Raw genomic sequence first — 121,896 nt, forward strand, 5'->3', positions numbered from 1 at the left:
ACGGAATACCTAACCTCTTTCTCAAGAATTGTGCAATAGGACTTTGTGAACCAATAACTCATATTTTTCACAAATCCGTCGAAGAAGGAGTCTTCCCAAGTGAATGGAAATTATCATATATCTGCCCAATATACAAATCTGGATCCAAGTCCAGTATCATTAACTACCGTCCAGTCTGTATACAATCATATTTGGCAAAACTCTTCGAGAAACTTGTACTACCACAGTTAATATCTGCATTCAAAAATATTATCTCAACTCATCTTATAATAAAATTTGTCCATATAATAACAGTTTTAAATAGTTTTTTTTGCCGAATAAATTGATTGAGCTGGTTAGAAAAAATATGAAAATTTTTTTAAATTTAATATCTCACGAACAAGTTAACCAATTTTTACACAATTAGCGTAGTTTGACGCAGTTCTTCAAGTACTGATAGTGAACTAATGAAATTGTAACGGGTTGTTTATGCCTGTTCATTGGCCCCTAATTAATTTAAATAAAGAACAATCCAATAAACAAAATGATTCTAAATTAACAAGGGCGCCACCAGGATTTTTCAACACGGTTCCTGGAACCGGAAACCAGAGCTGAGCTTATAATCTACAGGGAGAGAGAGTGGAGGAAGGTGATCTGGAATGAATAAACTTTTATTTAACAATATCCGGACTTTTATTAATAACAAATCAACTTTAACAAATTTGGTGACAATTCAGCTCACTTATAAACTAACAACTTATTACCTAACGACGCGGAGAATTGACTGCGAAATAAACGATATTTACAAACGACCCTTTTTCCAAACGACGATACAATGACTAGCTGGGATGTTCTAACGGACGGTCTCCCACAACCTGGTTACAACTAGTTGGGCTTTTTCAGAACGAACGGTCTCCCACACCTGCCTAAAACTAAACTTAATCCTGCAGTACCCTCCCTTGAGCGTCTATACTGCAGTTTCTATCTTACTACCGTGGTACCCCACTTGGCGTCTATACCACGGCTTCTAACTTACTACCGTTGTACCCCACTTGGCGTCTATACAACGGCTTCTAACTACGTCGCGTTGTCCACTTGGCACACACGCTTTATCAAAATTCTTAATCCTGACGGTACCCTCTTATGGAGCGTCTATACCGCAGTTTCTAACTAAATCGCGCTGTCCACCGGACCCTCACGCTCTATAGACTGTCTGAACTACTCTACTCGGCAAAACATCAACAAGTAGAGAATGTACACACTCACACACACATATCCCGCACGATCTTCACACACATAACCCGCTCACACACACACACACACACACTGGCTCTACTTAACTTTTATTTTTGACTTATAAAATTAAACTCCAAAAATTACAACATTAATTTTTATTAAAATTTTCAGTCATTAGCTCGCAATTAAATCGTAAACCATTTTCACAACTAATAATTTAATTCTCAAAAAATCTACACTAAAAACCGATGCTTGAATTTATTCCAAATTATCCACGAGTTTAATACTCAGTACATTAAATAAATTTTTAGGAACAATATCGACGCATAAATTTATTTCAATTCCAACTCGTAATTTTATTTCTTAAATTTTGAATAAATTCTTAAGAATATTTCTTTATAAAATTCTAACTAATTTTCTGGGACTTAATCCACGCCGTTAAATATTTTTATAAATAATTCCAATAAAATAATAATTTTAATTTTCAATAGTTCAATATATAAAATGACCCCGTGGAATTTTTCGATTTATAAATAATTAATAAAAAAATTTATCTCAATGTAAAATAAATTCACGAAAAATTATCCACGGGTATCCAATCTTAATTGCGTCGAAGTTCACTAGCCAATTCTCAATAATTAAATTTTCAGTAAATAAAATACTTTTCAAATAAACAATATTATAAAACAATAAAAAATAATAATTAAATGATAATTCAATTGTTATAATTTATAATAATAGTCCAGTTGTTAATTTTGTAAATTGTTGCGTAGTAAAATTCACAAAGGAATTTGCGCGCTCAAAATGGACGCCGTTGTTCGTAACTGCGTAGCACGTTTTGGACCTCGGGTACCGAATACTATGTCGTGTCGATTGGAACCTTCTCGATGTTCAGAATTTAATTAATAAAATAAATTTATTAAAACCAATCTAAGATGTTAACAATTATCAATTGGCCAAATTAACAAATCAATTACTCACGACTTTCAAACCCAAGAGGTCTAGAACATTCCTCGGGTATAAAATCCCCAAGAAGAATGTTCAAACTGCTAACGAACCAAATTAATTAAATAAATAATTATTATTAAGCAAAATTATTATAAACAATTGAATTACCAAAAATTAAATTAATAAATGAGAAGTAGTACTATTAATGAGCCGGGTATGCACCCCAAGGCTCAACAAAGAGGCAAAAGTCTCAATACCTTAACAAGTTATATACTTAAAGAAAACTCTGGTACCGAATCGGCTTCCTTCTTTTTGGATACTTTGGCTGGTGATGTTGCTTCAGTGGACACTGCACTACTTCTGATTTTCTGCAACTACTCAACTGACCAAGAAACCCAAAATTTCCCCCACTTAATGCTAGTCGGGTCCCGAAGACCGAGACGCGCCAGTGCTGCGTCGAATAATTATCACGCGTGTGCGGTTTTACCGTCACAGGGTAAATAGCCCTGTTACAAAATAAACAAAAAATCCGATAAGAAATTTTCAAATTATTTAAAAATAGTATATTTCCTGCCCGTGGTGAGAATACTATTTTTCTTACCTCCGGGTGAAAAGCGTCAACTTTCGTCCCGCTGCGTTAAACGAAAATGCCGCTTTCCGCCTCCGTCGAGGAGAAAAATAGTATACAGACCACGGGCAGTAAATAAGAAAGCCTCAGATCACATGTTTATTGACCTTGGCTTCGCCTCGGACAACAATTACATGTGATCTGAGACATTTCTTATTTTACTGCCCTAGATGTGTAATATACTATTTCTCCTCGACGGAGGTGGAAAGCGGCATTTTCATTTAGCGCAGCAGGCGGAAAATTGACGCTTTCCGCCCGGAGAGGAGAAAAAAAAATTTTTTTTTTTTAATTTTAATTTTTTAGATTTATCTAAATTTACTGGTTTGAATCGGTTTAAATTTTATGAAAAATCGAAATTTAGTAAAGCGTTATGAGAGGGTTACATACATTCACACACAAACACACATCTATATACGGGTGATTCTCTGTAAGGATGTTTTTTACTGTCCCGGGCATTTTATTATTAGAAAAATTGTTATTTTGTTACTAAAAAAAATTTATTACGAAAGTAAAAAAATATTTCTATTTGGAGCATTGAAAACTAAAATGAAATAAATTTTGGTTTCTTGCTATAAATTCTAAAACAACCGAAATAACAGTCCCCTGCGCTGTCCTTTTCCCAAAATTAAAACTTTAATACTAATTTTCAAGTTATTCGTTTATAATATTATGACCCAGATTTTACTTTTTGTATTTGAGTATTTTAGTTTATTTTTATTAATTACTTAAAAATTAATAGAAACAATTATTGTTATTAGTGCGGCGATTATTATTTAATTATTGTATTTATTTACAAGGAAACTCTCTCCGGTGTCCCCCTCCGATTTTGATGAAACTGAGATATGTTATTCTCCGTCGAAATCTAAGAGATACGTATTTTTTTTTATCTGCGGAAAAACATTTCTAGGGGGTGAAACTACCCCTCAAAAGTTAGCCTCCAAAGGGGTGTTTTTCAAGTTTCGCATACTTGCAGTTTAAATAATCGAATGGGACCAATTGCATAATTTTCAGGGTGGAAAATCATGAAAAATGCTTTTGGTTTTATAATAAAACAATGGATAGAACAAAAGTTATGAGGGTTGAAAATCACAAAACTTTTATAAAAAAAAAACTATTCGATGGATTTCAACGAAACCAACGGCAATCGAAAGAGAAAAAAAAAGTAGAGAATACGTCTTTCGGGGTTTTTCCGAAAAATTAAGTTTAGGGGGTGAAAATCCCTTAAGCATATCTACAGTAACCACCAAGAAAATATCGTTTTTTATATTAATTTTGATATGAATTTATCAATAATAATTTTTTCGTACATTTCTAGCATTTAGAAAATAATAATAATATTATATCTTAATATTTTACTTACTTGTTTACTTCGCATCCCAAACTTTATTTTGTGTATCGGGACATCAAATATTACAAATGTCATTTAATGTGAATCTGCTTTGGAAAAAAAAAAAAAAAGAAAAAATGCTTATAATGATTTATTATAATCATAATAATCATTCATCGTTATCTCATACAAAAAAAGAGATAATTATATTTTTAGTATATATGAGTCAGTAATGTGAAAAACAACATAGTATAAATAAATGTATCATTTCGAGATTAGTTTAGTTACTGCGATGTACTTCATCTTTTATAATTCAATATTATAATCGTGTTTTTTTTTTTTTTTTAATAAGTGAATAATTTAAAATTGTACGAAAATCTTTATTTTAGTACATAGAGCAAAATGAAAGTCAATCCTATAAATGTTATAAGACTACTCTTAACAACATTTCAAGTCATGAACATTCCAGAATCGCCAGTAAATGACGAAGAAATACAAATCAAAGAAAGTTTTGAAAATATTTTACTCAATGCTATGAACGAATACTCCGGAGTCGAAATGGTCGAAGAAAGTTCTTTGCATTTCCAAGAACCGTATAAAGATTGGACGATGGAAGTCGTGGAAGATAAAGAGTGGGCAAATGCACTAGTTGATCAAGAAACACCTATCGACGAATGCACTAAGGATGTTGAAGATTTATCTTATGAATATAAATTGAAAGCCGTCGAGTACTGGCGTAGTGGCAAAAAAAGAAATTTAAGTTTAGACAGTGTTAGACAAAAATTTAGAAAGGTACAATCTGTGCGACAGTTACGAAGATGGGCTCATACTTTAAATCAGGGAGGGACTTATAAGGAAAAATTAGCAAGAATTTGTGAATATACATTACAAAATTTCAAAGCAGCTATAGATGCAGGTTTAATCGTACATAATTGTGACATGAAAAGATGGGCCTTACAAGCTCAAAAAGAAATTGGTGCGGAAGATTTCCGTTTTAAAGCATCAACAAAGTGGATCGCGTCATTCAAAAGAGCACATCGCATCGTATCAAGAAAAATAAATAAGTTTATCACGTCCAAAACCATTGAAGATAGTAAATCATTAAAACAGCAAGCTGAGGAATTCGTCAATAATGTAAAACAAAAAATTAAAATTTATGAATTAGCAAACGTATATAATTCAGATCAAAGTGGTTTTCAGTTGGAAATGCATTCCGGTCGAACTTTAGCTGTTGAAGGAGAGAAGCAAGTAGAATGTCTTGTACAATCTGTTACTTCTACTACTCATAGTTACACAGTTCAACCAACTGTATCCGCTGATGGAAAGCTTTTATCCCCACTTTTTTTGGTTCTAAAAGAACCAAGTGGTAAATTTGGACCAATAGTTGAAACAACACTTTTTAGACCTCATAATGTATACATAGAAGCATCAAAATCAGGAAAACTTACATCAGGTACGAATTATTCTTTATTTTTTTTCTGGTTTGCGCATAAGTTATTGTTGATACAAATAGTTCATATTTTTTAATTTTCAGATCATTTCAAAATTTGGTTGGAGAGGGTGTTTTTTCCAAATGTGGGCCCAAAATCTTTATTACTAATTGACTCATGGACTGGGCATTGTCCTCAAGTTGTACAAAGCGTTAAACCAACAAATAAAGATACTGAAGTAATGATCTTACCAAAAGGTACAACTGGGAAAATTCAACCGCTTGATGTTTTGGGATTCCGAGTATGGAAAAATTTTTGTTCGATATTTTTCGGATCGTACAGTTTTGATGAATTTGGACATAAACTTGCATTTACGAAATAACATTATAAAATTACAATCACTTACACATATCCAATTGTCATCTCCTCGGTACATAAATTTATTCAAGTACTCGTGGTACAAAAGTGGCTACACAGAAGTAAAACCAGATGAGTTCGAAAATCCTGTGGATTTTGCATTTCACGGATCATGCAATTCTCATTGTGAGGTTCCTGGTTGTCAAAATATAGCAATTATCCGCTGTTCATGGTGCAAAAAGTCGTTGTGTTTTCAACATTTTTTTCATGAACATCACGATTGCAAAACATATATTGAATAGATCTGCATATGACAAAATGATGAATTTAAGTATTAAATTTCATAAACATCAGAAATATTAAATATTTTTGTAAAAATTCATTTGTAAATTATTTTTAAATTTAATTTGATTATAGTAAAGCATATATTGTAAGCATTTTTTCTTTTTTCTTTTTTTTCCAAAACAGATTCACATTACATGACATTTATAATATTTGATGTCCCGATACACAAAATAAAGTTTGGGATGAGAAGTAAACAAGTAAGTAAAATATTAAGATATAATATTATTATTATTTTCTAAATGCTAGAAATGTACGAACAAATTATTATTGATGAATTCATATCGAAATTAATATAAAAAACGATATTTTCTTGGTGGTTAATGTAGATATGCTTAAGGGATGTTCACCCCCTAAACTTAATTTTTCGGAAAAACCCCGAAAGACGTATTCTCTACTTTTTTTTCCTCTTCCGATTGCCGTTGGTTTCATTGAAATCCATCGAATAGTTTTTTTTTTATAAAAGTTTTGTGATTTTCAACCCTCATAGCTTTTGTTCTATCCATTGTTTTATTATAAAACCAAAAGCATTTTTCATGATTTTCCACCCTGAAAATTATGCAGTTGGTCCCATTCGATTATTCAAACTGCAAGTATGCGAAACTTGAAAAACACCCCTTTGGAGGCTAAACTTTGAGGGGTAGTTTCACCCCCTAGAAATGTTTTTCCGCAGATAAACAAAAATACGTATCTCTTAGATTTCGACGGAGAATAACATATCTCAGTTTCATCAAAATCGGAGGGGGACACCGGAGAGAGTTTCCTTGTTAGTTAATAATATTATATTATTGTTACCGAAGGTATGATTAAATTAAGAAATTAAGCGTGTGAGAAATTATTATGAAGCCGAGCGAATTAATCGAGCAAAAGAAATTAATTGTTAAAGAAATTAAAAGACTGGGAAAATTATTCTAAGTTCCGAACAAGATTTAGTATGGGAAAGCGATGAATGGATATAAAATGAAAGAAATGACGATTATTATTTTGTAAGAAATAATTTAGGTAAGCAAAGATTTTATAAGTCCCGAGGACAATTTAGTATGGAAAATCAACGAATGGATATATAATGAGAGAAATTGCGATTAAAATAATAAAGAATTGTGAATTTGACGAAACGAATGGATAGAAAATGAAGAAAATTACGATTAAAATAATAAAGAATTGAGTTTCGAAAATAAAAACTTAGTATTTGGCGAGACGAATGGATAGAAAATGAAGGAAATTACGATTAAAATAATAAATAATTATTTTTGAATGCTAGTTCGAGGACACCGGACAGGTGTCTAAAACGACCCTTCCGGTCCATTACAAGAGAGTTAGGGGAAAAATGATAAACGCCAAAATTTGGCTCGATAAAAAAAGAAGCAATTCTTTCTCGAGAGAATTACTCGGACGAATACTCTTCACCAAGTAATTCTAGAGGATGATACTCTACCTGGAGTCTGACCAAGGCCCAGGTAAGTATCGTGAACCGACCAGATGAAAGTGCTACTCCCCGTGCCGAAGCCTTCAGCTGAGGTACGGTAGGTGATCATAAGCCGTGTAGGTGGGAGCGAGGAGGATACTGTCCACTTGCTCTCAGGGTAGAGTTTAGGACCCCAAAGGGATGACGGCTAGTCGCCCTGAGGGGGGAGGTGGTGTTACTGGGAAACTAGTTAGTATTTTGTAGACCGCGTTTTTTTTGAGTTCGAACCTTGGTCGACAATTACATGTGATCTGAGGCTTTCTTATTTATTTCCCGTGGAGTGTATAATATTTTTTTGCTCGAAAAAGGCAGGAAGCAGCAACTTCGTTTAGCGCAGCGAGCCGAAAGTTGACGCTTTCTGCCCGTCGAGCAAAAACATTTATTTTAATAAATAAATAAAGATTATCCAAAAAAAATTTTTTTTTCACTGAAAAAATGAATAAAAATCGAAAAATTGATCACAATTTTTGTCTTTTTTTCAGTCAAAGTTTTCAATTCAAAAAAAATTTTTTTGTTAAAAGCCATTTATAGTTTCACATACACAATATTGTGTAGTTTTCAAAACCCTCCATCGATTTTCTGTTTGATCATTATTTCCAGAGTTATTGATTATCAAAGTCAAGAAAACTTTTTTGCTTTGATTGACGATAACTCCGCGGCAAATCATTGTACAGGCGTTTTAATTACGTCAAATTAAAGGGCATTACATTTTCTGAAAAGGCCTTTGATGAAAACAGTAAAAAAATTTTTTTTGAAGCTCGTAGACCTTTTTTTAGATGAGAAAAAATTTAGAAAATTTTTTTTTTGTAGTTTTCTTAGGATTACTCCAGACCCAAACATAATGAAAAATTTTCATGGGCATATCTGAAAACTAGACACTTAGAGCTACAATTTTCTTTTTTATCTTGCTCTACGATCATTTTCTTCAGAGTTACAGCTCGTTGAAAATCACTAAAAGATTTGTAATATTTTTTATATCCCTTAATTTTTGTGACTAGTGTATAATGGGTTATCATAAAGATAAATTCATTTTTTTCAACAGTATTCAAAACAGTAAAGGATGCAGAGGACTGGAAAAATTTTATTTATGAAAAAAAAAAATAATATTATTGAAGTAGAAAGAAGCATAAAATTAAAGCTTAAGAAAATAAGTGACGATGGAAAATATGGAAGATATGAAATAATAAAAGCGAAAAAGAAAACTGTGGAAAGTGAAGTTGATGAAGAAATGAACAAAATTGAAAAATCAGATGATGTAATCGAAAAAAAAAAATTAGGAAACGGTTGACCCTGAAGGCCATCCCTGCAACTTCCCGCTAATTCCATACTTAGGCGCTTAAAATTGCACCAATGACGTTTTTGAGCTCTTCGAGCTCAAAAATACAATTTATGGGTTATTTTGAGCTCTCCGAGCTCAAAAAGATTGCTTTTCTATGCTTTAAAGCACTTCGAGCTCAAAAGTCTGATAGAGATTTGATAAGACACTATTTCTTGAATTTTTAAACCGCAATAACTTTTGAATGAATAAACCGATTTTTACGCGGTTAGAAGCATTCGACGCAGTTTTTCAAGCCTCACAAAGAATTTTAAATTTTGAATTGATCGCGCTAGGAATTTTGGAGTTATTCCGAAAAAACACTTCTTTCGGTTTTCTTTCGTTCACGATATCTCTTGAACGAATCACCCGATTTTGACCGGACTGGTGGCGATCGACGTGGTTTTTTGAGGTTAAGAGCTGATTAGTTTTTGGAATTGAACCTTTAAGCCGTTTGAAAGTTATTCCAAAAAAACCACATTTGAAAAAAATTTTTTTTTAGTTTTTTTAAGATTTCTCAAAATCTATTGATCTGAATCGGTCCAAATAGTTTTTAAAATCTAAGTTTGGTCAAGTTCTTTCGAATGGCACCAACCGCGATGAAATCGGTCAAGCCGTTCAAAAGTTATAAGCGGTTCACATACTTTCACACACACACACACACACACACATACATACATACAGACACCGTGACAACCTCGCGAAGATAGTCAGGGAAGCTTCCTGTGACCTTCAAACGTCGAGATCTGATGAAAACTCGATTTTTGCAAAACGGGGTGAAAACAATAACTTCCTAATTTTTGAAAATCTTCGATTTTGTTAGTGGGAAGTTAAAAATGTCGCAGTGATTTAAAAAAAACACTTGTTTTCAAATCTTTTATTGACGATATCTTTTGAACTAATTAACCGATTTCTACGTTTTTGGCGACAATCGACGCGGTTTTTTAAGCTCTATAAATTATGCTATGTCATCAAAAGTGATCCGAGAATTAATGACGAAGTTATGTGAAAAAAACACTTTTTTCGGTTTTTTTCGGTTTTCTTTCGTTCACGCTATCTCTCGAACGAATCAACCGATTTTGATCGGGTTGACGCCGATCGGCGTGGTTTTTCAAGCTTAAGGGCGGATTAGTTTTTGAAGTTGATCGATAGAGCCGTTTAAAAGATATTCCAAAAAAACTACTTTCAAAAATGATTTTTTTCTTATTTTTTTTAAGATTTTTCAAGATTTCTTAAAATCTATCGGTCCGAATCGGTTCAAATTCTCAGGAAATCTAAGTTCAGCGTAGCCCTTTCGAATGGCACCAACCGCGATGAAATCGGTTCAACCGTTCAAAAGTTATAAGCGAGTCACATAGTCACACACACACACACACACACACACACACACACACACACATACATACATACAGACATAGTGACAACATCGCGGGGGTAGTCAGGGAAGCTTCCTGTGACCTTCAAACGTCGAGATCTGATGAAAACTCGATTTTTGCCAAACGGGGTAAAAACAATAACTTCCCGATTTTTGAAAATCTGAGATTTTTAGCGGGAAGTTAAAAATTTAGAAGTATTGTTTTCTCAGACGGGCCTAAAACGTTACAAAATGATGTCAATCAAAAACTTGAAATTTACTGAAAAATGAGGTTTTTCATTGTCATTTTTTTCTACTCACCTATATAAGCTTAACTCTTAGCTGGCGAATATAGAAAAAAATATTCTGTACAGAAAAGTATGGAAGTATTTTATGTCGTCATACCCAAAAAGAATTACAAAATGATCTTGGTCAAAATATTGAAATTTACAAAAAATATAATTTTATTTTAGGCGCGCAGTAGCCTATCGCATCCGGACCTTGCTTACCAAAGCATTGGACCGGGTTCGAGTCCGGCATACACCAATGAATATTTTAAATATTTAAGTGTATTATTCTGCTCAGCCCAAGAAATAAAAACGAGTTCCAATCTCAAAAGTTTATCCCCTACCGTAGTCGCTCATGACCTGAGTAGTTTATGCGACTTTAAACAAATTAAGAAAAAAAAAAAAAAAAAAATTTTATTTTTTTTTCTAAAGCTAAGGTTTTTGCTGGTAATAATGGAAAATAATTTTTTCTACTAAAAAGAATAGAATCATTTTTTAGCACTGACAAGTTCAAAAGAAAATAATCATGTGGCTCAGTCAAGAAATTAGATGGTGTAAGAAATGAAAATTTATTTCGGACTTATTTTCATACAGATACGTTAATGCTTACATTTTTGTTACGATTTATAAAAAAAAAATTCTCGCTGCAATAAAAGCGATGCAACCTCAGAGTCGCTGAAGTGTCGTCAATTTGGGACATAGGTGTCACATAGGTGACACTCAGGTCTCGCGAAAGTGTTCCATGAGTGGCGGATCGGTGTTGAACTAATGTCTTTTAAGTGTTGATCAAGTGACGCTTGATTGTCGCATCATTATCGCGTAATTGTCTCCCAGGTATTGTAAATATGTCGATTACGTGTCACTCATGTGTCGCTGATATTTCCTTCGTGTGTCACTTAGGTGTCGATAAATTGTCGCGTAGGTGTCGCTAACGTGTTGCACATTCTTCGCGTAAGTAACACACATGTTGATCATAATTAATGATCCACAAGTGCCGCTCAAGTATCACAAATGTTTCGCTCAAATGTGGAATAAGTGTCGCTCAAATGTCGCACTTGTTGCATATGTGTCACTGATGTATCACGTGAGTGTCGTTCAATGTTAGACATGTGCCACGTAGGCGACGCACAAGTGTCACTTAGGTGTCGCGTTAGCTTCACTCATGAATCTCTTAGGTGTCCTTTAATTAACTCAACCATCGCTAATGTGTTGCTTAGGTGTTGATATGGTGTCCCCCAAGTGTCGCTTATGTGTCGCTTCATTGTGACTCCGGCGTCACCTAACTATCACATGTGTCGCTAAAGTATCTATCAATTATCGCTCAATTGTCACTCAGTTGTAGCTCGAGCTTCACGTAGTTGTCACTTAGGTGTTGATCAAGTGTCGCACTTGCGTCAGATGTCGCTAACGTTTCGCACATCCGTCGCGTAAGTAACGCACATGTTGCTTATGTTTCGCTCAAGTGTCGTATATGTGTCGCATATGTGTCGCTGAAGTGTCACTCAAGCTACATCTGAGCAATACCGAAGCAGTACTAAAGCAACATTTGGGCGAAGCATACGCTACACCTGAGCGACACTTGAGTGATACCTGTTCGGGACTGGAACGACATTGCGGTGATACCTCAGACACTCACGCGACACCTGAGCAATACCTATGTTATACTCAAGTGATATTTAAACGACACTTGAGCAATATCAATGCGACATTGAAGCAATACATACGCGACATCTGTCTGACACTTGAGCAGTACGTAACGCTCGATGAATATCTATGCGACACTGGAGCGATATAAGGACAATACCTAAGCTGCAAGCAACCGAAACATATACAACTCCTGACGAGACTGAAGCAAAGTTTACGAGACACATACGCGACATCTAAGCGACACACTTAAGTGATGTGCGACACTTAATTTCTATGTGACACTCGAGTGACATTCGAGCGACACCTGAGTAATATCTATCCGACTCTCGAGCGATATTTGAGCGACATAAACAACACGCGGTACTTGAGCGATACCAATGCAGCAGTAAATAATATACCTATCCGACCTAAGCGATATTTGAGCGACATTCAAGCGACACTTGAGGAACACTTACGTAAGATCTGAGCAATATCTGTGTAACACCCGCAAGATATTATAGCGACACATGAGTGACATGGTACATTTGAGCAATACCGATGTGGTACTAAAGCGACATTTCGGCGGCACATACGCGACACCGGAGTAACACTTATGCGACACTTGAACTATACCAATGTGATACTAAAGCGACATTTCAGTGGTACCTCAGTGACACTCACGCGAAACTTGAGCCATACATGTCCGACACTGAAGCGATATTTGGGCGACATTCAAGCGAAACTAACGTGATGCCTGAGTAATACCTATGCAACATTCGCGCGATATTTGAGCGACACAAGAGCGATACGGTATACTTAAGCAATACCGATGCAGTACTAGGGCGACATTGGGGCGACGAATACGTGACACTTGAGCGATACTATCGCGTCACTCGAACAATACCGTTGCGACACCCGAGCGACACGCGGCACTTGAGCGATCTCAATGCAGCACTAAAGTAATACTCGTGCGACACATACGCGACACCGGAGCGACATTTATGTGACAGCTGAGCAGTACCTGTCCGATACTCAAGCGATACTTACGCAATGCCTGAGCAATTCTTATATAACACTCGCGAAAAATATGGGCGACATGCTACACCTGAGTAATACCGATGCAGCACTAGAGTGACATTGGGGCGATACATATGCAACACTTAAGCGACACTTGGGTTAAGCAACATTTCACCGATACCCGAAAGACACTAAACTGACACCTAAAGGTCACACAATTACCGGCTATAAGTCAAGCCGTACCTGGTCTGCAGAAAAAATGGCAGTACAGAACTTTAAACTTGGTGAAACTCAACTTTTTGAACGAAATCATTTTCTAACTTTTTTTTTGGCTATCTGGGGTTAGAAATTAAAATATTTTTTATAGAGAACTTTATTTTTTATAATTTCCAGCTAGAAGATAAGCCTTAATCAGTCAGCAAAAAAATCAGTAGTGCCGAACCTCATTTTTTAGTAAATTACAAGTCATTGACCGAAATTATTTTGTGACTTTTTTTGGACTTGACTAGGCAGGAAAATCAATCAATACTTTATGTAGAGAATATTGAATCCTATAATCACTAGCTGTTAGTTAAACCCTACCAGGTAAACAGAAAAAATGGCAATACAGAACCTCATTTTTTAGTAACATCAATTTTTAGTTTGTTTTTCTTTTTGTGTTAAATCTGAGAAGAAAGTATCCCGGTACTTTTAGGTTGAGAAAATTTTCTTTTTTATTTATAGTCAAGAGTTAATCATTCGATGGACCAAAGCAAGGAATCTAGAAATAAAAACTCTGGAACTGAAAACAACTCCATCGATGTCTTACTAGCGTAGGATACATTCCATTCAAGCCACTAGCATAGTGTTTGAGCCGCCTACTTGTCAATTGTATTTTTTTAGTCCAGGACATGACAGTCAATATTGCCAAGTTAGGAAACTGAGCTCACACTTTGCCTTTACAGACCATGCTACCACTTATTTTTACCTCAGGTCATTTTACCAACACGGAACATGCTTCTCGGTCGCCACCCCTGAACCTTAAACCTTAAGAAACTATTATCTGCAAAAATTCACATCCGACTTTTTTTACCAAAACTTCTTTATTTTTCCACGTTTAGGCATTTAGGTTATACCACCGCCAGGTTTTAAGATCAAAAAGCGGTAAATTTTTAGGTTAACCTGACTTTTTTATCCATTAACTTTTTTTTTTGGATTAATCATCTGATTTTAATTTTATTTTGCTCATAGCTTCAGTCGAGTTCAGAAAACAAAAAAAAAATCAATTTTATTTCAACCAATCAGATTATTTATCGTTTGTCTCTTTTTAATAAAAATACCAGATTCCTGGCCCTACTGATCAGTATATTTTGAGAAATCTTAAAAAAACTAAAAAAAAAAAATTTTTCAAATGTGTTTTTTTTTGGATAACTTTTAAACGGCTCTACCGATTGATTCCGAAAACTTATCATCTCTAGACAATAAAAAACCACGTCAATCGCCACCAAGCTGGTCGAAATTGGTTGATTCGTTCGAAAGATATTGTGAACGAAAGAAAACCGAAAAAAGTGTTTTTTCGGGATTACTCCAAAATTTTTGGTTCGATCAATTAAAACCTGAACATAACTTATAAGGATGATAAAACTACGTCGAATGCTGCTAACTGCGTGAAAATCGGTTGATCCATTCAAAAGTTATTGCGGTTTAAAAATTTCAAAAATAGTGTTCTATGAAACTTCTATGAGACTTTTGAGCTGGGAGAGCTCAAATGCACAGAAATATTATCTATTTGAACTCAATGAGCTCAAAATATCACATAAATTATATTTTGAGCTCAAAAATCTCAAAAATGTCATAAGTACAATTTTAAGCACCCAGGTATGGAATTAGCGGGAAGTTGCAGGGATGGCTTTTAGGGTGAACCGTTTTTCTAATTTTTTTTTGTTTTATTCCTGAGGAAGTTTATCAAAACCCTTGTGAAAATTGCGTATCAAAATAATTCCGTTTCGATACAGTTAATTTTTTTCGATTGTCAGTTTGGTGACTTTTTCTTCGAATTCGACAGCCATATATATTATTTTTCATAAACAGAATTGAAATAACTATAAACAAGCAGAAACTATACATACATGATGGTATAATTATCATCTGTTAAAATTTTTCTTTAGTTCGACCTACAGAGGGGATAATACTACTCGCGGGAAAATTTAAATTAAAAATGAATAATTTTTGTTATGATCTAAATAATTTATGTATGACATGAGCGCTTAAGGCATGCTCATTTGGATTTTCCAAACTTTTTTTCAGATTACCATCTAATGAGATCTAATTATATACCTACTGTTTATAATTTTTCAGTCATGAACAGGCATGATCAGGCCGGGATGTTTTTAACGCTTCAGTCATGAACAGGTATGATTAGACATGGACAGGTATGATCAAGCCTGAGCGTATTTAACGCTTCAGACATGAACAGACATTAATAGACATGGACAGACATGAACAGGCATGGACAGACATGAGCGCATTTGACGCTTTAGACATGAACAGGCATGAACAAACATGGACAGGTATGATCAGGCCTGAGTGTATTTAACGTTTCAAACATGAACAGGCATGGACAGGCATGATCATGCCTAATTTCAGGCCTGTTTATACATGAACAGGTATAATCAGGTCTAATTTTAGGCCTGATCATACATGAACAGACATGGTCTGATCATTTTTTTCTGAAATACGGCTAAAAAAAAATATTAAAAAATTTTATATTACTTACGTAGTTTGCTTTAAAAATTTGAAGAACCATGAGTTGTCGAGGTTTGAATTCTTTTGGAAGAACTTTAAATGTGGAATCTAAACAAAATTCTTCATTTTCGTCACAATACTCGAATACTTCTTTAACAACTTCAGGGTCATGAAGAATAACCGAAGTCGAATTATTCGTGCATTTTACTACATTTACTTCAAATTTTCCGCCAGTATAATTGAGCAGGTGATTCCACTGCACACTGCCCAAATGTAATCCAAATTCAGCTAACGTTTTTGGCATCGGTGGTTGAATATCACTCCGGTGTCGCTGCATCGATAGCGATTTTTGATCGTAGGACATAATGAGGTTGGGATGCCTGTTTTTATAGATTTTCGATACACAGTTAACTTCACATCTAACAATTAATTTTGAATATTTAAGGAGAAATTTTCATAAAATCATTAAAAATAATTATCAAGTATAAAAATAGTAGTTTAAATAAAAAAGTGTATCATCAGCTTTAGCCTAATATTTTCAGAAATGAGCTATTGCACGACACATGATGCGAAGCATCAGAGAGTGCTTTACGATCAAAAAATTTTTTTCACCCCCTTTCGGCAACTATTTTTTATTATTATAGTCTTGTTAGTTAACGGAATCAAGATATTTAGCGTACTATTGTTAAGATAATTTAATGGAGATTAATTTGACACTTTTCAGAAATTGATTTAGTGCAATAGAAACGAAAAATAACATCAAAATAGGTCAAAAAATTTTCCTGTCCGTCATGTATGAAACTCTGAAAATACTGTAACTTGCGAAAAAATGCATTAATTAAGTTAATTTTTTTTTTTTAATTTTTTGAGAGAATTGTAGGTCACCGAATGCAAATTGCTAGAGAATTCAGTGTCATTTATGTACAATTAATAAAATAAAACAAAATTGTGTACATTTATCCCACTAGAGGCGCTTGCGCATTATCGTGCTATTTTAACTGTTTTATATATTTTTTTTCGCATTCTTTATTTTATTAGTGTTTAATAATTAAATGAACATTATGAGTCGTGCACTTTTGGATTTTTCAAACTTATTCTTTCCTCTATTTTGAAAATTTTAAATGACCACCATTTCCACAATAATCCACCGAATTCGCTCATTTCGAGCTCGTTGAAGGTATCAACCCAAAGAAAAAGTGTGCAGAGTTTCATAAAAATCCCTTTAAAAATAATGGGCGTGGTTAAAATTTTTTTCATTTCCCGTTAAGAAAATTGAAAATTTAGAAATATTGGGAAGTTATTGGTTTGACCCCGTTTTTTTAAAAATCGAGTTTTCACCAGATCTCAACGTTTTGAGGTCTTAGAAAGCGTGATGACATCGTGTGTGTGCGTGTGCGTGTGTGAGTGTGTGTGTGTGTGTTTTTTTTTTTTTTTTTTTTTTTTTTATAGAGGAGGTAAAATACATTTACGTATGCCAGGACTAGGTGTTGGTGCCTGGGTATGTCGGACTCAGAAGTCAATATTATTTTGCAACAATACCGACTAAACATCCTTCTCTCTTCTTTCCCCATAGATGTTACAGGGAAGACTGGATCGGGACCGGGTTAGCATTACTTCGATCCAGTCCATGTTGTGTCTCACGACACCTACTTCTTGTTACTACTGGTTTTTAATCCCTTTCTGCGATTTTTTCGTTTAAAAGGCGCTGCGCGTAGGCTGCGACAGCTGACCAGTTTTCTTCTTTTGTGATCATGCAGGTTACCAAGCTCTCAGGGGAGAGCGTTGTGCCTATTGTTTCTTCGGTGCTGATTCTGTGTCCTTCCACCGATCACACTCGAAAAACGTGTGCTCGGCGTTGTCAATTTTGTCTGGGCAGTATTTGCACGTTGGTGAGCTGTGCAAACCCATCTTGAAAAGATAGGCATTGAACTGTCCATGTCCCGTCAATAGCTGGGTCAGGAAGAAGTCCGTGTCCCCGTGCTTTCGAGAAAGCCAGACGTTGATGTTTGGGATCAGACGCGCTGTCCATCTGCCCGTTTCTCCCGATGTCCATCGGTCCTACCACTCTTGCGGCGTTTCCGCCTTTATCCTGGTTCTTGCGTCCTTCATGTTTTCGTCACTATCTTTAGCGTCATAGAGTTTAACTCTCTCGAACGCTAATAGGTCGATGGGCGTGGCTCCTGCATTGACCAATACAGCCGCTTCGGAAACTGTGCGGTAGGCGCAGGCAACCCTGAGAGCGCCTCGCCACTGTACTGCTGCTATCATTCGCCGGTAGGTCTTCTGCTTTAATATGTCTGCCCATATCTCAGCTCCATAAATCAGTACCGAGTGGACTGCTTCTAGAAGAACTCTTCTCTTTTTTGTTCTTGGTCCCATGGTGTTGGTGATAATTCTTGCTAGACTAGACACCATCTTGCTGGCTTTCTGGCATGCATTATCGAGGTGTTCGCAAAAAGATAGTTTCTCGTCTATCATTACCCCCAGATAGCGCAGGGCCCTTGTTGACGATAGTGTTGTTCCTCCCATGTCCACAGCGAATGGTTTTGGGAACCATTTTTGACGAGTCAGAACGACCATCTCGGTTTTGTGCTTGGCGAGTTTCAGGTGGTGTTTATCGAGCCAAGTCTTGACGGCATCAATGGTTTCCCGAACTAGTAGTTCGGCCTCCTCTACGCTGTCTACTATTATCGTGGCCGCGACGTCGTCTGCAAAGCCCGTTAGCTCTACTTGCTTTGGTAACAGAATCTTAAGAAGCTCGTCATAGTCGGCGTTCCATAAATCGGGCCCCATTATTGAGCCTTGCGGCACGCCAGCCGTTATGGCGTATTCTTGTGGTCCTTCTGTAGTTTCCGCTATTAGCTTTCTTTCTTCAAGTTAGTTGTCGATTAGTGCCAAATTCTCTGGCTTTGCGTCAAATTTGTGTTCCAGAGCGTCTAGGATATCTCCCCAATTCGCGCTGTTAAATGCGTTTTTGACATCTAGCGTGAGGAGAATGCATTCTTTACGAGCTTTGAGGCTATGCTTCTCTCGCTGTCCCTACGACTGTCTGGATCGCGCCGACTGTTGAAGTCCTTTCCGGAAGCCATGTTGGTTTGCGGCAAAGCCTCCAGCACGATCGATGTCGTTTCGTAGTCTTCCCTGTATAAGCTTTTCGAGCAATTTTCCAGCAATGTCCAGCATGCAAAGTGGTCTGAACGACGAGGGTGTTATAGGGCCACCTTTGCCTTGATCTAGCAGAACCAATCTCTGCCGCTTCTAGACCGCGGGAAACGTGCCAGTTGCCAAGCATGCGTTGTAGGTGTTCAGGAGTATGTTTGGGTATTCCAGGGCTACAGTCTTGATCACCGATGCTGGGATGCCATCAGGGCCGGGTGCCTTTCCTGTTTTGAGTGACTTGGCCGCGTCTTGTAGTTCCTTAGTTGTAAAGGGTGTTACTTCGCTGTTTTTAGTGTAGTGTTTCTTCTCCCGTGGTGGGTAGTTGGGGAAAGCTCCGCTACAATGCTGTCCATTAAGGCTGGAGACTTCGGCGCCTCTGGTGGAGCCTTTCCAAGTCGTTTGGTGACAATTTGGTAGGCTTTACCCCAGATATCTTTATCAAGGTCGTTACAGATCTCTTGCCACAGTTTCGCTTTGCTTGCTTTGATTGCCCGGTTTAGGTTCTTTTTGTCCTGCTTATATTCGCTCAAATGTAGATCTTGATAGGGGGAGCGTTTCGCAGCTCTCGTTGCTAGCCGACGTAGTCTGTGGCATTTTTTCCGGAATTCTGCTATGTCTGTTGACCACCAGAACGCCGGCCTACGGAAACTCTGATTTTTCAGCCGCGGCATAGAGGCGTCACATGCGGCAGCAATTTCCTTCATCGTATTTAGCACTGCCTTTTCCGTCTCGCTGCAGGTATCCGGAATCGGGTTGTTCTGAAGGATAGACCAGCTTCGTGCAAGTGATGCTTGCAATGCCTCTAGATCAAGCCTCTTGGCATTCCACTTCCGCTTAGAAAGGTCTCGTTGTGGAACCGAAGCAGATGCCAATCCAACGTTGAATGTCACGAACTGGTGATCACTGCCGCTGTATTCTTCGGATACAGTCCAGTCTTCGATCATGTTGGCAGTCCTTGGAGTCGCCAACGAGATGTCGAGGATGGATTCTTGGTACCCTGGTCTTCTAAAGGTCGTGGTGCTCCCGGTGTTCAGCACTATAAGGTCGAGTCTAGCCGCGATGTCAGTGACCTCGTTACCTCTGGTGTCGGAGAAAGCAGCGCCCCACTCAGCCGATTTAGCGTTGAAGTCTCCGGCTACGATGACTTCGCCGTCGAATTTAGTGACCGTATTTTCTATATTCGCCAGTTTCTGTCGGAACGCACTAATGCCTTCGTTAGGTGAGAGATAGACGCTCATGAAGTAGGTTGTGGGGGTTTTAATCCAGACAAAACCTGCTCCACTTCCACTGTTGTTGACGGTAACGTTCTTTGTGTTCACAATCCAAATTGCTGCCATGCCAGTTTCGTCTGCGAACCATGTTTTACCTTCGATGTTTAGATATTGCTCGCAGATAAAGCAGACGTCGATTTTATCTTCAAAGACACGCTGACGCAGCAGGTTTTGCGCCAAGGCGCACCTATTCAGGTTGCCTTGTAGTATGCGTGTCATTTCTGCCTTCTCGTGGTTTCTACAAGTGCTGTGCGGAATGCCTTGCAAGCTTCAGTGCCAGAAATATGGCATAGACCATCCTGGGCATTTTTGTCCGGAGCACAAAAGAAGCATTTTGGCTTCTCCGTGCAGTTTACGGTTTTCTCTACCACATTTGTAGCAGCGCTCGCTTCTGTCTGGTCCCGCACACTGACGTGTTTGGTGTCCAAAACCAAGACATTTAAAACAGCGTGTTACTTTTGCAACTGGGCGTATACGACAGTTCACCCAACCGATCATTATACGGGCCTTGTCAAGGGCCTTAATCGCACTGGTCTCGTCTACTTCGCAGAAAACTGCCCGATTGCCTCGTGGTGTGGGTTTTGTCAAATTTACCCGTTTGACCTCCAGGCTGTCAGTGAATTCACGTTTAAGTGCTTCACGGACTTCGCTCGCGGTAGAGATTTCATCCAAGTCGAGGATCTCGATCGTTGTTGTTGGTGTTAGCGTCTTGACTGTGCCGATGTTTGCAGTGGCTGCCTTTACTGCATCGGTGAAAGCCTTGGTATCTTCGGTCTTTCGAGCCATTTCAAGGAGAATGCCTCCGTGTGTCGTCTTTTTAATAGACTTTATGTCTACGCCCGTCTCGACAGGGCTTACCTTGGCCTTGATTTCCTTGAGGAGATCGGCGTATGTTCGCCCTTCAGCTGGTTGGACAAGCACAGCTTTAGTTCTTGTCTTCTTCCTCCTCAGTTTCTTGGAGCCACCGTTGTTTGGCTGGTTTTGGGCTGTAGCAGATTGAGCCGCTGGCTCCTGTTCTTTCTTTTTCTTGTTTTGCCGAGTCACTTTGGTCCAGGTATCATCCCGGGCTGTCTTTTTCTGTGCTGGCTTGTCAATTTCTGCGGAAGGACTGGGCGTGGACAGCGGCCTCTTCTTGTTGTTGCCCTCTCCCTGCTGTGATAATTTCTTAGGAGTGACCAGAGGTGGCTGTGATTTTTTGCTCAGACTCGGAGATGTTTGAGTCGTTGACGCCGACGTCGTTGGTGATTTTTTGGCCAGCCTGTTCTCAAAATAACTATAAAGATATAAATATATACATATATATACATATATATATATATATATATATATATATATATATATATATATATATATATATATATATATATATATATATTAGGGTGATTTTTTTTTTAACTTTATTTTTTTTTTTCGGTCCCATCGTGAATTCTTGTTGGAAATACCCAAAAAAAAATTCCCTGAAAGTTGGAGCTCTTAATATTAATTAACGTCCTCGACCAAGGCATGTGAATATTTCCCATTGAAAATACACAAAAACTTTGATTTTTAATTTTTGAATTTCTAAAGCTCAGCGGCATTTCATGGGATCACTTTGATCGAAGATGGTTTTTTCTTAAAATTGAACGCTCTACAAAAGTGCCCATTGCCGCAAAGTCGTAACTCACACTGGCGAGGCAGTACGGGCCACTGAACCTGATTTTTTCATAAAATTGGCGTTTTTTCGCATTTATCTCGTAAAAATCAAGAGCTACGAAAAAAATGTAAATAACAAACTTGTAGAGAATTCAATTTCCAACAAAAAAAGTTTTATGGACCAAATCGCTAAGATCAATATTAAGCGAGATATTAAGCCTTGAATATATTTTTTCGTGAAATTTTGGCCGATCATTGATTTAAACTTATTAATATCTTGTTTACTTTCTCTGTTTTTTATATTTTTTCTTCAATATATTTTTTTAAGGCTAGAAAAACAGGATATGATAAGTATCTTACATTATAAAAGCTTATATCTTAAGAATCTTTAATAAATAATGGATTTACGAGTTTCTGCATAAAACTTATGAATTCAATTACACTTAAATAATTTATATATTACTAGACGACCCGGTGAACTTCGTATCACCTACATATATTTGTGAAAAGTATAGTCAAAATTTAATACAAAATTCTTATTTACATTCAATTTTTTATCTTTTTTTGCGGTGCGTAAATATATAAAGATCATGGTTTTCTGATTCACGAACACAGGACGTATAATTTCCCATGCACGAAACAGGTAAACTCCGATTTGATTCCGCAAATTTTCAACGACTGGCCTGGCGATTTATTTATGATCGTCAGTGCGGTTTGATCGTGAGATAGCTCGTCCCACATCTCATTAACTGGCATGACCTTAGTCAGGTCGTCTTCTCCTTGGTATTTTGAAACAACAATAAAAAAGTTCTTACGCGCTGACAAACTGATAATAGATTTTATTAATCGGCTTGAAATTAATAATCAAGTGTTTGAAAAATGCATTCATTTTCAACCGTTACATTTCCGTAATCATAAAATCAATTAATTAGTTATGTGATTAGCAAAAATAACATGTATAAAGTTCTTACAAGGAAACTCTCTCCGGTGTCCCCCTCCGATTTTGATGAAACTGAGATATGTTATTCTCCGTCGAAATCTAAGAGACACGTATTTTTTTTTATCTGCGGAAAAACATTTCTAGGGGGTGAAACTACCCCTCAAAGTTTAGTCTCCAAAGGGGTGTTTTTCAAGTTTCGCATACTTGCAGTTTAAATAATCGAATGGGACCAATTGCATAATTTTCAGGGTGGAAAATCATGAAAAATGCTTTTGGTTTTATAATAAAACAATGGATAGAACAAAAGTTATGAAGGTTGAAAATCACAAAACTTTTATAAAAAAAAAACTATTCGATGGATTTCAATGAAACCAACGGCAATCGGAAGAGGAAAAAAAAGTAGAGAAAACGTCTTTCGGGGTTTTTCCGAAAAATTAAGTTTAGGGGGTGAACATCCCTTAAGCATATCTACATTGACCACCAAGAAAATATCGTTTTTTATATTAATTTTGATATGAATTCATCAATAATAATTTTTTCGTACATTTCTAGCATTTAGAAAATAATAATAATATTATATCTTAATATTTTACTTACTTGTTTACTTCTCATCCCAAACTTTATTTTGTGTATCGGGACATCAAATATTATAAATGTCATGTAATGTGAATCTGTTTTGGAAAAAAAAGAAAAAAGAAAAAATGCTTACAATATATGCTTTACTATAATCAAATTAAATTTAAAAATAATTTACAAATGAATTTTTACAAAAATATTTAATATTTCTGATGTTTATGAAATTTAATACTTAAATTCATCATTTTGTCATATGCAGATCTATTCAATATATGTTTTGCAATCGTGATGTTCATGAAAAAAATGTTGAAAACACAACGACTTTTTGCACCATGAACAGCGGATAATTGCTATATTTTGACAACCAGGAACCTCACAATGAGAATTGCATGATCCGTGAAATGCAAAATCCACAGGATTTTCGAACTCATCTGGTTTTACTTCTGTGTAGCCACTTTTGTACCACGAGTACTTGAATAAATTTATGTACCGAGGAGATGACAATTGGATATGTGTAAGTGATTGTAATTTTATAATGTTATTTCGTAAATGCAAGTTTATGTCCAAATTCATCAAAACTGTACGATCCGAAAAATATCGAACAAAATTTTTCCATACTCGGAATCCAAAAACATCAAGCGGTTGAATTTTCCCAGTTGTACCTTTTGGTAAGATCATTACTTCAGTATCTTTATTTGTTGGTTTAACGCTTTGTACAACTTGAGGACAATGCCCAGTCCATGAGTCAATTAGTAATAAAGATTTTGGGCCCACATTTGGAAAAAACACCCTCTCCAACCAAATTTTGAAATGATCTGAAAATTAAAAAATATGAACTATTTGTATCAACAATAACTTATGCGCAAACCAGAAAAAAAAATTAGGAAAACGGTTGACCCTAAAGGCCATCCCTGCAACTTCCCGCTAATTCCGTTAATACCTGGCCGCTTTTTTGAGCTCTTCGAGCTCAAAAGTACAATCTGTGTGTTGTTTTAAGCTCTCCGAGCTCAAAAAGATACCTTTTCTATGCTTTTGAGCTCTTTGAGCTCAAAAGTCTGATAGAAGTTTCATGGAACACTATTTTTTGAATGTTCATACCGCAATAACTTTTGAATGAATGAACCGATTTTTACGCGGTTGGCGGCATTCTACGTAGTTTTTTAAGCCTTATAAATAATTTCTAAGTTTCAATTGGTCAAACTAGAAATTTCGGAGTAACTCTGAAAAACACTTTTTTCGGTTTTCTTTCGTTCACGCTATCTCTCGAACGAATCAACCGATTTTGACCGGCTTGGTGGCCATCGACGCGTTTTTTTGATGTTAAGAGCTGATTAGTTTTTGGAATCGATCGGTAGAGCTGTTTGAAAGTTATTCCAAAAAATGTCGAAGTTATGTTGAAAAAATCCTTATTTCCAAATATTTCGTCGAGGATATCTCTCGAACTAATAAACCGATTTCCACGTTTTCGGCGGCAATCGACGCGGTTTTTCAACTTCTGAAATTATTCTATATCATCAAAAACGATCCGAGAAGAAATGACGAAGTTATGTGAAAAAAACACTTTTTTCGGTTTTTTTCGGTTTTCTTTCGTTCACGCTATCTCTCGAACGAATCAACCGATTTTGATCGGGTTGACGCCGATCGGCGTGGTTTTTCAAGCTTAAGGGCGGATTAGTTTTTGAAGTTGATCGATAGAGCCGTTTAAAAGATATTCCAAAAAAACTACTTTCAAAAATGATTTTTTTCTTATTTTTTTTAAGATTTTTCAAGATTTCTTAAAATCTATCGGTCCGAATCGGTTCAAATTCTCAGGAAATCTAAGTTCAGCGTAGCCCTTTCGAATGGCACCAACCGCGATGAAATCGGTTCAACCGTTCAAAAGTTATAAGCGAGTCACATAGTCACACACACACACACACACACACACACACACACACATACATACATACAGACATAGTGACAACATCGCGGGGGTAGTCAGGGAAGCTTCCTGTGACCTTCAAACGTCGAGATCTGATGAAAACTCGATTTTTGCCAAACGGGGTAAAAACAATAACTTCCCGATTTTTGAAAATCTGAGATTTTTAGCGGGAAATTAAAAATAAAGAATAATTCGTACCTGATGTAAGTTTTCCTGATTTTGATGCTTCTATGTATACATTATGAGGTCTAAAAAGTGTTGTTTCAACTATTGGTCCAAATTTACCACTTGGTTCTTTTAGAACCAAAAAAAGTGGGGATAAAAGCTTTCCATCAGCGGATACAGTTGGTTGAACTGTGTAACTATGAGTAGTAGAAGTAACAGATTGTACAAGACATTCTACTTGCTTCTCTCCTTCAACAGCTAAAGTTCGACCGGAATGCATTTCCAACTGAAAACCACTTTGATCTGAATTATATACGTTTGCTAATTCATAAATTTTAATTTTTTGTTTTACATTATTGACGAATTCCTCAGCTTGCTGTTTTAATGATTTACTATCTTCAATGGTTTTGGACGTGATAAACTTATTTATTTTTCTTGATACGATGCGATGTGCTCTTTTGAATGACGCCATCCACTTTGTTGATGCATTAAAACGGAAATCTTCCGCACCAATTTCTTTTTGAGCTTGTAAGGCCCATCTTTTCATGTCACAATTATGTACGATTAAACCTGCATCTATAGCTGCTTTGAAATTTTGTAATGTATATTCACAAATTCTTGCTAATTTTTCCTTATAAGTCCCTCCCTGATTTAAAGTATGAGCCCATCTTCGTAACTGTCGCACAGATTGTACCTTTCTAAATTTTTGTCTAACACTGTCTAAACTTAAATTTCTTTTTTTGCCACTACGCCAGTACTCGATGGCTTTCAATTTATATTCATAAGATAAATCTTCAACATCCTTAGTGCATTCGTCGATAGGTGTTTCTTGATCAACTAGTGCATTTGCCCACTCTTTATCTTCCACGACTTCCATCGTCCAATCTTTATACGGTTCTTGGAAATGCAAAGAACTTTCTTCGACCATTTCGACTCCGGAGTATTCGTTCATAGCATTGAGTAAAATATTTTCAAAACTTTCTTTGATTTGTATTTCTTCGTCATTTACTGGCGATTCTGGAATGTTCATGACTTGAAATGTTGTTAAGAGTAGTCTTATAACATTTATAGGATTGACTTTTATTTTGCTCTATGTACTAAAATAAAGATTTTCGTACAATTTTAAATTATTCACTTATTAAAAAAAAAAAAAAAAACACGATTATAATATTGAATTATAAAAGATGAAGCACATCGCAGTAACTAAACTAATCTCGAATACATTTATTTATACTATGTTGTTTTTCACATTACTGACTCATATATACTAAAAATATAATTATCTCTTTTTTTGTATGAGATAACGATGAATGATTATTATGATTATAATAAATCATTATAAGCATTTTTTCTTTTTTTTTTTTTCCAAAGCAGATTCACATTAAATGACATTTGTAATATTTGATGTCCCGATACACAAAATAAAGTTTGGGATGCGAAGTAAACAAGTAAGTAAAATATTAAGATATAATATTATTATTATTTTCTAAATGCTAGAAATGTACGAAAAATTATTATTGATGAATTCATATCAAAATTAATATAAAAAACGATATTTTCTTGGTGGTCGCCGTAGATATGATTAAGGGATGTTCACCCCCTAAACTTAATTTTTCGGAAAAACCCCGAAAGACGTATTCTCTACTTTTTTTTCCTCTTTCGATTGCCGTTGGTTTCGTTGAAATCCATCGAATAGTTTTTTTTTTATAAAAGTTTTGTGATTTTCAACCCTCATAACTTTTGTTCTATCCATTGTTTTATTATAAAACCAAAAGCATTTTTCATGATTTTCCACCCTGAAAATTATGCAGTTGGTCCCATTCGATTATTTAAACTGCAAGTATGCGAAACTTGAAAAACACCCCTTTGGAGGCTAACTTTTGAGAGGTAGTTTCACCCCCTAGAAATGTTTTTCCGCAGATAAAAAAAAATATGTGTCTCTTAGATTTCGACGGAGAATAACATATCTCAGTTTCATCAAAATCGGAGGGGGACACCGGAGAGAGTTTCCTTGTTAGTCTGTTGACTGAATAACTACATGTCATGTTAAGTTTTGAAAACCTTACAATGACTTTTTCCCCGCTGCCAAAGAGATGATTGTTGTAAGGAAGTTTTTATTAAATGTTATTGAAGTTTAATAGATATGTCTTTAATAAGGTTGGCAATAGCCTAATCGGCTCGGTACCTGCATTTCGAAAGAGTGGGACCAGGGTTCGATTCCGGCGCGCATCAATATTTTTCAATGATTATAAACTAAGAATATGTGCGTTTCATTGCCAGCCTCTGTACCGGTCGGGTTTTCTGTGGTTGTCCCGTATAGTTATGGAGGTAAAATGTCATTATAGAAGTACCTCCATACTATTTAAGACCGTAATGCAAATGCAGGTAATGATTATAACGCGTAAGTCGGCCACAGTCGCAGCACATGTGTGTCGGGCATGAAAGAAAAAATCCCGACATGCAGGGGGGTGGGGACGAAAAAAGTGGTTGAGAGTTATAATGACGGGGTTGAGAGATTATATTGCGGAGAAAAAAGTGGAGAGACTGTAACAGGGAAAATCGAACTTCCCGGGGTCATTATCGACCACTTAATTAACGCACGGTAGGTCAGGGCTTTCCCTTACCTTTCGATTTTTGACAAGTAGTTTCGACTTGTCACCGGGCGTGCTAATCGAAAGTCCCCACTACAGTCCCCGGAAAATGAAGCGCGGGAGCGAAGATAGGAAAGTTGGAGAGCACGAGGAGAGGTTATAAAAACGCCGGGTGTTGTGTCAAGACTCTCTTTCTTCCGGCAAATTTTTGCGAGTACGTTGGGTAACTGTGTTCCAGCGTGGGATATTTTTCTGAGACAAGTAAGTAGTTGATTTCTTAAGGCTTCACGAATGGAAGCGATTAATTTTTATTGTCTGGTATTTTGTTAAAAATTACTTGTCGTTAGGCCATTTGGCTGACGATCTTCGTCTTATTCGAAATATTTATTTACTGGAATTTCTAGGATAAATTGATCGAGGATAAGATTGGGGAGCTGGGTGTAATTTGGAGATACGAGTTTCTGGAGCCTTGGAAGTCAGTAGGCACAGTGGAGCTGATCCCGTCATTTTCTTTCTACTGGGAAAAGATTTCATCGCTGGAGTACCGGTTTCAGTTGTCAGGTATTCTGAGTTATTTTAGGCCAAATTAATTAATAATTTAATTAAGAGGCCAAAATAATTAAATTTAATTTCTTGAGCGGTCATCTTTGTATTAGCAAATTCGTACTTTAGTTTCTATCGTCAAGGTCAAGTAGTTAGTTTTGTCGCTAGACTTTTATATTTAATAGATAAATTGTTAATTTATTGGTAAACAATTTATTAGTAATTTATTATAGGCCTGTTGGCTATGATAAATTAATTTTAGTTAAGAATTTTCGAGACAGAAATTAATTAAGAAATATCGCCTAGAATTTATTTAAGGAGAATTAAGAATTGAAATTAAGTTAGTGAAGGTCATTCTATAATGCTCCACGGTGGTAATTTTGTTGAGACGTTTTAGAATTTCAGAGTTGAATTTAAGAAATTGTGTTAAATTAGATTTAGGCCGGTGGGCTAAATTTAATTAATTTAGTTAATTTAGCGAATGTATTTATTGAGAAATTTAGTGAATTTAGAAAATTGATTACCGAACTTGTTAAGAAAATTTTGTAGTGAACTTTGGTAAAGATTATTTAGTGGAGATCAAGAAATGAAATAAATCAGTGGGTTTAGTAGAATAAATTGATTGATAACTTTAGTAGAAAATTTAGTGAGTTGGAAATGAATTTAGTTAAGAAGATGTATTAATGAATTTAATGAATTAAAATCGAAGGTCAGAATTTTGTGTTAAGAAATTGTTAGGCGTAATTTTGGAATTTTGGAAAATACGAAATATTGAGAAGTTTTATTGGGTAAAAAAATGTTGTTTGTTATTCCGTCAGTTCGACGAGGGTTAAGGAATTAAGAATCTAGATGCGTAATGGTCTATGATTAAATTTAGAAATTAGGAATCTAGATGCGTAATGGTCTATGATTGAGTTAGGAAATTAAGGATAGATGCGTAATGGTCTATGTGGAGTTAAGAAATTAAGAAGATAGATGCGTAATGATCTATAGTTGAAAGAATTTAAGGATATTTAGTTGTAAGTTTTGGCAAGTGCCTGCGTAGGTGAGAGGTCCTCACAATTAAGTAATTGATAGGTTAATTTAAGGGGTAATATTATTAAGGAATTTTGTTAAAATAAAATTGTTTACATTGAATAAATAATTAAATTGTTAATAATTGTTTCTCAGTATTAATTTTTCAGCCTTTCTCAACTTCTCACGACCCGATCTTTCCTTCTCATGCTCCCCGGTTTCTGGGACACTGAGTATAAAATCCCAGTGGCGCCCTTTTCAAAGAGGAAAGGGGTGACCAATTGGACAGGGCTAACCACCCCGTTACAAGACAATAATTCCCCACCCTCCCTTGTAAAACACTCTACAGTGATACAAGTAAAACCATCCTCAATTATAACCTCAATAGATATGTCCTTAATTTCATGTCTCAAAAAGTCCTAGTTTATGAACAAAAATATTTTTTACATTCTACTCACCACTCTGACACAACCTACATATCAATTGAATTATCACGAAATTCGTTTTTGGTTGAAATCTAATCATTGACTAAGAAAAATATTTAAATCGGTTGACCTTGAAGGCTATCCCTGTAATTTCCTGTATCTCTTGAGATTCTTTAAATTTTATATCTGTAGGAACTGTATTTGAAGAATATGAATTTTTTGACAATTATCACTTCCGCACTCCTATGCGGGGAAAGAATTTCGTAAGATCCTATTCGAGATGATGTCTACATTGTAAATAAAAGATTCCAACAAAACTTTGAGTCCATAAAAACTATCGATTGGAAATGAGAAATTTTCATGGCTAACGCCCCCGCAATCCCTTTTGAGGTTGGAATTTGATAAAATCTACTCTTAGCTGAACTTAACATCATACACGAAGATTCCTATTAAATTTGGAGTCTGTAGAAGTTACAGTCTGAAAATGAAAACTTAACATTCTAACACCCACCCCCGTAATCCTTATTGGGGGTGGGTTGTAAAATCCGCTCTTAGATCATTTCCGCATCACATATGGAAGACTCCACCTAAATTTTCCGTCTGTAGGATCTACAATTTGAAAGTTAAATCCACCCCCGCAACCCTCTGTGGAGCGAGCTATCGTAAAATTCGTTCATAGATTATTTTTATATCTCTTACAAAAGATTCCTACCAAATTTGGGAACTATAGGAGCTATAGTTCAAAAACGGGAATAATTCATTGTTAATGCCCCCGCAATCCCCTTTGAGGGTAGATTTTTTAAAAATTTTTTTACATACAAACCTTCTCCTTACAATTCTGAAGATAACGAAAAAAAATTTAGCTCAATCGGTCCAGCCGTTCTCAAGTGATGCGTGGACATACATGCGGCATTTTATTTTTATTTATATAGATTAACAGTTTATTAAATTATAATAGTTCGAATTATATTAACAACAATAAGTATTTAAGAAAAATAAAAACAACAATACCAATTAATTATTATTGAAAGCAGAAAAATGAATTGTTAGATTAATTCATTGTCAATATATTGTGATTTTTTACACGATGTGTATTGAGATCGATGGTGCTGAACAGTTTGAAAAATTCTTTGTCTTTCATCTTCGTTATAAGTCAATACTTCATTAAAACTTTCGGCTAGCGCTACTCCTCTTTCCGCAGTATCGTTTACTACTTTTAACTTTTTGAATGTATCATAACATCGTTTATACTCAAGATTTGATTCCCACAAACTTGGATCTGTATGCAAAAATTCATAGGGGAGCTCAAATTGCTCAAAAATAAACAACGAGTTTGGATTAACAAAATCGCTTATGTTTCTCTCAGATAACGACGTTATTTCTTCATAAGCGACTGATAAACGTTTATTAGGCTTTTTGACAGCTACCTGGGAATTTATTTTTTGTACGATCTTTACTTTTTCTTCTACTGACACAGTTTCATCAAAAAGAGCTAAACAAGCAAGATTTTCGTGTAAGTACCACAAATGCCGAGACAATTTATCGAGTGCTGCATTTGCAATTTCTGGATGTATTTTTCTGTAGTCAATAAGATCTTTTACTAATTGCAAATCCGAGTTTGGAGCATTTATTGCATTAGGAGCAGTAAACCATATTTTTACATAAAATATTACGATGAAAACACATATTTTCTGCAAAATTTTTTTTTCGTTTCCTCCTATTTTAAACTGGTTTCTAAACATATATATTTTCAAGCAATAGAGAGCTTTCGATAACCACCGTGCGTGATGAAAAGCACCAGGTGCTTTAAATTCGGCTCTATGACTTTTGATACCACCCAAAAAGATACAGCTCAGCTCCAAAAACTCCTTGTAATCATTTCTCGGATGATGATTTTAACAAAAAATAAGAAAAATTTAATAATTGCGGTCATAAAAGAAGATATTTTCAGAATTTTAAAGTAAAAAATATTATTTAAAAAGGCAAAATTTATAAAACTAAATCACTTAAAAATTCGAGTTATATCGAAGTATGCAAAATAACTACACTGATAAAAGGATTTATTTACTATTAATAATTTGATTTATTTGAAGATAATAATTTAATTTAATAAATATTTTTTAACATTAAATAAATATTTATTAGGGAGAAAAGTACATTTAATAATATTTAATAAATATTTATTAATAGATAACAAATATTTATTAACAGTTAATAAATACTTGGTTGAGTGAATTTGTTTGGCTTGCAATGTCATATGATATGAAGGTTGCTTATAAACAAAAATCATCCTTATAAATTATTTGCATTAATTATATTACATTATAATAACATTCATTGTAAACTACCAAATTCTATCACAGCTCATAATTATTTTTTATATTTTTACATATTAAAAACGTTAATTTTTTAAGTGAATTGAATTATTATCAATGTATTCCAGTTATAGGGTTATAAAAAGTGTCAAAAGAAAATTGCTATTTTTGCTTTTTATCCTAAATAAATATTTGTTAACAGTTAACAAATATTTATTAACTATTAATAAATTAATAAATATTTATTAACAGTTAATAAATTCTACGTAATGAATACTAATTAACTGTTAATAAATATTTATCAAATCCCATGATGTCAAAATATCATTTATTAACAGTTAATAAAGCTTATTAAATATTAACAAGTCCTTCTATCAGTGTATCAGAAAGATCTAATGACTGTAAAAGAAATTAACTTTATAAATAATAATTCTTTCAATGGTAAAACTATTTATGAATTAATTAATACCTTCAGTTGATTTTCTATGAAGTCAAGAATATCGTCTTTTCTTTGATTTAAAAATAAGTGCAATATCTTTATCCTCTGTGCCGATTTCATACGCAGATTTATCAATTTTTTCCCAATTATCTCTGAGTCTTTTGAAAATTGGTACATTTGGACTATTCGTCACTGGCCAAGCAACTTCTGCAACATTTCGTAACATCAATTCAGAAGTATGATGGCGACAAGCAAGATATAATAAGTCACGGCCAATTTTATCTTCTAATAATGCACATGCGCCATTAAAACAACCTAAAACAAAGAATTAGTTATTGATAAACTGTTATTTAATTATCAGTTATTCAAATTTTTGACTCAGCTTATATTTTAACTCAACATTCGTAAAAATAATTAAAAAAATTAATCAAATTCTTATTTGAAAATTTCTTCCCAAGTCAAAAAACAAATACTGTGATATAAATTCATTCAACCACAACATTAACTTACCGGTATTTGAACTAGTTGTATCAAAGCACATTGCTTTAACATTATCGCTAAGATCCCACTCTATCAGCGTTTCAAAAATGGCTGAAGCATGGCTTTCACCTGTGCCATCAGAGAGAATCGGAGTTTTTATATTTTTATCAGTATTTATTCCGGTGACGTGTATTGATAATCGTTCTGCTTTTGGTTGACCATTTCCCACAGGAAGCATCTTTCCATCCCAGTGCACTACGAGAGAGTCATCAAAAATTTCTTCTTCTTTGATCGTATCGACAATTTCTTCTCTTTTTGAAATACGCGCATTGCGAATAGTGGAGTAACTTAAATTATATTTATCAATCTCAAGTCCTAAACTTTGAATAACAGCAGAAATGATGTACATCGCATTTCTGTTACTAGTTTTAGTTCTATCTAGTGCTAATACTAATTCCGAAGTCAGAATATCAATTTTATTTTTCTTAGGCGCTGGCATTGTATCTTCAAAGTCTGAACAAGTTCGCTTCAATTCACTGGAATTTGATATGGAACTACAGAAACTATTTAAGGACGACTGTTGGGATAATTTCATTCCTGAAATGAAAAATGTTAACAGTGAATTAGTAAACATATTAGCTGAATGTTAAACAAATCAAATATAATTAAACAAAACTATTATAATATTAGAACTAACCAATTTCCTCATTATTGGGAGTTTCTACTTCCATCGCAGACAGATTTCCAGAAGTTTCTTCTGGTATAACGTCAATTGCTGGTAGATGGATATTTCTATTTCCTTTACGACAATCTGTCAAAAATTGCTGCAAATTTTTCGATAAATTTTTTAGTGCAGCACAATTTGCAATGTCAAATAATTTATCAAGACGTTTGCTAAACTGTTCCACATTTGTTCGTTGTCTTTTCGATGTCTTTGCACGACTTCGATGATTCTTCAGTTTCATGTAGTCACTGTGAATTTTTTCCAATTTTTTAATACTGTGGTCGAGAAGTTGGAATCAAAAGATTAGCCCAAATAGCATTCGTATCACTGATCACACTACTAGCACTTGCTCGTGTACTTAATTTTAAGGATTGATGTTTGTACATAAAGAGATTCAATACATCCCTACACGAAGGTAACTTAATATTATTAATATTATGAATTTCAAATCCAATTAAATAATTATAAACTCTATTTCCGATTTGTTCAGACATCTTTGACAAGAATAAAAATGATAGAAAAATGTAACGCAACGTAAAGCATACAAATGCGACGCGAGTACATTCAGTGTTCACTGAGCTTTGTTCTCGATATTTGCGGCATTAGTATCACACAATAAAGAACAAAGAAAGCGCTGCAATTAGGCGGGCGATTTATTAAACTAATTCAAGGTTACGTAAAAGAGGGGATTTTTGGAGAGGAGAGAGGCTTTCGATTTGCGGACAATGACTGAGCTTTCGCTGGTCGCGTACTTTTTGTCAAATGTTGTTGATCAACTGGTGGGGGAATCACCGCGATGTTAGTTACATCGCAACGTTGCCATTAGATTATTACGTACCTACTGACGGAGAAGAAACAAAGAGAAAAGAGTTTGATTAAATGTTTATTATCATTTGAGGTTAAATATTGTAGATTATTAATTTTGCTTTAGTTTTCTAGGCTTAAAAAAATATATTGAAGAAAAAATATAAAAAACAGAGAAAGTAAACAAAATATTAATAAGTTTAAATCAATGATCGGCCAAAATTTCACGAAAAAATATATTCAAGGCTTAATATCTCGCTTAATATTGATCTTAGCGATTTGGTTTATAGGACTTTTTTTGTTGGAAATTAAATTCTCTACAAGTTTGTCATTTACATTTTTTCCGTAGCTCTTGATATTTACGAGATAAATGCGAAAAAACGCCAATTTTATGAAAAAATCAGGTTCAGTGGCCCGTACTGCCTCGCCAGTGTGAGTTACGACTTTGCGGCAATGGGCACTTTTGTAGAGCGTTCAATTCTAAGAAAAAACCATCTTCGATCAAAGTGATCCCATGAAATGCCGCTGAGCTTTAGAAATTCAAAAATTAAAAATCAAAGTTTTTGTGTATTTTCAATGGGAAATATTCACATGCCTTGGTCGAGGACGTTAATTAATATTAAGAGCTCAAACTTTCAGGGAATTGGGTATTTCCAACAAGAATTCACGATGGGACCGAAAAAAATAAAGTAAAAAATCACCCTAATATATATATATATATATATATATATATATATATATATATATATATATATATATATATATATATATATATATATATATACATATAGACACAGTGACGAAATCCGAGATCTTGACGATACCACAACCAAGGAGGATATTCAGGCCGCCTTGCGAACGGTAATCGGAGAAACCTGCGAGATACCACTAGGGACAATTAAGATTCGTAAGGCCTACAGAGGTACTCAGACAGCTGTTGTGACACTAGCAGCAGCTGCAGCGCGGAAGATATTGGCAGAAAGCGGTAAAGTCCGGATCGGCTGGGCCAACTGCCGAATCAGAGCTACGAGGAGACCAATCCAATGTTTCAAGTGCTGGCACTTTGGACACCATGGATCCCAGTGCAAGAGCAATGTGGATCGGTCTAAGCTATGTATTAGGTGCGGACAAGAGGGACACAAGATTGCTGAATGCAAAAACCCAGCGAAATGTGTATTATGCGCGGACCAAAGTGCGAACGCGGCCCATCATGCCGGCGCATCCAGGTGCCCAGTATTTAAAGAGGCACTCCAGAAGATAACAAACAAACAGACATGAAGATATTGCAGCTAAACCTAAACCATTGCGAAGCTGCACATGATCTGCTTATGCAAACAGCAAGAGAACTAGAGTTAGACTTAGTAATGATAGCAGAGCCATACAGACACCTGAATACCCAGCCTTGGGAATCTGACAGCACCGCCAAGGCTGTCATCTGGTCCTGTGGTAAGCATCCCTTCCAGAGGATAGTTAACAATGATAATGCCGGCTTTGTAGCAGCAACAGTTAACGGCATCCGTTTCTACAGCTGTTATGCACCACCTAGCCTATCTATTGTTGAATTCACTGAATTCTTGGACAAACTGACCGAGGACGCCAAGCAACATTATCCATTCGCGATTGCCGGTGACTTCAACTCCTGGGCAGTAGACTGGGGCAGCAAGCAGACCAATGCGCGAGGAAAAGCACTACTAGAAGCTTTTACTACACTAGATGTAGTCCAGCTCAACAGTGGTGATACGCCAACCTATACTAAAGGAGAAGCAAGCTCTATTGTAGATCTCACTTTCGTCAGCAGCAGCCTCATCAGTGGGAAATACGACTGGAAGGTGATGGATATCTACACAGCCAGTGACCACAAGGCAATTCTCTGGGAAATATCACATGACCGGAATACAAGAAGACCAATCAAGTCACTCAATACCATTGGATGGAAACGTCTTTTAAAACAAGCACATTGGTAATAGCCCTGAATAGTGAACCGATTACTACTGGATCCGCAGAAGAAATGACCAAGGACCTGATGAAAAGAGTTGTCGAACTCGAATCCGAAGCGAATCGAACCCGAACCGACCCGAATTTCGAACCTTTCGACCCAAAACGAACCCGAACTGAATCGAACTCGAATCCGAACCGAATCGAACCCGAACCGACCCGACCTGTGACGCAAGTATGGTCCAGAAACGCAGCATAAGCCAATGCCCGGTAGTACACTGGTGGAACGACCACATTAGCGTTCTTCGGAAAGAGTGTCTAAAGAAAAGAAGAATATCCCAGCGTGGCTATCGACGACCTAATTCTGCGGAGCTGGTCGCAGAGTACAAAAAAGCCCGTCGATCATTGAACAAAGCCATCAAGGATAGTAAGAGGCAATGCTGGAAAGAGCTCATCAACGAGGTGGACAAAGACCTGTGGGGTAGACCGTACAAGGTGGTCATGACTCATCTAAAAGTCAAACAAATGCCGGCACCCACATGCCCACAACTTCAGTAGAGAATCGTTACCGCGCTGTTTCCGCAGCAACGCGAGCTTCATTACCAGTTAGCTCAAGGCGAACTGGAGGACATTTCACCTGTCATGGAAGAAGAACTGACGGAGGCTTGCAAACGCGTAGGGAATAATAAAGCATCAGGATTAGATGGAATCCCTAATATTGCCTTAAAAACAGCTATAAAGGCAGCACCGGCATTATTCCTGGATGTTTACACCACCTGCCTCAAAGAAGGGATTTTTCCTCGAAAGTGGAAACAGCAACGGTTAGTGCTGCTTCCTAAAGGGAAAAAGCCACCGGATGAACCGTCATCTTACCGCCCACTTTGCATGCTAGATACAGCGGGTAAGATATTTGAACGCATAATTCACCAGAGAATTGAAGCAGTAGTCGACCCACTCCTGGCAGACAATCAGTATGTATTTCGGAAAGGACGATCAACCCTGGACGCAATCAAACTAGTTGTTAATACGGCCAAGGAAGCAATCGCAGGAACCAGATGGAAGGGTGGAATGAAGAAGTATTGCCTGGTGGCGACTCTAGACATCAGAAACGCCTTCAACTCCGCCAATTGGGAATGCATCATGCAGGCCCTCCAAGAGAAGAATGTACCAGAATACCTTCTTAAGATCGTAGCAAGCTACTTTGAAAACAGGGTCCTGAAGTATGACACGAAGAACGGTCCAAGGGAGTATGCTATTTCTGGAGGTGTACCACAAGGTTCAGTTCTAGGCCCGCTCCTGTGGAATATTATGTATGACGGCCTATTAAGACTAACTCTGCCAAGAAACGTCAAACTCGTAGCATATGCAGACGACGTAGCCGTAGTGATCGTTGCCAAACATCTTGACGAGATAAACCATGTGTTCGATCTCACTTTCGAGCGCGTTAACCGGTGGATGGACGCAGTGAACCTGCAACTGGCGCAACACAAAACTGAGGCAGTGCTTATTACCAGCAGGAAAGTGGTAGAGACAATTAAGCTGAAAGTCGCCGAACAAGAAATCACATCACAACCTTATATTCGATATTTAGGAGTGATGCTTGATGCCCGACTCAACTTTAAGCAGCAGGTAGAACACGTCAGTGCCAAGGCGTCAGCAGTGGAAACAAGTCTAGCACGACTGATGCCGAACATCGGAGGGCCAAAGCAGAGCAGAAGGGTACTGTTATCATCTGTAGTCACATCGGTGCTTACATATGGTATATCTATTTGGACCAACGCTCTCGAGATGCAAGAATCATGGAGGAAGGCTGGACCAGTATATCGACGGTGTGCCTTAAGAGTCACCAGCGCCTTCCGCACAATATCCGAGGAAGCAGTGTGCGTTATTTCCGGAACTCTGCCTCTCAGAGTCCTCGCTGAGGAAAGACGGAACCTTTATCATCGTAAAAGGTCAACTACACTAAGCGCTGAAGAGCTCAGAACTGAAGAACGGCAAAACAGCTTCGACCGATGGCAGCTCCAGTGGGACGCTGCAGAAAAAGGAAGATGGATGTATCGTCTTATACCGAGGATCGACGACTGGCTGAACCGGAGTCATGGAGAGGTTAACTACTACCTTACGCAGATGTTGTCAGGACACGGCTGCTTCCGAGCCTATCTTCACCGCTTTAAGCACGACGATTCTCCGGAGTGCCCATCCTGCCCAGGTGTCGCTGAAGACGTGGAGCACGTGATCTTTGCATGTCCTCGTTTTAACCAACAGCGCGATGAATTAGAGAAGATTCTAAAAAGAGAATTCAACCGGAGACAATAGTAGAAGAAATGCTGTCATCAGAAGCTGTCTGGAACGCCACGAGCACCTTTGCCACTGAAGTGCTTACAGAGTTGCGGTCCATCGAGAGAAAAAGAGCAGAAAACAGAAACTAGAAGGGAGATAGAAATAAAAACATCTTAGCCACCAGAAGGAAGAGCGGCAGCTAATTCCTCCCTCCGCGAAGAAATGCCTTACGGCGGTACCATGGGGGATCAGAGGATAGAAGAGAAAGGGGTTTAGGGTTTAGTGGGTAGGGGCATTAGTGTCGAGTTAGTATGACGCTGCGTCGAGTCGCCACATATCCAGGCCAAACAGCTATGCCTAGAATCCGTAAAAAGGATTCCCCACCCTACAAAAAACACACACACACACACACACACACACACACACACACACACACACACACACACACACACACACACACACACACACACACACACACACACACACACACACACACACACACACACACACACACACACACACACACACATATATATATATATATATATACATATAGACACAGTGACAACATCGCGAGGGTAGTCAGGGAAGCTTCCTATGACCTTAAAACGTCGAGATCTGATGAAAACTCGATTTTTTCAAAACAGGGTGAAAACAATAACTTCCTAATTTTTGAAAATCTTCGATTTTGTTAGTGGGAAGTTAAAAATGTCGCAGTGATTTTAAAAACACTTGTTTTCAAATCTTTTATTGACGATATCTTTTGAACTAATTAACCGATTTCTACGTTTTTGGCGGCAATCGACGCGGTTTTTTAAGCTCTATAAATTATGCTATGTCATCAAAAGTGATCCGAGAAGAAATGACGAAGTTATGTGAAAAAACAATTTTTTCCGTTTTTTTCGGTTTTCTTTCGTTCACGCTATCTCTCGAACGAATCAACCGATTTTGATCGGGTTGACGCCGATCGGCGTGGTTTTTCAAGCTTAAGGGCGGATTAGTTTTTGAAGTTGATCGATAGAGCCGTTTAAAAGATATTCCAAAAAAACTACTTTCAAAAATGATTTTTTTCTTATTTTTTTTAAGATTTTTCAAGATTTCTTAAAATCTATCGGTCCGAATCGGTTCAAATTCTCAGGAAATCTAAGTTCAGCGTAGCCCTTTCGAATGGCACCAACCGCGATGAAATCGGTTCAACCGTTCAAAAGTTATAAGCGAGTCACATAGTCACACACACACACACACACACACACACACACACATACATACTCGGGGCAGAAGAGATACTGCTACCGGGCGCGTCTCCCCGAGCAGATGGGAGAACGCTCGCTGTCCTTGGATGACACTTAATCTCTTAGTTGATGAGGTACAGCGGGTAGGAGCCAAGCAAAATAACCAAACAAAATAAGCTCCCGTGGACAAAACTCCCCTTTAATGGGTTGGTCACACTAACTGACCTAGCAAGACGATTGGTTCCTGCTGTAACTCACTGGGAGTGTCCGGAACCTGTATCGTAGTTTCCGACGATGCAGGCCACGGCTGATGTGAGCTTGCTCTGCCGAGGTGAAAGTTGCAGCAGTGGATCAGGAGCCAGCCACTTCGGGCCTTGATCAGGAAGTACGCAGTGAGTGTTAGAGATCGGAATCTTCACCGCTCCGAGCGAGTCTAGTCCGTCCGTGTATTCCGGGACTGGCTAAGTGTCGGCTAGGCCTCAGGGAACTGGGGTAGGAGTACTATCTCCGAGGGTACACCCGTTCCTAGTTATGGCAACCCGCTCCACTCCGTACGATGCGCTGGTAAATCAAAAAAGTATGAGTACGTTACAGGAAACAAACATGAATAGAAACGGGCTTCATGCTCAACAAGCAGCGATTGAAGCAAGCGCTGACATGAAGAGAACGCAAGCGTTGGAGCGCCTTGAGAAGCTGACCATTGAGCTGCAAGAGTTTGTCCAAACTAAGGTCAATATCCACAAGGAGATAAAGACCAAGACAACAGGTGTAGTCAATGCTCTTGGAAGATTCAAGAAACTGGACGAAGAATGGCGCTCATCATTACACCGCACCCCTTGTGCTACATCGGAGAGAAACAGTCAAGTGGTTGTTGAAGAAGCGATGGACACTGGAGCCGAAGGTGACGGAGAATCAGTCGCTGAAGAAGAAAGTGAAACTATCACAACGGCAGAGACTGAATCCTTTGACCAAGACGGCCGCATCCTGAGGAAGTTGAAAAGAAAAATTCGTTCTCCCGAAGGCGGAGCTTTTCATACTCCCAAGAAGCTGAAAGACGTTGGACCTGGTCATCCCATCAAGAAGCAGGAAGTGGTTAAGGATCTTCCACAAAACTCTTGTGAACAGAACAAGAAGCCAGGCTGGGAAAAGGTGCAGTCCAGAAAGGACAAGAAGAAGGAGCGCAAGAAACTGCTCCCAGAAAAACCTCTGGTGCCTCCACCGAAGCCGAACCAGAAGCCAAGAAGAACAGCAACTAGACCGGAGGCACTTATTATCCGTCCAGCGAACAAAGATAAGTATTCTGAAATACTTACACGGATCAAGGCGGACGTTCGCCCAGATCAGGTCCGCAACACAGTCGAGAAGATACGCAGGACCGCGACAGGGAACATTCTCATCACGCTGTCGAAAGGCAGTAGTGATAGAGGTAAAGACCTGCAGAAGACTATCGCGGGAATACTTAAGGAGGACGCAAATGTCATTAGTACAGGACCTGAAGAAGACCTGGAAATTCGCGATATTGATGATACTACAACTAAAGATGACATTCTAACAGCTTTACAAGAGGCAGCTGGAAACGATTGTGGTATAACAGTAGAGGCCATTAAAATTCGTAAGGTCTTACGTAGCAGAACACAAATTGCGTCGGTGACTCTGGCAGCAACGGTAGCGCAGAAAGTGGTAGGAGAACACGGTAAGATTAGGATCGGCTGGACCAATTGTCGTATTAGAACAGTACTAAGACCAGTCCGATGTTATAAATGCTGGCATTTTGGACACCGTGCGGTTCAGTGCACAAGTAAAGTCGACCGCTCCAAACTTTGCATTAAATGTGGAGAAGAGGGACACAAAATCGCCGAATGTAATAAGCCTGCTAAATGCGCACTGTGTGCGGATCAATCCGGTACAGAGAATAACGCCCATCATGCCGGCACAAGCAGATGCCCAGTATACCAAGAGGCACTCAAGAAGATAACTGATAAACGAAAATGAGAATACTGCAGCTAAACATCAATCACTGTGAAGCGGCACATGATTTGCTCATGCAGACAGTACGTGAACAGAAGCTTGACCTTGTGCTTATATCGGAACCGTATAAACACCTCGGCGGCCAACCATGGGAAACTGACTGCACCAAAAAAGCTGTCATATGGTCCTGTCGCAAGCTCCCCTTCCAGAGTGTCGTTAACAATGGCAGCGCCGGCTTTGTAGCAGCATCGGTAGATGGCATCCACTTTTACAGCTGCTACACACCACCTAGCCTCACTATTGTTGAATTCATGGACTTTCTGGATCGACTGACGGAGGACGCGAAGCAGTACTACCCAGTGGCAATAGCTGGAGACTTCAACGCCTGGGCAGTGGAATGGGGCAGCAAACACACCAACGCTCGAGGTAAAGAACTACTGGAAGCTTTTTCTACGTTAGATGTAGTATTGTTAAACAGCGGCGATGCGCCGACGTACACTAAAGGAGACGCAAGTTCTATTGTGGATCTTACTTTTGTCAGCAGCAGCCTCATCAGAGGAAACTACGACTGGAAGGTGATGGAGATCTACACGGCCAGCGATCACAATGCGATTCTCTGGGAAGTATCAAAGGACCAGAATCCTAGAAGACCGGCTAAGAAACTTGACATCGTTGGGTGGAAGGTGAAATCCTTTGACCCAGGTGCTCTAGTAGCTGCCCTAAATAGTGAACCGCTTACTACTGGATCTGCAGAAGAAATGACCAAGGACTTGATGAAGAGAGTGACCCAGGCTTGCGACACCTGCATGCCTCGTAAACGGGGCATGAACCAAAGACCTTCGGTGCACTGGTGGAACGAACACATCAGCTTCCTACGGAAAGAGTGTCTCAAGAAAAGAAGAATATCTCAGCGTGGTTATCGGCGGCCTGACTCAGCGGAACTAGTCGCAGAATACAAGAAAGCTCGTCGAGACTTAAACAAAGCCATCAAGGATAGCAAGAAGAACTGCTGGAAAGAGCTAATCAACGAGGTGGACAAAGACTTGTGGGGCAGACCTTACAAGGTAGTCATGGCAAACTTGAAATACCAGCCAATGCCGTCTCCTACGTGTCCTCAACTCCTACAGAAGATCGTGACTGCACTGTTTCCACGACAGCGCGTTTTCAACTACCTGTTGACACAAGACGAACTGAATGATATCCCACCTGTGACGAAAGAAGAACTGATGGAAGCTTGTAACCGCGTCGGGAATAATAAAGCGCCGGGATTGGACGGAATCCCTAATATTGCCTTGAAAACATCTATTAAAAGCAGCGCCAGCGTTATTCCTCGATGTCTACAACATCTGCTTGAAGGAAGGGATTTTTCCTCGGAAGTGGAAACAACAACGGCTGGTACTACTTCCTAAAGGAAAAAAGCCACCGGAAGAACCGTCATCTTATCGTCCACTCTGCATGTTGGATACAGCCGGTAAGATACTCGAACGTATAATCCACCAAAGGATAGAAGCAGTTGTCGATCCACTATTAGCAGACAATCAGTACGGATTTCGAAAAGGACGATCAACCCTGGACGCAATCAACCTGGTTGTCGGTATAGCCAAAGACGCAATCGCCGGTACCAGATGGAAGGGTGGAACGAAGAAATATTGTCTGGTGGCAACCCTAGACATCAAAAATGCCTTCAACTCCGCCAACTGGGATCGCATCATGCAAGCTCTTCAAGAGATGAACGTACCAGGATATCTACGAAGGATAGTCGCTAGCTACTTCACGAATAGAGTCCTTAGATATGACACGAAGAATGGTCCAAAGGAGTATGATGTTACTGGAGGCGTCCCGCAGGGTTCTGTTCTCGGTCCACTTCTCTGGAATATCATGTACAACGGATTGTTGAGACTGAAACTACCAAGAAATGTCAAACTGGTAGCGTACGCGGACGACGTAGCCGTAGTAATCGTCGCCAAGCATATTGATGAGATAAATCATATGTTCACGATCACCTTTGAGCGAATTAACCAGTGGATGGACACAGTAAACCTACAACTGGCTAAACAGAAGACCGAGGCTGTACTTATCACTAGCAGAAAAGTGGTGGAAACGATCAATTTAAACGTCGGAGACCAAGAAATCACATCCCAACCATTCATTCGATATCTGGGAGTGATGCTCGATTCCCGACTTAACTTCAAACAACAAGTTGAACACGTGACCGCCAAAGCATCAGCAGTAGTGGCTAACCTAGTACGATTGATGCCCAACATCGGTGGCCCGAAGCAGACAAGGAGGTTATTGCTATCATCAGTAGTTACATCGGTCCTCACGTATGGGATATCCATTTGGTCCGACGCACTTGAGACCCAAGAATCATGGAGGAAAGCATGTCCGGTTTACCGACTGAGCGCGCTAAGAGTAGCCAGCGCCTTTCGAACAATATCAGAGGAAGCAGTGTGTGTCATTTCCGGAACTTTGCCGCTCAGAGTCCTAGCTGAGGAAAGACGTAACCTTTACCAACAAAGAGGACAACCGCACAAAGTGCCGAGGAACTCAGAGCTAAAGAACGGCAGAACAGCATCGCGCGATGGCAATCGCAGTGGGACGCCGCGACAACAGGGAGATGGACACACCGTCTCATACCAAGGATTGACGTTTGGCTTAACCGGAATCATGGCGAGGCCAACTACTATCTGACCCAGATGTTGTCAGGACACGGCTGTTTCCGGGAGTACCTTTATCGCTTTAAGCACGATGATTGCCCAGAGTGTCCGTCTTGCCCAAGAGTTGCTGAAAATGCGGAGCACGTTTTCTTTGAGTGCCCTCGTTTTAACCCACAGCGTGATGAGTTAGAGAAGATCCTGAACAAGAAAATCACACCAGAGTCAATAGTAGAAGAAATGCTGTCATCCGAAGCTGCCTGGAACGCCACAAGCACGTTTACCACCGAAGTGCTTACAGAGCTGCGTTCCATTGAAAGAAAAAGGGCAAATGACAGAAACTAGAAGGAAGGAAAAATAACACCTTAGCCACCAGAAGGAATAGCAGTAGCTAGATCCTCCCCTCACGAAGTAATGCCTGACGGCGGTTTCCATGAGGGATTAGAGGAAAGAAGAAAAGGGGTTTAGGGTTTAGTGGGTAGGGGCGTTAGCGTCGAGTTTTAGTATGACGCTGCGTCGAGTCGCCACATATCCAGGCCGAACAGCTATGCCTGGAATCCGTAAGAAGGATTCCCCCCCCTAAGATAAAAACACACACATACATACATACAGACATAGTGACAACATCGCGGGGGTAGTCAGGGAAGCTTCCTGTGACCTTCAAACGTCGAGATCTGATGAAAACTCGATTTTTGCCAAACGGGGTAAAAACAATAACTTCCCGATTTTTGAAAATCTGAGATTTTTAGCGGGAAGTTAAAAAGTCAGGATCGAAATTTGTGAGCGAGCTATAGTATGTGCTGATAAAATTTAATAATTTCAAGTAAATAAATTGTTATAAGTGAATATAATTAATTAATACGGTGAAATAAATTATGAATTACTGTTATGATAAACAAATTGGGTAAAAAAAGTACCGTAGAATTAAATAAAATTTCGCAGCCTCAGAAAACCGTTCTGCTTACAGTAAACATAGTCGGTAGTCTGGCGCTCCGTTTACAACGGATTTGAACGGAACTTGGCGCCAGATTCTACCGAATCTGTGAATTCATGAGAAAATATGTTGCATTAAGAAACTCATTTCGGGGAATTTGATAATATTGAGTAAAGCTGAAGAATTATTGAAACAAGAAATTTTTCTTGATTTATGAATTTGTATCAAAAATTTTTCTACTTCAATGAAGATCATTAAATTCTTCAAAATGAATATCTTGGATGAAAAATTATTCTACTGAGTTAACGTGATTATTCTATCTGTGGACGTATGAATTCAAAAAATAAAATGTACCTAAACTGGATTTAGTTACTGCAATTAGGGTGAATGACCCCATTAGTGGCGGGAACCCAGTGACTGACACTTTCTTTGATTTTGGTACTTATTCAATTAATGAAATCGTTAATATCTTTTACGAATATATTATTTATAATTTTCAAGACCTTTGAATCAAAAAAAAATTTAATTTTTATTCCAATTAGAACATTTTTTCATTGAAAGAAAAAGTGCCACTAACAGGGATTGAAGGTGCCTCTAATGGGTCTTTTATCTTAGTTGTAGTTAACATGTACCGATTCATTATAATTTTAAGGGATCTGGAGTTCCGTTTATCAAAAAAGTTACAGTAATATTCTTACGGCTACTTCTGGAACCATCGGACACTAAAAATAGTTGGTTTCTGTTTATCGAATATATTGTAGAAGTTTTCGCATAGCTACTACTATAACCAACGGACTCTTAATCCAGTTAGTTTGGGTCATCGAGTACCCGGTAATTACAATATTAAAGGGTCTAGATAGAGTACTGTTTATCGAATAAGTTCCGGAGAAGTATTAATGCCAAATCCTGAAACCATCGGACACCATAAAAAATTGGTTAGGGTCGACGAGTAACAGAAGGTTGGAATTTTAAAGGGTCTAGGGTTCTGCTTATCGAATAAGTTCCCGTAGTATTGTAATGCCTACTCCTGGAACCATCGGACACCTTAAAAAATTGGTTAGGGTTGACGAGTACCAACCCGTTGAAATTTTGAAGGGTCTAGGGTTCTAATGATCGAATAAGTTGCTGTAGTATTCTAATGCCTACTCCTGGAACCACCGGATACCATAAAAAATTGTTTGAGGTCAACGAGTACCCGCCCGGGAAAAAATGATCAGATCTGATCAGACATGAACAGGCATGAGTCTTCAGGTCTGATCAGGTATGAAAAATGACCGGGTCTGATCAGACCTGGCCAGGCATGTTCAGGTCTGATCAGATCTGTTCATGTCTGACTCGATCAGGTCCATAAAAAAAAAAAAATCGGTGCCGACGGGGATTCGAACCGTACACCTCGCGCTCTTCAGACTGACACTTTACCTCTTGACCAAATGATTCATCTTAACTTGAGAGTATCTTTCGAGCTACTTCAAGTAATTCAAATTTTATACATGATTTATCCTTATAGTTAACGGAGTTCTATACCTAATTTATTAATTATTAATAATTAATCATATATTACAGTGATTTATTCGGAACGGCTATGTATTTTTTCGCTCCATTAACATATGGTTCTACACTGAGAGAGAATTTTATTCAATAGTAATAAAACAGTTTATTTGGACTTGAAAAAATTTAGTTAATATTAATAAAATTATATTTCATATAAATAAAATTATATTAGTATTTAATAAAATTTCATAAGTATTTAATAAAATTTTCTTAAATACTAATATGTGTTTATTAAAATAACCACGAACGACGCTTTCGTTTGCTGTCATTAATACGAATATTAAGTCATTAAAAGAAATAATCTCAAAAAAAAAAAATTAATATTCATCAATTAATTATAATATATTCAAATATATTTTCACAGTAAAGTCTTTTAATAAATAGTATTAAGATTTTTAACAAGACATCCTAACCTAACCTATTTGTTTACTTCATGACGAATCACATGTAGAGATTTTAAATAATAAAAATAAATAAATATTCGATTGAATTTATGAAATCATAGTCTTTATTTTTAACAAATGCGTCCCTACATTGTCTGGTTTTCTGCTTCTGTTTTCATTTTATTAAATAATGTCTAACTCTTATCGATTCATTTGTGAAATTTTTAAATTTAAGTGCATAAAAATTAACATCCACTCGGATAACAACAGTTGTAGACTTTGTATTTCAAAATATAGTTCCGACAAAATTCAATTTTACTTAATTATTTATTCAATTAATTACTGATCAATACTTGTTAGTTAGTTGATTAATGAATTTTCTTTTATATTACATGTAGATAAATATTCATTACATACTAAGAAACATTTATTAGTATTTAATAAAATTTTTATTAGTATTTAAGGAAATTTAATTAATATTTAATAAATTTTTATTTGGGATTAGCCAAATAAACGTTTTATTAAATAGTAATAAAATTTCATTACTATTAAATAAAATTGTCTCTCAGTGTTGGCTAGATATCAGACATGGACAGGTCTGATCAGGTCTGAGCGTATTTAAGGCTTCAGACATGAACAGACATGAGCAGGCATGAACAGGTCTGATCAGATCTGAACGTATTTAACGCTACAGACATGAACAGACATGAGCAGGCATGAACAGGTCTGATCAGGTCTGAGCGTATTTAATGCTTCAGACATGAACAGGCATGAACAGGTCTGATCAGGTATAATTTCAGGCCTGATCATACATGAACAGGCCTGCTCAGGTCTAATTTCAGGCCTGATCAGATATGAACAGGTCTGCTCAGGTCTAATTTCAGGCCTGATCAGATATGAACAGGTCTGATCAGTCCTGATCATTTTTTCCCGGGCGCCCATTGAAATTTTAAAGGGTCTAGGGTCATGTTTATTGAATAAGTTCCCGTAGTATCTTCATAACTACTTTTGGATCCACCGTATACCTTAAAAAATTGTTTGGGGTCGACGACTACCAACCTATTAAAATTTTAAAGGGTCTAAGGTACTGTTTATAGAATAAATTCCTGTAGTATTGTTATGCCTACTTTTGGAACTACCGGAAACCTTAAAAAATTGTTTGGGGTCGACGACTACCAACCCATTAAAATTTTAAAGGGTCTAAGGTACTGTTTATTGAATAAGTTCCAGTAGTATTGTAATGCCTACTTTTGGAATCGAGGGACACCATAAAAAATTGTTTGGAGTCGACGAATACCGGCCCATTGAAATTTTGAAGGGTCTAGGGTTCTAATTATAGAATAAGTTCCTGTAGTATTCTTATGCCTACTCCTGGAACGTCAGCTAATTTCAGTATCATTAAAATCTTACTTCTTCTAAAAATTTTGAATCTAATCACTCTATTGTTATATGAAAAAATTAAATTTTTTAACTACATAACTTCTTATTATTATGAAAATTAATTTAGCATCATTTGATAATTTCAAGAATTTTTTTAACAAGTAAATTATGGTAAAAAATAATTAGAAAAAAAATTGACATGTAGAAATTTAAAAAAATTTTTAATGCAATTTTTTATAAATAAAGTCAATCAATTATTCATTTTACCTCAATTGAATGGTTTGAATAAATCCCGCGTTCGAAGAATTATTTAATGTCCATAAGATGGCGATAATTTCATCATCTAACTTCAGTTACCTCGCAGAAGCCGTAACATTTCAGGTAAAGATTAGAGATGATTATTTCATATGATTTTATTATTTTTCATTTGATTTCATTATTTCAGTGCATTTGTTGATTCATTTAAATATAACTAAATATTAACCATACTGAAACCAAAACAAAAAGTCAAAACTGAAAAACCTCACAGATTTCTTTCTGAAAAAAGAGTTGAGATTGGAACCCACGTCTGGCCAGTAACCAATAATAAAGTTCAAGAGATTTTAACTTTATCATCTACACAGACCAGTTATGCCATCTAGCGAATTGTAAAGTTTATAAAAGAAAGCAATCTTGAGTCAGCATCATACCCTTGGATATCGATATTTAAATAATCGAATGACAATTATCAATTATTTCACGTTGCTCATGTCTATCAATTGATCATTCTTATAGGATAAAAAACTACAGTGTAAAGTACAATTTTTTGACCTTAATTTTCCATTGACTTGTCATTATTCATTTGTGAACATTGTTTTTTTAACCAACCGTGTAAACATTTAACTATTTGCTGGTATATCAAAAGTTTTATTAAAAACCAATTAATCATAAGAAATAATCAAAATATGATTGCTTGTGTTAATGTGAAACTAAATTTATTCAGTACATCTTAATGTATTTTTAATTATTGTTATTAGGTTATTACTGATTACTAATGTTATTTCTGTCATCGTCTAAATAACAAGATATTCGAGTTAAAAAAAAGTTGTCAACAATGGGTATTGGATTAAAGCCTCTGGAATTCACAGATTGTCTGACAGACAGTCCATTTTTTCGAGAGAATTTACATTATCATGAACGTGAATTGGATAAAACCAGCCAACAAATAAAACGATTAATTAAAGAAGTTAAAGAATTGTTGGTTGCTGCTAAAAGTAAGTTTATATTAACAAATATAATTCTATAATTTTATTGTAATTTATAATGCATCACTACTATTGATATGTTTATTTTTTAGATTGCTAATTTTTAACGTTCTCGATTTTACGAGTGATTCTGCGTTTTTATTTATTCAGACTCAATTGATATTTCTACTTGAATAAAGATTTCATCAAAAGTAATTCTTAATCAAATTTAAAAATTTTATTTGTTTGTCACTTGACTTCAATCACTTCTGCACTGAAAAAAAAAAAACAAAAAAAAAAAACAAAAAAAAAATACTTGAGCCAAGAAAAATGTTTTCTTTCTTACTTCTATGAATGGAGATAAAATCATTTATTAGTCCAGGAAAATTTAGTCAATTTTTCCAGAAAATCTATCTTAGTTCAAGAAACATTTTTGTGTTGCTGTAGCAAAAAAATTAATTTTCAATTTGTGAAAATTGTCTAGTCAATAATGACACATTTAATTTTTAATGATTTAACGTTTCATGCGTTCAAATAATTGATTTTCAAATATAGACATTAATTATTGAGAAATATAATTGATGAGAATTGCATTGACCCTTGGGATCGTATCTAGGTCCTTATAATTGCTAAGTTGAGATGCTAACTACTGCGCGAAGTCACGGATATCTTAAAGTGTGTCATAAATAATTCTTGAAACAAATAAATAAAATAAATTGATAGAAGAAAAATTAAAAAAATGAGAACTCGAAAAAAAAAAATTGCTCCAATGAAAAATTAAAAATGTTATACATATGACATTAAAGTTAGCAATGACTTTTTAGTTAGCAGATCATTTTTTAATAATTTTTAACAAACAAATTTTTTCCAAAAAATTATTTTTAAAAAATTACATTATTAATTTTTTAAAATTTCGATTTTTTTTTTCCATAATTTATTTGTTAAAAAATTCTAAAAATTATTAAATATCTGAAATTAATTTTCAATTTATACATTCAAAAAATTGGATTTTCTTTTTGTAAACAAAAAAAAAATTTTTTTGAACTAAAAACATTTATCTTCAGCCAAGAATTTTTTTTCTGTGAAATAATTTTTATAAAAATTTATTCTATTAACTCAGTGAGAAGTTTTAGGGCTAGTCTGCAGGGTAAACCGGTTGTCAGATTTTTTATTACTCTATTTATTTTGAACAAAAAATGATTCATAATCGGGTTTTGACTTAACTTCAAAAACGTATCATCAAATGGATAAAAAAAATTGCTAAGGTAGAATATAATTATTATTACGTGTGCATTTTTCTGTCTATGAATAATTATTAAAATTGATCACGTGTTGTTTTTTTTGTTCTTCACTCCCGCTAAGAAAATTGAAAATTTTCAAAAATCGGGAAGTTATTGGTTTCACCCCGTTTTTCGAAAATAGAGTTTTCAACGGATGTTGACGTTTTGAGGTTCTAGGAAGCCTCCCCGAATGTTTCCGCGATGATGTCCGTACGTCTGTATGTGTGTGTGTGTGTGTGTTTTTTTTTTTTCCTTAGGGGGGGGGGAATCCTTTTTACGGATTCTAGGCATAGCTGTTTGGCCTGGATATGTGGCGACTCGACGCAGCGTCATACTAAAACTCGACGCTGATGCCCCTACCCACTAAACCCTAAACCCCTTTCTCTTCTATCCTCTGATCCCCCATGGTACCGCCGTAAGGCATTTCTTCGCGGGGGGAGGAATTAGCTGCCGCTCTTCCTTCTAGTGGCTAAGATGTTATTTCTTTCTTCTAGATTCTGTCTTTCGCTCTTTTCCTCTCAATGGATCGCAACTCTGTAAGCATTTTTGTAGCAAAAGTGCTTGTGGCGTTCCAGGCAGCTTTTGACGACAACATTGCTTCTACTATTGACTTTGGTTGGGTTCTCTTTTTCAGAATCTTCTCTAACTCATCGCGCTGTTGGTTGAAACGTGGACACACAAAGAAAACGTGCTCCGCATCTTCATTGACGCCTGGACAGGACGGGCACTCTGGGGTATCATCGTGCTTAAAGCGGTGAAGATACTTCCGATAACATCCGTGTCCTGATAACATCTGCGTTAAATAATAGTTGATCTCACCGTGACTCTGGTTGAACCACACATCAATCTGAGGTATGGGACGATACGTCCACCGACCTTTCTCTGCAGCATTCCACTCCTGTTGCCATCTTGCGATGCTGTGTTTCCGTTCTTCCTTTCTAAGTTCTTCAGGGCTCAGTGTGGTTGACCTTTTTCGTTGATATAGGTTCCGTCTTTCCTCAGCTAGGACTCTGAGAGGCAGAGTACCGGAAATAACACACACTGCTTCCTCTGATATTGTGCGGAAGGCGCTAGCTACTCGTAGGGCACTCAGTCGATATACTGGTCCAGCCTTTCTCCATGATTCTTGCGTCTTTATTGCGTCGGCCCAAATGAATATTCCGTAAGTGAGCACCGATGTGACTACTGATGACAATAATAGCCTCCTGCTCTGCTTTGGGCCTCCGACGTTCAGCATCAGTCGTGCGAGACTAGCCCTCACTATGTGTGTGTGTGTGTGTGTGTGTGTGTGTGTGTACGGCCGTATGTAAACCTCTCATAACTTTTGAACGGCTTGACCGATTTCATTGCGGTTGGCGTCATTCGAAAGGGCTTGACTAAACTTAGATTTTGAGCATAATTTGGATCGATTCGAACCATTAGATTTTGAGAAATCTCAAAAAAACTGCAAAAAAAAATTGTTTGAAATGTGGATTTTTTTGGAATAACTTTTATACGGCTTGACCGATCAATTCTAAAAACTAATCAGCTCTTAACATTAAAAAAAACACGTCGATTGCCGCTAGCCTGGTCGAAATCGGTTAATTCCTTCGTGAGTTATCGTTAACGAAAAAAATCGTTTTTTGGGAATTACTTTGAAATTCCTTGTTCGATCAATTTAAACTTAAAAGTCCTTCATGAGACTTTAAAAACTGCGTTAAATGCCACCAACCACGAAAAAATCGGTTCATTCATTCAAAAGTTATTGCGGTTTAAAAATTCGAAAAATAGTGTTTTATTCAACTTCTAGCAGATTTTTGAGCTCGAAGAGCTCAAAAACTTAATAAGTGTAGGTTTGTGTGCTTAAGTATGAAATGAGCGGGAAGTTGCAGGGATGGCCTTAAGGGTCAACCGTTTTCCTAATTTTTTTATTTGTTAAATTGACTGCAAATCTAGTAGAAGCGTAATCTTTCATTCAGACTGTACATAATAAAAAATAATAGAAACTAAATAAGTGATTATAATTAAATGACTCATACAATCATATGTTTTAACAGACTAAGAATGGCCATAAGTAATATTTATGACCGAATAAAAGTTTCAGCGCCTGTATCTAACTCTATTAAGTCGCTTACACCAAGAATTGCTGATCATTGTGTTAAATCATCAATTTTTGCATGAATATTTTGTCAGCGAATCAATAAATTTTAAAATAGAAACATTTTTTTCAATATCTCATACTATACTTATTGTTGAATAATTATCCTAAGCAGAGAAGAAATTTCTTTTGAAAAAATGATCATTGATGTGACAAGAAATTAATTTGTTAAATTTCCAACAATTTTATTTCTTAGCTAAGGAAATCAACATTGTTCTCACAGTAATTTTCTTGTTGAAAAAAAAGATTTGATTTGGAAAAACAAAACAATTCGAGATAGGCAACTTATGAATTTTCATCTAAAATTGTTTTTTCTCAAATTTAGAAAACTTTTTTTCAAAAAGAAAGTTACTGTAAGAAAATGTTTGATTTCTTCCGCTGAGAAATAGAATTATTTCAAATTTTCAACAAATTAATTTCTTATTACAACATTGCTCATTTTTTTCAAAATCCATTTTTTCTCTCACTACATAAACAAATTTATAAATATATTGAAATCGAATTTGAGAAAATAAATTCCTATAAACTAATTTTTTTTATTTCCATAATTTTATTCCACAATAATTGATATATTATAGTAAATTTTGTAAAAGTTCACAAATTTAAATGACTTTATAAACTTTATGTAGTAACTTTTTCAGGTAAATCAAATTTACAAAATTGTATAAAGCTTATAAAATAAGTTAAGCCATATCAACTGAACAAAAATACTTTCAGTGATATTAAAACAATCAATAATTCACCTTTCTCGATGTCAAAAAAAATCTTTTTTCAAAAATTGTTATTTCAAATTTTTCATTATTTTATTCTATAATATATTTAGACAGTAAATATATTGGTCAAGTAGTCATCTATTATAGTAATTTAGAAACGAACGAAAATTTTAGTGGTTGAAACTTATCTCTTCTTCACATTATATTAATCGCGCACTAGCTTAAATCAGCTTACAACAGCAGTTTTCTTTGACTTGAGTAGTTGATCACATTAATAAAATACATGGTAAATAAAAATACATTCTCTATATCTTTTACAGATTTATCGAGGGCCCAAAGAGCATTTTCGAAAACCTTACAAAACTTCAGTTTTGAGTGTATTGGAGAAACACAAACTGAAGATGAATTACATATATCACAAAGCTTAAAGGAATTTAGTAAATTAATTGCTTCAATTGAAGATGAAAGGGATCGTATGGTAAGCTCAATTATACTTAATAAACTATTGTATTTAAGATTAAATCCAAAAAATCATGGATGAATATATTATTCTGTACAGATTTTTTCACATCTTAATTAATATTCCTACAAGTCGCAATCTGTTTATTTATGATTTAATATAACACTAACAACCTGCAGTCACTATACGACTGCTGAGATTTACGGATTATGAATAAGGAAACTTTGACTACATAATTTTTTGATATTCATAATCACACTATACGTAGTTTAGGTACTTTTTAAGTAAATTTTAAAAATAATAGTGCTATCATAGCATCAATTACAAATAATGTAATGGACAAATTTGACGGAACAAATTTAAAGAACCAACAAACTATTTAAAACTCCTCCAAAAACTTAGCATAAAAAATTGACTATCACTGAAAAATGTTTAAAAACGTGAAAAGACACAAGTTCTTTTCAAGACCTGTCTACCAAATTTAATTGTAAAAATTTCTTTAAAAATAATAATATACTCGTGATAAATAAACTATTGCTGAAAAGCATATGAAAGATTAAAAAAGTACAAATTCAAGCTAAGACCTTTCCTATGATATTAAATTTAATTGAAAAACTTATTTTATCATATAAATACGCAGGCGAAAAAAATTTTCTTTGCTCTTTTAATTATGTAGATTATAAGATTATTTTAGAATTGAGTAATTAAGATTAAACATTGACGAACATGAACAATCATACAAAAAAGAATGACCGTATATCAATTTTTTTCAGCTTGAACGAGCCTATGACCAAATAATACTGCCATTAGAAAATTTTAGGAAAGAACATATCGGTGGAGTTAAGGTAAAGAACATGTTTTCTACTACCATTCTGTTGTTCTATTTTTAAAATTTAATATAAATATTTTCTAGGAAGGAAAAAAGAAATTCGAAAAACAAACGGTTAAATTTTGTCAAAGCCAAGAACGTTATCTAAGTCTTTCAACAAAGAAGCAAGATAACGTTCTTCAAGAGGTAATTGATGCTAAATTGAAAGTACAGTAGACTCTCGATAACTCGAACCTCGTTAAGTCGAAATCCTCAGTAACTCGAAAAAAATTTGTATTCCCTTCCGCTGAACTCTTAAATACGCGATATCTCGAATTATTTAGACTCTGTAACTCGAACTTAGTATCGTTTCCCTTCCAGTATCGATAAGGCATATTTATACTCTATAACTCGAATTTTAAAAGTGAATCTCTATAAGTCGAAGTTAGTAAAATTTAAAGACGTTTTTCTCCGAACTTTCCAGGCTTATAGCAATCAAATCTTAATTCCTGTAGGAATGTTCAATGCTTCTTACATTTTTGTTTCTAGTGTATATTTTCTCTCTAAGTTATTTTCTTGCAAAGTTGTTGACTGCTAATCTGTTCGTATCTAGACATATGAAGCTAACACGAAAGCCCGAATGACATCTGAAATATTCAAGGAATGGCTACTGAAAATTGACAAAAAAATGATTAAGGAGAAACGTAACATATTGCTTTTCATTGATAACTGTACAGCTCACAACGTAATTCCACCATTAAAAACCATAAAAGTTAAATTTCTGCCACCGAATACGACATCTAAACTTCAGCCCCTAGATCAAGGAATAATTAAAAATTTCAAATCCTATTATAGAAAGGAAGTTGTAAGAAAACTTATAAGTGACATGGAACAACAGTCAAATTCACCTATTACTGTACTGCAGGCAATGAGGATGGCAGATAAAGCGTGGAGGAGTGTATCTGCAAGAACAATATCGAATTGCTTTAACAGTTGCGGATTTTCGATGCCACTTAATTCGTCTACTCCTGAAGATGTTCTTGAAGAAGTTCTTGAAGATGCTAATTTAGATGAATTACAAGCAAATTGGAATCAACTTCAAAACATAGAAGTTCAGTTCGAAGATTACGTGACTTGTGATGACGATCTAGCGACCACTGGAACACTGACTGATGCTGAAATAATTGATATTGTAAATCAGAATGATACTGTTAATCCAGATGACCTCGATGACGCTGATTTATCTAATTCTGAACCAGCAATTATAACTAAACAAGCTAGAGAAGCAGTTGATACACTACGATCCTATGTTGAAAGATGTATTGACATTGAGGATCATGTACGATTTACTTTTTAAACTCGAAAAATTAATTGATAAAAAATCTGAGAATTCCTTACTTCAAAAAAAATAACAGACTATGTAATATTTTTTACCTTGATAATTGATAATTTTTTTAAATAAATATGCTTCATATAACAGAAATCAATTGTTTTGTTAATTTTTGGTCTAATCTACTTGCAAATTTCGAACATCTTGTTGAGTCGAAAACTCGTTAACTCGAAGTTTTTATCACTTCCCTTGAGGTTCAAGTTATCGAGAGTCCACTGTAGTACAATTGAAAAAAATTTTGATTTATAACAATATTTATTGTTTTTCAGGCTGATGCAACGCTTGATATGGCTGAAAGACATTTTTGTCAAGCTAGCTTAGAGTATGTTTTCTTGTTGCAAGAAGTTCAAGAACGAAAAAAGTTTGAATTTGTAGAAACGGTGAGACCAATACATCAATTTTAAATGAACACACTCGTCATACTTTAATATCATAAATCAATTTAATATTTTATAATAATTACTATTTTTAATTAATTTAATTTTATAATGAAATTTTTACAGCTTCTGGGTTTTATGTTTGGGTGGTTAACTTTCTATCATCAAGGCCATGAAGTAGCAAAAGATTTCAAACCATACATGACCGAATTACAATTAAAAATACAGAAGGTATTTCATTAAAAATAATATTTTATTACAATTAATTGATTGTTAATAGCATATCCTAAATTACTTTAACTCAAAATACTAAAGTCATTTTTGTATTTAATAATTATTTTACTGAAATTATTAAGTAACTGCATGTGAATTAACTTGATAACGTAGATTACCTTGTGTGTGTGTGTTTTTTTTTTACAAGACTCGAGAAAATTTCCTTGCCACTCGAGATAAAACTGAATCGCTTATGAACAAAATGAAGGATATGAAAAAGGTAAATGAAAAAAAAAATACATTTTATGATTTTTCGTTATCCATGTGTAATAATAATAATAATAGAAATTATAAATCAAAAGATAGCCAATATGCTTGAGAAATTAAAAGTAAACAACAACAAAAACAATCTTACATTTATGAAAATGCATTAACATTATTTTTGGACATTATTTTTTAATTAACATACACTTACAAAATTTATAAATGATTTAAGGATCATTCTGGTTCCGGCGCTCGAAAAAAAAAAAAACAATATTCACGATTTTTTCACACAGAAACTACTATATACATTAATATAAAATTTATTCAGCTCAACAAATACACTCTTGAATAACACAAAAATTATCTAAATTTATTTTTGTGAATAAACAACGGGTGAACGAAGCTCCTCCAAAATTTGGTATGTCGTCGGCGTACATGATAACTTGATAACGGTTCATTTAAAACACAAAAACCAAAATTATTTACCTTCAATATATGAGTAATTATTGCACCAGCTACGGAGATTAATATTTATTGATAAATATCAAAATTGCGGACATTAAAAAAAAAACTGAAAAATGAGGCTTATTTCACAATTTTTAGTCCTAAAAAAATAGTAAAAATCAAAATTTTGGTTTGGTTGTAGTTCGGGTCATTGCTACTACTATGTAGAATATGAGGTTTAAATTTCATTAAAATCGCATCTGTAGTTTTAAAGATCCCTATTTTGTAGATACCTATCATGTTCGTAAGCCAAAAAAACATAGTTCTGAGACAAACGCATTGAAAGTTTTGTTAATTAAAAAAAAACAAAATCTTACCTAAAGTCAAATAGCCATGCCGGCACTATACAAAATTCCTTTAGCCTTTTCAAAAATTTGATTTTCTTCCACTTGAACACCCATATAAGCATCGTAAAATGATATATAGTTACAGTAGTCCGATCACTTAAAAATTTTAACACAATACTTTTAGATATATATCATTTTGAAAAATGTAAAAAAATAAAATAAAATTTTTTTTTGAAAAATACAAACCAAAATGACCCCTTAAGTCAAAGTTCATACGCTATTATTATTATTATTATTATTATTATTATTAATACTATTACAAGATAAATTGTTAATATTCATGATACTATATTATTATTTGGGCTGTTGTTAAGAAAATGTACACCTTTAATCTTACAATTTATGTTTTTTTCTTTAGTCTGCAGTTGAATCTGGTATAAGTAAATTATATTCAAGAGAAGGATATTTATTTCTTATGGAAAAAAGTAAGTTTTAATTAATTCCATTTAGCATCTCATTTAAATAAATTTTTTCTCCCTCCATGTTTAGTCGCTTCTTTTTTTTTTGTTAAATGCATTTATACTTGTGAATTGAAAAAGTTACAAATTTTAATAATGTTCTTATTAAAAAAATAATATCTGTATATAAGATTTTTTAGGTTTACAAAACTTGACGCAGTAGGATCATTACTAAGTTCATTTTAGCCTGAGTCAATCCAAAGTTTTTGAGGGTTTTTTTTTCCGCATAGTTTAGTAGATTAAATCAGTAAAAATAAAATAAAAAAAAAATAACTATTAAAAGAAATCCATATAATCTTTAAAACAATGGAGTGGAATCAGAAAAATTCATATAGAATTTTTTAGTAATGAAAATTTAAGATTAACAAAGATCAATTTTTCTGCTTTCAGAAGCGTTTGGTGCAGGTTGGACAAAACAGTATTGTACATACCAAAAAAATACAAAGGAATTCATTATGATACCGTACAATCAGTTAACTGGAAAATTCGTAAGTCATAAAAATTAATTGATTAAGTTCACTCCTATCCATCCACTTGTTCTTAATAATCATTACAATCATTTTTTTTAATAGAGTAACAAAGAAACTTTAATATTAGCAAGCTGTACTCGTCGTATGTCCGATACCATTGAAAAAAGATTTTGTTTCGATATTACAGCATCAGATAAGTAAGTATTAATTGCTTAATAATAAACTAGCAATTTGCAGTCACTACGTGGCTGACGAGATTCACGTATTATGAATAAGAAAACTTTGTCATAATGACTTTGATATTTACAATCACACCATACATAGTTTGGGTACTTTTTACATAAATTTTAAAAATACTGCTATCACAGGATCAATTACGAATAATTTAATGGACAAATTTTAAGAAACAAATTTATAGAACTAAGAAACTATTTAAAACTCCCCAAAAAACTTGACATAAAAAATTGACTGCTAAAAAATATATAAAACCAAAAAGCACTAATTTTTATCAAGAACTTTCTGATGATACCAAATTTAACAATAAAAATTCCTTTAGAAATATTAATATGCTCGTCAAAAAATTTTCCTTACTCTTTCAATTATTTAAATCATAAATAACTCTTACTGAAAAAATATCAAAACCAGTTTATGATAAGGATATACTTGTTAGTAACCGAGTTAGGGCCGAGAATTTAGTTTTTTTTAAAGAGAGAGACAGAAGATAGATGTAGCCAAGCTTTCTGATTGGTCGGGATAAATAAATTGTTTTTTGTTTTTCGCAATCAAGTGAAGATAGCAGCTTGAAAAAAAAAAAAAAAAAAAAAAAAAAAAAAAATTGGATTGCTAATCCAATATGAAAATATGAAAAATATGACAAAAAAAAACAGGTTGGTTTGCAGATGTCAAGCTGCTGGTAAACAAATACAAGCCTGTACTGCTCAGATAAATAAAGAAGAGAATTTGAAGCACAGTGTTGTGACTGAAATGTTCAATGAAATTAATTTAAAGTGAACAGTGAACAAGCTGAAAATTTCACTGGAGATCGCGTAAAGAAATTGCTCCCGATCTCACTGGTAATTTTGCTGGAGATCGCACTGACGGTCTTTCTGGAGGTCTCGCTAAAACTCTTGCTGACGGTCTCGTTGACGGTCTCGCTGGAGATCACACTGACGGTCTTTCTGGAGGTCTCGCTGGAAATCACGCTGACGGTCTCGCTGGAGATCACGTTGACGATTTTTCTGGAGGTCTCATCGGAGATCACGCTGACGGTCTCGCTGGTGATTTAACTTAACTACTAACTTGAATACTTATTTAATTAGTGACTTCAAATGGTCATTAACTGACGCTTTTGCTGTTCATCTCGCTGAACGTTATGCGGATTAGTTTGCTGACCATATTACTCTAATCATGAAAATCACCAGCAGTACCGTCAGCGTCATCTCTAGAAAGACCCCCATCAGTGTGATCTCCAGCAAGACCGTCAGCGCGATCTCCAGCGAGACCGTCAGCGGGATCTCCAAAGAGACCTCCAGAAAGACCGTCAACGTGATCTCCAGAAAGACCGCCATCAGTGTGATTTCCAGCAAGACCGTCAGTGTGATCTCTAGCGAGACCTCCAGAAAGACCGTCAGCGTGATCCCCAGCGAGATCGTCAGCGTGATCTCCAGCGAGACCTCCAGAAAGACCGTCAGTGTGATCTCCAGCGAGACCTTCAGAAAGACCGTCAGCATGATCTCTAGCGAGACCTCCAGAAAGACCGTCAGCGTGATCTCCAGCGAGACTTTCAGAAAGACCGTAAGCGTGATCTCCAGCGAGACCTCCAGAAAGACCGCCAGCGTGATCTCCAGCAAGACTTTCAGAAAGACCGTCAGCATGATCTCCAGCGAAACCTCCAGAAAGACCGTTAGCGTGATCTCCAGCGAGACCTCCAGAAAGACCGTCAGTGCGATCTCCAGCAAAATTACCATAGAGATCGGGAGAAATTCCTTTACGCGATCTCCAGTGAAATTTCCAGCTTGTTCACTGTTCACTTTAAATTAATTTCATTGAACATTTCAGTCACAACACTGTGCTTCAAATTCCCTTCTTTATTTATCTGAGCAGTACAGACTTGTATTTGTTTACAAGCAGCTCGACATCTGCAAACTAACCTGTTTTTTTTTGACATATTTTTCATATTTTCATATTGGATTAGCAATCCAATTTTTATTTTTTTTTTCAAGCTGCTGTCTTCACTTGATTGCGAAAAACAAAAAACAATTTATTTATCACGACCAATCAGAAAGCTCGGCTACGCCTATCTTCTGTCTCTCTCTTTTAAAAAAACTAAATTCTCGGCCCTACTCGTTACAAAACTTTTTTTTAGATAAATAAATAAATAAATAAACAAATTTTGTTTTTCACGAAATTCGAATCTATTCATAAGGTAAAAGACCCAGTTACTGACACTGGCGTAGTTGTTTGACACGTGCAATTTTATTGTAATTAAAAAAATAAAATGTTCTCAAAAAACCAATTATCTAAAAATTTATAATTCACAAATTGTATTTATTAATTTATTGGAGTTGGCTTTTTTTTTAATTAGAATAAAATTGCAAGTGTCAATAACTGGGTCTTTTACCTTAACTACTTCAAAAACTTTAGAAACATAAATTCAGATAATGATTTTCCAAATTATATTAAATTTAATTTAATTTAAAACACTCATTCTATTATATAAATACGCCAGAGACTAGATTTTCATTATTGTCTTAATCATATTGATTATTCATATTAACATCAAAAAATATTAATACATTCAACTGAAATTGTAGGCCGGGGATAACTTATACATTTCAAGCTTTATCTGAGGAGGATAGGAAATTATGGATGGATGCCATGGATGGAAAAGAACCCGTAAGCTTTAATAAAAATTACATAGCCCTAGTAAGATTATTTCCCAATAATTTTCCAAATTTTTTTGTTTTTATTTTTAGACATATGCATTTCAGTGCTCTCCAGCCAAATCAGATGAAACTGTCTTAGATGAAACTGGATTTTTATTCGTTTCTAAATGTATAAGTGCTCTCGAAAATAGAGGTCAGTATTCAATTATTGGTAATTATTTATAAGTGGGGTCAACCCATGCTGGGCCGTGTTAAATTTTTTTTTTTGTTTTTGTTAAATTGTTCGATTTTTTATGTATTTTTCAAAAAAAATATGTATCAAAAATATCAAAAAACGATAAAATAGAAATTTTATCCAAAAACATCAAAGCCAATTTTTTTTCCAACTTTTGAAGGCAAAAAAGCTATCGAAATCTTTATTTTTTCCTTTCACGACATTTTTTTATCATAAATGGGCCGTAAAAATAAACAGAATCAAAAAAAAATTTTTTAAATGTTAATTTTTCACCTATTTATGGCCCAAAATGGGGTTGACCCCACTTGTAAATAATAACCTAATTATTTTCTTAAAAAAAAAATAAAAAATTTCATATTTCAATGAAAAATTTCGTTGCTTTGCTGTTAGCTAAAAAATAAAATTTTTCTTTTTATAGGCTTAGAGGAACAAGGACTTTACCGCGTTGTAGGTGTAGCCTCTAAAGTAAATAAATTATTGGCTATGGGATTAGATAAAAGAAAATTGGAAAAACTTAATTTCGATGATAAATTTGAGTGGGAAAGTAAAACAATTACGAGTGCGCTCAAAACTTATCTCAGAACATTATCCGAACCAATTATGACATTCCGTTTTTACAATAGCTTCATAATCGCTGCTAGTAAGTTTAATAAAATATATTAATAAATTTGAGTGATTAAACTACTAATAATATCATTACTGACTAATATTTGTTCGATAATTTATAGAATTAGAGTCCAGAGAGTCACGTATTCATGATATACACACGCTTGTTTACAGACTACCAAAAGCCAATTTTAATATTTTGATGTTATTAATAAAACATCTTCGCAAGTAATTACACTTTTTATCTAATTTAGAAGATTTTTTTTAAAATGATTTAATAATAATTTTTTCTACTTTAGTATTGCAAATAAATGTGATAAAAATTTAATGACAGTTGGAAATTTAGCCGTATGTTTTGGTCCAACATTATTGCGTCCCGAAGAAGAAACTGTTGCGTCAATTATGGATATTAAATTTTATAATATAGTTGTAGAAATATTGATTGAAAATTATGAAAGAATATCAGCTGGACCACCTCACGAATTTACACAACCATCACATTCAGTACAAAAGTTAACTACTATTTCAGTAGAAAAACGTGATATTGAAGAAATTCCAGGTGCATCTGGAAATGGTAATCCATTAAATCGATGCAATATGCATTCGATTCCAGTATTACATTCAAACGTAAGTTTTAAATCATTCATTATCGTATTCGGTGGATAAAACATATTTTTTATGTTTCAGTATACCTTTCTTAGTAAATAATAATTAGAAATGAGTAATTAGTAATTAATTCAATAGCTAAACGACTACACTGAGAAAAAGAATTTCTTTTGAAAAAATAATGAGCAATGCTGTAATAAGAAAATTTTATTATAATTTTGAACAATTTCATTTCTTAGCGGAAAAAATCAAAATTTTTCTCTCAGTAACTTTCTTGTTGAAAAAAAGTTTTCTATGATTGGGAAAAAATAATTTTGGATGAAAATTCGCAAGTTTTGTATCGAAAATTGTTTTATTCCAAATCAAATAAACCTTTTCTATGCTTTTGGACTCTAATACTACGTTAAAGATGTTGCATTATGTAGTTGTTCCTCAAATTTTAATTCACGATGGTATAATCTCTTATGAGCAAGATCACGTTAAGTGGACCCCCTTTTTTATTTACACGCTTTATATTAGCTTCACTTGTATGTCAGTTTGTTTGTCAGTTTGTATGTCAGTTTGTCAGTAACTCTCCGTGGGTAATCTGCGCGCCTGCGGCCTTCCTTGGTTCTGGTAGCCGTTTCTCAGGCTCCCTCTCCGAAATCGAACTCTGATTCCCCGTATTTATAATATTTATAAATAATTATTTTTTATTATTAGCTTCACTTGTATGTCAGTATGTCAGTATGTCAGTATGTAACTCTCCGTGGGTAATTTGCGCGCCTGAATATTTTTGATAATCAACAAATAATAGTTTAAAAAAACTAAAAAATCACGCTTTTATAAATAAACCAAACTAAAAAGTAAAAAATAAATAATAGTTTAAAAAAACTAAAAACACGCTTTTTATAGAAAACCAAACTAAAAAATAGAAAATAAATTTAAATTAAGAATAGTGTTAAAAATTTCAATAAATATAAATTAATAATAGTGTAAATAAAAAAAATGTATTTTATTTTAAAAAAAGCGTGGGGTGCTTTTTAAGATATTATCAAAATGATAATCACTCTACTCATATCTGTCAATAAAATATTTATAACTATTGACACCATGCACCACACGCTTTTTTTAAAATAAAATACATTTTTTTTATTTACACTATTATTAATTTATATTTATTGAAATTTTTAACACTATTCTTAATTTAAATTTATTTTCTATTTTTTAGTTTGGTTTTCTATAAAAAGCGTGTTTTTAGTTTTTTTAAACTATTATTTATTCCACTTGATTATTAAATTTAGGTATGAATATTTTTTTATGAAGTAGGGGAGAAGTACCGTTTTTGGCAACCTTAGCACCGTTTTTGGCCAGTCAACATTTGAATTAATTTATAAAAAATTATAATAGTATAACCATATTTTTGCTGAGTTTTAAAAAATTTATATTAAAACAAATTGAGTTTGTAATGATTTATTAATATAAATTCATTTCTATCGTTTATTTGAACAATAAATGGCCGAAAACGGCACAGTGTCCACAAACGACACTTCTACCCTATTTACTATGAACAATTAATTCCTAAAACAGTTTTTGAAAATTTTCATTATAACATTTTTTTTTTTAATGAAAATTTTTATGACTTTTAATTAAAAAGTCAATAAATAAAAAGCTATTAAAGATATTTTAATGAAACTTTCACGATTCATAGTTCAATATTTGTACTTTGATATGATATATAAAAGTTCAAATTATTTATTGATTTTCATATTGTTAATTAACTTTTAAGTTAACAAATGACAATTTCAATGACTTCTCCCTCAAAAAATAAAATTTTTTTTTCTTGGTATTATGCACTAAACATCAAAGTAACAGCATTCGCAAAAAAATTTGACTGCTCGCGATTAGATTGAACAAACAAAATATTTATTTATGACGGGCGGTGAGCACTGTCGACACGGCGCGCTACCGCGCGTCATTCACTTAGCTTTTAATCTACTCAATAATTGTAAATAAGAAGCAATACTTTATTTTTTTTATAAAATTAATGTTATTTAATGAATAATTTTATTAAAACACATGACATAAAATTAATTAACAAAATGTTTTTCTTATTATTTAATAAACGAAGAAATTAAACAAGGTATAATTTAATTATAAATCTATCGGTATTGCGTTATTTTTTTTTTTTAAAGACTTTATTTGTAATAATTTTAATGTCTTTGAAAAAAAGTTTGCACTCGAGTGATGTATTATCTAAAACTTTATAAAAATGATACTGTCGTGTATTTTTAATTGTTACAGATTGCTCATACCGGGATTTATATTGTTGTTAATGAGCGTGATGGTCTTGTTGAGAGCAGAAACCAAAATTAACTTTTTTAAATGATTTTTCAGTCCATTCAAACAATGAAATCCCATTAGTTATATGCTTATCATTATCCCTCTGAATACGCACGATAAGCTTGTCTTTTGACACTTGTCAAAAAAGCTCATAACTAATAGAAATTTATTGTTTGAATGGGCTGAAAAATCATTTAAAAAAGTTAATTTTGGTTTCTGCTTTCAACAAGACCATGACGCTCATTAACAACAATATAAATCCCGGTATGAGTAATCTGTAACAATTAAAAATACAAGACAGTGTCATCTTTATAAAGTTTTAGATAATACATCACTTGAGTGCAAACTTTTTTTCAAAGACAATAAAATTATTACAAATAAAGTCTTTAAAAAAAAAAAATAACGCAATACCGATAGATTTATAATTAAATTATACCTGGTTTAATTTCTTCGTTTATTAAATAATAAGAAAAACATTTTGTTAATTAATTTTATGTCATGTGTTTTAATAAAATTATTCATTAAATAACATTAATTTTATAAAAAAAATAAAGTATTGCTTTTTATTTACAATTATTGAGTAGATTTAAAGCTAAGTGAATGACGCGCGGCAGCGCGCCGTATCGACAGCGCTCACCGCCCGTCATAAATAAATTTTGTTTGTTCAATCTAACCGCGAGCAGTCAAATTTTTTTGCGAATTCTGTTACTTTGATGTTTAGTGCATAATACCAAGAAAAAAAAATTTTATTTTTTGAGGGAGAAGTCATTGAAATTTTCATTTGTTAACTTAAAAGTTAATTAACAATATGAAAATCAATAAATAATTTGAACTTTTATATATCATATCAAAGTACAACTATTGAACTATGAATCGTGAAAGTTTCATTAAAATATCTTTAATAGCTTTTTATTTATTGACTTTTTAATTAAAAGTCATAAAAATTTTCATTAAAAAAAAAAATGTTAAAATGAAAATTTTCAAAAACTGTTTTAGGAATTAATTGTTCATAGTAAATATTTCATGAAAAAATATTCATACCTAAATTTAATAATCAAGTGGAAAAGGGCGGTCCACTTGACCTGATTTTGCTCTTATACAGAATCAGCAAAGTGTCTGAGCCTTTATATTTCAAATAGATTGTCATGTAATATCCGTGTCTGAAAAAAAATAAATAAGATAAACTAAGTAGTATTTTATTTTTGGAAAAAGAAAGTCAACGAGTATTTGATTCAAGATTTCAAGTTTTTCATGACAGAAAATTATTTTTTTTGTAGTATATTGAATTCGTCATACTAGTACACAGAAAATAAAATTTACTTGAATCATATAAATAATTTTGAAGAATTTCATCTTCTTGATTTGAGTAGAAAAATTCTTGAACTAAGAAATTTTTTTCGGTTAAAGTAAATTTTACTTAATTCAAAAATTTTTCGTCTTGATTCAAGACAATGAAACTCTTCAAAATTATTTTTTTAGTTCAAGAATTTTTCTCTTGATTAAATTTAATTTTTCTTCAGTGCAGAATTAAAATAAAAAAAATTTTTTCTCATTAAAAATTTTAAATCTTGAATAAAATACTTGTTGGCTTTCTTTAAAATTGTTTCTTTATGTATTTAAAAAACGTAATTTTATAATTTAAAAAAAAAAAAATTAGAAAAACGGTAGACTCTAAAGGCCATTCCTGCAATTTCCCGCTAATTTCATACCTAGGTGCTTAAAATTGCACTAATGATGTTTTTGAGCTCTCCGAGCTCAAAAATACAATTTATATGTTATTTTGAGCTCTGAGCTTAAAAGAATAGCTTTTCTATGCTTTTGAGCTCTTCGAGCTCAAAAGTCTGATAGAAGTTCGATAAAACACAATTTTTCAAATTTTCAAACCGCAATAACTTTTGAATGAATGAACCGATTTTTACACAGTTGGCAGCATTCGACGCAATTTTTTAAGCCTCATAAAGAATCTGTAAGTTTAATTTGATCGAACCAGGAATTTCGGAGTAATTCCGAAAACAACACTTTTTTCGGTTTTCTTTCGTTGACAATAACTCACGAACGAATGAACCGATTTTGACCGGACCGGCGGCAACAAGAATTGTTTGGAAACAATTCTTGTTTCCAAATATTTCGCCGAGGATATCTCTCGAACCAATCAACCGATTTGTACGTTTTGGCGGCGATCGACGCGGTTTTTTGAGCTCTAAAAATTATTCTATTTCATCGAAAACGATCCAAAAGGAAATGTCGAAGTTATGTGAAAAAAAGACTTCGGTTTTCTTTCGTTCACGATATCTCTCGAACGAATCAACCGATTTTGACCGGATTAGCGGTGATCGACGTGGTTTTTCAAGGTTAAGGGCGGATTAGTTTTTTGGAGTTGATCGATAAAGCCGTTTAAAAGTTATTCCAAAAAAACCACTTGAAAAAAAAAATTTTTCTCTTAGTTTTTTTAAGATTTTTCAAAATTTCTCAAAATCTATCGATCCGAATCGGTTCAAATTCACAGGAAATCTAAGTTTAAGGGAACTCTTTAAAACGCCGTTTGGTAGGTTCCGATCGGTTTAGCCGTTCAAAAGTTATAAGCGATTCACATACTTACACACACACACACACACACACACACACACACACACACACACACACACACACACACACACACACACACACACACACACATTCGGAGCTGAGGAGAAACTGCTACCGGAAGCGTCTCCCCGAGCGGATGGGAGGATGCTCGCTGTCCTTGGATGACACTTAATCTCTTAGTTGATGAGGTACAGCGGGTAGGAGCCAAGCAAAATAACCAAACAAAATAAGCTCCCGTGGACAAAACTCCCCTGTAATGGGTTGGTCACACTAACTGACCTAGCAAGACGATCGTTCTCTGCTGTGACCCACTGGGAGTGACCGGAACCTGTATCGTAGTTTCCGACGATGCAGGCCACGGCTGATGTGAGCTTGCTCTGCCGAGGTGTAAGTTGCAGCAGTGGATCAGGAGCCAGCCACTTCGGGCCTTGATCAAGAAGTACGCAGTGAGTGTTAGAGATCGGAATCTTCACCGCTCCGAGCGAGTCTAGTCCGTCCGTGTATTCCGGGACTGGCTAAGTGTCGGCTAGGCCTCAGGGAACTGGGGTAGGAGTACTATCTCCGAGGGTACACCCGTTCCTAGTTATGGCAACCCGCTCCACTCCGTACGATGCGCTGGTAAATCAAAAAGTGTGAGTAATTCACAGGAAACAAACAAGAGTGAAAACGGGCCTCATGCCCAGCAAGACGCACTGCTACTTAGTGCAAACATGAAGAGGACAGATGCTCTGGTACATCTGGAGAAGCTAGTCAGTGGACTGCAGGACTTTCTCCAAACCAAGCAAAATGTCCACAAGGAGATCAAGTCGAAGTCGACGAACATCTGCAGTGCCCTGAGAAGGTTCAAGAAATTGGACAAAGAGTGGCAGAACATCCAACAGCAATAGGGTAATGTCGTGATGAAGACGAGTGCGACAGCGGTTTCACCTGCAAAAGCCGACACGTTTGTCGAAGAGATGGACACAGGTGGCGAGGGTGACGTCGAGTCAGTTGTCGAAGACGGTGAGGAAACTGGAACTGATATCAGGCCTGGGAAAAAGAAGGAGCGAAATTCCCCAGACTCAATGACCAGCCGTACTAAGAAGAAGAAGGACCTTGAACCAAGTCCTCCGAAAAACGCGGTAACACAGAACGGCGAAAAAAAGGAGGTGAATGAGTGGCAAAAAGTCCAGTCAAGGAAGTCCAAGAGAGAGAAAGCAAAAGAAAAGCTCCAGAAGCAACCGCCGAAGGAGCCCAGGCCAGAGCCTAAGCGGAAAAAACCGCGCAAACGGATCAGGCCGGACGCACTGATCATCCGCCCAGCAGAGACGGCAAAGTATGCTGAGATTCTGAAGCAAATAAAGCAAGACGTCCCTGACGAACAGGTCCGTACTACAGTGGATAAGATCCAAAGAACTAGGACCGGGAGCTTGCTGATTACGCTTTCGAGGAAGAGCACTGACCGAGGCCAAGCCTTACAGAAGACCATCGCGGGCATCCTCCAAGAAGACGCGAAGGTAATTTGCAAAGGACCACAGGAAGACGTCGAAATCCGAGATCTTGACGATACCACAACCAAGGAGGATATTCAGGCCGCCTTGCGAACGGTAATCGGAGAAACCTGCGAGATACCACTAGGGACAATTAAGATTCGTAAGGCCTACAGAGGTACTCAGACAGCTGTTGTGACACTAGCAGCAGCTGCAGCGCGGAAGATATTGGCAGAAAGCGGTAAAGTCCGGATCGGCTGGGCCAACTGCCGAATCAGAGCTACGAGGAGACCAATCCAATGTTTCAAGTGCTGGCACTTTGGACACCATGGATCCCAGTGCAAGAGCAATGTGGATCGGTCTAAGCTATGTATTAGGTGCGGACAAGAGGGACACAAGATTGCTGAATGCAAAAACCCAGCGAAATGTGTATTATGCGCGGACCAAAGTGCGGAGAACGCGGCCCATCATGCCGGCGCATCCAGGTGCCCAGTATTTAAAGAGGCACTCCAGAAGATAACAAACAAACAGACATGAAGATATTGCAGCTAAACCTAAACCATTGCGAAGCTGCACATGATCTGCTTATGCAAACAGCAAGAGAACTAGAGTTAGACTTAGTAATGATAGCAGAGCCATACAGACACCTGAATACCCAGCCTTGGGAATCTGACAGCACCGCCAAGGCTGTCATCTGGTCCTGTGGTAAGCATCCCTTCCAGAGGATAGTTAACAATGATAATGCCGGCTTTGTAGCAGCAACAGTTAACGGCATCCGTTTCTACAGCTGTTATGCACCACCTAGCCTATCTATTGTTGAATTCACTGAATTCTTGGACAAACTGACCGAGGACGCCAAGCAACATTATCCATTCGCGATTGCCGGTGACTTCAACTCCTGGGCAGTAGACTGGGGCAGCAAGCAGACCAATGCGCGAGGAAAAGCACTACTAGAAGCTTTTACTACACTAGATGTAGTCCAGCTCAACAGTGGTGATACGCCAACCTATACTAAAGGAGAAGCAAGCTCTATTGTAGATCTCACTTTCGTCAGCAGCAGCCTCATCAGTGGGAAATACGACTGGAAGGTGATGGATATCTACACAGCCAGTGACCACAAGGCAATTCTCTGGGAAATATCACATGACCGGAATACAAGAAGACCAATCAAGTCACTCAATACCATTGGATGGAAACGTCTTTTAAAACAAGCACATTGGTAATAGCCCTGAATAGTGAACCGATTACTACTGGATCCGCAGAAGAAATGACCAAGGACCTGATGAAAAGAGTTGTCGAACTCGAATCCGAAGCGAATCGAACCCGAACCGACCCGAATTTCGAACCTTTCGACCCAAAACGAACCCGAACTGAATCGAACTCGAATCCGAACCGAATCGAACCCGAACCGACCCGACCTGTGACGCAAGTATGGTCCAGAAACGCAGCATAAGCCAATGCCCGGTAGTACACTGGTGGAACGACCACATTAGCGTTCTTCGGAAAGAGTGTCTAAAGAAAAGAAGAATATCCCAGCGTGGCTATCGACGACCTAATTCTGCGGAGCTGGTCGCAGAGTACAAAAAAGCCCGTCGATCATTGAACAAAGCCATCAAGGATAGTAAGAGGCAATGCTGGAAAGAGCTCATCAACGAGGTGGACAAAGACCTGTGGGGTAGACCGTACAAGGTGGTCATGACTCATCTAAAAGTCAAACAAATGCCGGCACCCACATGCCCACAACTTCAGTAGAGAATCGTTACCGCGCTGTTTCCGCAGCAACGCGAGCTTCATTACCAGTTAGCTCAAGGCGAACTGGAGGACATTTCACCTGTCATGGAAGAAGAACTGACGGAGGCTTGCAAACGCGTAGGGAATAATAAAGCATCAGGATTAGATGGAATCCCTAATATTGCCTTAAAAACAGCTATAAAGGCAGCACCGGCATTATTCCTGGATGTTTACACCACCTGCCTCAAAGAAGGGATTTTTCCTCGAAAGTGGAAACAGCAACGGTTAGTGCTGCTTCCTAAAGGGAAAAAGCCACCGGATGAACCGTCATCTTACCGCCCACTTTGCATGCTAGATACAGCGGGTAAGATATTTGAACGCATAATTCACCAGAGAATTGAAGCAGTAGTCGACCCACTCCTGGCAGACAATCAGTATGTATTTCGGAAAGGACGATCAACCCTGGACGCAATCAAACTAGTTGTTAATACGGCCAAGGAAGCAATCGCAGGAACCAGATGGAAGGGTGGAATGAAGAAGTATTGCCTGGTGGCGACTCTAGACATCAGAAACGCCTTCAACTCCGCCAATTGGGAATGCATCATGCAGGCCCTCCAAGAGAAGAATGTACCAGAATACCTTCTTAAGATCGTAGCAAGCTACTTTGAAAACAGGGTCCTGAAGTATGACACGAAGAACGGTCCGAGGGAGTATGATATTACTGGAGGTGTACCACAAGGTTCAGTTCTAGATCCGCTCCTGTGGAATATTATGTATGACGGTCTATTAAGACTAACTCTGCCAAGAAACGTCAAACTCGTAGCATATGCAGATGACGTAGCCGTAGTGATCGTTGCCAAACACCTGGACGAGATAAACCATATGTTCGATCTCACTTTTGAGCGCGTTAACCGGTGGATGGACGCAGTGAACCTGCAACTGGCGCAACACAAGACTGAGGCAGTGCTTATTACCAGCAGAAAAGTGGTAGAGACCATTAAGCTGAAAGTCGGCGAACAAGAAATCACATCACAACCTTATATCCGATATTTGGGAGTGATGCTTGATGCCCGACTCAACTTCAAGCAGCAAGTGGAACATGTCAGTGCCAAAGCGTCAGTAGTGAGGGCTAGTCTCGCACGACTGATGCCGAACGTCAGAAGCCCAAAGCAGAGCAGGAGGCTATTATTGTCATCAGTAGTCACATCAGTGCTCACTTACGGAATATCCATTTGGGCCGACGCACTAAAGACGCAAGAATCATGGAGAAAGGCTGGACCAGTATATCGACTGAGTGCCCTACGAGTAACTAGCGCCTTCCGCACAATATCAGAGGAAGCAGTGTGTGTTATTTCCGGTACTCTGCCTCTCAGAGTCCTAGCTGAGGAAAGACGGAACCTATATCAACGAAAAAGGTCAACCACACTGAGCCCTGAAGAACTTAGAAGAGAAGAACGGAAACACAGCATCGCAAGATGGCAACAGGAGTGGAATTCTGCAGAGAAAGCTCAGTGGACGTACCGTCTCATACCTCGGATTGATGTGTGGTTCAACCGGAGTCACAGTGAGATCAACTATTATTTAACGCAGATGTTATCAGGACACGGATGTTATCGGAAGTATCTTCACCGCTTTAAGCACGATGATACCCCAGAGTGCCCGTCCTGTCCAGGGGTCAATGATGATGCGGAGCATGTTTTTTTGTGTGTCCACGTTTCAACCAACAGCGCGATGAGTTAGAGAAGATTCTGAAAAAGAGAACCCAACCAGAATCAATAGTAGAAGCAATGTTGTCGTCAAAAGCTGCCTGGAACGCCACAAGCACTTTTGCTACAAAAGTGCTTACAGAGTTGCGATCCATTGAGAGGAAAAAAGCGAAAGACAGAATCTAGAAGAAAGAAATAACATCTTAGCCACCAGAAGGAAGAGCGGCAGCTAATTCCTCCCCCCGCGAAGAAATGCCTTACGGCGGTACCATGGGGGATCAGAGGATAGAGGAGAAAGGGGTTTAGGGTTTAGTGGGTAGGGGCATCAGCGTCGAGTTTTAGTATGACGCTGCGTCGAGTCGCCACATATCCAGGCCAAACAGCTATGCCTAGAATCCGTAAAAAGGATTCCCCCCCCCCCCCTAAGGAAAAAAAGAAAAAAAAAACACACACACACACACACACATAGTGACAACATCGCGGGGGTAGTCAGGGAAGCTTCCTATGACCTTAAAACGTCGAGATCTGATGAAAACTCGATTTTTGCAAAACGGGGTGAAAACAATAACTTCCCAATTTTTGAAAATCTTCGATTTTCTTAGCGGGAAGTTAAAAATACGAGAAAAATGTGATTTCTTCAGCTGAAAAAGAATATTGTTGAAAATTTTCAACAATTTAAATTCTTGTAACAAGAGTATTCTTTTTTCTCAAGAGTAATTTTTTCTCTCATTGTAATTCAACATTTGAAAACGATTAAAAATTATAACGGTCTTTTAATCCTGCCATTCGCTTCATTCATATTTTAAAACTTGATGAGCACATCACCCCTTATTGACGTAAACAAGCCTGGTTGTCTATTAAAAGCTGTCGTATTTATTATCTTTCTTAGTATTTTTTATAAATTACTGTATTTAGATAAATCCTGTTACTTACGTGAATTGTTCATTGAAGATATTGATGTTAGGCACTCTTAAAGATTACCAGCAAAGAGAAATAGTGAACTTTGAAGTATCGAAATTCTCTACAAATTACTGAGTTCTCATTTGTTATATTCTATTCGACTCTGGGAAGAATTACCAATTGATATAGTGAACGCATCCAGTATCGAAATTTAAAAAAACAACATATGTGACTATTTACTCAACTAAGATCTTAAACTTAATTAATATAAATTATTCTAAGCTCAATTGTTATATTTCACTTTAATTAAAAACCTTTCACTCTTTTTATTAGTAAATTAAGTACGTCAAGTACATCAAACACCTGTTAATATTGTTTCAGTACTTTAAAATATTGATCTTTAGATAGACTAAATGAAGTTTAATGAGATACTTAGAATGAGTTATAACTATTTTATGTTATATTTACTCTACGTAAAGATTATCATATATTTAAATTGTTAAATATTTATATTTTGCTTGCCATCTAACCAAATGGCCTTGGTATATATAAATGATTGATCTATTTATCTACTTTTTGCAAATTTTGAATGCATTAAATTATAAAAGGGGATAGTCACTGTGATGGCCAAAAAAATAAGTGATTTTCGGGAATTTTTTGACTGGGAAAATAAACAAAATTTGGGGATCAGGTTTTTTTTGTTCTATTAAATGTTCATTGAAGATTAATATTCTAAATTTGTATCAAGAAATATCAAATTGTTACAAAGTTATTAACATTCTTGACCATCCCCAAAAAATTCTTCCTCCATGGTTGCATTGTTCCTTCGAAAAAGGGTCATCCGAGAAAAAAATTTTAGTTAGGTTATTTATTTATTTATTTATTTATTCAAACGCCAATTGACTTTATACATTAAGTTTACATACAAGTAAATTTTAACTTTAGGCGAAAAAAAGAATAAAAGCATTAACATTTTATTAGGATTTAATTAAAATTAAATTAATTTCATTTACTTTATAATTGTAACTTAGTAACAGTATACAAACAATATTCCTGAGAATAATTATTACAAAAAGATGAAATTGCACTTTTTAACAGATTAGTGGTGATTGGTTGGAAGTAGCCGTTTATTAACCGATGATACGAACGATGTGATCGAAGTATCAAATAATTCGAGGTTTGAGCAATTATCGTTGATTAGATTAGCGATCCTATTTCTCGGGCTATTATATAAATAACTCTTGGTAGTTTTAATTGTCTCTATTAATCGATTTGAGTCAATGTGCCCATTAATGATTTTGAATGCAAAGATTATGTCTGATATTTGTCTTCTCTGGGAATGTTTGTTGATCTGGAAGTTACTGTAGGCTTCCTGAACTGTACACATAAACGTACGATTTACTAGAAGTTTGCACAGTTTGTATTGTATTTTTTCTAGTCTATTGATAGCTTGTGTTATGCTTGGTGACCAGATTACAGTGCAATATTCTAAAATCGATCTGACATGGGTATTAAATAGAAGTATTAGTGTTCTTTCGTTCTTGAAGTCATTACCACTTGATCTAATTATGTATCCTAGAGTTTTATATGCCTTTGATACTGTTTAGTCTACATGCTCATTGAAGCTTAACTTGGTATCAACTAGCACACCTAGGTCTTTCATGACAATAGATTTAGGTAGCAGCTGGCCATTTATATTGTAGTCAATTTGAAAGAGTCCATGATATCTAGTAAACATAGTAATAATCTGTATGAATTTGGTTATCGCTGCACCTTACTGATTTTTTTTATTTTGATTTGAAAAAAAAAAAAATGGCGAGTAATTGAAAATTTTTTTGGCCTTCTTTTTGGATTTAAACGGCCTTAAAAAATTTTTAAATTTTAATTTTTTTAAATCATCTACGTGCACCCTCAGCCACTGTAAAGATGAAAAAAAAAATACGAAAATCGGGTGATATTCATTTGAGTTATTGATGCAACCATTTTCAAAAAAAGTCGTTTTGAGAAAATGCGTTTAAAGTTTTTAGTCTATTTTACTTTACGTTGATCTAAATCATGTATCTCATAAAATATTTACACTTAAATTAAACTATCGAGTTCTGGGCCATATGAGAGTTCTTTCTCCTTATCTTCAGTGATGTCCATGCCTTTTTGAATCTTTTGATTGACTGTTTCAATTTGACTTTTAGTAGATTCAACGTTTCCATCGAAACGTTGAGCGAAAATGGTGGGTCTACCTGTTCTCACTAATTATATCTCCGAAAATTATCTCAATTTTGATCTAAAATTTTATACACATATCGCGTTACTGGTGCCATAAGGGCGTATCCCGAAAAAAAATACCCTTGAAAAGGCATAAGGGCGTATAAAATAATTTTTCCGGGAATCGACGTAGTTATGCCTGAAACGGGCAGAAATGCAAAAAAAAATTTTGGTACGCCCTTATGGCACCCAAGATACCTACCGGGAGCCATAAGGGCGTACAAAAAAAATTTTTTTTCAGGAAACGTATTTTTACTTGAATTTTTTTTTGTACGCCCTTATGGCCCCCAGTGGGTACCATAAGGGCGTACCAAAAAATTTCAAATTTGAAAAAAATTTTTTTCGTTATTTCTACGCTTTTCAAGTAAAAATACGTTGTTTCCCGAAAAAAAAATTTTTTGGTACGCCCTTATGGCATCTGTAACGCTATATTTTTTAATACATCAACTCTGATTTAAAGCAAAAAATAAGTTTTGTTTTATTTGTTACAGTAGCTATCCCCTTTAAAAATTAATATGTATAAAATGATGTTTTACTCTTTTGCAGCTCAATAAAGGATTTTACGAAAAGCCTTTATCAATTTTAACAAAATCCTTACCTGCTGACAATCATAATGAAGACTTTGATGATATAAAATATGGAGTACAACACTTACCTTCATATTCCGACCCTCGAATTAGTCGTCCGAAATTAGTAAACACTAATTTTATGTATTATTCAACTGACAAAGGTTTGATATTCTTTACAATTACGATAAATATTTTGTATTTAGACAAATTAATAAAAATAAAAATTCTTTACTAGTTGGAAGTGGTAACACAAGCAGTTCAAATGAATCAGTTGCTTCAGATTCCCATCTTCTAATGACAGGTCTACCTTTAAAACATAAGCGTGGACCAATTATGGGAATGCATTATCCATCTGAATACTTGCAACGTAATAATTCTGCAACATCTTTGTAAGTTGTTTTGTATTGATAAAAGAAAAAATATAGTCGAGAAATACAAAAAAAAATTTTTCTCAAAATAAAAATTATTTTTTTTTAATTTAATTTTTTTTTCTAAGTCCAAAAAAAATTTTTAATTGAGGGAAAAAATTTTTTTGCATTCATACACATTTAATTCAAAAATACGTTGATTCTCGAAAAAAATATTTTTTTATACGTCCTTATGGTTCCCAGGACCCACCTCGGATGCAAAAAAAAATTTTTCCCCAAATTAAAAATTTTTTTTAAACTTAAAAAAAAATAAAATTTTTATATAACAATTTATTTTTAAATAAATTTTAGTTCCAACACTTCTCCTGCCAGTGGGCGGTCAAGTCCAGGACAAACATCCGGAATTTGGAGAGTTAGGACATTATACGCCTGTATGGCTGAAAACGATGGAGAACTTTCATTTGAACCTAATCAAATAATAACAAATGGTAATTACTGAATTTTATTCATCTTATTAGTCACAAATCAATTTGATGATAATCGAAGACAAAATTTTTGGAATAGTGAGACCATCGCTCGAACCCGGATGGCTAGAGGGGACATTAAATGGAAAAACTGGATTAGTACCAAAAAATTATGTCGAACAATTACCCTGAGAGCAAATATACCAAATATAATAAATGTATTGATATTTTTATACATTTACAATATTATTTTTAAATCTATATTCTGTCTACTTTTGTAATTAGTGACGAATGTATATATTCGGTAAAAAATATTTGTTAAAAAATAGTTAAGTATGAATGTATAGTATTTATGGGGGATAAAATTTACCCAAAGATATATTTACTTAGTAAATATTTATTTAAAATATTCATTCAAATTTAGTCTTTCATGGTTTCATTATAATTACTTTAAGTTATAAATAAATGTACATTTTATTTTTATTAGTATATTTTATGTTGCGAACAATGTCATTTATTCAAATGGCATTGATTATATTTTTATATTAAATTTATGTATCATATAAAAATCTTATTTTAACAATTATTGTAATTAATTAATGAATTCATTATCGATGCCATTTTATGTTGAATTTATATAATGAAATTTATTATTTATAATTGTTGCATAGTCTAAATAATATTTTACACACGGGATTCTTATGGTTATTAATTGTTATTTATTATAATTATTAATGTAATATAATATTGATATGATTTTTAAAATATAATTATAAATGCTTAAGATTTAAATTAACTACTTAATATTAAAAATAAATAATTAACTGAATTAAATTCAGTTAATAAAATAAATATAATTTGCTAATCATTTTGATAAAGATTAAAAAAAGAGCCATAAACTAAATAAATTAAGTTGAAATGTAGAAAATTAATAAGCAGGCAAGATTTTTTTCGGCCTAAAAGATTAGCCAACTGAATGGTGAAAGCTCATTTGTTTTTAAATTTTGTAACATTAATTTATAGTAATTATATCAATAAAATTTTTAATGAATTAATAAATTGTACATTAACTTCATTGCCATTTCATAAAATAAAAAATAAAATTTTTGTTTATCTGCCGTGAATTTCATTTAATTGCTTTCCTTATAGAAAAATTTGGTAATGATTTACAAATGGGGTCAACCCATACTAGCCCATGTTAATTTTTTTTTTTTAATTGTTCGTTTTTTTATGTACTTTTCAAAAAAAAAGAAAATATAAATTTTATCCAAAAACATGAGAGCCACAATTTTTTGCAACTTTTGAAGGAAAAAAAGCTATCGAAATCTTTATTTATTCCTCTCACAACATTTTTTATCATAAATGCGCCGTAAAAACAAACAGAATAAAGAAATAAAACAAAAATTTGAAAATGTTAATTTTTCATCTAGTTATGGCCCAAAAAATGGGGTTGACCCCACTTGTAAATAATTACCAAAAATTTTTTAATTAATGTAACTAAGATAAAAAATATATATTTTATTTTAAAGATAAATTAAAAATTTTTTCAGCAGTGGAATATTCAAAATTAAATTTTAAAAATTTAAAATACTTTCTTAAAAGTTTTAAATAGATAACAAAATTCAATAAAATATTAAAAAAAAAATTGGCAGTCAGCACATTCAAAAGTTTACATTGCGTTCTATTAAATTAAATAAAAAAAATTAACTAATACAATATTCGCTTTAATGTAGTTTATTTTTAACTGTATTTACTGTTAATATAATTTAAGTGAATCTCCATTTCCAAACAACCAGCTTTTAAAGCATTTTGTTCAACATTATTCCAAATAGAGCTCATAAATAATGAATAACAAATAAGCGCAGTAATAAAAAGACGTAAAATGTTTAATCCGATGATGGCTCCGATTGATTGAAATGTAATATCAAGACTTATTGAATAGATAATGGGTATAACTAGTACAATACTCATCATTGTGTACCAAAAACGTTGTTTTCTTACATTTTGTAATGCTTCACTACATACATGGGAAGCTTCTTTTAATGTGGATCTTATGTCAATATTATTTACTTCGTATACTCCTTAAAAAAAAAAAAAAAAGTATTAAATAACTACATCCAATATTTGTTGCTTCATTTATTAGTAGTTTTAATTTAATACCTCTTGTAAATTTGAATTCTGTTTCAACGGCTTCATGATCAGAAAAACTAAAATTTTTGTTTGGAATTCTTTCCGGAAATGGTTGATAACAGTTTACAACGTCTACCTATTTAACAAAAATACATAATAATTCTAAAATCATATAAATACTATGATAAATTTATATAAAATTTAATTGAGTAAATTTAAAGAAATACAAATTAGTAAATAAATTTCAATAGATCATTTAAAATTTTAATGTTCAAAAAAGGAAATAGTTAGTATATTTGATATTATTCAAGATAAATTTATATAATTCTACGTAGATTTTAGTAATCTATACAATTAAGAGTCTATATAATTAAGAGAGTAATGAAAATTTTGTCTCCGGTGTATTTATATGATAAAATAAATTTTTTTAATTGAATTTAATAGATCATTTGAAAGGTCATGATCTGAATTTGTACCTTTTCAATGTTTCATATGCTTTTCAGCAATAGTTATTTTTTATTATGAGTTTTAGAAATAGTTATAAATAGACTAGTCGCCCGTGTAAAAAAAAACTTGTCGTAAAAAAGCCATATCAAAGCAAATTTTTTTTTTTTTTTTAAGGGAGTTGGGAAAGAACGGATAGGGGAAAGGGGGGACCTACTCAGTGGGAATTTTTCCGTAATTGAAAAAATAATCAGACAGCCCAGACTGGGAATCGAACCCAGATCTTTCGGTTACGCGCCAAGGGCTCTACCCATAAGCTTAGGATCTTAAATGTGACACAATTTAGGACATTTTTATGACACCAAACCGGAATAAAATTTAGATTTTTTTAAAATATTGTCGCTATTACTCAAAGAAAATATATTTTAAAAAGTACTTTGATGACAATTTGAGGACACTTTTATGACAATTTAGGACTCTTTTATGATACTTTCATTACAATTTTAGGATACTTTCATGACAATTTTAGGACACTTTTAAAGCAATTTTGGTATACTTTTGTAGTGTTGTAAAATTAGGCTTTAGCGTAATTTTTCTTTATTTTACGGTGACTGTGGAGTTTTTATCTTTTGCAAGTAAGGGTTTAAGGCATCATAAATCATAGGATTTAAGTAAATATAGTCGAACACACTGTGTCAAAAAAGTATACTAAAAATGTCATAATAGGGTCCTAAAATTATCATAAAAGTGTCGTAAAATTGTTATAAAAGTACTTTTTACAATATTTTTTCTCTGAGTAATAACGACAATATTTTTTTTAAATTTAAATTTCGTTCCAGTTTGGTGTCATAAAAATGTCCTATATTGTGTCACGTTTAGGATCTTAAGTTTATGACTCTTTCAGGACAAGTTTTTTTACACGGGCACAAAAATTAAGGGATATAAAAAAAATTCTAAATTTTTGGGTGAATTTCAACGAGCTGTAACTCCGAGGAAAATAATCGTATAGCAAAAAAAAAGCAAATTGTAGCTCCAAGTATCTAGTTTTCAGATACGACTATAAAAATTTTTCATTATGTTTGTGTCTAGAGAAATCCTAATATAAGGAAACTACCAAAAAAAAATTTTCCAAATTTTTTCTTATATAAAAAAGGTCTACGGGCTTCAAAAAATTTTTTTCCATTGTTTCACTCAAAAGCTTTTTTAGAAAATTTAATGCCCTTTAATTTTACATAATCAAAAAGCCTGTACGATGATTTGCCGCGGAGTGATCGTCAATCAAAGCAAAAAAATTATTTTTAACTTTGATAATCAATAAGTTTGGGAATAATGACCATATAGGAAATCGAAGAAGGTTTTTGAAAACTACACGATATTTTCTATAAGATACCGTGAATGGCTTTTAACAAAAAAATTTTTTTTGAATTGAAAACTTTGACTGAAAAAAAGACAAAAATTCGTATAATTAAAGATATTTGGATAACGTGGTATAACTTTGGATGAAACGGATGTACTAAGGACATCGTCAGTAATTTTTCAACTTCAAAGTGTCCCCTAAAATCCCTGAAAAATTCAAAACGCTGCGATTTTTTTTTCGTAGTGCCCCGAAACTTCAAATTCTTTGTTTTCGCAAAAATCACCATTATGAGCAATTTTTCGATTTTTATTCATTTTTTCAATGAAAAAAAATTGTTTTTTTCTCAAAAATCTTTATTTTTTCGATCAAAAAGATTGATTTTTTAAGAAATTTGAAAAAAAAAACAAAAATTCGTCATTCTTTTATTTATAAATTTCGTTTTGTACATGTGAATGTGATTATAAATCAAATATTAATTTATATAATTAAGAGACTATAAAAAAGGTTTGTAACGGGTATATCTTTATCGTTAATTAGGTTTGATATTTTTTCAGCGATAGTCATTTATGATTTAAGTAATTGAAAATCATTTTTTTATGTTAAGTTTTTGAAGAAGTTTTAAATAGTTATTTGGTTCTATAAATTTGTTCCGTCACAATTGTCCATTAAGTTATTTGATATTGATCCTGTGGTAGCATTATTATTTTTAAAAATTTATTTCAAAACTACCCAAACAATGTATAGTACGATTATAAATTAAAAAAAATCATTAGCAGTTAAAGTTTTCTTATTCATGATCCGTAAATCTCGGCAGTCGCTTAGTGACTGCAGGTTGCTCGTTAATAATTATATAATTCATTTGTTTAATTATGTATGTAAGCTCAATGTTAGTTTTTAGTTTCACGGTTTAAAAAAAACTTGACTGATTTATTTTTAAAACTTTCAAGAAAATGTGAACTAGTTATATATACTAGCTAACTCCTGCCATAAATGAGTAACAGACACTACAAAAGAGTTCTCATAGGTAATAGTAGGAAAATGAGGTATTTTGAACATTACATTATTATTTTTTATATGTTAATTATGATTTTTAATTTTAGGACTAGTTAAAAAAAAGTATCAATAGTTACCTTGAAGTTTTTTGATCCTAAGTACAATATATGATCAATTCGTTTTCCTTGAGGTAATTTGTTGGCAACTTTACGACATGAATAACTATTATTGGCACATTCACTAGTTCCTTTATCACTATGATGAGTTGAGCAAGAATCAGTCAGGGAAGCAACTCCACTTATAATTCTGTAAGCTAAATCTTCTGGTCCAGTGTTAAGATCACCACCAAGAATCGTAACATCTGCTCCTTGTTCAGTCATTCTTATAAACTGTGCCGTATCAAATGCCTGAAGAATTCGATGAGCTGAATACTCGTCGTTTTCACAATCATATTCGGCGTGCAACTAGACAAAAAAAAGTTTATTAAAATTTTTTTTATTTTTAACGAATAAGTAATTCTGGCTAAAGCAAAATTTATCTGAAATAAAATTATGATACTGAAATTAACATCTGATAATTTTTACAATTTTTCTCATTAAGAAAATTATTACAAAAAAATAAAAAGAAAAATTTTCCATGTAGAAGATTTGAAAAATTATAAGTGCAATTATTTTTGTTCTAATTTAATTAATGAAAAAAATCAAAAAATTTTTAAACGTCTGCTGATTTCAGTATCATAATAAAAATAATAAATAAATATCTTACATGAGCAACGTAAACATTAACATTCGCATCGTTAACCCTTAACCTGCACAATCCAACTCCTTTACCTCCAAACCAATCTCCATGATGAATTTTATGGACATATCCGTTCAAAGACCATTGATAGAACATCACATCTTGAATTGGGTGCTTTGAAAAAACGCATATGCCTGAACCAAGAACACCACTGTAATTAATATCTTATAATTAATTAAAAATAATTATTATTTATAGCCAATAAAAAGCTGTAACTCTACCTGTAAAAATAATGAGAGTATGTCAATTTTTTTTTAACTTTATTCTTTATCATATCATAATCCTTGGCAGACCATACTTCTTGAAGGCAAACAACATCATAGTCATTCGAAGACAATTGCTCAGCAATAGCCTTTATTCTTTCATTTTTATTTTTTGATATATATGGAATGCCCCTGTAAAACAAAGTCAATTAACATCTGGTAACATGTATCCTATTTCAGTAAGTGTCATTTTTTTATAAAATGCCTTTCATTGTTATAAAAAATTTTCAAAAAAATGATAATCCTGTGATTATTTTTTTAATTTTTTTATTTTAACTTTTGTACGATTTTTGAATATTTTTTATATTTTTAAATTTCAAACAAATTTAGCTTGTAGTAATCATTATTTATTAAACTACGATAAAAAAAAAATAAAATAAAAAAATTTATTTGTAATACTTACCAGCAGTTAAGTGTAAGAACTTTAAATCTTATTTCTTGATCCATTTCTTATATCTAAATTGCTGCAAATATTAATTTATTATCACTGTAACAATATAAAAAAATAAATGTTACTCTAAATCTAATTGCAACTAATTAGAACAACTTAATAATGTTATCAGTTAATCAGTTAGTTTCACGAGTAGTCACAAACGTGGTTGAATCTGATTGTTTTCAACCTCGGAACACCATTTAATTGTGGCTCTACCTAGCGGTCAATATAAGAAAACAATAAAAAGTGGGGGAAAAAAATGTGATCGTTGCCTTAATACTAAATTCACAGTTTATTTTTTATTTGTGAATGATCCTTTACAAAACAATATTGTTATTGTTATCATTATTAGCTTTGTTTTGTAAGAGTAAGTGTTCTACTTATTATTACATTCCTCTAGGCCGATCCACGGCACCCCTATGAGAGAAGCCGTTGTGTACTAGCCTTAAATATGGTGTCACCAGGTCACCATAGGTGACACCCTATTTAAGGCTAGTACACAACAGCTTCTCTCATAGTCATGCCGTGTATGGGCTCCGGAATATAATACGTGTTTTGTTGTTGTTCAAAACACTTGCATTTTTGTGATATTATTTAACTCACAAATTTAATTTTTAGTATAAATTATTTTAAATTATCAGAAAAATAAAAATTAATAAGTGATAACTTTCTCACAAAAATCAATCTGTAAAATGCTACAAAACTTGACATATTATTTGTGATGTCTACTCCGACTTTGGTGTCTCTCTGTGTTATTCGGATAGAAGTTGTAAATACTCAGCTCGAAGAATCTGCCTGTATGTATGAAAATTTGTCACATCTAAGATTCTGATTTTTAAATGACATGTTAATTGAAAAAAATTTTTTTATTTTAGGTGAAATGGCTACTAGAAAAATCCGCGGACGAAGAGAACCACGTAATATTACTATTGAAACATATCCAAATGTTTCAGAAGGATCTGTTTCATTACTATCTTCTTTACCAATAAGATCTAATAAACCTAACTCAACGTCAAAATCTAACTCTGAAGAATTACCATATCCAATGAATGTAGTGTCATCCAATGGAACAATAGAAGGAACACCAGCCCAATCTTTTTCATCAACTGATCAAATTGATTTTTTCTCTGGCAATCGATATGTTGAAGTTACTCAAGGGATTTTACATTTATATAAAGAAGAGTGAGTTATTGAAACTCTTTAGTTGATAAAAAATTTTTTTAAATAAAATTTAAAACATTTTTAGTGAATTGACGGAAATGCACCATGCAGCTGATAGAAGTCATACAGTTTGCATTTTGTCAGTACCAGCTACAATGACATGTCATGACTTGTTAACATTCACTGCCGCTTGTCATCAGGATATTCAACATTTTAGAATTTTACAGGATAATAATCCGAATCAATACATGGCTCTCATTACTATGCGTTCGTCGGCAAGTAATATTTTTTATTTTCATAATGAAACTTCAGATCTTTAGATATAAATACGAAATAAGAAATCAGGTGAGAAGACCAATCAATACGTTTTAAAACATTTATTTGTTATACAACGTTGCGTCAGTTTTATTCCAACATCCTCAGGTATCTAGTTTTAACAGACAAATTAATACAATCAATTAAAAATTATATAAACACAAGAATACAAAGTCAATAATCTTACTGATCCGTAAACATCAGCAACTACTAACAAATAAAATAAAATTACAATACAAGAAAAAATTACCTCGAATACTCTGTTACAATATAGTCATACCAATATTCTTTACAAGAAAATACTGAAGTACAGCATTTTTTATTTTCTGCTAGAAGAAAAATTTAATTGTAACACTTGGATCATTTTTTTTTTTTATAATTTTTTGACCAATTAAAAAATTGACCATTTTCTTTTCAGACTGCAGCCAGTCAATTTTATGAAATGTATAACGGTGCTCCTTACAACTCTCTTGAACCAGATGTCGTATGTCATATGGTATTTGTTTCAAGAGTAGAAGTGGCTGATAATGGAATGTCATTATCAGGGCATACAGAACTGCCGTCGTGTCCAGTTTGTTTAGAACGAATGGACGAAAGTGTTGACGGAATATTGACGATATTGTGTAATCATACGTTTCATTCCAGTTGTCTAGTTAAATGGGGTGATACTTCTTGTCCTGTCTGTCGATATGCACAAACACCAGAACCTTTAGAAGATAGTCATTGTATGGAATGCGGTAATGAATTATAATTTATATTTAAAATTCATTATCTATATAATTAAGAGAATAAGGAAAATTTTGTCTCTGGCGTATTTATATGATAAAATTAGTTTTATAAATTAAATTTAATATCATAGAAAAAGTCGAACAAGAAAACATACTCTAAGCTAGCTTGACAAAAATATCTTTCAGCCATATCAAGCGTTGCATCAGCCTGAAAAACAGTAAACATTATTATAAATCAAAATTTTTTTCAATTATACTACTTTCAATTTAGCATCAATTACCTTTTGAAAAACGTTATCTTGCTTCTTTGTTGAAAGACTTAGATAGCGTTCTTGACTGTGACAAAATTAAACCATTTGTTTTTCAAATTTCTTTTTTCCTTCCTAAAAAATGTTTATATTAAATTTAAAAAAATAGAACAACAGAATGGTAGTATAAAACATGTTCTTTACCTTAACTCCACCGATATATTCTTTCCTAGAATTTTCTAATAGCAGTATTATTTGGTCATAGGCTCGTTCAAGCTGAAAAATATTTTATGTATATTCTATTCACTTTCAACCAATCAGAATGAGAATAATTATTTTCGACCAATCACATCACGAATAGATTGGTTTCACATACATTTCATCTCAATTTTATTATGGGATTTAATCTTAATTACTCAATTCTAAAATAATCTTATAATATATATAATTAAAAAAGTAAGAAAAATTTTTTTTTCCTGCATATTTACATGATAAAATGAGTTTTTTAATTAAATTTAGATTTATATGAAAGGTATTAACCTGAATTTGTACTTTTTTAATCTTTCATATGCTTTTCAGCAATATTTATTGTGAATAAGTTTTCGAAGTAGTTTTAAATGAATTCGAATTTCCCGACACACGTCATTTATTTATTTATTTTTTTTATACATGTCAATGTGTTTATAGGTCAAAAGTTAATTTACATAATTAAGAGACTAAGAAAAATTTTTTAACGAGGAAATCATTATCGTAAATTAGTTTTGATATTTTTTCAGAAACAGTCATTTATGATTTAAATAATTGAGAGAGTAGGGAAAATTTTATGACGAGCATATTATTATTTTTAAAGGAATTTTTATAGTTAAATTTAGTATCATCAAACAGATCTTGAAAAAAATTTGTGCTTTTTCACGGTTTTCTATATTTTTTAGTAATAGTCAATTTTTTATACTAAGTTTTTGGAGAAGTTTTGAATAGTTTGTTGGTTTTATAAATTTGTTCCGTCAAATTTGTATATTAAATAATTTGTAATTGATCTTGTGATAGCACTATTATCTTTAAAATTTACTTAAAAAGTACCTAAACTATGTAGTATGATTATGAACATCAAAAAATCATGTAGCTGAAGTTTTCTTATTTATAATCCGTAAATATCAGTAGTCGCATAGTGACTGCAGGTTGCTAGTATCAATTAAGCAATTAATTGTTTTTCAGCTGGAGGTACAACTACTGATGCTTTATGGATTTGTTTAATTTGTGGCCATATTGGTTGCTCACGTTATCATCAAGGCCATGCATTCGAACATTATCGTGATACCCATCATTGTTATGCTATGCAATTGGGTAATAATAGAGTTTGGGATTACGTTGGAGATAATTTTGTTCATCGCTTACTCCAAGATAAAGATGGAAAAATGGTTGAAGGAGGGCATGAACCTAGTAAAGGCGAGGGAGCTGCTGTAGATGAAAAAGTAGATGCTGTTCAATTAGAATTCACCTATTTACTTACTTCACAACTAGAGAAACAGCGAGAATATTTTGAAGACCGTCTTAATCGAATAGAACAACGTTCATTATCAGAAATTACTGAACTCAAGGACAAATTTAGTCAAATTTCTGTTGAGAATTCGCAAATAAAGGTAAAATGTCAAACTAAATATAATTTAAAAAAAAAAAAAAAAAAATCATATAATTTTTTTTTGTAATTTTTAAGGATAAAATCGTCAGTCTCACACGCGAAAAACAGGGCTTGGAAAAAAAATTACAACATTCAAATACGAAATTAAATCAAGCACAGGCAGAGTTGACAGAAGAAAAAGCGTTGAGACATGCACTTGAACAAAATCAATTTTCATGGCAATCAAAACATAAACAATTACAAGACGAATTCACTGAATATAAAACCACTAAAGAAAGTGAGGTCGTAGATATGAAAGAACATATAAGAGATTTGATGTTTTATTTCGAGGCACAAACTAAAATTGAAAATTCTACAGAAAGAGATAATATCGCAGGTGGTACAATTATTATACCTGAAAGTTCTACTCCGAACAAACCATCAAGATCACGTAAACAAAATCGTAAACGCTAATTAATATTGGGTAGGTATTACATTCAAATATATATAAATTAAATATCGAAATTTCTTTTACAATAGTTATATTTACTGTACAAAATTTTATTCATTAGTAGATTTTTCGAGTGAAAAAAAAATTCTATAAGAATATCGAAATAATATTTTAAATATTAGTATAAAAAATATTTTTGTTGAAACTGTTGTAAAATATACAATTATTTAGGTAATAGTAAGTAGCTTTACTTTTAAATTGCGTACATAAGGAAAAAAATTGAGAAAATCAATAAATCTTTAACAAATTGTGTAATTCTCAAAAATCTTGATTTAATTTTTATGATAAAAAAAAAACTATTTTTTCGTAAAGATTGTGATTTATTCAAAATATTCGGAAATGTTGACACCAATATTTATTGAACACATTTAAAAATATTTTCAAAGTTGAAATGGAAAACAGTTTTAAAATCATTATATTGAAGGAACAAATAAAGGGAAAATATTAGTGATACTGACAATCGCAAATGTCCCACTATTATTGTGGTTTTATTTATGATTGATATAATAGTAAAAAAAAATTATTTAAAAATTTGGGATTGAAAATTTGCATATATTTTTATGATTGTTATTTTTTTCTCGGACTTACTCTATATTATCATTGTTTAATACTTTTTAATAATTTGCAAAAAAATAAAATTCTTGAAAAAGAAATATAAAAAATAGAAAGTTTGGAAACTGAAAAATATTGGAATTTGTATATAATACTATACTCAATTGCATACAAAAAGAAAACAAATTTAATTTGCACTGAGTTAATAAATATTAGTATTAGTTAATACATTTTATTTGTGATTATGAATAGTATAAAAAAGGCACATTTATAATGTTGATCAAATTATTGCTAGAACCTATGACGAATGTAATTGTCGTCATTTATATTGGATACTGATATTAAATTGTTACCAATTATAAAATATTATCAAATCTTGGATTTATTAGAATGAAACTTTTGGACATTTTAAAAATTTTAATTAACTAATTTGTGCAATTTCTTCGAAAATCACAGATGTTTATATCATGTTTAAATAAACTCTAAAAAATTTTTAATATTATTTATAAATAAAATGTCCATATATGATGTCAGATGTAAAGCCAGTGCTTTTATTATATTTCTGTTAATAAAAAAAAAAAATAAATTAAAGTATTAGCTTTAAAACTGTATGTGCTACTTATACAGCTTAAACCTGTGAATCATTTTTTTTATTTTCCAAAAAACAATGTTAGTTTTTTAGTATTTTTTTACTTACTGTAGTAATATAAAATTTATATTTTTTAATTTCTTCAGTTGTGAAGAAATTATTAAATTTTTCTCAAAGCTTTATGATAAATTATAATTTTTCAAACTAACTAAAAATATTATCTTTTTACTACGCTAATATACAAATAATAGCCACTATCTAATTCAAGACGACTCTGGCTACTTTTGAATCGCTCAATAAATATTTCTTCAATTATAACATTTAGTAAGTTATGAATACAATTAAACTATGTCTTTTTTCATTAAATGTAAATAAAAAATGCTCTCTGTATAAGTATTAAAGAAAATACGAATTTTTAAAAATACAGCTGGATGAACCGTTGATTAACGTCAGCATAAAAATTTTGAGCTACGGTTCGAAAATTAAATAGATGCCCGTTTTTCAGTCAATTTCATTGGAAATATGAGTTGTTTGTTCTTTCATTTTTCTTTTGAGACTTTGTCGTTGGTGTTCGTACTCAAAGTCTTCTTCACTTAAATTCAGTCTCAATATCTGAAAAAAAAAAAAAAAAATTCTTATATTAGAAAATAATTTTTATTTCTTCATTAGCTGAAAAAACCACATTTTTCTTGTATTATTTTTTTTTATAGTCAATTATTTTTTTAAATACAGAAATAAACAATTTAAAAGACAGTTAAAGTATTTCATTCAAAACTTCAAGTTTTTGATGACAAAAAATTATTTTTCTTGTACTATCTTTAATCTATCGTACTAATAAAATCAATTAAGGGGCACACCTAGTGTGAAATTTTTAAGAAATCGATTTTTTTTTGTTTTATATTTCGATAGGTTATACTTTTAAAAATAACATACTAACATTTTTAATCGATATCTCAAATAGTTTTCGAGTTACAGCCATTTCTCGAGTAGCCGTTCGGCAGTTAAAATAGGATCGTTTAATCTTTACACGCGTTTTTCTCGAAACAACATTTTCCGAATTTGCTGCAGTGATTACTCGAAGACAAATGATCCGATCACTATCATATTTTTTTCTGCATATACTGTATATAGTTCTTCATACAATGACCTACCAGTTTTTTGATCTGATCAAAAATCGAATATTGGCAGGCCAAAAACGACCAAAATTTTGGGTAAAATTCAACTTTTTTTTTTAAAGCGCCGCTATTTTGTCAATTTTTGACATTTTTTTCGGCCCTAGGTCATTGTACGGACAATATCTTTTAGTTCAACAAGAATTTTTTTTTTTTTGGTTTCATCTACAGAGAAGGCCAGAATTACTGCAGCAGTGGAAGACCTTTTTTTAGCGCCGTCGGAGATCGCTTGTAACTCGAAAAATATTTAATTTTTTTCTTAAAAAATTTTACTGTGTATTCTTAAAATATGTATAAATATACCCTTAAAATTTTAAAACAATTGATACAGTAGTTTTTTTTTAATTTCCAAAAATTGTCTTTTTTTAGGCTGTCACACTAGGTGTGCCCCTTAAATATATATTAAAACTAGCTGACCCGGCAAACGTTGTTTTGCCATATAAATAATTTCCTAGTAATTTCTAGTGTAGACAAAAAATAGCTTACTTATTGTAAGTATGTATGTATGTTAGAATGTGTATATTGTATGTATGTAAGAATGTGGTATATGCGTGAAATAAGCATGGAGCGCTGTGAACGATGAGGGAATATAAAAATAACAAAAGGCAAACATTATTTTTAAGTTATTATAATTTATTCCTTAAAATTATATATCATTAATTAAACAATTACGACAGTAACACTATTAAACAATATCAATCTCTTAATGCTATAGCGTGAACAATATTTTTTGTTAGTCCATCTTTAGCTAACACAAACAAACTGGATGGTTTACCCACTCGAGAGCATGCTACATATAATTGTCCGTGTGAAAAATATGGTGTTCTCAAATCTAATCCACAAACAGACATCGTTTGACCTTGGGATTTGTTGATAGTCATTGCAAATGCCAATCTAATCGGAAACTGAATACGTTTGAATTGAATTGGCACATCTGTAGGTATAATAGGAATCCGTGGTATGAGTATATTTTCACCTCTGAACTTGCCATTTAAAATCCTGGCTTCGATCACGTTTTTCATTAATTTTTGCTCGATGTACCTGTTGTCGTTGTTGGTCATTTGTTCTTCGTCTATTGACTGTGAAACGGCGTGATTGTCGTTGTTCTAATCTTCTGACTTCATTGCGTTCAGCTCGTGTATCTTCTGGCTCTTCTTGATGCAATTGCGCCATTCTGACACGTGCATCAGTATTTTGTTGCTGGATTTGTTCTTCTGTTCTTTCGGATCTGCTATTTCGCAAGTTTCGAGCTTTACTTGTACTGCGGCCCAAATCAGCCCCTTTGCGTTTTCTTGGCATTGCTCACTGTACAAAACATACATAAATAGAATTAATGAAATTATTTAATGATGAAAAATGTTGAAAGTATAATTAGGGCCAGGATTTTTGCCGCAGTTTTGAAATGATTAGTTTTAATTTATGAAATTATAACAAAAATATAAGTTTTATGGAAAAATTTTTCAAACAAAAGTAAAAAATTAAATTTTATGAAAACATTGTCTCTTATAATTTTTTCATACAACCAATATTTCCATTGACATTTCAAAATAAAGATTCATAATGATTGATTCTTTGGAAACTATGAAAATCTTAATTGTTCAATTACATTTTTTAATAAAATTAAATTAAAATTACATTTTTATAAGATCAACAACATTTTCGATATAAATAAAAAAGTATACTTACAACACAAAATCCGTTGTTATTGGAAGCTCGTGTCACGTGTTGAGTACTTTTGAGGTTATAAAATCACTTGATTAACTAATCGTGCAAAATACACTCAAAATTGATAATTTAATTATTATTGATAAAATAGAAATGATTAAAAGTTAATATGAGAGTTACACTGAGATAGCAAAATAATAATTGTCAACGTTACTACTACACTTGATGCATAAACAATAATGATGGCCGACAACTGTGTAGGGAGTGAGAAAGAAAGGAGACCGGCTTCGTTCTCATCCCTACTCCGTGCTGTTTACTGGGTCAGAAGTGACACCTGTAGACATCTGGCGGGGATAACTAATTAAATGACGATTGATCAGTTTTCGACCGGAGAGGAAAAATGATTAAATTACTAAAATGGCTATTAAAAAATAAGGGTTGATCGTAGAAGGGTGAAAATTGAGGATTGTATGTATTTTTGTATGTTGTATCATAAAAAAATAGAAATTAAAAATTTTGTCTAAAAAATAAAAAAAAAAATTTAGGGGTGGACCACCCCTAACATTTAGGGGGATGAAAAATAGATGTTAGCCGATTCTCATAGATACCGGATAGGCACAAAAAATTTCATCAAAATCGGTCAAGCCGTTTCGGAGGAGCATGGCAACGAAAACTGTGACACGAGAATTTTATATATTAGATAAAAATAATTTCTTGTCATTAAAAACTTGAAGTTTTGAATAAGATATCTTTTAGACTTTTTTTCAAATAATTTTTTTCTGTATGAAAAAAAAATTACTTTACAAAAAAAAAAAAGACTACAAGAAAAATGTGATATCTTCAGCTGAAAAAGAATAATGTTGAAAATTTCAAAAAATTTTAATTCTTGAAAAAGAATGCTCTTTTTCTCAAAAGTAATTTTTTCTCTCAGTATAGTAATCATTAAAAATAAATCAATAATTCTTACATGATAAACTAAAACTTCTTCTTCCATGATTTCTGGAGGAGGATTTCTTAAAACTTGAAGAGTTTCGTACATTGTTGGACAGCACTTGGTTAGAGATGTACGTCCTAAGCATCCCTTTAATAAAACTAATCCTACTTTGAAAATAACTTTAACACCTTCACACAAAAACATATCCCAGATTCGTAGAATACTTTCCCAAGGTAAAGTTCTTGTATATACACACAAAAACCATTCTGTCATATATAAAATTGGTTCCATTTTTTGTTTTTTCTGAAACAAAAAAAAAGTTAAGATTATTTTATTAGGTTATAATATTAAAGTAATTAAAATTATTTAATACTTACTAAATGTTTATAAGCAACAGGAGAAACTCGTTTTAATAAAGCAAATAAAATATCGCCATCACGTTGCAGTGTTTCCATTCCTTGATTATAATACCCAACTAGATATTTATCACATACAGCAACAAGACACCAAAAAGCTTGAACTGCAGGCATATGCATCAGCAAAAATGCCGCAATCGGTGCTTGTGCTTGACAATATCCCACTTTGCTATTTAGAATAGAATACGCTTTTAGAACTTGAAACAATTCCTGTTGCCCAGGTGCATTGTCCACAAACATTTCATGTTGCGGAAATTGTCGATGAAGATCTTTTTTAATATCTTCAAGATACTTGGGATCTCCAGTTCGTTTCAACAATTCCTCATACAAACGTGGATTGTCATTCATCAACGCCTGGCCACCACATAAATTTAACCAAGCCCTGAGTCGAACAGATGGTGGTATACCTTTCCTACATCTTTCTCTAACTTTACGGTAATTATTTTTCATAAAAGAATTCCAATTGTTTAGCATATGAATCCATTTTTTTTCTCTTCTTAAAATTATCACAGACGGTATTGCTGGTTTCCTGTAAATTTTTATACACAGATTGTAATACTATTTAAAAAATTTGCAAAAAAATAATGATTATTAGTTTTGTTTTTACCTTTCAGGACTGTACTGCGATCCTCCTAAAAATCCATGTCTATCAGGTACCGTTGAAAAAACGGATCCATATTGATAAATACTACTGACTTCTGATTCTGTTTCTAAATTATCTTCCTCATTATTATCCAACTTTAAAGCTGCCATATCATTTTTTTTTATTAACTTTATGTAATAAAATAAATTACTCCTCCAAATGTAATGATTTATTTATTGCAGTGCTATTATAGCAAAAAAATCTTCAATACTCAAATACTGCCTGAAAAAAATGAAAAATTACAAATTAAAATTAAAGTCAAAAGAAATAATTAATTTCACAACTTTACTTACTCAATGCAGTGTTGTCGATTAGCCAATATACTTTTTACAATGGAAGATTCGATGAAAAACAAAATTTATTTATAGTACTTGAGTATCGAATGTTAGACGTAATTTTCTTTTCCATATAAGGTATTAAACTCTTTGGTTCAATCAAAAAATACTTGTCACATCTGTGAAAAGTAAAATTTACTTTTCTTAACATTAGTCACAAATGACCACATACACATCTAAAGATTTTTTATCGTAATTTTAATAACATTCTGTTTATTTTACAATCCACTAAGGTCATTGAATGGAGAAATACTTGTATTTACTAAGACGTACTGTCAATCTTCAAAGTAACAGTCTATTCAATCAATTGAACACTTAACAATAAAAAAAAAAAAAAAAAACTTTATGCGTAACTAGTTATTTATTTTAATATGTATAGTACCCACAGAAATTGTCGCCCACTATTGTATATTTTTTTATTTAGAATATACAACTACCGTATCCCCACCATGAAGAATAGATAAGTAATCTATTCTTCATCATATTCTCTCCCGCCCTCAACCACTTGATGAAAGATGCAAAAAGAAAAAATGAAAATAAATCGTTCATCTCTTTTTTACCCAGAAAATGTCGTATAGTTATTTTTCATTCCGTCTTACGGGATAATTTATACCTACATATTTATTTTTTGAGACTCACACCCAGTTTTTACGAACACTTCATTTTAATCGACTGCCAATGTTGCCAACATCTGAAAAATTGACACATTTAAATAAAAATAATAAACGTGTTATATCCGATGATATAGTAGATGTCGAATTGATGCATTACGCGGCAAATTCACTATAATTTGAATTATTTAACTTAATTTATAATAAATTATATATTACAAATAATGCATTTTGTTTATATACAAAATTGTTGTAGCACATAAGTTAAAGTATAGTAATCTCCTTAAATAAACAATCAACCAACTAACTTTGTCAACATTTCTCAGAACTATAAAAGTACTTGAATAAAATGCACACGTGTTACTTAACAACTAGACCTTTGTGAAAACTCATAAAAAGGAAAACACGTGTTAAACATTTTATTAAGGGTTTTTCTAACTAAAATCATTTTAGCTAAATATTCTCAAGAGGTCACAAATTATGAGATATAATAAATACGAAATAGAAAGCATAAAGCCTTAAAACAACCAACACTAGGACCATTTGTTAGATAAATAAACAAATACTTTTAGAATATCTTATAATTATTAAATAATATTAATGTTTTAGTTTAACTAAAGGATAGTTTTTATATGGATTAATAACCAAATAATGATAGATTCATATTAATATTAATATGATGTATATATTTGTATCGACATGGGTTTTTCCTGTGGTTTCCCCATGTCACTGTCTTTAGAGCCTAAAGAAAGGTGAGGAACAGGGCAAATGCGATACAAAAGGCACAAGTCGGACCACAGCCGCAACACTAAAAATATATAAAGAAATATTATAATCTAACTTTGTTAATATTTAATAAGCAATAATACATGCAATTATAATACTATAATAATAATAGTAAAATACTGACTAAGAATAATATTATAATAAATAATAAGGGTAGAAATAATTAGTTAAACACCAAAAGTAATAACTATTGTAACTAACAAATATAAGAATCTAAAGTATAAGAATAATATAGGATAGCATGACAGCCCTCACATATGTCTGTGTGTGGGTACCTAGTTAGTATACAGTAAACCTACATATAAAAGTTATAAGTATTAGTGTGTATTCGAATATATGTTATTGTATGCGTTCTGTAAACGTTAGATGAAGACATGTATATGTTAAGTGTATTGGTGTGAACCAGAGAGGGAGGAAGTGAAACTGGAAAACTCGGACCTAAAACCGAGACTCCTTGTAATAACACTTCTCCCTGAGAGCCGTAACCGAGCACTTGCTGTAGATGAAACCACTGAATAAAATCAAGCTCTCTGATAATTATTTATTTATCATTTAAAACAGTCCCCCTAACTAAAGTTTCCCCCTTTTCTTAATTTAATCTAACAAATCCCATTATCAAAAACTGAATTAATAAACAACAACAAATTTAAATTGATCCCGCGTGACTACAACTCACACTTCAGTCCAGAAGAGGCGTTACGAGCAATCTAGTGACCTCGCTGGACATAACAACTGGTGACAGCGGTGGGATAGTCACAGTAGTCGGGATTCAGGTGAATTAATTAATTCACCCCATTCAAATTTAAAAACGCAAAATTTCGGTGACAAATTCGATTTCCATTGGACACATCTACGAAACCAAAAATCAGGGGTCATCGAAATCATCGAGGAAATCGAGAATCAAGGACCACTGAAATAATCTACGAGGTCAACGATCCAGGAAACCAAGTGGAAATTGAACGAGCCAATCCAACCATCGAGGGTCATCTACTAAGGAACTGCTACCTGAGATACAGCCATCTGTGTAGTGAATTTAGCGGTAGTGCAAAAATTAGTGTTTAAAAAGGGCAATTTGTGAGTGACAGTGAATTTTAATAGTTATAAGTATTCTGCCTGTATCACATCTGCAAACTGTAAGTTATAATTGTAAGTCATATGATATGCTAGCGATGAAATCTATTGATTTTTAAAATAATAATCTTATATAACGTCAGTTAAAGATTTTGGTAAAGTAGCAATTATTATGACATCGAGATCGACAGAAGCTTGATAAATTTCGGGACTATTTGATAAAATTGACTAACTGTTGATACTGAAAATTATTTTAAAAATTTGCGATCATAGTTTTGTTACTGCATAAGTAAAATTGCTCTTAAATTTTATTAAAATTTTATAAAAGATAAATTATACTAAAAGCTGTCAAAACACCTGTCAATCTCAATATCATTTAACGACAAATTTGAATTATTATCATTTTATCCGAGGATAATTGGATCCATATTTTATTTCAATTTATAAAATTTCTAGTTAACTTAAATAATTTAGTAAGAAATATTTAGGTTTTACATCTCAATGAACGGCACCAAAATGTCAACTTCAACCCCTTCCACAAAAATCATTGCTATAGAAGAAACCCCTCTCACAGTACCAGAAGAAGTAGTCGAAAGTATTCCTATTAGTAACAATAATACTGAAAGTACGTCTGGCCTTTCCTCGGCAACTTTTGATAATTCTATCCCAATTACTAATACTTTCAATAATCTTACACTGCTCAATACACCTGTTTTACCTAGTAAAAATAATGAACACAGTTATGCTACAAATAATCTTCAAAGATCAAACGATCTTTTCACCCTCGCTTATATGAATATCAAAGATGCAGTGAGTTTAATTCCTATTTTCAATGGAGAAAATATGCCGGTAAATAGTTTCATTGAACTTTGCAAACAAACGGTAAATTTGATACATCCATCTGGTAAATTGTATTTGACTCAATTAATAAAGTCCCGCATTCAAGGCAAAGCTAGTAGATATGTTTCGAGTGAATCAGAATTAACTTTTGAAGAAGTTCTGAACAACCTCAAAATTGCTTTAGCGCCAAGGCGCACATTGTCTCAGTGGCAATCACTTCTTTCTAATATCCATCAAAATGAAGGCGAATCTATTGTAGATTTTGCAACTAGAATCAAAGAAATCGTCCAAGGTACTTCTGAAGTAATTATTGACAAACATTCGGGAGAAATAAGAACCGGGTTATTAGCGAGCACACGAGAAGGAGCGCGGGACAGTTTTGTACGCGGTTTAAGAGGACAGTTAGGGCTTTGGGTAGCGAGTCAAAAACCTTTAACTTTATTACAAGCGATCGATTTAGCTTTAGAATTAGAAAAGGAACTGGAACAGAGGGATTCACTTTTCAATACTCGGGCTCATAATATGGGAACTAATGATACATCAGGTTACATTAATTTCACGGGCGGTTACCAAGGAGGAAAGAGAAATAATAATCATCACAAGCCAGGTCAAGGCTCAAGTTTTAAGAATCATCCTGCAGTTGCTGCCGTACACGTGGCTCAGACATACAATGACGAAAATTTTCATAAATTTAACCGGAAATCTAAGATTTGCTACCGATGTGGAGGTCAAGGACACATTAAGTCGGAATGTAGAGCTTCAAATTTGTTTTGTACAGCTTGCGGTAGAAGGAATCACGTAGCTTCTGTTTGTAGACGAAAACATACTATGGGTGTAACAAATAATTCTAACCCAAACCAAGCCGCTATTACTGATGGCAGCGATCAAAATAACGGTACAAATCAAAGTAATAAAGTCGAAACGGAACGGTCAACATCCCAAATTGAAGCGTCTATACAACTTGCCGAATCAAACCATGTTACGCCACCCTGCATCACTATTACCAGTGATGAACTATTAAAAATGCAAAAGTACTGACTACTAATAGACTCAGGCGCAGACGTTAATTTGATAAAAATATCTTGTTTATCACCGAGCTTAAAAATCGACAAAAGTGTTAAATATAAACTTTCAGGAATAACGTCTGGATCAGCCATCACCCTCGGGCAAGTTTCTATTAATTTTAATTCTATTTGTTGTAAATTTCAAGTTATTGGACCGGATATACCCCTAAAACAAGACGGAATTTTGGGCTTAGATTTTCTTCAAACTTTCAAGGCCACCATCTGTTTCGAGGACAATGCTTTGAAAATAAATCGTAAACATATCAGTATACCGTTGGAAAAACATTATGTCAAAATCCCAGCAAGATGTAGGATGCAGGTTGCAGTTAGAATAACAAACCGAGAGGTACAAGAAGGAGTAATACAAAAACTTAATTTGGAGCAAAATATATATGCTGGAAGTGCCTTAGTTAGAAATAGAAACAGGATCGCCTGGATTTTTGTAGTAAATTGTAATGAAGAGGAAAAGGAAGATAGAACTACCATCTGTGACGCTGGAGGAAGTGAAACTGAAGGTCTAAACAAGAATAGAAAAAGGGGAAGAAAATATAAGTGATAAAACTCGAGATGACTTGACACGGGAAAGAGTCCAAAAACTAATACAAACACTACATCTTGACGAACTAAATACAGAAGAAAGAAACAGCATAGTAAGAATAGTTGTCAAATTTCCATATCAATTTTATTTGCCTGGGGATAAATTAATAGGAACTAATGACGTGAAACATAAAATTATAACAACTGACGATATACCAATTAATACAAGACAGTACAGGTATCCCACAAGTGCATAAAGAGGAAATTCAAAGGCAGGTAAAAGAAATGTTAGAAGGAGGGATAATAGAAACAAGTAACTCTCCGTATAATTCACCAGTATGGATAGTCAGCAAAAAACCAAGTTCATCTGGCGAAAAAAGATGGCGAGTTGTCATTGATTTTCGTCACCTTAATGAAAAAAACGACGGAGATGCGTATCCCCTGCCAAATATTGTAGAGATTTTAGATCAACTTGGTGGTGCTAAATATTTCTCAGTATTTGACTTAGCCTCGGATTTCATCAGATCCTCATGGATGAAGCAGACAAAATTAAAACTGCTTTCTCTACCCCCAACGGTCATTATCATTTCAAAAGAATGCCTTTTGGGCTGAAGAACTCCCCTAGTACATTCCAACGATTAATGGACAATATATTGTCAGGGTTACAAGGTATTGAACTATTTGTTTACCTTGATGATATCGTTGTTTACGCTAGTTCATTAGAAGAGCATGAAAGAAAAGTAATTAAGTTGTTGGGAAGGCTACAGACGGCTAGGCTATTGTTACAAACGGATAAATGTCGGTTTCTTCAAACAAGCGTCACTTACCTAGGTCACATAATTAGTCAGGATGGGTTGAGTCCCGATCCTGGCAAAATAAGTTCAGTCAAAAACTTCCCTGTCCCTACTAATGCAAAGAAAATAAGAGAGTTTTTGGGCTTAACAGGCTATTATCGCCGGTTCATACCTAATTTTGCATCAATATCTCGCCCCTTTACTCAACTATTGAAGAAAGGGCAACCTTTTCGTTGGTCTGACGAAAGACAAAAGGCCTTTGAAAATCTCCGAGATTTGTTATGTCAAGAACCCATTCTAAAGTTTCCCGATTTCACAAAACCTTTTATTGTAACTACCGACGCATCTTTCTATGCTCTCGGTGCTGTTCTAAGTCAAGGTGAGATCGGAAAAGATCTTCACGTTGCCTATGCCTCAAAACTCCTAAAAGGAGCAGAGTTAAACTATTCCGTTATCGAAAAAGAGTTAGTTTCAATTGTTTTGCGGTAAAACACTATCGACCTTACTTGTATGGTAAAAGTTCTATTTAGTCACTGATCATAGACCTTTAGTTTGGGCTCATAGAATTAAGGACCCTACCTCACGACTTCTACACTGGCTATTGAAATTACGAGAGTATCAGTACGATATCATTTATAAGCCAGGCCGATTAAATGCGAATGCTGATGCTCTCTCTAGAAATCCTGCTAATATAAATTTAGTTAATATTTTATTGACTAAAAGTACAAAATTTAATGAACCACTTCTTGAAGATGAGCTCAGCAAGTTTAAGCAGTCAAATGATTTAAAGACTGTTGAGAAGAATGATTTACCCAAAAGATTGTTTAAGGCATCAAAGTTAAAGTTAAAGCCAGAAAAAATTCAGAAGGAGAGTGATGCTTTCCCGACGACCTGTCGACCTGACGTCAAAGACGAAGTTGTGCCCCGAACGGAGCCAGTACTCTGGGCTCAGGGAGACCGGTTGTTGGATCCAAAACGAGCATACCCTTCAGAAAGGTCGCAAAGAGCCCTGGCATGGATGCATAACGCACCCGCAATAGTTATACCAAGCTCAAAGTTAGCATGGGGTTGTGAGCTCCCCATGCAAGAGATGCCAGTGAGGACGTCCTCCCCCCTCGATATGTCTGATGTAAGAGAAATATTGAATGTGCATGCTGAAGTACTAACATTTGAGTCATCTAAAAGAAGTGAGATAGAGTCAAATGGAGTTGAAGTTAAAGAAACAACAAGTGTAGATAGTTGTGAGCGTCAGGTTTCTTTGTATCCTGCTGCAGCTAGTGAGACAGATGATTCCGACAGTGACGATTCTTTTCCCGAACCCGTTTCTGATGATGATCTTTACTCCTCTGACGAAGAAATTGATAAAATCCCCGAAAACGCCACCCAACCTCCAAAGCGTTTAAAAGGGTAACATTACCCGACGTGTTCTCGAAACTAGAGATGGTATATTTATGAAAAAAGATAATATTGCTCATTTTGGTCAGCCGATTTTAAATCAAAACCCAAATAACTCAAGAACTTATAAATAAAAATTTTATTAACGTAGCGGAATTTCCTGACCAGGTAGAAATAGGTCAAGTAATAATTTCTAAAAGAGAAACCTTCACATTTTTACGGTAATAGTTAAATTAAAAATAGAAGATAGGACCCAGTTAAATGACGTTCTTACGGGTATAACTAAATTAAAAGAAGCAATGGACTATTTTGATGTAAAAACAGTTAGAATAGCAAGAACGGGGGATGGATTAGATAAATTACCATGGGGTAACATAAAATCACATTTAACTAAAACATTTCCAGAAGGGTACTACATAACACTTTGTTTAAACCAAATCGAAGTTCCTCCGGTCGAGCGCAGACCAGAAATTATACGAGAAACACATGAATCAGCAGTAGGGGGTCATAAGGGTGTCATAAAAACCTACGGTCGTATAAAGGCAACAATATTATTGGGAAAACATGAAGACTGAGGTTCAAAATTTTATTAGACAATGTATTTTGTGTCAAAGAAATAAATTAGTACGTGTTAAAGACAAGGCAACCCATGATAATAACTGACACACCACAAGTTGCATTTGAAAAGATTGCTCTCGATATCGTGGGGCCACTACCGATAACCAACTCTGGTAATAAATATGTACTAACCATTCAAGATAATTTAACTAAATATTCATTAGCCATTCCTTTAGCAGAAGCTACCGCTGAAAATATTGCTAAAGTCTTTGCTGAAAAACTTCATTTGCATATTCGGTTGCCCTGAATCTATTCTCACGGATCAAGGTAAAAACTTTACAGGACTAGTTATGAAACATTTAGCAAAATTATTTAAAATCAGGAAATTCAGACCACTGCTTTTCATCCACAAACAAATGGTTCTTTAGAACGAAGTCATTTAGTATTGGTTGAATATCTTCGACATTTATTGACCAAAATCGGGATTGGAATACCTGGATAAAGTAAGCAATGTTTTCTTATAATACAACCATCCATTAAGGTACAGGATTGACCCCACATAAATTAATATTTGGGAGGATTGCCAAATTTCCATCAAGCTTTATTCGCGAGAGTAACGATAAAACTTACATCGATTATTTAGGAGATCTAGTAATAAAATTAAGAGAAACACAATCAAAAGCTGCTGCAAATTTAGAAAGAGCAAAATTAAAATCCAAAGAGTATTATGATCGTAGAGTCAACCCTAAAGAATTTACCGAAGGAGACTGGGCATTTTTAGTAAACGATTCGAAGACAAATAAACTAGACCCCAATTATACCGGCCCGTATAAAATTACAGAGGTTTTCAACAATGGGAACGTAACAATCCAATTAACTCCTTCCCGAACCAAAGTAGTTCACACTAACAAATTAAAGCTGGCATATCTATGATTAGTAAATATAAAATAGTACAATGTTTCATGTATTAAAATATATTATATCTTTAAGTTATATGTTTACATGGATGTATGTGTAAAATTGTTGTATGTGTATGTCTATATACAATCATGTACCTAGAAATAAGTAAACACTCTGTCCTGTCTGTAACAATACCTATTGACTAATAATAAAAAAAAAAAAAAATAATAATAATAATAATAATAATAATAATAATAAAAAAAAAAAAAAAAAAATATTCAAATAAAAATTTAACATTAAAATCGAAGCACCGAGTGGATGTAACGTATAAGCAATTTAAATGTGTGAAAACAATTTTGGAGAAACTCTCGTTATTCTTTTCATACTAAATTACTAATTCATTACCCAGCAGTTTCATTTGGCTTTCAATTACAGTTATAGTTGAAGAAAATTCGACATAACATGTATGTCGAATTTTAATTTACGGGGAAGGTGTTATATCCGATGATATAGTAGATGTCGAATTGATGCATTACGCGGCAAATTCACTATAATTTGAATTATTTAACTTAATTTATAATAAATTATATATTACAAATAATGCATTTTGTTTATATACAAAATTGTTGTAGCACATAAGTTAAAGTATAGTAATCTCCTTAAATAAACAATCAACCAACTAACTTTGTCAACATTTCTCAGAACTATAAAAGTACTTGAATAAAATGCACACGTGTTACTTAACAACTAGACCTTTGTGAAAACTCATAAAAAGGAAAACACGTGTTAAACATTTTATTAAGGGTTTTTCTAACTAAAATCATTTTAGCTAAATATTCTCAAGAGGTCACAAATTATGAGATATAATAAATACGAAATAGAAAGCATAAAGCCTTAAAACAACCAACACTAGGACCATTTGTTAGATAAATAAACAAATACTTTTAGAATATCTTATAATTATTAAATAATATTAATGTTTTAGTTTAACTAAAGGATAGTTTTTATATGGATTAATAACCAAATAATGATAGATTCATATTAATATTAATATGATGTATATATTTGTATCGACATGGGTTGTTCCTGTGGTTTCCCCATGTCACTGTCTTTAGAGCCTAAAGAAAGGTGAGGAACAGGGCAAATGCGATACAAAAGGCACAAGTCGGACCACAGCCGCAACACTAAAAATATATAAAGAAATATTATAATCTAACTTTGTTAATATTTAATAAGCAATAATACATGCAATTATAATACTATAATAATAATAGTAAAATACTGACTAAGAATAATATTATAATAAATAATAAGGGTAGAAATAATTAGTTAAACACCAAAAGTAATAACTATTGTAACTAACAAATATAAGAATCTAAAGTATAAGAATAATATAGGATAGCATGACAGCCCTCACATATGTCTGTGTGTGGGTACCTAGTTAGTATACAGTAAACCTACATATAAAAGTTATAAGTATTAGTGTGTATTCGAATATATGTTATTGTATGCGTTCTGTAAACGTTAGATGAAGACATGTATATGTTAAGTGTATTGGTGTGAACCAGAGAGGGAGGAAGTGAAACTGGAAAACTCGGACCTAAAACCGAGACTCCTTGTAATAACACTTCTCCCTGAGAGCCGTAACCGAGCACTTGCTGTAGATGAAACCACTGAATAAAATCAAGCTCTCTGATAATTATTTATTTATCATTTAAAACAGTCCCCCTAACTAAAGTTTCCCCCTTTTCTTAATTTAATCTAACAAATCCCATTATCAAAAACTGAATTAATAAACAACAACAAATTTAAATTGATCCCGCGTGACTACAACTCACACTTCAGTCCAGAAGAGGCGTTACGAGCAATCTAGTGACCTCGCTGGACATAACAAACGATGATTAAGGGCCAGTTTTTCAATCGATGATTGCGCTAAAACAGTGATTTCAAAGTTACCAACAAAAAAAATCAAAGTTACTAGTGGTATGAAATTGTTCACAAGTAAAGACTCTGAAGTGCGTATTTAATTTTAATGTGTACAACTTCAGATTTGTTTTGATAAATAACTGTCATCAGTATTTTATTAATAAAAAGTAAGGATAAATAAAAATAATGGACGCTGCATTGAACTTTATATTTTCATCTGATGATGACTCTGAGCCGGATGAAAATAACAATCCAATCGAGGAACAATTACCAATACAGGTTTTAGACCATGGTGGTCAAAATTATTTTAACATTTTAACCGATAAACAGTTTATAGATCGTTTTCGTTTCGACAAAAATACAACACTCCAGTTGTTCAATCGTCTCAATCATCATTTTGAATTATTTACAGAAAGGTATAGCTATTATGATGTATTATTTTTCATTTTTAGAAATGAATTTAAAGTGCTGTTTTTAATGAAGAAATGATGCAGTTCCTCCAATGACACAATTACTATTGTTGTTACGATTTTGTGCTACTGGAAGTTTTATAATTACTGTGGGTGATTTTTTTGGAATAACTAAAAGTTGTGCACACAAAATAATAGATAGTCTTCTTTGAAATGATTGCAAGTCTAAGTGATGAATTTATACATTTCCCTTCAACTCCAGTTGAAATTCTGCAAAACCAAGTTGAGTTTTATCAAACAGCCGGATTCATCAGGGTCGTAGGCTGTATTGATTGCAAGCATGTAAAAGTTGAATCATTCGGTGGTGATGATGCTGAAATTTTTCGAAATCGAAAAGGACACTTTTCTATTAATGTTCAAGTAATATGTAATGCACGCCTAGAAATAATTGATATTGTTGCAAGATGGCCAGGTTCAGCTCACGATTCAACTATATTTAACAATTCAAGAATTCATAATCGTTTTGAGAATAATCAGTTTGGAAATGCATTACTACTTGGTGACTCAGGCTACCCAAATCTGTCTTATTTATTGACACCACTACAAGATCCACAAAGACCGGCAGAGCAACTTTACAACGAATCACAAATCCGAACCCGAAACACGATTGAACGCACCTTTGGTGTTTGGTCGAGAAAATTTGCTATAATTCAAGGCACAAGATTTAGAAAAATTGAAAAAACATTAACTTGTATTATTGCTGCTGCAGTTTTATATAATATTTCGCAACAAGGAAAACCACTACCAATTAGAAATGTCTCTGTTCAGGAATATCTCCAAATTCCTGAGGTAGCAAACCCTGTAATTGGTAATGCTAATATTAGAAATGTATTAGTGAATGGATACTTTCAAAAGTAAGTAGTACTTTTTAATAAATTACGTAATTTATTACATCGTATCTTCAAAATTAAATTAATAATTTTTTTTTTTTTCAGTTTAATTGCACAAAATTGAATGCTAAGACAAGGAACAAAAGAGACACGTATACGTGTAAACAGATACGAGAGAAAAACACGAGAGAAAAAATTTGACAGATCAGCGCGATCATGTATAGATGATTGTTGCTCACGAAGAATAAAATTGCCTATAAAGTTTTCAAATAAAACTCTTGACTTGACTATTACGATTATCTTTAAATTATAATATTTAATGTAAAATATAAAGAGTATTTAACGTAATAAAACAGTTATAAGAGTGAGAGTAAATAGAGCGCAGCATTATTATGATTGTGGGGCCGATCATCAACATCATCAATATCATTATTATTTAAAAAGAGTCCTCCTTCAATCCCATTTTTCATTTTTTTACTTTTTCTCCGTATAATTTTATGCGTTATTTTCTTGTGTGTGGCCTTGTGCCGAAAAAGAAATTGGAATTAATTAATTTCTTATTAAATATCCAGAGTACGATGGTCGTGGCATCGTTATTGCTATTTTTGATTATAGAATAGATCCTGGTGCTGTGGTATTGTAGGTAAACAATTATATTTATTTATTTAATTATTAAAATTATATTAATTGTGGAGTATAATTGTTTATGGTTTGTAGGTGATAAGTGATGGCAAACCGAACATTTAAGCATGCCTTGACTGCAGTGGTGATGAAAATATTGATGCAAGTACTGTAGAACAATTAGAGGAAGGACTTATAACTATTATTACTGGTCATAAGTTAATGGTAATTATTATTTTTTTGTATTTTAACTGTGTTAACTATAGCTGATTTGCTATAAATGCTAACATTTAGTTTGCTTATATGCATAAAACTTAATTAAAGTTTAACACTCAATCCAATAAATTTCATAACATCAATTATTATATACTACTGTAGAAATTTGAGACGAGTTATTCTAATCCAACCACTGTCGAAGATAAGTTGGTCAAAGAAGACTTGCAAATGTGAGTCGAAGCTTTGTAAAATGAAGAAAAAAATATCATGACGTGGGCACAGCGTATGACTGCATTGTCTATCATAATTGAAAAAAATCTAGAGGTAAAAATATTTATTTCTAATGAACAATTAATTTGCAACAGTAACAAAATAATTTGTTTTTCAGAGTCTGTATCGATAGATTTGAAGAAGGTAATTTGGAAGCAAGAATTCATTTTGGCGAGTACTCACTTACCCATTAGTGTGCTACGTTAGCTCAGCAAGATCAATTACATATTTCTGCAAATATTTACGATGAAGATTAAATGAAAATATTAAATTCACTAGTAAGTTTTTATTAATAACAGTATTTAAAATTGTTTTTATTTTTTAGTATCAGAATTTAACAAAATTAGAACATTAAACAAACATTTTTAAGTAAGTAATTAATTTAATAAATTAATGCATTTTTTATTATTTCATTGGGCGCGATTTTGAACTACGGTCCAATAATTAAAAAACATTTCCCAATAGGGCCAATTCGGTATATTTCCATTTAAATCAAATGTAGCTTTTAAGCTGTTAAATTCTTCGCATAAGGTGCAAATTCTCAAAGCGACTACTTCTAGAGGTATAGGAGGCCGCAAAAAAACAAGTTGACTTGAAATTTTTCTAATAAAAATTTGAAAAACAAAAAATTTCAGCAGTTAGAGTGATTTTACGTAATATTAACCGGTAAAATTAATAATTTTAGTAATTCATTTATAAATTAACTCACAATAATCCGTAATGACTGGTATAACTTAAATCTTCCCAATCATCGGTGACAAATAAATGTTCGCTTGCAATGAATCTTTCGTTGAGGATTTTAAAATCAATTTCACGAGTAACTATTAAAAAACAATATAATTGTTTATAATTAAGTTTAAAGTAATAATATATTTTAAATTAAAAAAAAAAAAATAGAAAATTACACTTATCCATTTTTGTTCGATTACTTGATTGTGCAGAATACAGTATTCTGTTGAATATCCTCTTTTTTGTTTTAAACAATAACAAGCAACGATCCATTGCCTAGCAACCCAAATAAAGATAAAAGAAATAAAATACAAAAAAATTGATTGAGATAAATAATTAATAACAAATTATACTTTTAATATTTATAATTGTTATCTTAAAATGAATAAAATTAATAAAAACAATGCTTCAGAAACTGTTAGGCAACCTATTTTGTCCAACGATCAAAAATTATTATTAATTAAATTAATTGCAGAATACAAGGAAATTTTAGAGAATAAAGCTACAGACAAAGTTTCCGCGAAAAAAAAAAATTCAACTTGGAAAATTATTGCCGAAAAATATGCAGAAAGTTATGAACCAAAACCTTCTGACAGTATCATAGTGTTTTGGAGGAATATCAAAACCAAAGCCAGGAAATATTCAAGTGCTCTGAAAGCAGAAGCTATGAAAACAGGTAAATTATACTTTTTCTTTTAATTTTCTTGATATAATAATAAAATTTGTATTTAAATTATCCCAATTTTTTCAGGAGGAGGGAAAACAAGTGTTGACAATGATCCGGTGATGGATGCGGTTTTGGGTGTCATACATCAAGCAACTGTTCGAGGATTTATTAATAAGTATGATAATGATGGTGATTCATCCACGGTGGCGGATATCATTAATGTGGAGGATGAGGGATCCGAAAACGATGTTTTTGAGGTAATAATATCTTTCATATTGACCTTAAAGAAATTTCTAAATATTTTAAATTACGAATTACTTAACACATACTTTTTTTGTAAAAGTTTATAACCTTTATACCTTTAACCTGATCAAACTTGAATTAAATTAGTTTATCTGTTAGGATATGAGTAAAAATATAAGCTTTAAACATTTTTTTTTCTTAATTAGTATTTGCTGAGCAACCAACAAGTTCGGGATTGGGCGAAAATCGATCCATCTAATTTAAAATCTAAAATAAGTGCTCCATTAAAAGCCAACAAACATAATAGTATATTACACACCTAGGGAAGTAAAGTAAGAAATGTCTCAGATCACATGTAATTGTTGGCCGAGGCGAAGCCGAGGTCAACAAACATGTGATCTGAGGCTTTCTTATTTACTTCCCGAGGAGTGTATACTATTTTTTTGTCCGACGAAGGCGGAAAGCGGCAACTTAGTTTAGCGCAGCGGGACGAAAGTTGCCACTTTCCGCCCGGAGGGCAAAAAAAGTACTTCAGCCAAACCGTATGATAACGTCCTTCAAGAAAAACATATGTCTCCAAAAGATGAGCTTGCAGCTATATTAAAAGAGCAAGCTATTGAAAAACATCAATATGAGATGGAATTACTTAAAATTAAAATTCAAAGAGAACATTTATTATTTGAGAAAATCCAGGAAGGAGAATATTTCCCTGCTGATTCTAACAGCGAATAATTTTAATGTTTGTTTTATTTGCACAATAACTTGGTATTTTTTAAAAATAAAAACTTATTTAAAGTAAATAATAAATCATCAAATAATGTATTAAAGCACTGTACAGTAATGAATGACTGGATATAACAATATACTGCAATAATAACTAATATTTATTGTTAAACTGTAGAATTTTTTCTCGTGCTTTTAATTTTGGGCCTATCTTCTTAAGTACTGGTTTGTTTGTGTAGGGCTTGCAGAAGTAGTTATGGTAGTCAATTCGTTCTCTCGTCAAGTCCACGATTTCTGCCTCGAGTCTACCAAACTATTCTGCTTCTCTTGCTCTTCCTAGATGAAGGCTCTTATCCTTAAGGGACATATATAATTCCTACTCCCTGATTAAAGAAAATGATTTAGAACAAAGAAAAAGGATTAAAAAGTATTTGATTTATTAATCATTTTAAATCCTTTTTCTTTGTTCTAAATCATTTTATTTAAACAGGGCTACCTTTAGGTTCCTATCCTTAAGAGAAATATATGATTATAACAAGACTACTAAAAATATTCATACAAAAAATTCCATTTCAATTGAAATCAACCTGAGCAAGGTGTAAAAGTGCAGCAAATCCTTTGTACTATGCCAGTGCCTATGGGTGGGTTCAAGGGGAAAAGTTCTGTGGTGTCCAGACATGTATCTTGTGACAGCATTTTACATTTTGCATTGTGCAGAGGCTGAGTTGTTTCAATTAAATAATATATTTGTTGGGAAACCAAGTTTATCCTTTACGGAATAATGCAATTTACACCGCCATATTTTCGTGTCTCAATTTTGTGTAAAAAGAAAATTTTCAATAATTATTTATTAATTTTTAAGTTTCTTAACCTTTTCTTATTTTGATGTTATTTTCGTAAACATACCTACTTGAATATACACTCTTATAATTTTAATATACGAGTTCAGAGTATTAGTGATTTATTTTCTTAAGTTGGCAATTTTGAAATCACTGTTTTAGCGAAATCATTGATTGAAAAACTGGCCCTAAATTAGCAATTAAAATTTAAACACACTTACTATTGTTTTGATGGATGGAATTGAGTTTGAAAATTCTTGATATTCTTTTCGACTAAATGGGTACAGACCAGTCATTTAATTTTATTTATAAGTTGTTAAAAAAATATTTTAGTAACCATTATTGCTAGAATTTAAATTACTTTGTTGTGAATTACGATTTACAAAAAAATTATTCTCGTACATAATTATCCAGTAAAAGATATTAAACTCTGGCTTTGTTAGGAATTTAATTTTACTATACTATATTACATGTGCATAAACATTTTCAAAACTAGAAAAGAGTTGTATGATGTTTTTCAAGGATAGAGAATGCTTAAATATATTTTTAGAAATTTTATTTTTTTAATTACTTTTCAGATAAATTTAAGAATCAAGTGTTATGAAGTTGCCGCAAAAGTTGTATGTATTATTTTATTTAATTTCCAAATTTATTTGAGACGTAAAGCGATGATCACCAGTATGGCCTTAGTTTCCGTATTCCCATTGGCTATAAATCACGTGATCTTGTACAACTGTATTATTGTTTAAATTAAAAATATATGGGACATATCACACCATATGGGCTGAAAATTATTTTTCATTTCCTACCCCATCAAAAAATTTTAAAACTATTTTACCCCACCAAAAAAAGTTACAAATTTTCCAAAAAAAAATTGATGACCAGAAATTTGCAGACACTTGACAATTTTTTTTATTTTTCTTGAAAAATAAACTAGGTTTAGAAGATTATTGTTAAAAAATTGTATTTATAATTTTCTAGATTTTATAAAGATGGAATTTTTAAAATAAATTTTTCTTGTTGCAATGTATTTAATAAATAAGTTATATAAATTATCAGATGTCTCTCAATTTCAATAACATGAAAATTGCTTTTTTTCAATATTGTTTTTATAATTATTAGTTTTTTATATGATATTAAAGTTAGCTGTCACTTGAAGATTTTTTTATTTTATTTAACAAAAATATTTGTTCCGAAGAATTATTTTTAAAAAATTGCATTTTTTATTTATTAAATTTTCTAAATGTCTATTTTTTTCTTATTTTTTTTATGCAGTAATTTATTTATTAGAAAAATTCTTAAAATTAAGAAATATCTGCTAAATTATAATTTTCATGTTGTTTATTCAAACGCAAAACTGTAAATATTGACTTAACACTTGCACTAATAGCATTGAAAAAAATTACTGATCAGCACTATCATATTCACCAAAAGAACTAGTCAATAGTTTTTGATACTAAAATTGTCATAAATTGATCTTTAAATTTAAGGATAATAGAAATTAATTTCTTGAAATTTTATTTTTCTAATTACTTCTTAAATAAATTTCAAAATCAAATAAAATGAATTTCCAAAAAATAACTTATAACTAGCTATTGTAGAAGCTTTATAATAATTTATTTAACGATTTTTTAAAAAAGTAATTAGAAAAATAGAATTTAATAATGCCCTAGCGGTATCGACGACTCAGAGTAAACTCGGAGTTTACGCGGAGTTACTATGGAGTATACTCCCTCTTGGAGTTTAATCGGGGTATAAGCGGAGTTTACGCGGAGTTTTAGGGGTATATGCAAGGAGTATTGTGTGCAGTTACGACACAGAGTCACAAAAGTGTATTATTGGAGTTTTCGAGAAGTTTTTGACGAGTTTTTTCGGAGTCGCTATGGAGTTTTTCTCAAGTTTTTATCGAATATTTTCGGAGTTACAGTGGAGTTTTTTTGGCGTTTTCGTCGAGTTTTTGTTGAGTATTTTCGGAGTTGCTAGGGAATTTTTGTCGAGTTTTTTTCAATGTTTTGCGGAGCTTCATAAGAGTTTCGCTGGTGTTTTTTCGGAGTTTTGGTAGTGTTATTGTGGAGTTTACTCGCAATTAATAATACTTCACGGCATGAAAATTAATTTTAATTTCACAAAGATGACTATAAATAAATCATTTTTCAATTACGGTGTACTTTTTATTAATTAATTTATTTATTTACAAGTTGAAATGTATTTATCTATATAGAATATGTTATTTAATAAATATATTATGAAGTTTATAAGTAAAATATATGATATATAAAAAAAATGACATCATAATGAAATTGTCAAAAGTTTACAGTTGTTACACTGAATCAATTTTATCATAACTAAAATTAGAATTTTATCAATACATAAAGCGATTCAAAACTTTTTCGGTTTCCGTAAGATAGACAGTGTTGTTTATTACTTGGTGGGTCTTATTATGTGACTAAATAGTTAATACTGATAATGTCTAAGATAGCTTGACCGATTGAGCCCTTGGCTAGAAATCAAATAGTCCGGGTTCGAGTCCCGGTCTGTACGAATTATTTTTTTCGGTTTTTCATTCATTATCCATCAAAAACTCCGATGAAACTCGCAAAATACTCTTGGAAAGCTCCACAATATCTCGGTAAAGACGCTGACTAAACTCGACAGAAAACCCGTAAAAACACTGATAAAACTCGGGGAAAACTTCATGAGAACACCAGCAAAATTCCAACCAAACTCCGTAACGATCTCAATTAAACACCTATTAACCACTATCGTCTTTATGTGTCACAACTGCACACAATACTCCGAGTTTACTCCCCATATGCGCTGACTATACTCCGTCGTTATGCTGAGTTTCGGACGAGTTTCTACAGAGTTTTATCGGTGGCACCGAAACCGCTAGGGTGTACATTCACTACGGCCTAGCTTTAATTAATGCGCATTCGAAAAAAAAACACTGTCCGATGCCACCTGTAATAAAAAAATTAACTACCATAAAATCAAATTTCTTCTTACATAATATTATTCTTAGAATGATTAAATTCTCACTTATTAAAAAATGTTTTGAAATTATTCTAAAAATTGTAATGTCTACTACATAAAATCAAAAAAAATTTTTTCAGACTTCAGACTATTGTTTCAATTTTGAAAAAAGTTAAAATAACAACTTATTTCTTCTTTTGTATTAGAATTATAGTTGAGTTGAAAACTACTACATTTGTCCATTTTTAAATATTTTCAAAGACTATCAGTTGAAAAAAAAAAAAATTTCTGTTGAAAGCAAAAAATTAAATTGATTGTTTATTTTAAAACTCAGTAGGCCACCTTAAAATCTTTGTATTAAAAGATTAAAAATAATTGGATGATAATATATTTATATTCATTATAACGTAAATATTGATTAACAATTAACTCGATACACCTGTCTAGAATTGATGTTTTTCAATTATAACAATTGGATTTTAAATAATAAAAAATTAATTAATTTTTAAAAATCTAAAAAATTTTAACATTTAATTTGTAATTTTTTTAAGTTAAATATTAAGCTTCACCAATTTTTATTAATTATAAAACGATAAGATTTGATAACATTAAAGTTAGCAGTCACTTGATAATTTTTTAATTTTATTTAATAAACAAATTTTATCCGAAAAATTATTTTAAAAAAATTGCATTGTTAATTTTTTAAAATTTCTACATGTCAATTTTTTTTTTCTCATTCTTTTTGCCATAATTTATTTGTTAAAAAAATTTTTTTAAAGTACTTACTTAATATCTGCTAAATTAATTATCATTTGTTTACTTGCTATCTAATCGGTATTTCACTATAATGTAAATTATCTATAATGTAGATTTTTATCACAAATTTATTATCGATTGAGTATAAAAAATTACGCATTCATTTGCACTTTATAACCTTCAAGAAGTTTAATTATCATCGTACGCCTTTACTGTTGTTATATACAAAGTGTTCTTACATTGATTTGTTGATCGTTCTTTTATTTGTTTACTTGCCACTATAAGAAAGCACATAACATACCAATGTGAAATTTTTAATTGTAAAAAACCATGTAAATATTGAATTGCATCGTTTTCAAAAAGACAACATTAATAAAATAATAAGAGATCAATAAATAAATAAATAAATAATAATATTAAAAGATAAAAAATGGTAATAATTTTAAATTCTATCAACAAATTAAATTTACCATTGAAACGTTCTTTTTTTGGATGGTTAATTCCAGTGTTTAATAAGTAATTATATTACTCTCAATTATAACCAATCTATATACATATATATTACTCTAGAAAAGAATTCTAAAATTAGCAGACAAAAAATTTTCAGTTTTTTTTTTTTTAAATAATTTAATTAGAAATAAAAAAATATTTATGAAAAATTGCACGCATAATTTTTATAATTTTCTACAAGTTAAATTTTTTATTTTGATCTTTTTGTAATAATTTAAAAAAAAAAAAAAATTTTTTTAATTGTCAGTTGTCTGCTAAGTTTATTTTAATCTTTAAAAATAAAAATATTGATAGTAAAATAAGGCATATTTATTGAAGAATAATTTTTTTTTTTACTTAGCGTATCAAAGAAAAAAATCCAAGAGTTGGGACCCAATGTAGCGTGTGCTGAATGGCTGATAAGAAATGGTGCTGCTGTTAAATGGAAAAAAATTTCTAGCAATGAAAGTCGAATTGATGATAAATACTTGAATAATTATGATAATTTACCAAAAGCGTCCGGTGGAATGGAATATGTTATCTACGGTGTCGATGCAACTGATTCAGGAATTAGTCATGAAGGATTCCCTCATTTTGGTATGCACTACTCTTCAAAATTTTGATAAAGTTTTATAGATTTTTTCCGAAACGCTCATAAAGAAACTTTCAATCGAATTTCATAGTTTTGCTTCTATCAATAAATCTTTAAAATGAATTCATATAATAACGACATCATACTGAAATTAGCAGATATCTGACAATTTTTGGGATTTTTATAACTAATCAATTATTAGAAAAAAAATATTTTTTTAAGTTCGTATTCACAATTTTTAAAAAATTTTTGGTAATTATTTACCAGTGAGATCAACCCCATTTTGGGCAATAACTAGGTGAAAAATTAAAATTTTCAAATTTTTGTTTTTTTTTTTTTATTCTGCTTGTTTTTACGGCGCATATATGATAAAAAATGTCGTGAAAGGAAAAAATAAAGAGTTCGATAGCTTTTTTGCCTTTAAAAGTTGGGAAAAATTTTGGCTCATGTTTTTGAATAAAATTTTTATTTTATCTTTTTTTGATGTATTTTTTTTGAAAAGTACATAAAAAAACGAACATTTAAAAAAAAAAATTGATCAATTTGATCAAAACAAAAATAAATTTAACATGGGCTTGCATGGGTTGATCCACTTGTAAATAATTACCTAATTTTTAAATATGGAATATTTTTACTAAGTTTTTAAAATTATAATTTAATTGTTATAAAAATCTTAAAAATTGTTAGATGTCTGTTAAATTCAATATCATAATGATAATGTATAAAAACAGTTTGTTATTATTTTCTAGAAAGTTAAATATAAAAACTAATTCATTTGAAATTTTACAAGTTAGTCTAAAAATTTCAAATTTATTATAAAAAACGTTTTAATTTGAAGATTGCTTCTAATAATTATAACTTTTCAGATGGTTGTAAATATATTGCTGAAATGAAATTGGTAAATTGTCTTTATGTCGGTAACCAAGCACTCAATTATTTGAATTTGTTGAAAAATTCATTGGAATATCTACAAATTGAGAATTGTGGATTAATAACTGATGATGGTCTCCATTATTTGACTGAACTAATGTATGTAAATATTTATTAATAATTAGTTCATACTTGTAAAATAAAAAGACATAGGGTAGAATCTCTAGTTTTGGAAACCTTAGTGCTAGTTTTGGACACTTAGACATTCAACAATTATGCAGAAAATTGTAGTGTTAAAATAATATTGTTATAAAATTTGTAAACGCTTACATTCATACAAACAGAATTTATGTTGCTATTAGGTTCATAAATTAGTTATACAATACAGTGTTTCTACCCTAGGCCAAGTTTAATGAAACATAATTATGCATTGGGTGATTGATATTCTTTAAGAAGATTACTTATTTAAAAAATAAAGAAAACTTTTTTTGCTTGTATCTGTAAATTAAATTTAACTTGTTTTTTTATCTTAATTTTACTACTAAATATTTACATCAACAAAAAATTAAAATTTATTTGATATGAATTGAGTTTAATTAATTTGGCATGAAATTTTATTTTTATATTCTTCATATGCTATGTGACAAATTATGAAATATTATAATTGAAATAAAAATTTTATATTACAGAAATTTGAAAACACTGAAGCTAAGAAATTTACCAACAATTAAAGATAAAAATTTAATACAAGACAAACTTTGTAATGAATTGAAAGACTGTAAAATTATTTATGAATAAGAATAAATATTTAAAACTTGAATAATTTTGTAGTTATTCTCAATAATAACTGAGAAATATTTGGTAGCAAAACATATTAATATTCCGGTTTGTTTATTAAGGGGCTATTCTGGTTTGTGACTTTAAAACAAAAATTTATTTTTTTTTTTTTCATTTTTAGAAAGTATATCTAAAAGTATTGTGTTAAAATTTCCAAGTGATCGGTCTACTGTAACTGTATTATTTTGCGATGCTTATGTGGATGTTCAAGGGGAAGAAAATTGAATTTTTAAAAAGATAAAAAGAGTCTTTTATAGTGCCGGTATTGTTCATTGACTAGGTAAGATTTTTTTTTTATTAAAAAAACTTTAAAAACTTTAGATGCGTTCATCTCAGAACTATATGTTTTTCTGGTTGACGTACATGATATATCCGGAACCACTGCCCCGATCTTAATGAAATTTAAACCACATATTCTGAAAGTAGTAGCAATTGCATCAGTTACAACCAAATAAAAATTTTGATTTTTACTATTTTTTTAGGACTAAAAACTCTGAAAAAAGCCTAATTTTTAAATTTTTTTTCAAAAAACCGGTATTTTGTTATTTATCAATAAATATTAATCTCCGTAACTGGTGCAATAATTACTTATATATTGAAGGTAAATCATTTTAGTTTTTGTGTTTTAGATGAGCCGTTAAGTTATCATGTACATCAGCGACATACCAACTTTTAAAGAAGCTCCGTTCACCTGTTGTTTATTCATATAAAAAATAAATTTTAATACTTTTTCTATAATAATTTCTATTTAAAAAAATAATGAATATTGGTTTTTTTTCGAGCGCCGGAACCATAACGACTCTTTAATCGGCGTTAGACTTAAAATAAAAAAATTGAAATTAATATCTGAGAAGAGCATTTTTCTGTGGAACCAAAAAAATTTCAGTAAAATGTAAATTCTTCAAGTTTCAATCAAGAAAAATTAGTGTAATAACCGTTATAAGTACTTACTTAATCATTATCATATTTGAAAGCAAGATCAAGCCTTAATAAATTAAACTCTTCTTGATTATTAGTTCTTGTAATAAACAAAATATTAAACATTTGAATAAAAAAAAAACTATATAAAAATAATGAGCTTAAAAATATCCACATTTATAACAGATGCGGAACAGAACAATCAAAATGATAATAACTTCCCTTTTCCTTGAAAATTAATATAATTTTCTGAACAGGAAGTTAGAAATCAAACACGTTAGTTTTTTTTTATTTATATTTATTTACCGTCTTTAATTAATTATTTTTTTTAAATATTAAATAATAGAGGACTGGTGTAAATGTCGTGACTTATTAATTAATCCACTCATTATGTTTTTTATTTAATTTTTTCTTATCACTTCATTATTTTCTTCTTCTCATCAATTTAATAATGGGTATAATATATATTACATATATATTATTATTTAGTTATCCATTTAATTTATTATTATCATTATAATAATTATTAATATTATTATGATTTCAATTACGAGTGTAAACCACCGATGAGACACGATTAACGATGGTAATTTTTCATTATTGATTAAATCATCGTTTGTATGAATTATATTAATTTTTTTATTCTTTAAAATTACTTTTCAAATTTAAATTTGTATAATTTTTTACATCAATTTTTTTTTTAATTTAGTTTAGCTTCGACACGCATTAAATTTCAAAAGTTATCTATTTAATTTTATATTTTTTATCTTAAAGTTCTTTAGAAGTAACAAATCAACGAAAGCAGTAATTTTTTACTAAAACATTTTCTTCTCGGAAAAGTTCTAATAAAAATACTTTATCTTTTCTAATTGGACAAACTTTTTTTTTTCTATCTTGATATTGTGTAAAAAAACTTTTCGGTGATCAATAAAATTTTCTTCGAAGATAAAATTATCGTTTAAAATAAAATTTTCAACAGAAGTTAATTTTATTCATAATTATTTATGTTTATTTCAATAATTAAATTTATTAACTTTAAGAAGAAGTGAATTTTTTCGTTCTATTTTTTTTTTTTTTTTTCATTCATTGAATAGGACAAAAAGGGGAATGTAAAAAGGATTAATTTATTATCCATATTTGTTTTTTGTTAAATATTAAATATATCAATTAATTAATTATTTATTTAATGCATTAAGACATTGATAGCGAGCTTAAATTGCTCATTTTACTTCATTTATTTATGTATTTATAATTAATCACTTAAACTTCATGATTTAATCATTTTATCTGTTTTCTCTCATTAAATTTGGTTGATAATAATTATTCGCATCGAATAATTATGTTCAAAAATTTCAATATAATTGGTTAATTAAATGTTTACAATAAAATAAATTAACTATTATTGAATTATATTAATTAATAATTATTGGTAAAGAAAAATAAAGAAAAACGTATTTATTATAATATAAATCAAGCCAATTGATATTTTTAAAAATGAATATTTAAAAAATTTTACACATATAATACGTATATTTATATATCAATGGCTTTAAAAATCTAACTAATTTTAATTAAAATTCTTCTTTAGTTGCAATTTTAGCTATATTATTATTTTTCGTTTGTTATTGATTTTCTTAAATTGATCCACAATTTTATCAAAGTAGATCAATTACCAAACGAAATATTTCTTAATTAATTTATATTTGGTTGATAATTTATCTTTCTTTATGTTTACTTCCATTAATTTATTTAATTAATTATTATTAATATTGTTTTAATTAATTTTTTATACTAGATAATAATTAATTTTGTTGATTAATTAATTATAGTTTAATTTTTTTTTAATATCGAAATGCGTGCATTAAAGTTCATTTGACAATTTAGTTTAACGAGTAATAAATGTAAAATAGTTATTCCTTAATAAGTTAATAAACAAAAAAAAAACCTTTTCATTCAATAAGAAAAAAATTATTTATTTCTATTCGTGCAAATTTATTAATTTATAATCAACAATAGCATGAAAAAAAAGTGACAAAGTTATTTTAATACGAAAAATTAATCAGAACATGAAAAAACAATTTTATCGTTCCTAAAAATTGAAAAATTATAGTATTACATACATAAAAGTAATTATAATTTAAAAATCTAAATAATCTATTGTAAATTAACAAACAAGTTCTTAACAAACATGGTATATTTACCAACTAAATAATAATAAAAATAATAGTTAACAATAATTTAAATGGAAAAAAACTTTCATCGTTATTAGATAAGTAATAAAGGCTCCTTTTTGATTAAGAATTCAATTATTATTGTTAAAATGTTTATGAACATAACATGAACATTGTGTAGAAGAAAAAAA

At 32.9% G+C, this 121,896-nt stretch overlaps 11 protein-coding genes and 1 long non-coding RNA gene across 18 annotated transcripts; 7 read left to right on the forward strand and 5 right to left on the reverse strand.

Moving 5' to 3' along the window:
• Positions 1-4,112: 4,112 nt before the first annotated feature.
• LOC123274001 lies at positions 4,113-5,930 on the forward strand. Its single transcript, XM_044741501.1, has 2 exons — positions 4,113-5,571; positions 5,653-5,930. Exons 1-2 carry the CDS (start codon positions 4,521-4,523, stop codon positions 5,928-5,930), a joined length of 1,329 nt encoding a protein of 442 aa, XP_044597436.1. The 5' UTR covers positions 4,113-4,520.
• A 17,876-nt stretch (positions 5,931-23,806) lies between these two features.
• On the reverse strand, positions 23,807-26,792 carry LOC123273971. The gene is made up of 2 exons (XM_044741467.1): positions 25,733-26,792; positions 23,807-24,428 (listed from the first exon to the last, which is right to left on the reverse strand). The coding sequence occupies exons 1-2, from the start codon at positions 26,727-26,729 to the stop codon at positions 23,875-23,877; spliced, it is 1,551 nt and encodes a 516-aa protein (XP_044597402.1). The 5' UTR covers positions 26,730-26,792; the 3' UTR covers positions 23,807-23,874.
• Positions 26,793-33,078: 6,286 nt separating this feature from the next.
• LOC123274002 lies at positions 33,079-34,504 on the reverse strand. Its single transcript, XM_044741504.1, has 3 exons — positions 34,204-34,504; positions 33,537-34,103; positions 33,079-33,341 (listed from the first exon to the last, which is right to left on the reverse strand). Exons 1-3 carry the CDS (start codon positions 34,469-34,471, stop codon positions 33,079-33,081), a joined length of 1,098 nt encoding a protein of 365 aa, XP_044597439.1. The 5' UTR covers positions 34,472-34,504.
• A 15,534-nt stretch (positions 34,505-50,038) lies between these two features.
• On the forward strand, positions 50,039-79,048 carry LOC123273970 (rho GTPase-activating protein 26-like). Of its 5 annotated transcripts, none has more exons than XM_044741464.1 (21): positions 50,484-50,604; positions 50,688-50,786; positions 51,695-51,839; positions 55,025-55,182; positions 55,938-56,009; positions 56,078-56,179; positions 57,632-57,742; positions 57,866-57,970; positions 58,161-58,232; positions 59,426-59,492; positions 59,916-60,013; positions 60,098-60,192; positions 62,809-62,890; positions 62,971-63,073; positions 63,534-63,755; positions 63,844-63,949; positions 64,021-64,348; positions 77,850-78,033; positions 78,108-78,261; positions 78,592-78,728; positions 78,805-79,048. In XM_044741464.1, the coding sequence occupies exons 4-21, from the start codon at positions 55,180-55,182 to the stop codon at positions 78,894-78,896; spliced, it is 2,133 nt and encodes a 710-aa protein (XP_044597399.1). In that variant the 5' UTR covers positions 50,484-50,604; positions 50,688-50,786; positions 51,695-51,839; positions 55,025-55,179; the 3' UTR covers positions 78,897-79,048. The 5 variants fall into 5 exon arrangements, with proteins under 5 accessions (XP_044597398.1, XP_044597397.1, XP_044597399.1 ...); XM_044741465.1 differs by having other exon boundaries at positions 51,708-51,839; XM_044741462.1 differs by lacking the exons at positions 50,688-50,786; positions 51,695-51,839 and adding an exon at positions 50,040-50,243 and having other exon boundaries at positions 50,368-50,604.
• LOC123273972 lies at positions 74,686-76,916 on the forward strand. The gene is made up of 2 exons (XR_006511418.1): positions 74,686-76,461; positions 76,561-76,916. It is a non-coding gene; the product is annotated as an uncharacterized LOC123273972 (long non-coding RNA).
• Positions 79,049-80,345: 1,297 nt separating the features above from the next.
• LOC123273988 (putative neutral sphingomyelinase) lies at positions 80,346-85,295 on the reverse strand. The gene is made up of 6 exons (XM_044741487.1): positions 85,093-85,295; positions 84,648-84,821; positions 84,394-84,577; positions 83,766-84,092; positions 80,865-80,970; positions 80,346-80,785 (listed from the first exon to the last, which is right to left on the reverse strand). Exons 1-6 carry the CDS (start codon positions 85,134-85,136, stop codon positions 80,445-80,447), a joined length of 1,176 nt encoding a protein of 391 aa, XP_044597422.1. The 5' UTR covers positions 85,137-85,295; the 3' UTR covers positions 80,346-80,444.
• Positions 85,296-85,641: 346 nt separating this feature from the next.
• Positions 85,642-89,761, forward strand: LOC123273987 (BRCA1-associated protein). The gene is made up of 6 exons (XM_044741485.1): positions 85,642-85,919; positions 85,998-86,304; positions 86,369-86,558; positions 87,017-87,335; positions 88,790-89,214; positions 89,289-89,761. Exons 1-6 carry the CDS (start codon positions 85,844-85,846, stop codon positions 89,664-89,666), a joined length of 1,695 nt encoding a protein of 564 aa, XP_044597420.1. The 5' UTR covers positions 85,642-85,843; the 3' UTR covers positions 89,667-89,761.
• A 710-nt stretch (positions 89,762-90,471) lies between these two features.
• Positions 90,472-112,398, reverse strand: LOC123273989 (TBC1 domain family member whacked-like). 3 transcript variants are annotated; one of them, XM_044741488.1, is made up of 7 exons: positions 112,321-112,387; positions 96,570-96,700; positions 95,968-96,128; positions 95,639-95,896; positions 94,993-95,560; positions 94,649-94,918; positions 90,472-91,456 (listed from the first exon to the last, which is right to left on the reverse strand). In XM_044741488.1, the coding sequence occupies exons 4-7, from the start codon at positions 95,782-95,784 to the stop codon at positions 91,346-91,348; spliced, it is 1,095 nt and encodes a 364-aa protein (XP_044597423.1). In that variant the 5' UTR covers positions 95,785-95,896; positions 95,968-96,128; positions 96,570-96,700; positions 112,321-112,387; the 3' UTR covers positions 90,472-91,345. The 3 variants fall into 3 exon arrangements, with proteins under 3 accessions (XP_044597423.1, XP_044597424.1, XP_044597425.1); XM_044741489.1 differs by having other exon boundaries at positions 96,627-96,700; positions 112,321-112,386; XM_044741490.1 differs by lacking the exon at positions 90,472-91,456 and adding exons at positions 92,986-93,321; positions 93,703-93,748 and having other exon boundaries at positions 95,968-96,700; positions 112,321-112,398.
• On the forward strand, positions 107,115-108,538 carry LOC123274003 (putative nuclease HARBI1). The gene is made up of 3 exons (XM_044741505.1): positions 107,115-107,769; positions 108,364-108,425; positions 108,509-108,538. Exons 1-3 carry the CDS (start codon positions 107,115-107,117, stop codon positions 108,536-108,538), a joined length of 747 nt encoding a protein of 248 aa, XP_044597440.1.
• Positions 107,917-111,437, forward strand: LOC123273991. The gene is made up of 8 exons (XM_044741492.1): positions 107,917-108,434; positions 108,509-108,637; positions 108,791-108,952; positions 109,017-109,176; positions 110,103-110,303; positions 110,379-110,551; positions 110,744-110,840; positions 111,061-111,437. The coding sequence occupies exons 5-8, from the start codon at positions 110,294-110,296 to the stop codon at positions 111,267-111,269; spliced, it is 489 nt and encodes a 162-aa protein (XP_044597427.1). The 5' UTR covers positions 107,917-108,434; positions 108,509-108,637; positions 108,791-108,952; positions 109,017-109,176; positions 110,103-110,293; the 3' UTR covers positions 111,270-111,437.
• LOC123273992 lies at positions 109,254-116,285 on the reverse strand. The gene is made up of 4 exons (XM_044741493.1): positions 115,859-116,285; positions 109,804-109,903; positions 109,608-109,719; positions 109,254-109,501 (listed from the first exon to the last, which is right to left on the reverse strand). Exons 2-4 carry the CDS (start codon positions 109,898-109,900, stop codon positions 109,309-109,311), a joined length of 402 nt encoding a protein of 133 aa, XP_044597428.1. The 5' UTR covers positions 109,901-109,903; positions 115,859-116,285; the 3' UTR covers positions 109,254-109,308.
• On the forward strand, positions 116,259-118,599 carry LOC123273990 (ATP synthase subunit s, mitochondrial). Its single transcript, XM_044741491.1, has 4 exons — positions 116,259-116,344; positions 116,679-116,914; positions 117,776-117,938; positions 118,469-118,599. The coding sequence occupies exons 1-4, from the start codon at positions 116,259-116,261 to the stop codon at positions 118,575-118,577; spliced, it is 594 nt and encodes a 197-aa protein (XP_044597426.1). The 3' UTR covers positions 118,578-118,599.
• The last annotated feature ends 3,297 nt before the right edge of the window (positions 118,600-121,896 follow it).

Source organism: Cotesia glomerata, unplaced genomic scaffold (assembly GCF_020080835.1).
Source record: "Cotesia glomerata isolate CgM1 unplaced genomic scaffold, MPM_Cglom_v2.3 scaffold_18, whole genome shotgun sequence".
Lineage (NCBI taxonomy): Eukaryota > Metazoa > Arthropoda > Insecta > Hymenoptera > Braconidae > Cotesia > Cotesia glomerata.

Bases quoted from the DNA above. Each gene is read 5' to 3' on its own strand.
- LOC123274002 (XM_044741504.1), bottom strand. From the start codon at position 34,471: ATGAAACTGAAGAATCATCGAAGTCGTGCAAAGACATCGAAAAGACAA. The intron at 34,104-34,203 runs GTTAGTTCTAAT...TTTTCATTTCAG, and splicing joins TCCCAATAATGAGGAAATTG to GAATGAAATTATCCCAACAG. The intron at 33,342-33,536 runs GTAAGTTAATGT...TCTTTGTTTTAG, and splicing joins TACAACTAGTTCAAATACCG to GTTGTTTTAATGGCGCATGT.
- LOC123274003 (XM_044741505.1), top strand. From the start codon at position 107,115: ATGATTGCAAGTCTAAGTGATGAATTTATACATTTCCCTTCAACTCCA. The intron at 107,770-108,363 runs GTAATGCTAATA...TTAAATATCCAG, and splicing joins GGTAGCAAACCCTGTAATTG to AGTACGATGGTCGTGGCATC. The intron at 108,426-108,508 runs GTATTGTAGGTA...TATGGTTTGTAG, and splicing joins GAATAGATCCTGGTGCTGTG to GTGATAAGTGATGGCAAACC.
- LOC123273989 (XM_044741488.1), bottom strand. From the start codon at position 95,784: ATGGCAGCTTTAAAGTTGGATAATAATGAGGAAGATAATTTAGAAACA. The intron at 95,561-95,638 runs GTAAAAACAAAA...AAAAATTTACAG, and splicing joins TCGCAGTACAGTCCTGAAAG to GAAACCAGCAATACCGTCTG. The intron at 94,919-94,992 runs GTAAGTATTAAA...TTTTTGTTTCAG, and splicing joins CTGTTGCTTATAAACATTTA to AAAAAACAAAAAATGGAACC.
- LOC123273988 (XM_044741487.1), bottom strand. From the start codon at position 85,136: ATGGATCAAGAAATAAGATTTAAAGTTCTTACACTTAACTGCTG. The intron at 84,822-85,092 runs GTAAGTATTACA...TTTGTTTTACAG, and splicing joins GTTCTTACACTTAACTGCTG to GGGCATTCCATATATATCAA. The intron at 80,971-83,765 runs GTAACTATTGAT...TTTGTTAAATAG, and splicing joins TAGGATCAAAAAACTTCAAG to GTAGACGTTGTAAACTGTTA.
- LOC123273992 (XM_044741493.1), bottom strand. From the start codon at position 109,900: ATGGATCGTTGCTTGTTATTGTTTAAAACAAAAAAGAGGATATTCAAC. The intron at 109,720-109,803 runs GTAATTTTCTAT...GTTTTTTAATAG, and splicing joins TCGAACAAAAATGGATAAGT to TTACTCGTGAAATTGATTTT. The intron at 109,502-109,607 runs GTGAGTTAATTT...AATTTTTATTAG, and splicing joins ACCAGTCATTACGGATTATT to AAAAATTTCAAGTCAACTTG.
- LOC123273970 (XM_044741462.1), top strand. From the start codon at position 50,445: ATGGGTATTGGATTAAAGCCTCTGGAATTCACAGATTGTCTGACAGAC. The intron at 60,193-62,808 runs GTAAGTATTAAT...CTGAAATTGTAG, and splicing joins GATATTACAGCATCAGATAA to GCCGGGGATAACTTATACAT. The intron at 63,950-64,020 runs GTAATTACACTT...TTTCTACTTTAG, and splicing joins TTAATAAAACATCTTCGCAA to TATTGCAAATAAATGTGATA.
- LOC123274001 (XM_044741501.1), top strand. From the start codon at position 4,521: ATGAAAGTCAATCCTATAAATGTTATAAGACTACTCTTAACAACATTT. The intron at 5,572-5,652 runs GTACGAATTATT...TTTAATTTTCAG, and splicing joins ATCAGGAAAACTTACATCAG to ATCATTTCAAAATTTGGTTG.
- LOC123273991 (XM_044741492.1), top strand. The intron at 110,552-110,743 runs GTAATAATATCT...TTTCTTAATTAG, and splicing joins CCGAAAACGATGTTTTTGAG to TATTTGCTGAGCAACCAACA. The intron at 110,841-111,060 runs ATAGTATATTAC...CGGAGGGCAAAA, and splicing joins ATTAAAAGCCAACAAACATA to AAAGTACTTCAGCCAAACCG.
- LOC123273987 (XM_044741485.1), top strand. From the start codon at position 85,844: ATGTCTACTCCGACTTTGGTGTCTCTCTGTGTTATTCGGATAGAAGTT. The intron at 85,920-85,997 runs GTATGTATGAAA...TTTTTATTTTAG, and splicing joins TCAGCTCGAAGAATCTGCCT to GTGAAATGGCTACTAGAAAA. The intron at 86,559-87,016 runs GCAAGTAATATT...TTTTCTTTTCAG, and splicing joins TCATTACTATGCGTTCGTCG to ACTGCAGCCAGTCAATTTTA.
- LOC123273990 (XM_044741491.1), top strand. From the start codon at position 116,259: ATGGTAATAATTTTAAATTCTATCAACAAATTAAATTTACCATTGAAA. The intron at 116,345-116,678 runs GTAATTATATTA...TTTTTTACTTAG, and splicing joins TTAATTCCAGTGTTTAATAA to CGTATCAAAGAAAAAAATCC. The intron at 116,915-117,775 runs GTATGCACTACT...ATAACTTTTCAG, and splicing joins TGAAGGATTCCCTCATTTTG to ATGGTTGTAAATATATTGCT.
- LOC123273971 (XM_044741467.1), bottom strand. From the start codon at position 26,729: ATGAACATTCCAGAATCGCCAGTAAATGACGAAGAAATACAAATCAAA. The intron at 24,429-25,732 runs GTACGAATTATT...TTTAATTTTCAG, and splicing joins ATCAGGAAAACTTACATCAG to ATCATTTCAAAATTTGGTTG.